The following is a 144,179-nucleotide window of genomic DNA, read 5'->3' on the forward strand; positions in this document are numbered from 1 at the left end:
AATGGCAAGAAGCTGGGAACTGTAGAGGAGCAGAGCGAATTAAGAGATCCATGTACAGAAATCACTAAAGGCTAGTGGACAGGTATAAAAAATAATTTGGAAAGCTAACAGACTGTTGGCCTATATCTAAAGAGGGTTGGAATCTGAAGGTTATGTTATAAATGCAAAGAGTTCCAGCTAGACACCATCTCATGTTTAGCTGCGGGCACTGCAACTCAGGAAGGATACATTGTCCTTGGAGGAGAATGCAATGCAAATTCGACAGAATGATACTGGGGCTAAAAAGGTTAAATTATGAGGACAGATTGTATAGATTAGGCCTTTATAACCCTTTGAATATAGAAGAGTAAGGAGTGATATAATTGAGGTGTTTATGATAATTAAAGGATTTGATAGGGTCAATAGACAGAAACCTTTTCCTCTGGTGGACAGTCCAGAACAAGGGGTCATAAATGTAACATTAGAGTTAGGTTATTCAGGGATGATGTCAGAAAACAGTTCTTCACAATGGCTAGTGGAAAGCTGGAAGTCTCTCCTCCAAGGAGTCAGTTCAAAATTTTAAAACTTTCAAGAACTCACAAATGGCTACTCAATGGTGTGTTGTGACTGGTCCCCAGGTGAAGTTCCCCCAATTTGTTATGATCCCAGACGAGGTACCCCAAATTGTTATGCTCCTGGGTGAGGAGAAATGAACTGGCTCCCCTTCTTTACACAACTCCCTAGGTTAGTCACAGCAAGGTTGATTTAAAAAGGATCCCTTCTCTCATGGATACCTTTTCCAAGTCCAAATATATTTATGTTTTAAAAGGAACCAATTTAACGAGGCTTTCTTGAGTCACAGAAAGAGTGAGTTTATTAGTCACTAAAACGCGAGAAAAAATAATGAAAATGCAACCCACATACATGCAGATTAGAAATGATAAGTGACTCCAGAAATAAAGATTAATAAAAGATATACAAATCAGTCTTTGGCTTGTCCGTGAGTAGATGGCGAAACGTTGTGGCCGTTAAGTTGGGTGATACTGGTGAGCTGACTTCAGCAGTTGAGCAGTGGGTTTGGAGATTCTTGGTTCTGCAGGTTAGCTGAAAAGAGCTGTCCTGTTTCCTTTTTGACCATGGCTTTGCTGACTTGTGACTTGCTTCCAGCAATCAGAGAGAGAGGACATTTTTACCTGCACGCGCAGGGATGCCTAGTTGATGTTCTTCAGCTGTGACCTTCAGAGCACACCCTTGCACACCAGGCCTGGAACACCAAAACTAGCACACAGAGACCAGGGTTGCAGTTTGCTTTTAACCCTTTTCTTATGTATTCCTGGGTGAGAAAAAACAAACATGCCCTTTGCCCAGAAACTGTTTTCTTTAAACTCACATCATGTCCACAGTCTGGGATATAACTCACAGGAGGTGGTTTCTGCTGAGATAGTAACCAGCCTTTATTTTCCCTGCAAGCACAGGAGATCATAGTTCAGTTTTTGAATTGCATCTTTTCCTTTGAAGTGTCTCTGTCTGAAGTAGGCCTTGGCACCTTATTAGCTGTGACATTCTGTTCTCTGGACTAGTTGATCAAGTGTAACGCACATAGAAATGTTCCAGCAAGTGGTTACTTTACACTCTCAGCCAACTTTTGCTTGTATGTCCTTTTTATTAAAAAAAAAGTCTCACTTAAATGTTCACTATGTACATATGTAAATCAAGGCTATGATCTGTGGTCATGAGAGTGGATGAAATTAACAGGCTTTCTCAAGACAAATAAGGCAACAGGAGGCAGTGGTACTTTGTAACAATGCACTAAAACTGTTGTCAGCATCTCGACAATAGTGTACTAAAACCAACTTGTACCACTTACGTGATATGTGCAGAATATACTACAAAACCCTTCACATCCCTTTCCTTATCCTATAAGTGCTCTTTCACTCACAGCTGAATGTAGTAAGACAGTGAAAATTTTATTTGACGGGCATTTCATTGTCAACAGCTGTTCCCACACTTGATTCTGAAACCTGGAACACCTTCCATATGATGCGAGCACATATATTCTTTAACCTCCCTTCTTAAAGGGGAATGTGCATACCAAGACAGACAATGAAGGATCTCAACCCAAATCATCAGCCAGCCACTTCAGAAGCTCCTCCCAGAGGAAATAGGTGGTTATGGTTGCAAGGGCATAGAACAGCTGGTGTCAATGGAAGTGTGGCATTCATACACAGTAGGATGATACTCAGATTTGTTTTCAATGAACTATTATATTCATGACAGGATATGCACATAGTGATTTACAGCAAAGTGGGGAATGCCTGCATGAAGGGGTAGCAGAATGATTTTAAAGTGAGAACTTCAGTAGTTGGGCAGAAGAGCTTGTCCACAAACAAATGAGCTGCTAATGAACACAGGACTCAAGTTTTTGTTGTCATAGTTCTTGGTCAGTTAATCTCCCTTATGAGCTGTACCCACAGAGATTTGTCAGCTAGAACAATTCAGTCATTACTTCATGAGGAAAAATAGCATTTCAAGCAGTGCTGAGGAGTTGCTGTTTAGCTATCAGGCCTGGATTTTCAGATAGTGAGGGATAACATTGCATAGGGGAGAAAGAATGCCTTGCCTATTCTCTTCCAATGACTTCCTTGTATCCCCTTACATCCTTTTATCCTTACTTCCTTCTGTGTCTGCCACTTAAATGTTCTCCTCCAAGTCACTTATGTGCACTTTGGCCTTCACTACAGTAACTTCAGTAACCGTCAATTTGCTCAGCTCTGCCCTCGTACCAATTTTGATGCCTTGACCCAGCAAACACTTCACTCTTTTCCATTCTGGTAATTTCTCTGGGCATGGTCTCCTTCTTCACTTTCCAGTACACTTTTTTTGGGAAAGAGCTTCCTGATTTAACTGCTAAATGGCTTAGCTCTAATTTTAGTGTTACGCTCTCTTGTTCTCGAGTCCCCCAACAGGGGAAATAATTTATCCGTATTTGTTCCATTCTATCAAATCTATTTATTATTTTAAAGACCTCAATTAGATGACCCCTCTACCTCAAGCAAAGGTCATGCAACATGTCCTCAGGACTTAATTCCTGAAGCTCTGGTAACATTCTGGTGAATCTGTACTGTACTTCCAATATCCCAGAGGTTCAGTGCTCTATAAAGAATGCATTATTCCAGATGGGGTTTGACCAAGACTCTGTACAACTGAAACATCACCTCCTCACTTCTGTATTCCAGCCGCTTGATATAAAGACCAATGTTCCAGGAGTTGTTTTGATTATTTGTTGTATCCATGTACTTTTAGTGATTTGTATATGGGGAAGCGAAAATCCCTTTCCTCCCTCACATCTAATCTCTCACTATTATTAAAATGTTATAATTTATCTTTCTCAGACCCAAAGTGGATAATCTCCCTGGCCCTGCACTCTTTTGAAACATATGCCCATATTTAATGAACTCTGCAGCCTTGCAAAACAGGGTATCAGTAATCTGTTGGATCCTCACAGCTCCCTGATCGATATTGCACTTAGCCCCTGTTGATGCTTTGAAGACATGAGAGCCATGAAAGTGAGGGCTGCAGTGACCTTTATTTCAACTGTTAATGCCCTACAGCATTTTGGTTCTGGCTGAAGGCCATTGTAGAGCATGTCACAGAGATGAATGATAGTTGCCTTATTTAACTGCAGTCATCAGACTTGCAGCTCTTGTGACATTTCCCCAAACAAGCAAGGCCTGTACACTTCCTTGGGGTATGACACTATACAGACTAGTGTCTGTGCTTTCACTAGCTATCAGGCTTTTTGTTGCTTCTCTTCCTACCTCCTTCATTCTTATGACCTTGGGTTTTGCCAACAGAAAAATTTCAGAAGATGTTGATATACAAATGTTGAGATGATTTAGAGCCTGGATGCTAATGCCACCTAGAAGTACCGATTTACACCGATTTATTGGGGTATTACGGATCACTGTGCACCTAAAAGTATTGGGTATAGATTTGGGACCATTCTGAAACAGAATAAATGCAGGATTAAACACAAGATTAAATTCACATTGTCTGCTCTTTTGCATGAGGCTAGAGCTATTTAAATTAATGGCATTCACTCGGAAGTGGGCAGGGGACTTGGCATGCAGGAAGCCTGACAGTGGGTTTCCCAGGGTTGGGAGACAGGGGGAGAGGAAGGGGGAGGTAGGTGGGCAGGGTCCCTCATTCAGAGACAATGCCTGGTCAAGGCACCTGGTATCAGGAGGGATGGTTCATTGAGAGCCCTTGCTGCTGATCCTCCTACAACTCTCCCCTCCTACCCAGTGACGTCCCTCCCCAGGCCACAATCCCCCTCTCACCATCACTCACCTGTGGCCCCTTGGCAATCCTGGGCCTCTGGTGTGTTCATTACTGAGCATGAAAAGCTCGTCATAGTTAATGCAAGAGCAGCCGACGGGTCAGTCCCCCATCGCTTATATTAAATTTCGCCCGTTGAATCAGACACAGAAGCATCTTTCTCAGATCAAACTACGTAACTAGATGCAACACTTCAAGTGCTAAAGGCTGTGATCAAAAGATGGCAGCTGGTGGAATTTAAATTCAATTAATAATCTGGAATTGAAAAGCTAAGACCACAAAACCCTTGTTGATTGTCGTAAAAACCCCTGGTTCACTAATGCCCTTTAGGAAATATGCCATCCTTACCTAGTCTGGCCTCCATGTGACTCCAGACCCACTGCAATGCAGTTGACTCTTAACTGCTCTCTGAAATGATGTGGCAAGCCACTCAGTTCAAGGGCAATTAGGGATGGGTAACAGATGCCCACATCCCATGAAATAATTTTTTTTTAAAAATTGAGCCTAGTCTGAGGAAGGCAAGAGAAGTGCTTTATTGGCCAATCATGAACATTGAGATTAAGGACCAGATCAGCCAGTGCAGTGCTTGTAATGAACACCAAGATAGGGAAGCTAGAGACCCACTCATGAATTGTGACATCCCAGACCATGGAAGAAGCTTGGAGCAGACAGCATCACTCTCGCTGGGGCTGATTATCTCTACAGTGTCAACTACTATTCAGACTATTGAGAGTAAGACCAGCTGATGTCACGACTACCAGCGAGATCATAGAATGCCTGAAAGCACGCTTCAGGCATCATGGCTTCCCCACCATTGTGATGAATAACAATTCAGTTCAGAAATGAAGAATTCAGGTGCTTTGTAAATAATATATAATGCTGAATTTTCCAATCATCTCCACACCATCCACAGTCAAACAGAAAGGCTGAGGCAGGAGTGAAAATCGCCAAAGGGATCATCAAAAAAATCAACTAGATCCAGAACAGATGTGTACAAGGCAATCTTTGAGTAGAGAAACACACCTACTGAAGGTATAGAAAGTAGTCCAGTCCATTGTCTACTCTTCCAACAGCTAAAAATCTACTGAAGCCAGGAGTAATAACAGGAGTGAGAGAAAAGATGAGAAAGCCAAATTTAACTTGCTGCTAGAGATGAGAGTTGGAGATCCAGTCAGTGTACAAACTCTACTATTCAATGGTTTAATTGATCTGTATTTGATTATGTTAGTCTGTTCATTGATTTATGTTCACTGTGCTTGATTGCTTAAGCCTGGGCACAGCCTCAGAGAAAGGCAAAGAGAAGCTTTAGGAAGACCTGAGAAGCTGAGCTGTGAACATGTGTGGAGACATCTTGTAATTGAAGAGATATTTTAAAGCACTGTAAATAAACCTGAGCTACGGTCATCTCTGAATTGCTCTGAAGTAAATCAGAGATATAAAGTATGCAACAAACGGATAAATACAAAATACATTCAATGCACTCAACAAAAGTCTCGGCAACTTGTGACCTGTGTAGAGAAGTTGTCACCACAATCGTGCAGAGTGAGAGTGAACGACCAGATCTATCGCTGCAACTGCAGACATGTAACATGAACTGGAAAAGATGCTCTTCACTGCAGACTGCCGATGAGGCAGATTTGATTTAGCCTGCTGAGCAAGGAACTGAACAACCATCAATCCCAGAAGTCAACTGTTCTTCAACAAAAGTAACAGATCATAAGAAAAACATAAGAAAGGGGAGCAGGAGTAAGCCATCCGGCCCATCGAGCCTGCTCTGCCATTCAATAAGATCATAGCTGATCTGATTTTGGCCTTAACTCCACCACCCCCCCTCCCACCGCATAACACTCGACTCCCATCTCAATCAAAAATCGTCTTGAGTAGGTTCAATCAATCCACCTCCATTTCTCGCTGGCGAAGATAATTCCAAACACCAATGACCCTCAGAAAAAAATTCCTCATCTCCATTTTAAATGGAGGACCCCTTATTTTGAAACTGTGCCCCCTAGTTCTAGATTCCCCACAAGAAGAACCATCCTCTTAGCATCTACGCTATCAAGATCCTCAGGAGCTTATATGTTTCAATAAGATCAACTCTCATTCATCTAAACTTCAAAGAGTTGTCATGAAAATATAATAATTCTCAATATTATTGTGATTTATTGTAAGGGTAGGCTAATAGTGGGGTTTGGATAGTTTCTCTGTGTGTATGTGTGTTTGTGTGGGATGTAATTGAATTAGAGACAGCTGGTCTGGAGGCTTTGAGTTATCAAAAAGAAGCTAGGCTTGAAATGCTAAATATGTAAACATGGCTGAAGTTTTAGAATGTGAAGTTTAAGGAAGGTTTGTATTTTTAGATAAATTAGGGTAGTTTGAATTTCAAAGAGATGGTAGCATGTTACACCTAGCTAGAAGCAGCTAAGCCAAACAGCGTGTTTATTTTTTTCCAATGGTTACTGATAATATAAATCTTCTCATAGTAATTTTATGACAAAGGTAAAGTTCCAAAGATATATCGGAACAATGGGATTTGCATTAAAAAGGGAGAAACCTGTATAAAGGAGATGAGGCTATGTGTAAGAGGAGAAAGCATTCTAAGATCTAACACATGTAAAAAGCCTCTAGTCTCTGTGCATCAAGTTGCTATCTGCAGGAACCGAAGCTGAGAAAACTCACTTTGAATTCTCTTATCCAGGGTACTGTGTTTTGTCTGAATCTGTTTAAATCTATTTGTTTTTACTGTTGCCTTAATGGAATGTTGGAATGTGCAATGAGACCTGGCTGTCCTTGTACACCAGTCACTGAAGGTAAGTATGCAGATGCAGCAGGCAGTAAAGAAGGCAAGTGGTATGTTGGCCTTCATAGCCAGAGAATTCGAGTACAGGAACAGGGATATCTTGCTGCAATTGTACAGGGCCTTGGTGAGACCACACCTGGAATAGTGTGTACAGTTTTGGTCTCCTTATCTGAGGATGTACTTGCTATAGAGGGAGTGCAGCGAAGGTTTACCAGACTGCTTCCTGGGATGGCGGGACTGACATATGAGGAGAGGTTGAGTCGATTAGGATTATATTCACTGGAGTTCAGAAGAATGAGGGGGGATCTCATAGAAACCTATGAAATTCTAACAGGACTAGACAGGGTAGATGCAGGAAGGATGTTCCCGATGGTGGGGGAGTCCAGAACCAGGGGTCACAGTCTGAGGATACATTTAGGACTGAGATGAGGAGAAATTTCTTCACCCAGAGAGTGGTGAGCCTGTGGAATTCGCTACCACAGAAAGTAGTTGAGGCCAAAATAAGGAGTTAGATATAGCTCTTGGGGCGAAAGGGATCAAAGGATATGGGGAGAAAGCGGGAGCAGGCTATTGAGTTGGATGATCAGCCATGATCATAATGAATGACGGAGCAGGCTCGAAGGGCCGAATGGCCTACTCCTGCTCCTGGTTTCTATAACTGGGAGCAAGATTAATTAAGGGTTTTAGGAGTTATTATAGTAGTAATTTGCAGACCTGTGTATTTAAATCTTTTCTTCTGTTAACAAATGTTTAATTTAGTTTTCTAAAAACCTCTTAAGTCGTGGTGGTCTTATTACTACTGAATTCAGGGCACGCATCTCGAAATAAAAGACAATTGCCAAACAGTTGTGACCATGTGATCAAGTTTCCCCCATGGATTTGATCTGCCTGGCACACATCGTAACATGACACATCATAACAGAGTATAGGCACAACCGGCTCAACCTTTTCTCATGAGACAGTCCCTTCTTCTCAGGATTAAACCTAGTGAACCGTCTCTGAACTGCTTCCAATGCAAGTATATCCCTCCTCAAGTAAGGAGACCAAGAGTGAACACAGGACTCGAGGTACAGACTCACCAATTCCCTGCACAGTTGTACAAAGACTTCCCTACATTTATACTCCCCCTTGCAATAAAGACCTACATTCCATTTGCCTTCCTAATTACTTGCTGTTCCTACTTGCTGACTTTATATGTTTCATGGTACAAGGCTACCCAAATCCTTCTGCACTGCAGATTTCAGTAGTCTCTCTCCAATCAGCAGCAACAATTACCAGAGCAGCAACATTCACTATGGCAACAACATTCTCCAGAAAAATGGCTTAACCCCAGAAACCAGCAGACACCAGATAAACAGCCAATAACATACCATACACATACCATAAAAAGACCTAAATGCTTTAAAGACTGAGTGCAATGTATGTGTTGGGAATTGGAACGGGACTAGAATAATTTTGTTCACAGGTGATAATTTTCTTTATGGCCTATGTATGTGGAGTAATTTGCAAATAAAAGTGCATGTATTTTTTTTCTTTTTTATGAGAAGGCAGATGTTTAGAGACACTGTGACTTGTAGTCATATGACCTCTGATGGCTTTTGGACTTTTTACACATCACATGGAACATTGTCCCCACCTTCCAACTCACCAGCCTTCACATTTAACACATCCTCCACCACCTTCAGCATGATACTACCATCAAACACATCTCTCCCTCCCTTTAGTGAACGGAATCAAAGAAGGTTTTTAATGTAAGAAGTTCTTACTTGCAATTTACTTGTACTTTCAATTGAGTGAACATTATTCACTGCTCACACTACAGTCTTCTCTACCTTGGGTAACTAAACACAGATGGAGGTGGGGTGGCTGCTTTGCAGAACACCTCTGTTCAGTTCTCAAGCATGGCCCCAAGCCTTTCATTTTAATTCTCCGCTCCACTCTAGCTTCTCTGTCCTCAACCTCCATAGGCGGGGTGAGGTTTCCAAAAGCAAATAAAAATAAAAACTTCAATTTTTCATTAATAACGTCTCTGCTCATGTGACAGTCACATGAGGGGGCATGTTTCATTACATTTTTTAAAAAATGTTTTTCAAATCTCTTCATATCCCTGAGGCAGCTCTGTGCATGCGCAAAGTTTGCACTAGGCCTGCTCGCCCTCCTTCCCCCGCACAGGCAGCGCTCCTGCTCGCATTTCACACTGCTCAGGCCTCAATTGGCCCGCCAGCATGAAATTGCAGTCCGGTGCCAATCGCGGGCGGCGGGCGGCTTCATGATCGCCCCCACCGAGGGCAAAATACTGCCCATGGTCATTGACCTGAAATGTTGACTGTTTCTTTCTCCACAAATGTTGCCAGAACTGCTGAGGATTTCCAGCATTTTCTATTTTTATTTCAGATTTCCAAATCTGAAGTATTTTAGTTTTGCTCTAATAAATCCAATTGGGAATTCACAAGAATTACACAGAAAGTGGTTAGAATGAGGCCTTACTCTGACAAGGAGTAGTTGAGGCAAACAGCATAGATCCTTTTAAGGGGAAGGTCAATAAACATTCAAGGGAAAAAGGAATAGAAGGATATAATGGAGTTAGTTGAAAAGGGTGGGAAGAGGCACTCACCAGCATGGATTTGTGGGGTTATAAATGCTACATAAATAGAATTGTCCTCTTCTCCCCATTGGGTCTGTTGAAAATTACTTTGGTCAATGATCTGCCTTTCAATGAAAACAGTTTCTGCATAAGATCAGAAGAAATAGGAGTAAGTCATTCAGCCCATCGAGCCTGCTCCGCCATTCAATAAGATCATGGTTAATCTGATTGCGACCGTAACTCCACTTTTCTGCCTGACCCCATAACCTTACACTTTCCTGTAGATTAAAATCTGTAACTCAGTCTTGAACATATTTAATGACGCAGCCTCCAGCACTCTCTGTGGGAGAGAATTCCAAAGACCAGCGACCCTCAGAAAAATTCCTCCTCATCTCCCTCTTAAATGGGAGATGCCTTAAACTGCACCCCCTAGGTCTAAATTCCCCCACAAGGGGAAATATCCACTTTGTCAAAATCCCAGGACTCCCTCCCTAAAAGGAGTGGCATACCTATGTCACATTTACTGCACCAGTTCAAAAAGGCAACTCACAATCAACTTCTCACAGGTAATTAGGGATGGGCAGCTGGCCTTGCCAGTGACACACATTTGACAAATAAATGCTGCGCCATAACATTAAATAAAAAATGTAACATTTTATTGTAACAAACTGTCAGGTCAGGTGCAATATTTCAGCCTCCTTTGATCTGATTGGTTGGCCCAATGAAATTCTGCACCTGACCTGACAGTTTGTTAAATAAAAAATGTAACATTTTATTGTAACATTATGGTGCAGCGTTTATTTGTCAAATGTGTGTCACTGGCAAGGCCAGCTGCCCATCCCTAATTACCTGTGAGAAGTTGATTGTGAGTTGCCTTTTTGAACTGGTGCAGTAAATGTGACATAGGTATGCCACTCCTTTTAGGGAGGGAGCCCTGGGATTTTGACCCAGGAACAGTAATATATTTTCAAGTTAGGATGGTGTGTGACTTGAAGGTGAACTTGCAGGTTGTGGTGTTCCCATGCACCTGCTGACCTTGTCCTATTGGCAGAGTTTGTGGAATTGGAAGGTGCTGTGGAATGATCCTTGAAAAGCTCCTGCAGTGCCTCTTGCAGATGGTACACTGCTGCTACTGTGTGTCAGTGATGTAGGGAGTGAATGTCAGAGGTGGCTGTTGGGGTGTTAATCAAGCGGGCTGCTTTGTCCTGGATGGTATCAAGCATCTTGAGTGTTGTTGGAGCTGCACTTGTCCAGGTAAGTAGAGTGTACTACAGCAAACTCATGACTTGTGCATTTGGAAGCAGTCCAGAGAAGGTTCACTAGGCTGATTCCTAAAATGAGGGGCTGTCTCATTCTTAAAATCCTGACAACACTTCCATCCATCGATTTTAAAGTGGGATTCAGGAGAGTACAAAATAGGTGAAAATCAATTAAAAGAAATGAAAAAAGTTCACAAAATTTTACTCACACAAAGATGCCTGAAAACTCATTTTAATAAGTATTAAAGTATTATACAAAAATGTACAAAAAAGCAAGTATTCAAATAAATATAATGTAAACAGTAAACTAGACCACACTCTTGCCCTTCAAATACAGAAATAATAGGTTACACTTGCACAAGAAATAAATAGTGGAGTCAATTTTCCTGGCCTGTCCTGAATCGGGACAGGCTTTTGGATGAAAACGTGCTGTCCCTGTCCAAGCTGAGCTGCACCTAAATTTGGTGGGCTAGATCATTATCTTAGCCCGATCTTGCATAGGCGTATCCCCAGAGATAGAAACAGGAGTAATATTGCAGGCTTAACGGTCAACTGACAGCCTGGTGGCACTCCAACTAACATTTGGTTTGAGGGGGATCCAGGCACAAGACCGACCTTCAGCTTCTAAGTATCTCATTAAAATGAATGCATTGGTCATAGGGTAATGATTTGAAAGGACTGGGAAAAAACACCTAAGCTCTGCTTGCTTGTACCTATTGAAGGTGCAGACATTGTTCCGCTCATTTGTGAATTCCTTGGAACAACAAAGGGGAAGAGAGCCAGCAAAATGAGTGTCTCATTTTTCAAGCATTTATGCCAGGGCTTTGTTGTTCCTTGGGGACAAAGGTCAGGTAAATCAGCCCCATCATCTTTAATACTTCTCCTGAAGCTTCATCTGTAGCCACAATTGCTAGATATTCCCCATTGACACTTCTAGGAAACACAAGCTGGTGACTGCCTTTAACTTCCTGGAGTAAAAGCATTTTGAAAAAACCTTGTCAAACTAGAAAATTATTGGAATTGTAATTCATTAAGAATGCACATAATTATATGAAAGTCTAATTGTAAAGATAAATACAATGCAATACCAGGCACTTTCCTCATCAGCATATCAATATGGAAACAAATTGTGAATTTCAAAGTTAAAATGTTACATAAAACCAAAAACTTTAAACATCTTAATTTCCGACAATTGTTAAAGCCCTTTTGGGTCAACTGTTGGAAACTGCATTGAAATTGCTCAAGGTGCCATGGCCTCCAATTCAGATACAGAATAGTTTTTCAGTCTTCACTGACAAAGAGTGGCATTAGGCAACAAGGACAATGTTCCACTAGGTCCTTCAACTTAATTAACTTTCAACCAAGAGATAATTTTGGCTTTGGTCTAAATGTTGAGGTCAGACCTAAATAAATCACTAAATTTATCAAAACAAAAGAGAAGTTAAGTCTGCACAGGACCCACTCACTGCAATATCAAGTTGAATTTCATAATAATCAGGGGAGAAACAATCTGCCAATATGGACAGTGCTAAATCTGATGAAAGCTAATGTTTTGAGTAGACACCTATCATCACAAATGCATGTCTACCTAAAACAGTAACTCATTTTTGCTTTTCATCTGCTGTAGCTTGTATTTTAATTTCAGTTTGCAGCATTTGCCATTTTTTCTCCATTTTCTCTCTACTACGTAACAAAAGACTTCCGAGAATTCACAGGGTGATGGTTGTATTGCACAGCTAATAAAGTCATATATATGATAGATATGCACACAGACCCATGGCATAAATCTAATTCTGGGACTAGGGTATAAGAAGATTCTTCTGTAAATTAATAAATTTCTTGTGAATCTTATCAGCTCTATTTTAAGACTTTGGATTCTGGCCCATAGGCTTTGTCACTTAATTTTATTTAAGCCAAATGTGATTACAGTTGACAGTATTGGGAAAGCTTCATGCCCCAAAGATGATGAATATAGCTGCTCAGAGCAGTGTCAAACCAGATTAAATTAACAGCAAAGTAAATTAATTTTTAAAAACTACATTATCTAACAAAACAGGTTTATTACTGTACTGCTGACATCAATAACTTAAAAAGGATCAATAAAGAAAGCCATTCAAAATGATTGTATTTCAAGTACCTACAGTTATTAAACAATTTATTGTACATATAAAATATTAAAGATATTAGTGTTTGTAAGTTCAAAAAGGGCAGAAAGCAATGTGATAGTTATTTTTAAATTTTACAAGAATGATTTGAAGAGACAATTAATTCTTAGAATTCAACGATCACATCTTTGTCTTCAGTGGGTACTGGGGAGCATTTTCACTTCGGCGTGCACAAATCTGAGGAGCATGTACTTGCTCCAGGAATAAGCAAATTTGGCCCAGATATCAAATCCCTATAGGTTAGAGCAATAATAACACAATAAAACTTTCACATGGAAGGTTTGGAATTCTCAGTGACATAACACTGTTCATCCCAACTCTCTTTCCACATGGTTATCAATTCTTATATATGGCACAGGCAATATTAGGTGTCAGAGTTTAAATTCATCCCATTCACACTTCTGAAGAGATTTGCTTCATTGAACCAACATAAAATAAGCAAAGACCAAAAATCAATTTTGCATTGTTTGATAGAATAAGAATTGCCACTAAAAATATGTGCACCCAGGTTAGACCAAAGTAACTGGTCACTTTATACTTAATTGTTTAGATATTATTTCCTTTCTTTAAACTGCCATTGTAAAATGCAATTTGGCTGAAAAATGCAAAATATCTGAGCAAGATCTTCATGCATATTTTAGTGGTTAGTTATTATTTGCCATAATTTTCAATAAACACTCCCTTACTTCAGTAAGTGTCAAGGATACACGTTTCATGCGCATTATCAATAGTCCTAATATTACAAGCATATATATTTATTTCTTTACAGAAAATGAAACTATAAATCACTCAAATAAGGGATGCAACCCTTCCCAGTGTTAGTAATGTTTTCTTCGGTTTTAATCTCTATATCCAAGTTCAATAACAAATAGACCTATTGAGGTCAGATTAGTAGCTCATTCCATGGTACACATCAAAATCTATAATGAAGCTCAAAAGGAATTGTTCCTAACCCACGGCTACACATAACAGGATATAATAGCGCAGGGCACAACCAGGCCATTTTGCTTTATTTCCTACCATAATTTCACAAAGTAGTTTTGCAGTAAATTCATTTCCCCCATCTCGCTGCTGACAGTAGTGATCAATACAGGGTATATTGCACATGTTCTAATGGCTCGAGGTCATTTTCATGTGTGATGCTAGATAACAATAGTCTGGCAAGTTATTTGACAGTGGAAGACATCACAGCCGAGCTTGGTTTCATCTTCACCCATTGCCCACAGACACACAAAGCAAGGATTATGGAATAATGATCAGGAGCAGTAATCTGAATAAAGGAATGCTAACTTCTATAGTAATGTCCACTACAGCCTTTGTAAGATTAGAGATCAAATCTGAGCATTTCCTGGTTTGCATCTCAGAATCATACCATTCATTGCAATTAGTAAACTTCATTAATTTTAGTTTGAAGGCCCAATAGATCCATACTACTAAAAATGGACACTGTCAAGCACATTTATAACTGCTTTTAGTTTCACATTTAAAACAAAACTCCTTACTGGCTACTAAAATAGATATTGGTTAACTGTTTTGAACCGTGAGCAACTGTCCAAGAATTAGAATCCTCGAGATACCCAGAATGTTTGCCATAGGATAAATTAGAATATTTGTGAAATTATGGTAGTTCTCATCTATCAAAACTACTCAAAAGTGAAATCCCACTTGGTAGAGTAGTGCTGAAGCAGTCTGACAAGAGCATCACCTCATACACAGAAGTGACTGATTGTTGTAACATGAGGAATATGTTTCCATCAATAAAAACTGTGAACAGAAGAGATGGCAAATTGAGATTGTTACTATGTTTTGCCAGGGTGGGATACAATTTCATACCTATCATAACTCACACAGGAAGTTGATAATCTCAGTCATGCCACCATGCTAAGAGAAGAGGAGAAAGGAAAGTAGAGACAGTTACAGATTCTGAACCAAGGACCATGGGTGGCTCCGAAAGCCCTAAGAAGAGGGGAAAATTCTTCAGGAAAATTAAAACAATAAAAAACCTAAAACTGCAGACAATGGAGATTGCAAATTATTCCTAGCTGGAATGAAAAGCTAAAGAAATAAAAAAGTAATTAAATGCTAGCATTACATTTAAATTTGATCTTTAAAGAGCTTTTGAAAAATGTATATTGTTTAATTATCACATTTTATTTTTAAATGTGGTATTTTTGCGCCATTTTAAACACATTTAGGCCTTTATTTCATATAAGTATGCATATTGACAAAAATTATGAGCTTATTAGCACTGTTCTTCACTGATTACAGTTAACTATTTATCTACATCTACTCATAATGTCTCAGGGACTGGTTCATGGCTTTTTCCTTGCATGTCGATAGACTCTACAATGTCAGTTTCAATGACACATTTTTCTGCTTGACAGAGGGCTTCTGGAATCCTGGTATTGCTATTAGACATTTCCACTGAAGGACCACAGAGGGAAACATCATTGCTACTACTGCATTCCGTCCTCCCGCTAAAACTTGGCTCATTCTCTGCAGCATCTAGCTGCCTTACTGAATTGAGGTACTGTTGTATAAGGCTGCTGTCTTGTTCACTGTTGGAGTTTTCTTTACTGCATTGTGTGTGGCTGGAATCCAGGGCTTCTGGGTCCTCAAGTTCCTTAGTTAGACACTCATTGTCTTTTTTTACAATTTCACGGGAGACTTCTACAACTGTGCTCGTGCTCCCTGAAGAACTCTGATGAGAATTCAGGAAATCTTTGAGACAATTGTGGGTGACATCTGAAGACTGAAAGCCAGAATCAGGAAATTCTAGCAATGAACATTCCAAGTGAGTATCTTGTCTGGAGGTGGGGCTCAGGTGGCTATTCAAGAGAAAGGGCTGTAGTTCACATTCAGATGAATGAATAAACATATGCTGTGGAAGTATGGGTTCTTTTGTGTCACAGTGCAATGCTACATTTTCCTTCTGGGTCATGCACATCTGCCATTCCTGGAGGCTCTGAACCTGCATCAAAAAGGAAAAGAACATTGAAAAACTAGTCTAAAGTCATCCCATCTAAATACGTTATTGAAGTCCATAGGGTGAAATGCATACATATCTTTTGTACATTTAATATTAATTTGCATTCACTTACTCACTGGGCTGAATGTTAACACCCAAGAATGAGTGGACATACCCGTGAGACCCCCTAAAAGTGATGTGCTGTCTGTGAAGCCTGGCGCTATGACTGCAAGTGCTGACTGAAGCAAGGTAGGCAAACAAACCTTAAAGTCCTGAGTTAAGCGCAGCCTACCAGGTGCATGTCGTTTGTGTGCTGTTGTGAAACACGTTGGCGTGTTTTCCCATCGACATGGGTAGACAATGAGGTTCCTGACGTCCGATGCCAAGAAATGCAGCCCGCCATTGGCAGACTGAGCAGGTGATTGCAAACTGGTTTCATGCCATCATGAAACTGATCGTGCCATATTATCCACTCACACCACCGAACACACCCGACACCAGCGGGCATGGAAAATCCCGGCCAGCATTAGCGTGTGTGTTATACAATTGGACAGGAAGGGCAAAGGGATTGGACATGACTCTGTTGTTGTTTCAGTGTAGCCAGAGCCCACTAGACTGTCTTAAAGTGGATGGAGAAGGGAGTCCCTGGAGATTCTGAGCCATCAAGACTGTTGTGACCCAAATGAGCGTGTTTGTAGATGTGTGCCTTGTCAGTGGTAAGTATGTCCGAGGGTTTCAGATGGAATATGCCTGCTGTGTGACTCAAAGACCGAAACAACTGATTGAGAAGTGAGGGATCCTATATTAATGTGGCCAAGCTTTGACCCATAATGGGCCAGAGAAATGGCCACAGAGAGACAAATTTTAATGTACTAGTTGAACTCCTGTGACATTGCACATGGGAGTCAACAATCAAGTGCAGTTTCTAGGTAAAACAGTGCTGGAGGCTGGATAATAATTGGACCAGAGCATGTGGGTGCAATTCAGGCCCCATTTTAAAGTCATGCGCTTTTAGCTTATTTTTATATTGCTTTCATAAAGACTTATGTTTGCTTTTATAATGGAAACTTCCAATGTCAACTTGCCACACAACAATTACACCCTCCTCCCAGTGGTGAAGCACCTTAGGTAAAAACGCAACAGTAAATGAGCAAAAGACCAATTGGGAATATAAACGAATTACTGAGTAGAAAGTTTAATGTTTTCCCAGCAGAAAAGAGGCATTCAAAATTGTCAAAATCAAGTGAAGGGGATCATGAATGTCAACTTGTCAGGCTCTGAATTAGTGTGCTGTTGAAGTGGCATGTGTAGTGAGTGACTTATTACTGGCTGGGTGGATGGGCGGCGGGGAACAGGTTGGGGAAGCTGGGGGTGTTTAGTGGATCAGATCAGCAGGGTCGCATTATGTTGAACTAACTGAATAGGAAGGAGCAGCGAATCATTTTTACAAAGCTATAAACGGTTAGCTAAATGGGTTGAGTGCAAAAGAGAGGGCGGGGGCGCGGGGCCGAGGGAGGGCGGGGGCGCGGGGCCGAGGGAGGGCGGGGGCGCGGGGCCGAGGGAGGGCGGGGGCGCGGGGCCGAGGGAGGGCGGGGGCGCGGGGCCGAGGGAGGGCGGGGGCGCGGGGCCGAGGGAGGGCGGGGGCGCGGGGCCGAGGGAGGGCGGGGGCGCGGGGCCGAGGGAGGGCGGGGGCGCGGGGCCGAGGGAGGGCGGGGGCGCGGGGCCGAGGGAGGGCGGGGGCGCGGGGCCGAGGGAGGGCGGGGGCGCGGGGCCGAGGGAGGGCGGGGGCGCGGGGCCGAGGGAGGGCGGGGGCGCGGGGCCGAGGGAGGGCGGGGGCGCGGGGCCGAGGGAGGGCGGGGGCGCGGGGCCGAGGGAGGGCGGGGGCGCGGGGCCGAGGGAGGGCGGGGGCGCGGGGCCGAGGGAGGGCGGGGGCGCGGGGCCGAGGGAGAGAGAGCGGAAAAATAGAGAGAGAACGAGCGAGCGGGCGGGAGAGAGCGAGCGGGCGGGAGAGAGCGAGCGGGCGGGAGAGAGCGAGCGGGCGGGAGAGAGCGAGCGGGCGGGAGAGAGCGAGCGGGCGGGAGAGAGCGAGCGGGCGGGAGAGAGCGAGCGGGCGGGAGAGAGCGAGCGGGCGGGAGAGAGCGAGCGGGCGGGAGAGAGCGAGCGGGCGGGAGAGAGCGAGCGGGCGGGAGAGAGCGAGCGGGCGGGAGAGAGCGAGCGGGCGGGAGAGAGCGAGCGGGCGGGAGAGAGCGAGCGGGCGGGAGAGAGCGAGCGGGCGGGAGAGAGCGAGCGGGCGGGAGAGAGCGAGCGGGCGGGAGAGAGCGAGCGGGCGGGACAGAGCGAGCGGGCGGGAGAGAGCGAGCGAGCGGGCGGGAGAGAGCGAGCGAGCGGGCGGGCGGGAGAGAGCGAGCGAGCGGGCGGGCGGGAGAGAGCGAGCGAGCGGGCGGGCGGGAGAGAGCGAGCGAGCGGGCGGGCGGGAGAGAGCGAGCGAGCGGGCGGGCGGGAGAGAGCGAGCGAGCGGGCGGGCGGGAGAGAGCGAGCGAGCGGGCGGGCGGGAGAGAGCGAGCGAGCGGGCGGGCGGGAGAGAGCGAGCGAGCGGGCGGGCGGGAGAGAGCGAGCGAGCGGGCGGGCGGGAGAGAGCGAGCGAGCGGGCGGGCGGGAGAGAGCGAGCGAGCGGGCGGGCGGGAGAGAGCGAGCGAGCGGGCGGGCGGGAGAGAGCGAGCGAGCGGGCGGGCGGGAGAGAGCGAGCGAGCGGGCGGGAGAGAGCGGGCGGGAGAGAGCGAGCGGGCGGGCGGGAGAGAGCGAGCGGGCGGGCGGGAGAGAGCGAGCGAGCGGGCGGGCGGGAGAGAGCGAGCGGGCGGGCGGGCGGGAGAGAGCGAGCGAGCGGGCGGGCGGGAGAGAGCGAGCGAGCGGGCGGGCGGGAGAGAGCGAGCGAGCGGGCGGGCGGGAGAGAGCGAGCGAGCGGGCGGGCGGGAGAGAGCGAGCGAGCGGGCGGGCGGGCGGGAGAGAGCGAGCGAGCGGGCGGGCGGGAGAGAGCGAGCGAGCGGGAGAGAGCGAGCGAGCGGGAGAGAGCGAGCGAGCGGGCGGGCGGGAGAGAGCGAGCGAGCGGGCGGGCGGGAGAGAGCGAGCGAGCGGGCGGGAGAGAGCGAGCGAGCGGGCGGGCGGGAGGGAGCGAGCGAGCGGGCGGGCGGGCGGGAGCGAGCGAGCGGGCGGGCGGGAGGGAGCGAGCGAGCGGGAGAGAGCGAGTGAGCGGGCGGGAGAGAGCGAGCGAGCGGGCGGGCGGGAGAGAGCGAGCGAGCGGGCGGGCGGGAGAGAGCGAGCGGGCGGGCGGGAGAGAGCGAGCGGGCGGGAGAGAGCGAGCGAGCGGGCGGGCGGGAGAGAGCGAGCGAGCGGGCGGGCGGGAGAGAGCGAGCGAGCGGGCGGGCGGGAGAGAGCGAGCGAGCGGGCGGGCGGGAGAGAGCGAGCGAGCGGGCGGGCGGGAGAGAGCGAGCGAGCGGGCGGGCGGGAGAGAGCGAGCGAGCGGGCGGGAGAGAGCGAGCGAGCGGGCGGGCGGGAGAGAGCGAGCGAGCGGGCGGGCGGGAGAGAGCGAGCGAGCGGGCGGGCGGGAGAGAGCGAGCGAGCGGGCGGGCGGGAGAGAGCGAGCGAGCGGGCGGGCGGGAGAGAGCGAGCGAGCGGGCGGGCGGGAGAGAGCGAGCGAGCGGGCGGGCGGGAGAGAGCGAGCGGGCGGGCGGGAGAGAGCGAGCGAGCGGGCGGGCGGGAGAGAGCGAGCGAGCGGGCGGGCGGGAGAGAGCGAGCGAGCGGGCGGGCGGGAGAGAGCGAGCGAGCGGGCGGGCGGGAGAGAGCGAGCGGGCGGGCGGGCGGGAGAGAGCGAGCGGGCGGGCGGGAGAGAGCGAGCGAGCGGGCGGGCGGGAGAGAGCGAGCGAGCGAGCGGGCGGGCGGGAGAGAGCGAGCGAGCGGGCGGGCGGGAGAGAGCGAGCGGGCGGGCGGGCGGGAGAGAGCGAGCGGGCGGGCGGGCGGGAGAGAGCGAGCGGGCGGGCGGGAGAGAGCGAGCGGGCGGGCGGGAGAGAGCGAGCGAGCGGGCGGGAGAGAGCGAGCGGGCGGGCGGGAGAGAGCGAGCGGGCGGGCGGGCGGGAGAGAGCGAGCGGGCGGGCGGGAGAGAGAGAGCGAGCGGGCGGGCGGGAGAGAGAGCGGGCGGGCGGGCGGGAGAGAGCGGGCGGGCGGGCGGGCGGGAGAGAGCGAGCGGGCGGGCGGGCGGGAGAGAGCGCGCGAGGGGGGAGAGCGCGCGCGAGGGGGGAGAGCGCGCGCGAGGGGGGAGAGCACGCGCGAGGGGGGAGAGCGCGCGCGAGGGGGGAGAGCACGCGCGAGGGGGGAGAGCGCGCGCGAGGGGGGAGAGCGCGCGAGAGAGAGAGAAAAGAACACTCTACATATAAGCTTCTGGGAAGCAAAAGCGTGACCACTGAGCCAAACAGCTGGCTCCTAAAACACACTGTTAACCTACACAATCATTTTAGCTCCCTCTGCTGTACACTTGACTATAATGATTTATTTCTACAGTTGCTTTTCGCACCACCTCTGTGTTCAGGCAAAATAATTCACAATGTTATTTTAAGATATGCTTTATCTCAAGCTTCAGTACCACCTAGGTGCTTCCTCGAGGAAGTATTATTAGTGGATAAGTCTAAACTTTCCCTATTTTATTGATACTATTTTGATTATTGCTGCTATGAACTCCCTTTCCTATTCTTTACAACTTTGGTGTGATATACAATATGCCATGGCCCTTGACCTACAATTCTCAATTTTGAAAAACATCTACTTGGTGACAGGAATAGATCCACTTACATCTGTGATAAGCAACTCATTAGACCACAAGCACCAAGAAAAGTTACCTGGTTCCATAAAAACTTCACAGCTTCTTCCTGCACCATCCTTTGAATGCGTTCTTCTTTGCATTCTTTCCTCCATCTGTAAAGACCCAAACATAGAACAGAAGAAAATGAAGATTAAAAAATTTTATAGAAAGCACCTATTCAAAAGGGACGAGTTGCACCTTAACAAGACTGGGACCTGTGTCCTCGTGAGCAGGTTCACTGATCGTTGGGGAGGGTTTAAACTAAATTTGCAGGGGTATGGGCACCAGCATATAGAATTGGAGAAGAGGAATAAGGTGCATAAAGTTAGAATACTAGACAGTGCTAGAGAAGGAAATAGTTCCATATTAAATAGGAGCAGAGTACTAAGAAATAGTAAGTCATTAGGTGGGCTCAGAATAAGGGAGAAATTAATAGTCTAAATTAGAGTTACCGTACATGTATGTGAATGCACAGAGTGTGGCAAATAAGATTGGTGAGTTACAGGCGCAGTTTGTCATGTGCAAACATGATATTGTAGCACTTTTTATCCTCAAGTAAAGGTATCCCTGTAAATATGTAATGTAAAGATTTGCATTGTTTTATTCCAAGCAGTAGATTGGAAGGGAAAGGGGTGGTAGAGTGGTGCTTTGAGAGAGAAAGTGGGACATAAATGCTGAGTATAGAAAGTGCTGGGGTGATATGAGCATTTATGCAATTTTATAGATTTACAGTTGACTTAAAAATATACTTAGAGCTTGGACCGTTGGTCCTAAAGTCAGAAATAGAACTTTTGCTGTACCAAGCTTTTGATTTAGGTTTGAATAGTGGGCTATTGGGCAGGTGGAAGAAGCATGCCAATATCGACTCAGGTGACTAGTAACTAGTTGCACATATACTCATTGAATACATTGCTGGGGCAGTTCTTTTCCCATGTAACCTGTCCTTTTAGGATTCCTTCAGAACTTTACTAGTTAACATCTGATCTAAAAAATCTTTGATTATTGTGGGGCGGGGACACAAAAAGGGAGAGCGGGCATGAGCCAGAGGGAGCGTGAGGTTGCGCGCAAGGGCAAGCAAGAAGGCAAGCGAATGCAAGAGAGAATATGCACACCAGCCAGAACTCACAAGCAGGAGAGAATGCCAGCAAGAGTGCAGCTGCCATAGAGCATGCGTGAGCAAGCAAGAGAGCGAGAGTGCATGAGAAAGCAAGAGAGAAAGCGCAAGAGAGAGAGTTTTTTCCATTAAAAGTACTTTTCCTCGAGTACCCTTGAGTGATGTTCCCCTTTAAAGATCCCGATACATGTCAGAGATAGTGCTTCATAAATGGTTCCACTTTATTTGGATATTAGGTTAATATTCATCTTAATTTTGCTTGCCATTTTATTCATTATATATAAAACCAGGAATGGAAAATCTGTTTAAGTACATATTTTTGATTTTCAATGGCAAGGCTGCTTCTAACCCAGTTGCAGTCATAAAATGAAAGCAGAAAACCTGCATTAGCTTCAAGGTTTGGTTGTCTCGGATTTTTTTATGTTTGGAACCTTGCTAAACCAATCAGATTTATCTACAATGCAGCGCAATATAAAAATACAGATCCTAAAGAATGGGAGTGATGCAGAGAATAATAAAAGGTGGAGAAACAGATTAATAATGGTTACAAAAGTGGAGTATGGAAAGAAACTTGCAAAGAATATCAAAACAAACACAAAATGTTTAAAGTTATATTCGGCAAAAGTGTGTGGTCAAGAGCAATGTGAACACCTTGAAAACTGATAACAGGTGATATTGCAAATGAAAATAAGGAAATGGTGGGCATGAAAAATAATTACTTTGCATCAGTATTTACAGTACAGGAAAAAGTCAACAAAGCAGCACATCCCAAAGAAACTAATATTGTATCAGAGACAGAACTCACCAAAATTAACTTAAGCAAAATAACAACAATGTAGAAAATAATGGCACTAAAAAGTGACAAATCCCTAGGACAAGGTGGTTTCCATTCCAGGGTTTAAAAAAAACTAGGTGAGCATTTTGCAGATGCCCTAACCATAATCTTCCAAAGTTCTCTTGATTTGAGAGCCGTTGCTTTAGATTCAGAAATGGCATGCCACTGCACCTTTTAAGAAAGGTGAAATAAGGAAACAGGGAATTGTAGACCAGCTGCCCAATATCAATTGTTGGGAAATTACTAGACATAGGGCTGGATTCTACATCCCCAAATTGGGCAGGCTGCCCCAACCCTACACCATGCAAATGTAAAATAGGGCATGTTGACAACGGGTTGGCAATGTAATGTCATCACGCCAGTCTCCAAATTTATGGAAGGCGAGTGGGCACGGAAATTGGCAGCCTGTCCGCCATTTGAAATTACTAACAAGCTGTAGAGCTTGTTAGAGACCAATCATCTGAAGCCTTTCATTGCCTGCTCCATTTCTCGGGCATTGGCCGTGAAAAGATTTGCAAGTGTTTTATGGCAGCTATGATGAGGCGGCACAAAGACGAAAAGCCTGTCTTTGTGGACCAAGGCTGAATGCAGCCTCAGATTCTGCTGGTGAAGGTGGAGTGCCTGCATGTTTTTTAAAAATAATTTTCAGCCTTCAATAAAAAATAAGGAGAAAGAGAGCAAAGAGCCTTTAAACTTGTAGCCTTGACCAACTTCCTGTTCGCGACATTACCGCTTTGTCACCTGGCTTACATTTTCGATTGGGCGCAGAGCCCTGCTTTGCACCTGTAATTGGCCTCTTTCCCGCCAAACGGCCAGTAATTGGCCATCCGACAATAGATTGGATGACTGACATGCTGAAAATTTTCAGCTGATTGCAGAGCATCAACACAGATTTATGAAGGAAAGGTCATGCCTAATGAACCCGGTTGTACTTTTTGAAGAGGTGACTAAAGCAGTGGACAGGGGATGTCCACTGATGTCATTTATGTGGACTCTCAAGGGACATTTGATAATATCCCTCATTAGAGACTGTTAGCTATAGTTGAATCTTATGAACATAAGAAATAGGAGCAGTAGACCATCTGGCCTGTCAAGCCTGCTCCACCATTCAATACGATCATGGCTGATTTGGGCTTCACCTCCATTTTCCGCCCACTCCCCATACTTCCTTGAGAAACCAAAAATCTTGTCTATACCAGCCTTAAATGTATTCAATGATGGAGCATCCAAAACCCTCTGGGGAAGAGGGTTCCAAAGATTTACAGCCCTTATAAGTGAAGTAATTTCTCATCATCTCAGTCTTAAACAATCATCTCCTTATCTTGAGACTGTGCCCCTGTGTTTTAGACTCCCTGACCACGGAAACAATTAAGGAATTGAAGGCAAATTATAGACCCTATTAGGAAATTGTGTGTCAGGAGACAGAAAGCAGGGATAATGGCCAGGTACTCCAATTGGCAGGATATGTTTAGTGGTGTCCCGTGAGGATCTGTATTGGGGCCTCAACAATTCACCACACTTTTTAATGGTTTAAATGATGTAGCTTTCTATCCCATATCCAAGTTTGCCGATGACACAAAGATTAGCAACATTGTAAGCAGAGTAGATGCAAGCATAAATTTATAAGATTATTAAGTGACCGTGGAAAACAAATTTCATTGTAGGCAAATGTCTTACTTTGGACCTAACAAGAATAGAACAGAGTACTTTCGAAATCAGGGTTGTTCAACATATGGCCAGCGGGCCACAGTCCAGCCCGTCATGCCTCTCTCTATCTGGTTTGCAGAACCAACATTCAGATACAACTAAGTGCAAGTGAAAGATTCTGCAAGGAGCTGCACCTCCAATCATAGACACTCCAGTAGGAGAAAAACAGCCTGTGATTGGAGGAGCAGCAAACAGGTGAGTGGTTTCATTCAGCCTGAGGCCTGAACAGTGGTGGTGGTGAGTCTGAGTCTGCTGGGGAGGGGGTGGGGGAAAGAGAGACTGCCTAGCGGGGAGAGGGGGGAAGCGAGACTGCCTGCCAGGGTGCCGTGGTGGGAGCGGGGGAAAACGTATGAAGACAAGGCCCCCTAAAGGGCTACAGAAGTCAAAATAGTGGAGCAGTGGTTGCAGCAACAGCGGGACCCAGGACAGCTTGAGTGTTAGAGAGGGCGGGAAGAAAGAGGCTTGGTACTTTCACAGCCTTCCCGAACCTCTCCTCAGCGTTTTAATCTCCAAACCACCTGAGTCCGACTGGTGGTGAGTGAGAGTGTGTGCACGTGCAGGAGTGTGTGCACACACAAGAATGGCTCACTCCTAGTCTCAGGGTCCTCACTCACCCGCACCCCCACAGACCAACACACACTCATACCCACTCATATAGTGGGTGTGGGTGAGGTTGAGTGAGCCAGATCCTCATTTTCACTCTAATGGTCATTTTTATTCATTACTCATTTTTTAAAATTGTCAATTTATTGCTTTGACATTTTTTTTTTGCTCAGTAAGCTCTTTCTTTCCTTCATACCTCAAATTTTTTTTTTTGAAATTCATGTTTAATGTTGTGTCAAACCTTTCTGAAATTTGCTCATCAGCCCCTTGAGTGAGAAAAAAAATGAAATGTGGTCCCTCACGCGAAAAGGTTGGCCAACTCCGTTCGAAATGGTGAAAACCAAGAAACAGTGGAGGTCCGAGAAGACTTAGAGGTCCGTGTACGTCATGAAACATAGAAAATAATCCAAAAGGCTAAGGGGATGCCAACATTTATATCTAGAGGACTAGAATGCAGAGGGGTAGAAATCATACTACAGCTATGCAAAGCCCTGGTTAAGCCAGAGCTGGTGTACGGTAAATCGTTCAGGGCACCACAACTTCGAAGTTTATATTAACATCGGAGGGAGTGCAATGCAGATTTACCAAAATGATACCTGGACTTCAAGCGTTAAAATTACAAAGAGAGATTACATAAGATAAAAGCAAAATACCACAGATACTGGAAATCGGAAACAAAAAATGAAACAAAAACAGAAGCAGAATCCAGCATTTTCTGCTTTTGTGTTAGAGATTACACAAGCTTGTGACTAATGTTGTATTCTCTGGAATTTACAAGGTCATGGGGCAATTTGGTCGAAGTTTTCAAGTTATTAAGGGGAATAGACAAGGAAGATAGAGAGAAACTATTCTTGCTAGCTGAGGAACCTATGCCTAGGAGACAGAGTGTAAAAATTAGGGCCAGACCTTTCAGGGTGAAATTAGGAAATACATCTGCATACAAAGGGAGATAGAAGTTTGGAACTCTCATCCACAAATGGCAATTCATGCTAGATCAATTCTTAGCTTTAAATCTGAGATTGAAAGATTTTTGTTAACCAAGGTATTAAAGGGATATTGGGCAAAGCTGGGTATATGGAGTTGGGTCACAGATCAGACATGATCTTGCTGTATAGCTCAAGGGGCTAAATTAAATAGCCTGTTCCAATGTTCTTTTATTTAGAGATTATGGTGAACATGGGTAAATGTTTAGCTATTAATCTGGTACTGAACTTTGGATTTTCACTCTCTAATTAGGACATAACTAGAACGCAGCATGAATTCTCAAAAGGATAAAAGAACCCCTCTCTCACAAGGTCTTCACCTGATTACTTCTTCAGTCAAGTATTCTACATGTTCCTGCATTCTACGTAGCCGGATTTCACAACGTATTTCCTTTGCCTTTTGATTCCAGTTCCTGGTGTAGAATCCTCGCCAGTGTGCTTGAATCTTTATGGCTGCTTTATTCATTTCATTCAGGAGTTCTGGGTCAGGATTAAACGTTACAGATGTACCAGATTTATCTGGCTTTGAGTCTTCTCCCACCATCTTCTGGCTTGTTTCCATTGGTGCCCACTTAGGCAATTTGTTATCTCGCAAATTGTGCTCCTTTCTTAATGCAGCTGACTCTGGGCATTTACTTATACTTGAAGTGAAGTTGACACAAGATTGCACTGGACTGGATACATGGAATAATTTGCTGCCACTCACTTTACTTTTCTTGCTAGCTTCCCCCCCCCATGCTCCATACTCTTCTGTTCCTCTTGTAGCACTCTGATGTTTTCGGTCATGGCTATCCTTATGTTCAGCCCCCTTTTCCAAATGAAATGGTGATGTGACATCACCTTCTGGAGCCGGAATATCTCGATGAAGGCTCAGGTCATGGGAAGGTGTAAGAGGGGACACTGCAGCGGTTACAGGCATAAACATAGACTCTGAAGAGAGAAGACTGCAATTCAGTTTGTCTTCATCAGTCTGAACATCCTCCAAGAAGAGCTCACTACAACAATACCCTGCAGTCTGTCCAAGAACCGGTGAGAACTCCTTGACTGCATGGCACTGGTCTCCATGGTCACTCGCTCCAACCCATGAGTTAATTCGAATGACAGGTTCTACAATACAACAAAAAGAAAAGGTTTTTAGCTTTGTAACATGAAAGCACACTTTTTGTGCCTGTGCACAGCAAGACTGCAGACTCATATTCTCTCCCTAAAGACTGCCACTAGAATATACTGACTGTCAATCTGCTGTACACTTAATTGAATCAGCCATATAAACACTGTGGCTGCAAGAGCACGTCAGAGGCTGCAAATTCTGTGGTCAGTAACTCACCTCCGATTCCCCAAAGCCTGTCCACCATTTACCAGGCACAAGTCAGGAATGTGATTGAATACTACTCACTTTCCTGGATGACTGCATTTCTAACACTTAAGAAGCTTAACACCATCCAGGACAAAGCAGCCCGCTTGATAGGCATCCCATCCAACACCTTAAACATTCACTGCCTCCACCATTGGTACACAGTGGCAGCCGTGTGTACCATTTACAAGATACACTGCAACAACTCACTAAGCCTCCTTCGACAGTGCCTTCCAAACCTGCGACTTCTACTACCTAAAAGAACAAGGGCAACAGGCGCATGGGAACACCACCATCTGCAAGTTCCCTTCTCAAGTCAGACACCATCCTCACTTGGAACTCTAATGTCACTCCTTCACCATTGTTGGGCCCAAATTCTGGAATTTTTTCCCTAGCTGCACCATGGGTGTACCTACATTACATGGACTGCAGCGGTTCAAGAAGTTGGTTCATCATCACCTGCTTAAGGGCAAAAAAGAAAGAAAACATGGTTACGGTCTTATACTCCGGGTCTCAAACTTCATTCCAGTGTACAGACTGGAAATTTTTATACACAATTGACTGGATAAGTAGCTTATCAGATCATCTGACCACAGTCAAATCATCCTAATATTTCACTATAATCTAGGTGAGACTGTCCTTGGGTGCTTCATTTCTACATGCCCCAAAACACCCAGTACAGCTCCAGCAATGTCTTTTCCTTCTGTTTCTGCACAGTACCTTCCAGAGTTCAAGGGATTTACCTTTGGTTCCCTGATCATATTCATCTGCACAACGCCCTTTGGTGGCATCCCTAAACACAGGGTCAGCTTCCACATGTAAACAGATGACACCCAGCTCTCTCTCTGCAACTTCACTCAATCACATGAACTTCTCTTTGCTGTCAGGGTGCCCGTTTGACATCATTGGGAGACACTATTGGGGATCAAGTTAGATGTTCCTACAGCTGAACATCAAAAGGTCCAAAGCCATCTGTTGGCCAGGGGCTGCAGCTGAACTGCCAGACACAGGCAAAAGCAACTTTTGACCTGAAGTAACCTGAGTCCAGTCGCTGGCCTGAGTAATTTTGAAACCTGACTCCAGTCACTGGGTCTGAACTGGCTGGAACCAGTTCTGAAGTAACTGACTGTCTTGAAGACAAAGGAAATGTGATGAGTCCTTATTTAGAAAAGGGGGAACAGGCTAATCCTGCAAGTCTTGGAACAGAGCCAATGGAGAAGATGCCACAGTTCAGGCAACCAGGCCTAAACCAACGGGAAGAGAGACAGCACAGCTTGAAGAGATACGATTCAGTATAATACTGAGAATATTTCGGGCTTGGGGTAGCGAGATTATGGAGACCAACCATCGCAGAAGCAGAAGAACCTACAACAGCAACGTAGAGACGCGAGAGAGAGAGAACGGAACGCCTGGCCAGCGTCAGCTCTCCTTTTCGGGTATTAGCTTTTATATTCTGTGACCACTCAGGGAGTGTCAGAGAAACCTAATGGGTGTGCATTTAGATCCTAGTTTTGGGTATAAAACTGTATAACCTGCTGTAAACTGCATGTCTATATTTAACCAGACATATAAGCTATATGTAGATAATTTAACGACATGAATAAAGCGAGTTTAGAGTGAAGAGAGAATTGACTCTTCTCCTCGGTGTACTAAGCCAATAACCGTTACCGGTGATCTCGGGCAACACATCCTTTTCATGCCCTATGAGAAGCATCATACTCTTGTCATCAACTACATGTCCTTCATTGCTTTTTTGTTACATTCTTTTTATTATTATTTATTTTTTGCTTTAGAATTATACAGCACCTTATCAAATGCCTTCTACAATTCATACTTGCAACATTCAAAATTGCAATTACCCCCCCACCGCCGTTAAGAAAAAATCTTTGGCCCCTCTATCCAGTGCCAACTTCCCTTTCCCCTCTGAAATCCTGTCCTTGTTGTCAAATCCATGCCTGAATCTCACCAATCGTGATTTCACTCTGCCACAGCACTGAAACAGTCCTAATTAAAGATACAAAAGACATCCTCTGTTACCATGGTGCACCATCCCTTCTCCTCTTCAACCACTCTGGTGCTTTCAACATGGTCAACAACACCATCCTCCTCTGATATTTATCTTCCATTGACCAGCTCAAGGGAAATACCCTCATTTGGTTTCACTCTTACCTATCCAATCGGAGCCAGTGTATTTCCAGCAATGTTTCTTCTTGCTATACCTGCACCATTAGCTCTGGTGTCTCTTAGGAGTTATCCTTGGACCCTTCAAATTCCTCAGGTAAATAATGCTCTTGGCAAGATCAACCAAAGGCATGAAGTCAGCTTCCATATGCTGACGACACTCAGATTTACCTCTCCATCACCTCTTTCAATCATTCCACTGTCAGACTGCTTGCCACGACATCCAATCATGGATGAGCTTCAATTACCACCAGTTAAATATTGGGAACAGTGAAGCCATCGTCTTTGGCTGTGACTAGGAGTGCAGCAAGGATTGTGTTCTTGTTTGGCCTCTGTCACAATTTTTGCACCTTGTTACTTATTTTCTATCCCACTCTCCAGCAACTGTCTCAGTTGGACCAGATGGTTCACAACCTATTATTCAATCAAAAGCTGAGCTTCTAACCTCACATCCTCTCCATCACAAAGGTCATCTACTTTCACTCTGTAACACCACCTGACTCCATCCATGCGCCAGCCCATCTGCTGCTGTTTCCATTTGTCACCTCCAATCTCAACTATTCCAACCGCAGAAGGTGCAACACCTGCCTCTTTACTTCCCCTCTCCTCACTGTCCAAGGGCCCAAACACTCCTTTCAAGTAAAGCAGCATTTCACTTGGACTTCCCTCAATTTAGTCTACTGCATTCGTTGCTCCCAATGCGGTTTCCTCTACATTAGAGAGGCCAAACGCAGACTGGGTGACCGCTTTGCGGAACACCTTCGGTCTGTCCGCAAGCATTACCCAGACCTCCCTGTCACTTGCCATTTCAACACTCCACCCTGCTCTCATGCCCACATGTTCATCCTTGGCTTGCTACATTGTTCCAGTGAAGCTCAACGCAAACTGGAGGAACAGCACCTCATCTTCCGACTAGGCACTTTACAGCCTTCCGGACTGAATATTGAGTTCAACAATTTTAGACCATGAACTCTCTCCTCCATCCCCACCCACTTTCTGATTCCCCCCCCCCCACCTTTTCTTCCATAATTTATATAGATTTTTCTTTTCCTACCTACTTCCATTATTTTTAAATGTATTTCCATCCATTGTTTTATCTCTACCTTTTAGCCTTTTTTGATTCCTTCACCCCACCCCACCCCCACTAGGGCTATCTGTACCTTGCTTGTCCTGCTTTCTACCCTTAATTAGCACATCCCTTAGATAATATCACCACCTTCAACACCTCTTTGTCCTTTTGTCTGTGACATCTTTTGGTTATCTCCACCTATCACTGGCCCTCTATCCAGCTCTACTTGTTCCACCCCCCCTTAAACCAGCTTATATTTCACCTCTCTTCTATTTTTACTTAGTTCTGTTGAAGGGTCATTCGGACTCGAAACGTTAACTGTGCTCCTCTCCGCAGATGCTGCCAGACCTGCTGAGTTTTTCCAGGTATTTTTGTTTTTGTTTTGGATTTCCAGCATCCGCAGTTTTTTGCTTTTATCGATTATTCCAATACCCTGCTGGTTGACTTCCTATCCTCCACCTTCCAAAAACCTCAGTTACCCCAACAACAAAAAACTGTTCTCAGTATCCTATTCCACTCATGCATAACACAGTCCCGCTTATGTACATAGTTCAAATGGGACTGTGCAAAGCATTACAAATTAGGATGAGGAGCTAGAGGCATTTATTAAAATAATTGGATATAAGTAGCTTGGAAGAAAAACAAACCAAGTCTGGGAACTGTACATTCCTGACTATAAAATCTTCATGTGAAAGAAATAGAAAAGGGAAGTAGAATTACTAATTATAAACATAATTACAGCTACAGAAAGGATAGATTTTCATTCATGGTGGCACTGCTCATATGGTCTGGGTTGAAGAATGATAGGGTACTATAATTTTATGTAGACAACTGAACAGTAGAAAGAAATTAGATATGCAACATATTGATTAAGAAAACTATCCTGGATGTACTCCAGAAATACATTCCATTTTCCTATTGTAACAAAAGTGTCTCTTTTTTTCAGCCATACTTCAATTGTTTTAGATCACCATGTTATTTGCAACAAAGGTATTTTGTAAAGTCCTGATTTCTTCCCACCTTTCACATTATGAGTACTGGAATTTGGTGTTAGGCTGTTACGTTCACTCTGGAATGACAGCTCCTGGGTTGGACTTGACTGTGGAATATGGCTGCTGTTCTGGAACTTCTCCATCAGCTCCATTTGGTGAAGTCTAGTGACAAAAGAAAACAAAATTAGTTACCTAAAATCTTGGGATCTTGAGCTTTGTAAATAGAGGCAGTGTGTTCAAAAGCAAGGAAGTTATATTGAATTTTTATAAAGTTCTGGTTAAGCCTCAACTGTATTGTATCCAGTTCTCACCACCACACTTTAGGAAGGATGTGAGGGTCTTTGAGAGGGTATAGAAGAAATTTACCATAATGGTTCCAGCAATGGGATTTTAGTTACAAGGTCAGATTGGAAAAGCTGGGGTTGTTCTCCTCAGAGCAAAGGAGATTGAGGGGAGATTTGACAAGAGGTCTACAGAATTATGATAGGTTTGAATCAGATAGACAGGGAAAATCTGTTCCCATAAGCTGATAGTACATGGAAGGATAAGGATTAGGGGACACAGACTTAAGGTTCTGGACAAGAAATGCAGGGGGAATGTGAGGAGGAAGTTTCCTTTTTTAAATGCAGCAAGTGGTGACGGCCTGGAACTCATTATGAGGTGGAAGCAGAAACGATCAATGATTTCAAAGGGAAATTGGATGGACACTTGAAGTGCAGATTTACTTGAAGAAAATAAAATAAGCCTGCAGAATTACAGGGAGAGGGTGGGTGGGTAGGATGGGGGGCAGTGGAACTGACTGGATTGCTTGCTCCATGGACAGCAGGCATGGACTTGATGGGCTGAATAGCATTCTTCTGTGCCATAAATAACTCAATGAAAAGCAAGCCAAATTTATTCTATTCACAATACCAAAACTGCATTGATTTCATATTCAGTGCAGTCTCCACAGATTGCAATTGGAAGGACCGGAAAAAACTTGATGTCAACAGTTTGATATAAATGGGCCTTAATATTCAAACCATTTTTTGGATGTCTTAGCTTTCAAACCATTGGCAAGTAACATCTGCATCTCACAAGTGCTAGGCAATGACCATCTTCAACAAGAGAGCATCTAACCATCACCCCTTGACATTCAATGGCATTACCATCACGGAATTCCCCCATTATCAACATCCTGGGGGTTACCATTCACCAGAAACTGAACTAGTCATAGTTCTACAAGAGCAGATCAAAGGCTTGGAATCCTGCAGTGAGTAACTCACCTCCTGACTCCCCAAGACCTGTCTACCATCTATAAGGCACGTCAGGAGTGTGATGGAATGCTCTCCACTTGCCTGGATGAATGCAGCTCCAACAACACTCAAGAAGCTTGACACCATCCAGGACAAAGCAGCCCACTTGATTGTTTGTGGATGGGGTGCCATTCACTCCTCCCACCACCAACATACAGTTGGTAGCAGTGTGTACCATCTACAAGATGTACTGCAGGAACTCACCAAGTCTCCTTCGACAGCACCTTCTAAACCCATGACCGCTACCATCTAGAAGAGCAAGGGTAGCAGACACATGGGAACACCACCACCTGGAAGTTCCCCTCCAAGCCACTCCCAGCTTGACTTTGAAATATATTGCCTTTCCTTCACCGTCGCTGGGTCAAAATCCTGGAACTACCTAACAGCACTGTGTATGTTCCTACAGCACATGGACTGCAGCAGTTCAAGAATGCAGCTCATCACCACCTTCTCAAGGGTAACTATGGATGGGTAATAAATGCTGGCCTAGCCAGCAAAGGCCACATCCCATGAAAGAATAAAAAAAAATTCTATCTGGATGTTTTAGCCTTCAGGAACTGTCTGTCCATGGCATCCAGCTGCGTAGCACGTCGAGGGACATTTCTGTTGTAAGAGCCATCTAAATTTGATGATGTTTAAGTGCTACTGCAGTTAGTTTCTCAAGTTTGTAAAACTCTGGCTAGTTAATTTTAATGTGCTGTAGAAGGTTTTCTTCTGCAGGGCAATGCTTTCCAATGTTACCTCAGTATACAGTACACAGGTAGAGAACATAGATTAGGGGCAAACAAAATTTCCCTATATTTTACCTCCAGTCGCTGGGATCCCACAAGAAGCAATGATTGAGATACTCAACAACTTGAATTAATATTACACCCTTAATAAAGTACCAACGAATGCAAACTAGCGATGAGAAAGTGTTAGTGGAGGTGACTGAATGCATGACACAAAGAAGCAAGTTTTAAGGGTGGTCCTAAAGGGCCAACAGGACTTTTGAGAGAATGAGAGGCTAAGCTGGGAGAAGGTTCTGTCATTCAACATGGAGCAGGTTGGATGTAACAAACAGCAGCTTAACACTTAGGTCTGAATGAGAATACAGGACGAGGGATCCATGAACAACTTAATAGCCCAGATTATGCAATCAGCAGCAAGGAACAGCAGGCTTTGGCAGCCATAAATTGCTGCACAAGAGATCAGTTACAAAGTGCTGCCCTCCAAAGGGGATTTGTGGCACATGAGCAGGGTAAGCTCAATGCAGTTCTTCAAACAGATGGACGAGTGGTCACAGACAAGCAGAGTCTAAACCGGGAAGTATGAATTTGAATATTTAATTAATTGTAAAATCATGAATGAACGCAAACTAAAGAGGGAAATAAAGATGGGATTAAGAGAGAGATAAAATACAGAAAATAAAAGTAAAAAGAAAATAAATATTTTTGAAATCTCCAACAGTCATTAAACTTTGAAGAAGCTGTCAGATTCAGTCTAAGTGTAGTCTAAGCTGGCCAGGAGGATGGAATCAGGAACTAACATTTTAAGTTCGGGTGGCAAGAGCTGAATAGAATGGCTTTGGTTTTGTTTATTTTTAACATAACATTGGATAAACAGGTGGACTGCACTGTGGCAATCATGTTACTAAGAATGATTGTGGAGAGGTAGAGCTGGGTTTCTTTAGCATACATATGGAAACTGGTCCAACACCCATGATTCAAGTTGTGAAGGGGAACCATACAAATAAGGAAATGGAGTTAAGCAAAGGTAGAGATATATTGGCTAAAACGGGATGTAAAAGTGAAAACAAGCAAGAACAGTGCCATGCAGGTGGACTGCAGGGCAGATAAGATGCAGGAGAATAAGATGGTTGGCTGCGAGTTTATGGAGGACAAGGGGGGATACCATGGCTGCAGTCACCAAAGGATGTTGATAATGACTTTGACCTGGTTAATTTTTGTCCTATAGATAGATAGAAATTTAGGCGAGGTTTTGGCACAAGCTGGCTGGTTGGCAAAGGCACAGTCACAAACCTTAGAAAGGAAAAATAATTTGAAGATGGTTTTGTAATTGCAAAGACAGGATGGGCAAAATGGCTTTCTGAAGAACAAAGACAGAGCCTGATGAAAAGCTGCCACTGATGATGTTAGCAGACATATGCCATGGTGAGCTAACTGCCTGGTCAGGAGCCAAGCTGAAAGGGTTTGAGAAGGCAAGAGATGGGTCTAATGGAAATGAGCTTGATGAAGGTGAGTGAGGGAGTGTGAAAAATTAGAGTGACATTGGCTCGGAAAAGGTTTCCATTCAAAATGGCATTAATATTCGACCAGTTTTACTTCATAATATTAAGCAATGGAACATGATGTTGTAGATTAGTGTGGAAAACAACCAACTGACAGTGCCCAAACATATTCCATAAAAGTGTTTGAAAAATCTTATTTGCTCCCATTTTCAGGCAAAGCGAAAACAAGGTTTTTTTTAGATAAGACATGTCGGAACTTCTCCGAACAGTACCATGGGATCCTTAATATCTACCTTAACATCTCATGAAAAGGCCTCTGACAATATTGTACTGAAAGATCAATGTAGATTATATACTCAAATTCTGGAGTGAGATTTTGCACATGTGCCTCTATATTGACCTGCCCATGCGTGTGCATGCTTACCTACATCTATCCCTCATTTAGCACACCTAATGTGTTCCTAAAAAAGTGTGCTAAAAGAAAACATGCTAAATAATTAAAATTACTTTCCTATAAGAAACCATGTAATAAGAGTGGGTTACACTCCTGACTTGTAATTTTTACATTAAAAACCTATTGGCTGCCTTGAGCCCAAGTAGCCCAAAATCCTCTCTCAGCTTACTACTCTTAATAACTTTAACTCTTTCTACTTACCGCCTGCTCACCACTTCCTGCCACTCGCTGCTTCCCTCTCCTGATTCCTTCGCTCCCTCCTGCTTGTCGTTTCACCCTTCCAAACCCATCACTCCCTCCCGTTTACTGCTTTCCCCTCTCTGCCCTTGCAACTTCCTCCCTCTCCTGGCTCCTTCACTCTCTCCTACTCACCTCTTCCCCCAGACCCCCTCATTCCCTCCCCCTCACTGTTTCCTGTCATCCGCTTCCCTCTTCTGACCCCCTTACTCCCCTCCTCTCACCGCCTTGCTTGCTCTATCTCCTGTTCGGCACCCCTCTCCCAAACCTCATGCTACTTCCCCCTCCCGACCCTTTGCTCACACTGTGGGCTTGGAAGAGGGATGTGGCGAGTGGGAGGGAGTGGGGAGAGGGAATGAGCAAAGTGACAGTGTATTTAAGAAAGCAGACTGAAAATGCAGAGTTACAACATGGATCTTGGCGCATGCACAATAATCGCACTGAAATGAAAATGGAGGCAGCACGATTATTTACAAGCCATGATGCAATGAAAACGTGCTAGCAGAATGTGCTTTAGATGGGAATACCTGTATATATGTTTGCGCATGTATATATAGATGTATGCGTGTGCCTGAATGTATAGGTGTGTGTATACATAATATATAGATGTTATACACACACATCATTGACAATGCCAGTATATAAAATATTAGCAAATTCAGTGTGCAAATATACCCCCTTATAGTAAAATGTAAAAAAATCTTGCCATCCAATTTTTGTACAAATCAATGCAAGAAACTTGTTGCTGGGTGCTTATTTTTACCTCTGTTTATTGAGAATTTTTTCTAGTTTAGCATCCTCTGCAGACTGTAGTGCTGGAGTTGAAGTGAGAGGACAAACTGAGGCCAAATATTGGACCAGCTGCACGTGTTGACCAGGTCGAAATGATCGGCCTTTCCCTTGACTGTAAAGCCACTCTGCTTTGAGGCTGAACCAAAACAAAAGTTTCAAATAATGTTATACAGTAAGTTAATCAGGCCACTCCCATATTGTTACCCTCTTCTGGCGTTTTATAATGTAAGCAGCTTGTGGAATATCTTCACATGGTACACGGTTGGCTACAATATATTTTGAAGAACTGTAGTATCGAGGTGTGTAATAAAAAAAGGATAACTGAACAATCACTTCAGCTCTTTTGAAAAGCATTCATGTACAAATTATTAAGCTGGTACCAAACAATTTAAATGCTCACAAAAGCAGCCCGCCACCATTTTATCAGGGCAAATGGAAATGGGCAATAAATTCTGGTATTGTCAACGACACCCACATCACAAGAATGAAAAAAATGTCCAGTCTGTTTCTGCAGGATAGGTAAAAGATTAGGAATCTGTTATTTAATGTTTATCCTCACCTGTTTTCCTGTAATATTCTGCAGCACTCTCTCTCGCTTTCTCCCAATTACACATCAGAAAAACACACATTTCCAAGGGACCATGCATTTTGTACGATTATACATACTTCTGCTGTACATGTACTGAGATATGGGCACGCAGAAGAATGGCTTAGTACATCAATCTACAGCAATGCTCACAAAACCCTACACTGAACCAGACTATTTGCAATCTTGGAGTCATATGTGAACCCAAGTTAAGCTTACAACTATATATCTACTGCATCACCAAGACCACCGATTTCTACTTCCGTAATATCACCAGACTCTGCTCCTGCCTCAACTCATCTGGTGCTGAAACCCTCAGTCATGCCTAGACTTGAGTGTAACTCACTTTTCATTGGCCTTCCATAAACTTGAGGTCATCAAAACTAAATCAACACTGCACAATCTCACACTATATTACAGTCTGTTGCCTGTGTCCTTTCTTGGACCAAGTCTTGTTCACCTACGGGTTCGCTGACCTACATTGGCTCCCAGCCAAGCAAAGCCCCGATTTTAAAAAACGCATCCTTGTATTCAAATCTTTCCGTGGTCTCAGTCCTATTTGTATAATCTCCAACAGCCCCATAACTCTCCAGACATCTAATTCTGGACGCTTGCACATCTCTGATTTTAACCGTTCCAATACTGGTAGTCATACCTTCAGCTGCCTAGGCCCTGATTCTGGCTCAGGGGCAGGGACGCCACCCACCGCACCACAAGACCTCCACAATTTTGATGTGAAGACAGCAAACCAAAATGAAATATGCACATTAGGTTTATCTGTATGGAGCAGTGAATTTGTATATAACCACATTATCTCTCAGTCTTTGATTTGAACCAAATCTAGATTAATGGAGATCTCTTTAACATTGTAATAGTGCTAAGCAAATGAGTTTACTCATTGTCAATTCAGTTTCTAACAAATGAGAGTTTATAACCGCATCCTATTCTTAATTCAGCATTGTTTGGTTCTCAAAAGCAGCTTATATAGGTGTAGCTGGGGACTCCTTTGATATTGGAGCCCAGTGGCAAACCTTAATGCTGCATCTAATCATTTAAGTAAAAAACCTAAGAATATATGACACAAACACTGGTATCAAAAGTAAAATGTAACACATTTCAGCAGCACAACATTAATGTGTAACAGACATTCCAGTGAAGAAATAAAAGCAAAGAACTGCGGATGCTGGAAATCCAAAATAAAAACAGAAACAGAAATACCTGGAAAAACTCAGCAGGTCTGGCAGCATCGGCGGAGAAGAGCACAGTTGACGTTTTGAGTCTCGAAACGTCAACTGTGCTCTTCTCCGCCGATGCTGCCAGACCTGCTGAGTTTTTCCAGGTATTTCTATTCCAGTGAAGAGTTGACTTTAACCAGGGTGAGGCATATCTTGTAAATTTAGCGTATAATTCTACAACAAAAATCTACATTTTCACTTACCTCTCTTTCTGTGGGATTACATAACCATCAAGAATCCGCAGGGTTAAACACCAACTGACAATATATGGTCTGTAGTCAAATCCAGGAAGGGAGGGTGTGGCCATCACACATGGATTGCTCATAATTGACAGTTGCTCCAACTCACGAAGGAACCCCAGGTAAGAAACCTAAGAGAAATTAGGTGATTTAAGAAAGTGTAAGGAAAATTATTCATTATAATATAATGCTCTGTTTGTAAGAGAAAAGTTTGGTTTTAGAATGAAAAAGTAGAATTAAATTGATATTTATACTTCACATTACTGATACATATTCACTGCACAACAACTTGATTTATGCATTTATGCATTGTTACGGTCATGAAATCAAACACAGTGTACCTCATTTAGATCTCTAATCTCATTCTCTGCTAGAGAGAGGATGTTTAAACCTGGTGGCAGGTGACTGGAAGCAGACCGGAGTGTGGTGATAGTATTTCCATGCAACAACAGTATCTGTTAAGTTAAAAATATATTTACAAGTCATGTTTCTCAACTGTAAAACTCAGGAACATTTTGCAAACCAGAAAACATCAGTCGGCTTAGTTCTAACAGCACTTCATTCACAATTTTAAAAAAATGTGGTATGGGGTAAAAATGTTGCGTAGTTCTAAAGTAAAAGTATAGGGCCAGCCACATGTGGTGAAACGTAGGATTGTGCCTTCATCTTTCACCAGTGACTTGATCAGCAGCTATATGGAAAAGTCACTGAAGAAACAGAAGGGCAACATGGCCAACAAATGCGTCTCACTCCATCAGCATCAACAGCTTGTATTTATATAGCATCTTTATCATAAGGAAAGGCCTAAATAATAGATATTAACAGAGGTAGGTCGTAAAGAGTGTCATAAAGGAGGAAAAAGAGGTAGACAGGTTGAGAGGTTTATGCAGGAATTCCAGAGTTTAGGACCTTGGCAATTCAAGACCAGGCTGCCAACGGTGGCGCAATAAAAACTGGGGATGTTCAAGAGACCAAAATTGGAAGAATGCAAATAGCTGAGGGTTGTTGGGCTGGAGGAGATTAGAGAGAGGGGAGTAAACCCCAAGTGTCCTTGGCAATATTTATTGCTCAACCAACAACAATTAGAATGCTGTGCACAAACTGGCTGCCAGGTTTCCCTACATTATGAAAATAACAAAGTACTTAAGTGGCTGTAAAGTTCTTTCAGACACCCTGGGGTCATGAAAGACAATTATAAATAAAAACTTTTTCTTTCTTTCATATGGTTTAATTGCAGTCCATTTCATAGTCCATAATGAAGTGTGCAGAAGGGCATGCCAGGAACAGCTCCAGGAACAAAAGCAAAATACTGCAGATGCCTTAAACAGTATAAATTTCATCAGGTTTCTACTTCTTTAGCTCTGAAGAGTCAGTAACTCTGTTTCTTTCCCCACAGATGCCGTCAGACCCGCTGTTTTTCCAGCATTTTCTGCTTTCATTTCAGCTCCAGGAATACCTGGTGAAGCTACAACACAGGGCCACTTGCATGTCAGACAGCAGAAGCAGCATGCAATAAACAAAGCTAAGCATGTCCTCCTTACTAACATCTGAGGGCTAGTGCCAAAATTGGGACAGCTGTCTCACAGACTAATCAAGCAACAGCCTGACTTCGTCATCCTCACGAAATCATACCTTACAGATAATGTCTCAGACTCCACTATCACCATCCCTGGATATGTCCTGTCCTATCGGCAGGACAGACCCAGCAGAGGTGGTATACAGTAGAGAGTTGCCCTGGGAGTCCTCAACATTGACTCCGGACCTCATGAAGTCTCATGGCATCAGGTCAAACATGGGCAAGGAAACCTCCTGCTGATTACCACCTCCCTCCCTCAGCTGATGAATCAGTGCTCCTCCATTTTGAACATCACTTGGAGGGAGCGCTGAGGGTGCCAAGGGCGCAGAATGTACTCTGGGTGTGGGACTTCATTGTCCATCACCAAGAGTGGCTCCGTCGCACCACTACTGACCAAGCTGGCCGAGTCCTAAATGACATAACTGCTAGACTGGGTCTGCGGCAGGTGGTGAGGGAACCAACAAGAGCTCATCCTCATCAACCTGCCTGCTGCAGGTGCATCTGTCCATGACAGTACCAGTAGGAGTGACCATCACACAGTCCCCATTGTGGAGACAAATTCCCACCTTCACATTGAGGATATCTCCATCATATTGTGTGGCACTACCACCGTGCTAAATGGGATAGATTTTGAACAGAGCGAGCAACTCAAGATTGGGCATCCATGAAGCACTGTGGGCCATCAGCAGCAGCAGGATTGTACTCAAACACAATTGGTAACCTCATGGCCCAGCATATCCCCCATTCTACCATTACCATCAAGCCAGGGGATCAGTCCTGGTTCAATGAAGAGTCCAGGAGGGTATGCCAGGAGCAGACCCAGGTATACCTAAAAATGAGGTGTCAACCTGGTGAAACTATAAAACAGGACTACTTGCATACCAAACAGCATAAGTAGCAAGTAATAGACAGAGCTAAGTGATCCCAGTACCAGCGGATCATGTATAAGCTCTGCAGTCCTGCCACATCCAGTCGTGAATGGTGGTGGACAATTAAACAATTCATTGGAGAAGGAGGCTCCACAAATATCCCCATCCTCAATGACGGAGGAGCCCAGCACAGCAGTGCAAAAGGTAAGGCTGAAGCATTCGCAACAATTTTCAGCCAGAAGTGCCAAGTGGATGATCCAGAGGTCCCCAGCATCACAGATGCCAGTCTCTATCCAATTTGATTCACTCCACATGATATCAAGAAATGTCTGAAGGCACTGTATACTGCAAAGGTTATGGGCCCTGACAATATTCAGGCAATAACACTGAATACTTGTGCTCCAGAACTTGCCGCGCTCTTAGCCAATCTGTTCCAGTACAGCTACAGCACTGCATCTACCCAGCTACGTGGAAAATCGCTCAGGTATGTCCTATACACAAAAAGCAGGACAAATCCAACCCGGCCAATTACCGCTCCATCAGTCTACTCTCCATCATCAATTAAAGTAATGGAAGGGGTATCAGTGTTATCAAGCAGCACTTGCTTAGCAACAACCTGCTCACTGATGCCCTGTTTGGGTACCACCAGGGCCACTCGGCTCCTGACCTCCTTACAGCCTTGGTTCAAACATGGACAAAAGAGCTGAACTCCCGGGGTGAGGTGAGAGTGACTGCCCTTGACATCAAGGCAGCGTTTGACCAAGTGTGGCATCAAGGAGCCCTAGCAAAACTGGAGTCAATGAGAATCAGAGGGAAAACTCTCTGCTGGTTGGGTCATACCTAGCACAAAGGAAGATGGTTGTGGTTGTTGGAGGTCAATCATCTCAGCTCTAGGACATCACTGCAAGTGTTCCTCAGGGTAGTGTCCTAGGCCCAACCATCTTCAGCTGCTTCATCAGTGACCTTCCTTCCATCATAAGGTCAGGAGTGGGGATGTTCGCTGATGATTGCACAATGTTCAGCACCATTCACAACTCCTCAGATACTGAAGCCATCTATGTCCAAATGCAGCTAGGTCTGGACAATATCCAGGCTTGGGGTGAAAAGTGGCAAGTAACATTTGCACCACACAAGTGTCAGGCAGTGACCATCTCCAACAAGAGAGAATCCAACCATCGCCCCTTGATGTTCAATGGCATTACCAACACTGAATCCCCCACGATCAACATCCTGGGGGTTACCATTGACCAGAAACTGAACTGGACTAGCCATATAAATACTGTGGCTACAAGAGTAGGTCAGAGGCTAGGAATCATGCGACAAGTAACTCACCACCTGACTCCTCAAAGCCTGTCCACCATCTACAAGGCACAAGTCAGGCGTGTGATGGAATACTCCCCACTTGATTGGCATCACATCCACAAACTTTCACTCCCTCCACCAACGACGCACAGTAGCAGCAGTATGTAACATCTACAAGATGCACTGCAGGAATTCACCAAGGCTCCTTAGACAGCACCTTCCAAACCCACGACCACTACCACCTAAAAGGTCAAGGGCAGCAGATAGATGGGAACACCACCACCTGGAAGTTCCCCTCCAAGTCACTCACCATCCTGACTTGGAAATATATTGCCATTCCTTCACTGTCGCTGGGTCAAAATCTTGGAACTCCCTTCCTCATAGCACTGCGGGTGTATCTAGACCACATGGACTGCAGCGGTTCAAGGTGGCAGCTCACCACCACCTTCTCAAGGGCAACTAGGGATGGGCAATAAAATTCTGGCCCAGCCAGCGAAGCCCACATCATGTGAATGACATTTTTACAAATCCCACAACCAGTGGATCAGATCTAGGCTCTGTTCCTGCCAAATCCAGTCATGAATGGTGGTGGACAATTAAACAAATAACCAGAGGAGGAGGCTCCACAAATATCCCCATCCTCAGTGATGGGGGGACCCGGCACATGAGTGCAAAAGACAAGACTGAAGCATTTGCAACCATCTTCAGCCAGATGTCAGAGTGGAGGATCCATCTCGCCATCCTCCCAAGGTCCCCAGCATCACAGATGCTAGTCTTCAGCTAATTCGATTCAATCCACATGACATCAAGAAATGGCTCAGGCACTGGATACTGTAAAGTTTACAGGCCCTGACAATATTCCGGCAATAGTACTGGAGGCTTGATCCATAGAAATGCCTGCGCCGCGAGCCAAGATGTTCCAGAACACTACAACACTGGCAACTACCCAACAATGTGCAAAATTGCTCAGGTGGGTCCTATCCACAAAAAGCAGAACAAATCTAACCCAGCCAATTACCACCCCATCGGTTTACTCTCGATCATCAGCAAAGTGATGGATGCCGATATCAACAGTACTATCAAGCAGCATTTATTCAGCAATAACCTGCTCACTGACGCTCAGTTTGAGTTCTATCAGGGCCACTCATCTCCTGACCCTATTACAGCCTTGGTCCAAACATGGACAAAATGACTGTAAACAAGAGGTCAACTGAGGGTGACTGCCCTTGACATCAAGGCAGTGTTTAACCAAGTGTGGCATTGAAGAACTCTGGCAAAATTGAGGTCAATGGGAATCGGTGGAAAATTCTCCACTGGCTGGTGTCCCAGGGCATTATGTAGGAGTTCCTCAGGGTAGTAGCCTAGGCCTGACCATTTCCAGCTGCTTCATCAATGACCGTCCCTCCATCATAAGGTCAGAAATGGGGATGGTCACTGATGATTACACAATGTTCAGTACCATTTGCAACTCCTCAGATACTGATGCAGTCTATGTCCATATTCAGCAAGACATGGGCAACATTCTGCTTGGGCTGATAAGTGCCTAGTAGCATTAAATCCACACAAGTGCCAGGCAAAGACCATCTCCAGCAAGGGAGAATCTAACCATCTCCCCTTGGCATTCAATGACATTTCCATTGCTGAATCCCCTACTATCAACATCCTAGGAGTTAGCATTGACCAGAAACTGAACTCGACCAGCCACATAAATACTGTGGCTACAAGAGCAGGTCAGAGGCTGCGAATTCTGCAGACAGTAACTCACTTTCTGACTCACCAAAGCCTGTCCACCATCTACAAGGGGCAAGTCAGGAGTGTGATGGAATACTCTCCACTTGCCTGGACAAGCGGATCTCCAACAACACTCCAGATGTTTGACACCATTCAGGACAAAACAGGTCCCCTTGATTAACACCTCATCCACCACCTTGAAGGCTCACTTCTCCCAACACCGATGCACAGTGGCAGCAATGTGTACCATCTACAAGGTGCATTGCAGCAGCTCACAAAGGGTCCTTCGAAAGCACCTTCCAAATCCATGAGCCCTACCGCCTAGAAGGACAAGGGCAGCAGATGCAACATGGGAACACTCATCACCTGCAAGTTCCCTCCAAGCCACACGTCATCCTGACTAGGAACTATATCACCATTCCTTCACTGTCGCTGGGTCAAAATTCTGGAACTCCCTTCCTAAGAGCACTGTGGGTGTACCTACACTACATGGACTGCAGTGATTCAAGAAATTGGCTCACCACCACCTTCTCAAGGGCAATTAGATATGGGCAACAAATGCTGACCTTGCCACCAACAACCACAACCTATGAAATATTTTTCTTTAAATCTACCTAATACATGATTTCCCCATGGTGAAATTACAGCCCTAAATGTTTACTATGCAATGTCCTAGATTTGAATCACAGAAGGAAGGATGGAACTTTAGGGAAATCAAGGAACAAAAGGTGACATCTCCATCTCTATATAGGTAGCTAGCAAACTACATACTTAGCAGTGGCTATAGCTGTTTGAACAGAAATAGGCCACAATTATGCTTGTACTAATGGCTGGATCAAGAAAAATAGACATCCATGTTTATTTCAAATGGAAAACAAACCATGAGATGTCCGTTATGAAAAAAGTAGAAATTTAGGAAAAGATCCATATGATAATTCAGCACTGTAGTAGTATTAATTGAATCATTTTGATCTGTCTTCTGTCTTATGGTTGCAACAAGGCCTTGTGATAAATTGTACAAGAGCAAGAAGCTGAAGAACACTGACATTGTTTGTGCCTCTTCTTACAGTTAGTGCCTTTTGGGTAAATCATCAGCATTGTCCAAACACAAAATAGTTTTCTACATTAGTTATGCCCCAAAGTATCCTAACCACAGAATCACAGAACATTACAGCACTAAGCTAGGCTTTCGACTGCATTGATGTTTTCTCCCCATAATCCACCCAGTCTAATCTAGTTTCCCTGCTTGATTCCTGATTCCCATGCTTTTCAATATTTTTCTTATTTGAGCAGCAATCTAACTGCTTTTACAAAAAAAAATTGAGTCTTCAACAACAAAGAAATCAATTTTTTAACCATCTTAAACAACCTTAAATTGGTGTCCTCATTACCAACACATCCACACTGGAAACAGTCTAGTCAATCTATTCAGGGGTCAGCCAACCACACGGACATAAGCCTTATAGACCTGGGGAAAGCATTCCTGTTCCTCCTGGACCACAAACAGTGCTGGAAATGCACTTAACTCATGGATCCGGCCCTACCTCCATGAAAACTCTGTCATGAAAATATAATAATTTTCGTAATAGTGATTTATTGTAAAAGTGGGTTAATAGTGGGATTTGAATTAGTTTCTCTTGTGTATCTGTGTGTGGGGTTTAATTGAACTGGACAGCTGGTCTGGAGGTTTTTGAGTCATCAAACAAGAAACTAGGTTTGAAATGATAAATACATAAACATGGCTGAAGTTTTAGAATGTTGAGGTGTGAGGAAAATTTACATTTATAGATAAATTAGCTTTGTCTGAATTTCAAAGAGATGGTAAGATGTTATACCTAGCTAAAAGCTAAGCCAAACAGTGTGTTTATTTTTTCCAAGGATTACTGATAATATAAATCTTTCATAGTACTAATTTTATGAGAAAAGTAAAGTTGCAAAAACATATGGTAACAATGGAATTTGCAGTAAAAGGGAGAACATGTTTAAAGAAGACAAGGTTGTGTGTAAGGAGAAGGCATTCTAAGATCTAACACAAGTGTGAAAAGCCTCCAGCTTCTATGCATCAAATTGCTGTCTACAGGAACCGAAGCTGAGAAAACTAATTTTGAATGTGACTGTCCAGGGTGTTGTGCTGCTTTGCCTGGGTCTGTATATATCTATTTGTTTTTCCTGTTGACTTAACAACGGTGTAACTGGGAGCCAGATTAATTAGGGGTTTTAGGAATTATTATAGTAGTAATTTGTAGACCTATGCATGTGCTTGAAATCTTTTCTTTTGTTAATAAATGTTTAGTTTTGTAAAAAAAAAAATCCCTGGGTGGACTTATTATTACAGAGTTCAGGGCACACATCTCGAAATAAAATAGAAATTGCAAAATCATTGCGACCGCATGATCAAGTTTCCCTCATGGATTTGATCCGCCTGGCACACATCATCTGCCACGTCATAACAACTGGAAACGGGTGGGTTAAGATAGTGCTGGAGAATTCTACAATTTCCACCTGCCTGTAGGGATTAAGCTCACTCCCTCCAAAGTGTGCTGAATTGTATCTGAATCAAATGTATAATCGTGCATGGCTCATTCACTAATAGTGACACATGGGACTAACCAAATATTCGAACATTGATGACCACCTTTGCTTTTATGGGCAGGAGTGAAAATAAACAAGTCACTGAAGAGGCGTCCAGGATTATTCATCACATCTTGAATAACCCAACTCAAATTGGCAGCGACTGAAGTCTTGGTACAGGTGGGCTGCCCTGCCACCTCTATGTTTGGGAAAATGTGGTTGATATGAAGCGACGAAGGGAAGAATCAAAAGTAAAGTTAAAATGGAGTTTAAAGAGAAAGGATTCTATAGTGTCCTGAATAAATATTTGTTTTTTTATTTAATCACGATGAAGCATTGCATGCATATCTTACCTGCAGAGACAGTAGTTTTGATAGGTCACCTATCAGGGAAATGTTGTTGTCTGACAAATCTAAATGTCGAAGTGCCAAGCAGCTGTTAACTGGTTCCATGGTCTGTAAAAAGCAGAAACCACATACCAGATTACAGAGAAAAATCATGAAATATCACCAAGATTCTCTTGTGTTACGGAACTCACTCAGTTGATGGGGAATCTAAAATGCTAAAATATTAATTACTAATTAGCATTAATAGACAAACATAATTGGAAATAGCAATTTGACATAAAAAGTTAGAAGTATGGCTGCAGTATCTGGTTTATAGCCACAGAGCCAGCTAATACAGAAGACCTTGAGGTAGCTTAATGTTGGAAGCATGCCATACAGCTGGGGTTTTTCTAGAACATATGAACAAGGAGCAGAAGTAGGCCATTCAGTCCCTCAAGCCTGCTCCACCATTTAATAAGATCATGACTCTTCTGGTGGTAACCTAAAATCTGCATCCCACCTACCCCCGATAACCTATCACCCCCTTGCTTACCAAGGATCTATCCACCTCTGCCTTCAAAACTCCTGTAACTTCACATTATTTACTTTTTGGTACACAGATGAACACATCTCACACACAGGACACTAGTCTAGAAATTATAGACATTACAGGGATAGACTAGCACAGAGCACAGCGACAACTTAAACAGGAAGTTACTCAATTGACACATGAAACTGAACAGAAACAGAAGGAACATCAAAGGCAGAAAATATTATTTAATAAGAACAAAAAACTACTGCGGATGCTGGAAATCCAAAACAAAAACAGAATTACCTGGAAAAACTCAGCAGGTCTGGCAGCATCGGTGGAGAAGAAAAGAGTCGACGTTTCGAGTCCTCACGACCCTTCAACAGAATTAACTTCAACTTATTATTATTTAATAAGGTCTGGTCTCCTCAAACAGGGGAATAGGTACAAGAAAGGAACCCAGCACAGGGATCATTAAGGCCAAAATGAAAAAAAGACCAATGTAGATAGTAAAAGTCCAGTGATAGAGGGGTTGAGGTTGAATCTACGGAACCAGGTGGCAAGAAAGTTACAAAAAAAGTATCAGTAGACAATTTAAAAAGGTGTAACAATGGATTTACACAAACTATTTACGTATATTCCGGTCAGACAGATTCCATAAGTACATGAAGTCTAGACAGAGATGGAACTTATGATACAGGAAAAAACACCCAAAACATAACAGAAAACAAATTTTTAAAAATCCAGATAATGATAGGAATCAATTGAAAACAAAATTATGGCATCTCAAAATATGCCATAACAGGATTTAAAAATGGAATACAGTGGAGGAGAAATCCACCACCAATAATCTTGACCAAAGGAAAATATTACTTGCCAATAGCTTTAAAAAATCGATTCAGAAATCGTTAACAAACAATTGGGAATCCAAACAGGTGAAGGGAAGAAAAAGTTGCAAGAGGATTTGAGAAAATTATATGATTCTCTTAGAGAAACTACAACTAATTTTGATCTTTCACCTGAATATTTATCAAAGAAATTGCCATATAGACAGTGCTATGAAAATCTAGGACATTGTTATTTAATAGGATGGGTTAGGGGATAGGGGAAGAAAACCTCCTAAGACAAAAAAGGGCAATGAAGAAGGATGTGTGTGGGATCACAGTGAAAAACCACTAACTTTAAATAGAACTGAAGGATGGGGACAAGCGTTGTACCCTTTTGCTCCTCATTCCACTTATAAAATCATTATCAATGGACAAGGAGGAACATATAGTGGTTGGAAACATTTACAAGAACATTGGTGGAACCATTTAAATATTCCAAAATCCTATAAAGTCACAGTTTTTTGTACCACTCAGCAGTATAAAGAAAATTTGAGAGATCTTGGAATTCAGATGGACAATTGGAAATGAATACAGCTTTAAGAGATTGCGTAAACACACATCACACTCTGAAAGCACAGCACCTGCAAAGGGACTGGAAATATCGGAATGACGTAAAACAAAAATCTGAGTGCAGATTTTTTAAAGGCACATCAAGTGTGTGTAATGCCCTTTCTAACCCTATATACAAAAATACGACCTCCTATGCTATATAATGTGGCAAAACAGATATAAAACACATGGAGAGACATAATTCATTGAGTTATTGAGAAAAAGAATGCTATGGCAAAGAAACGGTAAACATCCGAAATAAAAGGTATTAATGGCTTTATGAAAGGACCATTGCACCACAGTAAAATTGACTTACGGACTAATACACATCAACCATGGTCCAACAAATCCAAACCTACTAACTCCGTGAAAAGGTCACATGCAAAATTTATTCGCTTTATTACTTGTGTAAATCACAAGGATGGAATTTAATTAAACAAAAATTAGATAAATTTGTGATCAAACAGAACAGGAATGTTGAATTGGATACTGACACAACAGACACAAAACTGCTTTACCATTTTATTAATTAATTGAATATCAGTTAGCTACAGGCATATTAGCAAATGTAGATGATATTCTACACTTTAAAAAATTATTTAACAAAAAGTGTAAAAACCGTAATGCCATTGAAAATTCAATTAAAACAATATTGTAATTGGCAAAATGGAATGAAAATCAAGATTTCAACATTAAAAGTTTAAAAGATTATTTGGAATTTCAGAAAGAAACTCTGATAGCCAGATTGGAACTTTCTCTTCAAGAGCTAAGGTCATTATTAGAAATACAAAAAATAGACAGTGGCTCGGATTTTTCCTACGGCGGGCGGGCTGGGCGGGAGCAGAGCTAATCGTTGCCCACAATCGGCTGCGCGCCACCATTTCACGAGGGCAGGCCAATTAAGGCCCGCCCAGCGTAATAAGCATTCCGTAGCGCTCAGTGCTACCTGTGCGGGCGGGGGCAGGAAGGAGAGTTGGGGCCAGCGCTCCTTCACGCATGTGCATTAAAGAGCGCAGCAATCTCCCTGGTGCATGCAGCTGCCACAGGGAGATTGAATGGATATGAAAATAATTGAAGAATCAGTTTAAAATTTTATTCAAACATGTCCCCTCATGTGACTGTGTCACATGAGTTGGGACACCTTTGTAAAGGTGGGAAAATTTATTTATTTATTTTATAAAAGCTTCAGGGAACCTCATCCCGCCCTTGGAAGAGGTTTCCTGAAAAAACGCGAAGGCTGCTTGTGCTTTTCGCCTGCCTGCCAACTTTAAAGTTAGATGGCCAGTGTTCTTATGGACTTTAATTCATTTCTCAATGGCCTTAATAGGCCCTTAACATTTCGGCGCGCGCCTCCGAACGAAATATCAAGATGATCCCGGGACGCACGCCCCGATGTCGTCACGCGTCATTTTACGCATCGGCATGTCGAGCCCGCCCCCACACATCGACCAGAAGATTCTGCCCAGTGTGTTTACTCAGTTAAAATTGGGATTTGTTACACTTTCAACGGGAAAAGTGCCATGGGAATTAATACCTCAGTTTATCAAAAAAAAAAGATTAAATGCCACTAAACCATTAGGAAAATTACTAACTTTTGCCTTGATATATGAAGTAAAAAGACATCAAACCAACGTGAAATTATGAACATACAAACATAGGTGTGTCCTTGTTTTAGCTTCCCTTTAAAATCGTCATTCTGGACAGAAATTTATGGCAATAAAGATGTGTACATGCACTCTTTTGAATCAATCTCTTTTGGCATAATCATACAACAAACAGGTTTAAAATCCTTGGTAACAATAAAAACACCATATAATTTATTAACTCAAAAAAGAGTACATAAGAAAACAAGAACAAAGTTACTGGAACATGGAAAGATGTAAGGCGAATTCAATTAAATACTGCAAAACACACTTACCATTAAAAATTTGTGGGATAAAGCCAAATCATGCAGGGTGTGATGTACTCATGAAACGAATAGATAACAGAATTTCAGAAAAATATTCAATGGGAAATGGCCCCTATATATTTATCACATCTGAGGAAGATAAATCTTGTCACATTCTTATCAGGACTTGGATATTGACTCCAAAACAAGATTTACAACGTGATTTGGTTAATTTTACAAACTTTGAAATCACAACACGGAGTACAACTGAGATTGTACAAAGATAGCTGCCTTAGTCAATCACTCAAGGGAAAGAGAAATTATTTTGTTGAAGACAAATCAAAATATTAAAGCTCTTATAGAACAATCAAACAGATTGTTAACTGAAGCTAGACTGGAGGAAGCTAATAAAATTCCACAACAGCTAGACGATATTGGAGCAACTGTCTCGCATCTTATGCCAGGAATTGGACAAGGAGTAGATTTAATATTCTCGTGGATAGGCAACACTGCTACTGGAATCTTTGCCTCAATTTTTAACTAAGGAAAATATCTTATGCCACTGATAATTGTTGCAGGAGTTGTGATTCTTATAAATTAAAATAGTTATTTTAAAAGTATTAAGTTTACAGATTTCTGACGGCAAGGACAAGATTGTTAGACATTTCTTCTAACAAGACTTGGCTTCTGAAGCGAACTTCTCTCTATCAAAAAAGAATTTTCAATATCAAGATTGTGGTACCGTATATTATTCTTGCAACTAAATTCAGCTTACTTTAAATTCAGAAGAAATCTTACAATTCAGAGCTTCCTACAATGCTGTGAGAAGGCTGATATAAGTATTCTCTTAAACAAAATTTTACCATGCATGAGCATGTCAGTCATATACATCATTTTGGCTCTTTATTTAAAATATAAAAGAAACATACCTGGCATCACCACTAGATATTCACAACGAGAACTTTTACATCAAGGAGTTCTGCATTCTATATATAAGCAGGGGTTATGCTCCACTGTTGGTGTAATCCTCCTTGCATTTCACCTACACTTTAAATTTGTTACGTCTTTTGGTTATTGGGTATTGACTTTTGATGCCTTATGGTCATTTAATCTCATGGGGTGCAAATTGCCTTGACTTTTATATTGGAAAATTATCCTGCAACTACTACCAGCTGATGCCAAATCATTTTGGTTGGGCTTATTTGTAGGATGGTCAGTGCCATTGGTCACAGGCATGGTTACTGTGACAAACTATTTGCTTGCAGATGGGACAACACATCCCACAAATAGAACAAATTCAACTACATCTAATGATGCTTAAGCAATCACTCTGACATTATTTATTGGAACATATCATATTCCAATTATTTGAATTCCTGTACAATTATTATATCGCTGTAAATATTGTTGGCGACATACTAATTTAGAACCAAAAGTAGCTATTACTCTAGCAGCTGCCATATCTTGGGCAGGAGGATTTATATTTCATGTCATTCACAAATGAAGGAACCTCATGCTTTAAATGAGTTCATTCTAATAACTCGGCTTCTTTTTGCTTACTTTTCAGCAACATTTATAGGGTCTTAAATCAGAACAGATGCTATGTCATGACAATTGTTTACCTTTAGTCTTAAGCGTTATTTGTGAACGTTTGTTAGTTAGACAGAAAGAATTTACAAAGCCAGTAAGTATTTCACTACTGTACAGATTCAAGACTTTCATGACCAAATGTTCACACATCATGCTGTGACGTTAACACTAAGAGGGACAATACTAACTCAAAGATTCGAACTTGTTTCACACACACAGTAAATTTAAGGATCCTTTTGGACCATGCTGGGCATGTTATGGAACTCATTCATTTCGTGGGGAATCTAAAATGTTAAAATGTTCATTGCAAATTAGCATTAACAAGCAAACATAATTGGAAATAGCAATTTGACATAAAGTTAGAAGTATGGCTGCAGTGTTTGGTTATAAGCCACAGAGCCAGCTAATACAGAAGACTTTGAGGTAGCTTACTGTTGGAAGCATGCCATACAGCTGGGGTTTTTCTAGACAAAGTATACTCCTAAATGACCTTAAATTTGATAAGAAATGTGTTTTCTTGAAGAAACAAAGCATAATGAAGCTGGTTTTTAATTCAGCTGAACCTTCTCTTCAAAAAGGCACATGGCTAGCAAACAAGTCAGCCATTTTTTATCTCAGCCAAACTGACTTTAAAATACACACTATTAGCAGAGGCAAGTCAGTCAGCATTCAGCCATCTTGGAACACAAGGGGTCGAGTTTCTTTGTTGAATTCCCTCTCCCTGGGTTATGAGACAGAGATACTTCAAAATCTAATATAACCATATTGGATGTGAGAGTATAATTTTCTTGTAATGTTTGTTTAAGTATCTCTCAATAAGCTTTACTGATAAGGTGTAATCAAAATTGCATGAATTTAGACTAATTTGTAACATGTTATGATGAGCTTTAGTTATTACCTATAACCTTATGTATAAGCTGTAATCCATAATTGGCTTCAAAAAAGACATATATCTTTGAAGCATACAAAGGTCTAGTCTGAAGTATCTTATCTCGGGAATCCACATAAAAATCTAACTAAGTCTTCTAGAGTAATATGTTTAAGAGCTAACACTGGAGAATTCTACAATAATTAATTCTGCTCTAACATTCCTCCATGTATGTTTTGTCCTAAGATAACTTTGTTACCTTGGAGACTCCTTGAAGAAAGGACTTGTATTTGGAGGACCCAGTCTAAGACTATATTCCTTTAATATTTAGAAATTTCTTTTTGTTGAGATTCTAAAACAACAATAAGTTCAAGGGAACCAGTTTAACTTGCTGGGAGGTAAAGGTAGTAGAACTATTAACACTTGATCATACATCACATAGGTGCATTTTCTGAACAGTAGAAACACTATTTCATAAAAATTTGGTTCATGAAAACTGAATATCAAATCTTAGAATGGCTGCTTATGTGCAGGGGTTTACTTCCCTATACTTCTAATTACCATCTGAAGATAGAAGATTACGTTCAGTCAAGTTTTGTTTCACAAAAAGAGTCAAGCTTTAGCTTTAAGTAGATGAGAAAATAATATCCCACTCTTTATTATAATAGCTTGAAATATGATGCAGGTCAAAGCAAAGGATATCAGGTTTCAGAGCCTTTCTTGAACAGTAGAAAATTTTAAAAGGAACTTTCAAATTTTTAGCAGCCTCATGTTTGAAAAGGCCACCTGTTCCTGTTTTGATAAAACTTCAGGGCTGAAAATCAACAGCAGCTTGACAATTCAGGAGCTCCGACCAATGTAATCACATTTTTTGAAAAGGGAGGTTAGCCCTCACTTAAATGGAGCACCAGTAAGAATATCTATGAATTCCTTTTGTTTATAATTCATAGCTGAGGAACCTGGAAACTAAACTTGCCTATTGCCAATTGGATTCACTCCACATGACATCAAGAAACAGCTCAAAGTACTGGATGCAGCAAAGGGTATACGCCCAGACAACATCCCAACAGCAGTGGTGCTGAAGACTTATGCTGCAGAAGTAGCTGCATCCTTAACCAAATTGTTCCAGAACAGCCAAAACATTGCCATCTACCAGAATGTGGTTCCGCTATTTAGGAAGGGTTGTAGAGATAAGCCAGGGAAATACAGGCCAGTGAGTCTCACATCAGTGGTAGGGAAACTATTGGAGAAAATTCTGAAGGAGAGAATCTATCTCCACTTGGAGAGGCAAGGTTTGATCAGGGATAGTCAGCATGGCTTTGTCAGAGGGAGGTCATGCCTAACAAATTTGATTACATTTTTTGAGGAGGTGACCAGGTGTGTAGATGAGGGTAGTGCAGCTGATGTAACTTATATGGATTTCAGCAAAGCCTTTGATAAGGTCCCACATGGGAGACGTATAAAGGCGGCAAATGCACATGGGATACAGGGTAATTTGATAAGGTGGATTCAAAATTGGCTTAGTTGTAGGAGACAGAGGGTGATGACAGAAGGATGCTTTAGTGACTGGAAGCCAGTGTCCTGTGGCGTACCACAGGGATCTGTGCTGGGTCCCCTATAATTTGTCATTTATCTCAACGACATAGATGACTATGTGGGGGGGTAGGATTAGTAAGTTTGCGGATGACACAAAGATTGGCTGGGTGTTTAACAGTGAGGTTGAGTGCCTTGGGCTACAGGAAGATATAGACGGGATGGTCAAATGGTCAAATAAGTGGCAGATGGAATTTAACCCTGAAAAGTGTGAGGTGATACTTGTCAAATTACTCCTTCCAAAGTGTAAGTATTCAGTGAACAGCATGGCACTAGGAAGTTCTGAGGAACAAAGGGACCTTGGCGTCCATAGATCTCTGAAGGCGGAGGGGCATGTTAGTGGGGTGGTGAAAAAGGCATATGGGGACACTTGCCTTTATCAATCGAGGCATAGATTATGAAAGTAGGGAGGTTATGTTGGAGTTGTATAGAATGTCAGTGAGGCCACAGCTGGAGTACTGCGTGCAGTTCTGGTCGCCATATTATAGGAAGGGTGTGATTTCACTGGAGGGGGTGCAGAGGAGATTCACCAGGATGTTGCCTGGGATGAAACATTTAAGTTATGAAGAGAGGTTGGATAGACTTGGGTTGCTCTCGTTGGAGCACAGAAGACTGAGGGGCGACCTGATCGAGGTGTACAAGATTATGAGGGGCATGAACAGGGCGGATAGGGAGCAGCTGTTCCCCTTAGTTGAAGGGTCAATCACGAGGGGACATAAATTCAAGGTAAGGGGCAGGAGGTTTAGGGGGGATGTGAGGAAAAACTTTACCCAGAGGGTGGTGACGGTCTGGAATGCGCTGCCTGGGAGGATGGTGAAGGCGGGTTACCTCATCCTTTAAAAAAAGTACCTGGATGAGCACTTGGCATGTCATAACATTCAAGGCTATGGGCCAAGTGCTGGGAAATGGGATTAGGTAGGAAGGTGTTTCTCACGTGTCGGCGCAGACTCGATGGGCCGAAGGGCCTCTTCCGCACTGTGTGATTCTGTAATGGCTATTGGATAGGCTGGATGATGGTAGTTATTGTTTGTGCTTAATATAATTGTATACTGCAGGTCTAATAATGGATGTTATGAAGTTACTATTGGAAGTCAAGTTAAATGAAGAAGATTGAGAAACCAAAGAAATTGTATGAAGTTAATGTACATGATCTACAAGTATTTATTTGGCATTCAAAGATAAATCCTCATAATTTATGACACTGCAAACACTAATACTCCAAAAGAAAATCATTTAATGATTGGTTGTTGGCAATTTATAGACTTAATTAAGCAAACATACAATACCTTGATGTTGTTTCCAGCTAAATTGAGCCATTCTAAATGAACCAAGTCCTTCAGGCCTTCCACATTTCCAATGCTGTTGTTAGGCAAGTTTAAAACTTGCAAATTGATAAGCTTTGCTACACCTATCATCCGGACTAGGCGATTGTTGGCTACAGATAACTGCAAAAGGTACAAAAAAGAAATTAAATTAACCACGTTATAATAAAATGAAATACATGCATGTTTTTTTCTTTACTGTATCATTTAGCTTCTGTTTTTAAATATTGCACTCAAAAAGAAGTTGCAATTTCTTTAGAAAGCAATTTGTCTGCTCAAAGTCAGTTTCCCTAGGTGGCAGCCATAGTAAGGGACAATGCATTTTGATTTGCTAGCAAATGGGACACTATTCGTTAGAGTTTTTCATAAATTTGTATCTACCAGACAGTTAGCTTGGATTGTTTTTTATTATAATATTTGAACTATAACTCTGATAAGGATGGGCTGCTGATAATTACTGAAAATAACGCTTCATTTGGGTAGCCCATTTACATGTAGAAAAATGCTTCACAGCACAGGATTTCAGAATGATTTTAAAGAAAATTTTTTCAGGAGTGAATTCCACAGCTTAAGGCCGAGAAGACTGAAGACATAACCATTGATGGTGGGGTGAGAGGTCAAAGTTGGAAGAATGCCGAGTTCTCAAAGAGTCGAATGACTAACGTAGGTCACGGAAATGGAGAGAGTGGTGAGGAACCATGAATGAATTTCACACTGGAGGTTTCGAGGACTGGAAGCCAATGTAAATCAGCAGGATGTTGTGTGGGTTAAGATACAGGCAACAGAGTTATGGATAAGCTAAAGTTTATAAAGGATGGAGTATGAAGGCCAGCCCAGAAATAATTTGAAGCTGTATGCGGAAATAATAATGGCAGAAATTAGGTTATCGGCAGCTGATGGATTGAGACAACGATGGAGATGCAATGGTCTTTGTAATGGAGAGGATATGGGAATACAAGCTCCTCTTGAGGTTAAGAGGGCACCAAGGTTGTAGTCAAAAAGGAATAAATCCAGACAGGCTACCTGGCATCAACTTAGGCACCAGAAATGGCAGGGGCACATCCTGCCCTGAAAAGTTCTCCTCACTAATATCGGGAGGCGTGTGCTAAAATTGGGAGAACTGTATCACAGGCAAGTAACACAACAGACTGACATAGTCAAACTCTCAGAATCGCACCTTACAGCCTATGTCCCAGACACCACCATCACTACCTTTGGATAGTTCCTGTTCCAACAGCAGGGCAGAACCAACACGGCACAGAGGTATGCAGTTAGGAGGGAGTTGCCCTAGGAGTCCTCGACTCTGGGCCCCATAAAGTCTCATGGCATCAGGTCAAATGTGGGCAAGGAAACCTCCTACTGATTGGCAATTACCACCTTCCGTCAGCTGATGAATCAGTACTCATCCATGTCGAACACCAATTGGAAGAAGCACAGAGGATAGCAAGGGCACAAAATGTACTCTGGGTGGGGTCTTCATTGTCCATCATCAAGACTGACTTGGTAGCACCTCTACTGACAGAGCTGGCCGAGTCTAAAAGGACATATCTGCCAGACTGGGCCTGCAGCAGGGGGCGAGGGAACAAACAGGAGGGGGAAAAACCTACTAGACCTTGTCCTTACCGACCTACCAGTCACACATGCCTCTGTCCATGACGATATAGGTAGGAGTGACCACCACAGAGCCCCCATCAAGACAAAATCCTGTCTTCACACTGAGCATAGTACCAGTATGCTAAATGGGATAGATTCAGAACCTATATAGCAGCTCAAAATTGGGCATACACTGAGGTGGGATGTGCCATCAGCAGCATCAGAATTGTATTGAACCACGGGCTGTAACCTCATGGTCTGGCATATCCCTCACTCTGCATTACAATAAGCCAAGGAAGCAACTCTGGTTCAAAGAAGAGTGCAGGAGGACATGCCAAGAACAGTACAAGACATACATGAGGTGTCAATTCAACTCAATTTCCATATGGAAATTCATTTCTGGTAACATTGTTTGTTCGTTAAAAAAATTACATGTAAATGAATGACAACAAGAAAGAAAATTACCCCATCACAGGGATCTAATTTTTAATTAAATTTATTTAAAAACTATTGCAAAACATTAAAATAGTCATCCAGTCAGTAAGGCCCACCCTGAGTGCATATCTTCTTCCATACCTCAAACTCCTGTTAAAAGCTCTTATAGGGAAGGGCACAAACAAGTCCAGAAACTGATTTGTCCTGCATCTGAGGGATTGTAGCCTTTTCCCAAAATGCAACAGACAGTAAGACTGAAACAAGGGGTGAACTTCTTGAAGAGCAGATTTCGTCAAGAAAGATCTGCTCATCAAATACACTTCCTGCCTGGTTCAATAATCTTTGTATCCTTAAAGAGTCTGCTTTCCTAAGTGCCAGGTGAAACATCCAAAAAGGGTGTACAGTTGTATAGAAGAGTTTCATGGTTGTAGGATGTACTCCAAAAGATTTTAATTTTCTGAGGTAGTATAACAGGACGACATGCTAAGGTGCAAACTAATGCTTAAAACAGTCGCCGCAGAGGTGCAATAGGGAAAGGTCGCTGTCTAAGACCTTTCAGCCACAGTGCACCAAGGGGCTGGAAGCTGTATAGATCCCTTTGGGCTGTATGTCTCACATTGAAAGTGTACAGCAAATATTACATGTAACACAATTGTACTAAAACCCCTCGGAGTGCAACATGTTCTATGGAGAAAGTTTGAATATTATTGCACTTTCTGTAATGGCCATTTTAAAATGTTTGTAATATTTCTTTTTACTGTATTGAAGTACCTCAGTGTGCAAAATGACCCACGTAGAATTTTTAAAAATCATTCAAGGGGTGTGGGCTTCACTGGCTAGGCCAGCATTTATTGCCCATCCCTAATGCCCTTGAGGTGAGCTGCCTTCTTGAACCGCTGCAGTCCATGTAGTTAAGGAGGGCGTTCCAGGATTTTGACCCAGCAACAGTGAAGGAACGGTGATATATTTCCAAGTCAGGATGGTGAGTGACTTGGAGGGGAAGTTCCAGGTGGTGACGTTCCCATCTATCTGCTGCCTTGACCTTGTAGATGGTAGTGGTCATGGGTTTGGAAGGTGCGAAGGAGCCTCGGTGAATTCCTGCATGCAACTTGTAGATGGTACACACTGCCGCTACTGTGCATTGGTGGTGGAGGGAGCGAATGTGTGTGGATGTGGTGCCAATGAAGCGGGCTGCTTTGTCCTGGACAGTGTCAAGCTTGTTGACTGTTGTGGGAGCTGCACTCATCCAGACAAATGAGGAGTATTCCATCACACTCCTCACTTGCGCCTTGTAGATGGTGGACAGACTTTGGGGAGTCAGGAGGTGAATTACGCATCACAGGATTCCTAGCCTCTGACTCACAGTCAGACTTGCAGCCACATTAGTTATATGGCTAATCCGATTCAGTTTCTGGTCAATGGTAACTCCCAGGACATAGATAGTGGGTGATTCAGTGATGATAATGCCATTGAACATCATGGGGCGATGGTTAGATTCTCTCTTGTTGGAGATGGTCATTGCCTGAAACTTGTGTGGCACGAATGTTACTTGCCACTTGTCAGCCCAAGCCTGGATATTGTCCAGGTCTTGCTGCATTTGGACATAGGCTGCTTCAGTATCTGAGTCGTCGCGAATGGTGCTGAACATTGTGCAATCATCAGCAAACATCCCTATTTCTGACCTTATGATGGAAGGAAGGTCATTAATGAGGCAGCTGAAGATGGTTGGGCCGAGGGCACTACCCTGAGGAACTGCTACAGTGATGTCCTGGAGCTGAGATGACTGACCTCCAACAACCACAACCACAACTTTGTGCTAGGTATGACTCCAACCAGTGGAAAGCTTTCCCCCTGATTCCCATTGACTTCAATTTTGCCAGGGCTCCTTGATGTCACACACAGTCAAATGCTGCCTTGATGTCAAGGCAGTAACCCTCACCTCACCTCTTGAATTCAGCTCTTCTGTCCATGTTTGGGCCAAGGCTGTAATGAAGTCAGGAGCAGAGTGGCCCTGGCTGAACCCAAACTGCGCATCAGTGAGCCGGCTATTGCTGAGCAAGTGCCACTTAATAGCACTGTTGATGACCCCTTCCATTACTTTACTGATGATCGAGAGTAGACTGATGGGGCAGTAATTGGCTGGATTGGATTTGTCATGCTTTTTGTGAACTGTCCACACTTGGACAATTTTCCACATTGTCAGGTAGATTCCAGTGTTGTAGCTATACTGGAACAGTTTGGCTAGGGGTGAGATGAGTTCTGAACCACAAGTCCTTCAGTACTATTGCCAGGGTGTTGTCAGAGCCCATAGCCTTTGTAGTATCCAGTGCCTTCAGCCATTTTTTGATATCATGTGGACTGTGGGGGGAGCCCAGCACATTGAGAATGGGGATATTTGTGGAGCCTAACCCTCCCATTAATTGTCCGCTACCATTCATGACTGGATGTGGCAAGAATGCAGATCTTTCATCTGATGTGGTGGTGTAGGATTGCTTAGTTCTGTCATCGCATGCTGCTTTTGCTGTTTGGCATGCAAGTAGTCTTGTGCTGCAGCTTCACCAGGTGATCCCACAGGGTGGCGCTACACTACAGCGACCACGTTTTAGTTTTTTAGCTTTTCTTAATTTTTAAAGTTTTATTTTTCTAAGTTGTTTTCTCTTTCCTGGTTTTTGGGGAGTTTTTTTTATTTGAAGTAGTACTGTGGTTTTTAGGTGGCAGAGCTGAATGAGCTGCCGAGGTCAGTGTAAGGGTGGGCAGAGTGACACTAGGGTTGGGTGAGGGCCGGCAGGGGGCGTGCGGGGCTTTACTGGGGCCGGGGGGAATGCGCGGCTTTACTGGGACCAGGAGACCAAGGTGACACCTGGGCCAAGGGGAGCAAGGCTTTACCGGGACTGAAAGGGAAGTGGGGCTTGACTGGGAATATGGGAGAGCGGGGCTTTATTGGGACCGGGGTTGGGGAGGGAGGTGCAGTGGGAGGAGAGAGAGAGAGAGAGAGAGAGAGAGAGTCTTTCCCAGGGCTGGGGTTAGGTGTGCAAGGCTAGGGGCCAGGGAAGGCAGCGTGGAAGCACAGCTGCTGAGGCTGAGTGGCACCAGAGGGAAGCAAGGCTGCCGATGATGGGAATGAGTGAATCTGCCCACCATTACGTCCGTCAGACTTTGCTTGAACTCGCAGGATCTGCAACGTTACGAGTTACACCCATAATCTTGCCTGTATGGGTACCAATGAGTACAAGACGGCCTCAATTCAGGTTGAGAGAGAAACAAGCAGGCCTGAGATGTTGTGTGAAAAGGAGAGGGCAACATTTATCAACAAAGAACAACTTGATTGTGAAGCAGAGGCAACCTAAATTCAGGTGGAGGATGAAATGAGGAGGTGTGAGACAGCGAGTGAAAAGGAATGCGCAACATTCAGCACTTCCAGTCATTACTCTTAGTAATGTAAGGTCAGTAAGAAATAAGGTTGATGAGATTCAGACCTACACAAGATTTCTGTCAGAATTTAGGGAGTTGAGTGTGCTCATTCACTTAAACCAAGTTAACTTCAGGCATTCGAGACAATGCAATTGATATTAATCTACTACGCCAGGATAGATCTGCTACTGCCATAAATAAATCCCATGGGGTATATGTACATATGTATGTGAATAAACGTTAGTGCCGAAATTTTCAGGTTCAGGTGCTTTCCTAACATCGAATTGCCTCGGATGTTTAAAATGCGATGCTCAATCGCTCATCTCTTTCACATGTAAAGATTAGATACAGATGAAGTTAAACTGGTAATTATAAAAATGGAATTTACAACTCAGCTGGTTTGAAAATAATGAATTCAAGGCTAATGTGGTTCTCAGCAGGTTTCAATTTGTGAAATATAAGGACCTCGTGTTACTATCAACAAATGGGAGGTAGGGAAGCAATTCAAGCGACTGAATCTACGGTAAGTATGCAGACCAGATCAGGACAGCAGAAAAATTCTTAAGCAATGTGCTCATCAGTTGGCAGTTCCTGCGTCTCTGGTATTTCAAAAATCATTTGACATGTATTCTGTTGCATGTTGTCAGAAATCAGCCATCATTGTTCTGGCTGCTAAGAAATTGCAACCAGTTAAACTGGACTAGTAATCCAGAGACCCAGGGTAATGCTCTGGGGACCGGGGTTCGAATCTCACCACGGCAGATGGTGGAATTTGAATTCTATAAAATCTGGAACTAAAAGTCCAATGATGACCATTAAACCATTATTGATTGTTGTAAAAACCCAGCTGGTTCACTAATGTCCTTTAAGGAAAGAAATCTGCCATCCTTACCTGGTCTGGCCTACTTGTGACTCCAAACCCACAGCAACATGGTTGACTCTTAAATGCCCTCTGAAATGGCCTACCAAGACACTCAGTTGTATCAAACCATGACAAAATCTCAAAAAAAGGAATGAAACCGGATGGACCACCCGGCATCGACCTAGGCACTGGAAACAACAACACAAACTCAGTCCTGTCGACGCTGCAAAGTCCTCCTTACTAACATCTGGGGGATAGTGCCAAAATTGGGAAAGCCTGACATAGTCATCCTCAGGGAATCATATCTTACAGATAATGTCCCAGACACCACTATCACCATCCCTGGGTATGTCCTGAGGTGGCGGCACAGTGGTATACAGTCAAGAGGGAGTTACCCTGGGAGTCGTCAATATCATCTCTGGACCCCATGAAGTGTCATGGCATCAGGTTCAACATAGGCAAGGAAATCTCCTGCTGATTACCACGTACTGCCCTCCCTCAGCTGATGAATCAGTGCTCCTCCATGTTGAACATCACTTGGAGGAAGCACTAAGGGTGACAAGGACACAGAATGCACAATGTCCATCACCAAGAGTAGCTCAGTAGCACCACTACTGACTGAGCCCTAAAGGACATAGCTGCTAGACTGGGTCTGCGGCAGGTGGTGAGGGAACCAACAAGAGGGAAAAACACACTCGACCTCATCCTCACCAACCTGCCTGCCGCAAATGTGTCTGTCCATGACAGGATCGGTAGGAATGACCCACGACACAGTCGTGGAGACAAAGTCCCACCTTCACATTGAGGATATCCTCCATCGTGTTGTGTGGCACTACCACCAAGCTAAATGGGATAGATTTCGAACAGATAAAGCAACTCAAGACTGGGCATCCACGAGGCGCTGTGGGCCATCAGTAGCAGTAAAATTGTACTCAACCATAATCTGTAACCTCATGACCTGTCATATCCCCCACTCTACCATTACCATCAATCCAGTGGATCAACCCTGGTTCAATGAAGAGTGCAGGAGGGCATGCCAGGAGCAGCACAAGGCATACCTAAAAATGAGGTGTCAACCTGGTGAATCTATAAAACAGGATTACTTGCATGCCAAACAGCATAAGCAGCAAGTGATAGACAGGGCTAGGTGATCCACAACCAACGGATCAGATCTAAGCTCTGCAGTCCTGCCACATCCAGTTGTGAATGGTGGTGGACAATTAAACGACTCTATGGGGGAGGAGGCGGCTCCACAAATATCCCCATCCTCAATGATGAGGGAGCCCAGCACATCAGTGCAAAAGATAAGGCTGAAGCATTTGCTACAATCTTCAGCCAGAAGTGCCGAGTGGATGATCCATCTCGGCCTCCTCTGGAGGTCCCCTGCATCACAGATGCCAGTCTTCAGCCAATTCAATTCACTCCACATGATATCAAGAAATGGGTGAAGGCACTGGATACTGCAAAGGCTATAGGCTCTGACAATATTCCAGCAATAGTACAGAAGACTGTGCTCCAGAGCTTGCCGTGGCCCTAGCCAAGCTGTTCCAGTACAGCTACAACACTGGCATCTACCCAGTTATGTGGAAAATTGCCCAGGTACACAAAAAGAAAGCAGAACAAATCCAACCCGGTCAATTATCGCCCCATCAGTCTACTCTCGATCATCAGTAAAGTAATGGAAGGCTTCATCAACAGTGCTATCAAGCTGTTCACTGACACCCAGTTTGGATTCCGCTCAGCTCCTGACTTCATTACAGCCTTGGTTCAAACATGGATAAAAGAGCTGAATTCTCGAGGTGAGATGAGAGTGACTGCCCTTGACATCAAGGCCGCATTTGACTGAGTGTGGCATCAAGGAGCCCTAGCAAAACTGGAGCCAATGGCCAATCATCTCAGTACTGGGATATCATTGCAGGAGCTCCTCAGAGCAGTGTCCTAGGCCCAGACATCTTTAGTTGCTTTAACAATTGATCATCCCTCTATCATAAAGTTAGAAGTTTGGATGCTCGCTGATGATTGCACAAGGACCTATTCTTTGCAAACTTATAGGAACGTATTCAAGCCTTGTGCCTTTTTTGAATTAACCAGAGACTTGGTGAGCTTATATTTCACTGTTGCTTTCTCTATGACAACGCCTCGGCCACAGTCAACTTGTTAACCAAGCTGCATACCTTTTCTCCTGTAGTAAAAGCTGTTGTGATCGTTTGAAATTTGGCATTCTTGCATTTGCCCTGATGAGTGCAAGATGAAAAGCTTCACAACACGTCTGTCTTTTTAGCAAAATTCAAGTTCTGTACTACCAAGCGACCATTTTGTTTATAATGCTGCTTCTGTAAATTTTACTCCATTAAACTCCATAATGTAACCCAGCATATGGCAGCATTTTCAACATATGTGTAAAAGGGAAGAAAGTGGAAAAGTACAGTGGGATTAAAAAATTAAATATGCATTAGTCAATTTAGGATACATACATGCTCTACCAAGATATATTTCTGCTCGTGCTTTTTGCAGCTAGCTATTACCATCATACCTCGACTCCCATCTTAACAGAATACAGAAAGACCAACTAAAGCAAGATCTTGACCTGGAACAAGTCCAAGAAAGAATTCTGGATTACATTTTTGAAGGAAAATGAATATCAAACAGGTTTTGCAAAAACTGCTCTTCTGCTGCAGCTGCTTGATCATATAAAGCAACTTGCATGTAACTTGAAATTGTGCAGCTACTTCCTCAATTGGGTCTACTGCCTAGGATATCCTCATTCAGCAAATGTTAATTTTAAAACGAACAAAATACAAAAATGGCATACAGTAGTTTGCAATGCAGCTCACATAGCAAATTACTTTCCGGTCATCTGCAACAGTGACTGTGAAGCAGAGGATATTCTAAGAATTTAGCACCACTAAAATCCTCAAGCCCATGGTGATTTCCTTTAAAATCTCACATCAGGTATAAAAATTGTACCACTTACTTGTACTAAATCACTGCATTTCTCCACACTTTCCAACTTAGTCAGTTGGTTCTTGTCCAGAATCAAAGTAAAAGCATTTGTCGCACACAGAGAAATTGTATCCAAATGCTGCAATCCCATCCCTGATAAATCAACTACTCGACCTGAAAAATAATGAAATTTAAATTAGCATGTTACTCATGGTTTATGAATACATTCAATCCCTGCCATGCACTTCTTTCTTACCAGCATTTAAATGCGAATATTCACATCATAAAAAATTGTAGGATATCCTGTTTGTATTACAAAAGTGCAAACAAAGAATTGTACGAAAACATACCATATTTGCGAGATGTGTTCTAAAATAGTGCCACTTCCAAGATTTGTTTTTCCAAATTATTGTTAAAATACAAAAAGGTCAATAACATAACCGAACAACACATTTGTGCCCCAATGCATTCTGTTATCCAGAAAGAGTATTTGGATTAATTTCTAAAACTCCCCATGAGAATTACAAATTGGGGAGAGGGATCTGAACAGAACAGCAAGTCAGTCATTATGCAGAGCGAGCGCGCTTGTTGTGGAGGGATCCAGTTGGGGCTACTATATCACAACAGCACAGCAATGGAAAATATCAGGCCTGGAACAAGTCCAAGAAAGAATTCTGGATTACATTTTTGAAGGAAAATGAATATCAAACAGATTTTGCAAAAACTGCTCTTCTGCTGCAGCTGCTTGATCATATCAAAGAGAGTTGCATGTAACTTTATGAGGAAACTTGAAATTGTGCAGCTACTTCCTCAATTGGGTCTACTGCCTAGGATGTCCTCATTCAGCAAATGTTAATTTTAAAACGAACAAATTGCAAATATTGCACACAGTAGTTTGCAATGCAGTCCACATAGCAAATTACTTTCCGTTCAACCACAACAGTGACTGTGAAGCAGAGGATATTCTAGCACCATTAAAATCCTTCAAGCCCATGGCAGCAGGTGGAATTTGAATTCAAGTAATAATCTGGAATTGAAATAGTGACCATGAAGTCATTGTTAATTGTCTTATCAGAACCCATCTGATTCACTAATGCCCTTTAGGGAAGGAAATCTGCCATCCTTACCTGGTCTGATCTACATGTGATTCCAGATCCACAGCAATGTGTTTAATTCATAACTGCCCTCTGCAATGGTGTGGCAAGCCACTCAGTTCAAGGGCAATTAGGGATAGGCAACAAATGCTGGCGTTGCCAGTGATACCCACATCCCATGAGCAAATAAAGAAAAAAAAAAGGATTATAGGCCAGAAATGGTCAGGGGGAGAGAAACCCATAGCAGCCATTCTCACCTGCTAACGTGAAATAGTGTAAAATAAGCGCAAAAAAACACATTTAAAAAGTCAATGAAATATATAAAGTATAAGAGGAGAAGGTTCTGAAGGTCTCTGGGGAGAATATGCCAGATTTCAGGCAGGTGAAGGTACGGAGCCACATGCTCTGGAGACATAATTCAGGCAGACCTCATGCAAAGTAAAGTTATGTATGACAAACAGACATGACAGAGATGGTATAGTAAGGAAGCATTAAAGAAAATAAATATGACCCTTAAAGGAGACTAATATTACATGTAAGATTTAAGAAATAACCTCAATTTGGAAATAAAATGTATCTAAGTTTGCAGATGTCATTGCATTTACAAATATTGACCACCCGCATGAGGTCAGTAAATCTCTTGTGGCACTGCTGCCAGATTCTTGGGTCCAGAGTCCAGGAATTGACTTTCCTGGCCACTTGCTCTCACTTTCTTCTGAATGCGGTCCTTGAAGGTCTCCTGGTGTGGAGTGTCCCCTCCTGCCCACGTCCACCACTAATGCCTCCAATGTTGCATCCATTCATCTGGAACCCTCTCTCTGCTTTGGTGTTCACCTTTCTATGTTTTAAATTGCAGCAATTTTCTTCAGTGCAGCATTCCTTTGCAAGATGCAGCCTGTCTTTAACAGCAGACTAGCTGTGCCACATGGTTTGTGAACACTACTGGGCTCCCCTGCTAAGTGAAGAGGCAGCTGGCGGCATTAGAATGAAGGCAGTAATGTGAGATCACTCAGCCAGATATTATAATCATGCAAATAAGGTGGATATACCAAGTTTGCATGCGCTGCTTACCTTGATCTGAACATCCACAGGGAGGTTGCAAACCATGACTTGTGTGCCTGAGAAACAGGTCAACCAAATTTCTAGTCCCTTGGACCTTCACTGTTCCAAGCGTTGCACTATTTAAATAACCTGGGTCTGTTGCATTTTGGTCCAAAGTAGCTGGCCTTACACTTACAAGGTTGGAAGATAAACATTGGCCACAATGTCAACCGGAATCTCTACTCTTTAGCAACATGTCAGCCTCTGCTCATTGGTAGCACTCTTACTTCTAAATCAGAAGGTCACAGGTTTGAGCACATTACACAGGCTGGCACTGGTAGAGTATGGCATTGCCAGAGGTGCCACCCTTCAGATCAAACAATAAACTGAAGCCCCTTTGGCATGTGTACGGTTTTGGTCTCCTTACTTATGGATGTACATAATGGCACTGGAAGCAATTCAGAGGAGGTTCAGTAGGCTAATTCCTGGGATGAAGGTGTTGTTTTATGAGGAAAATTTGAGCAGATTGGGTCTCTACTCATTGGAGTTTAGAAGAACGAGAGGTGATCTTATTGAAACATATAAGACTCGGAGGGGGCTTGACACAGTATATTTATAACTTTATATTTATTTTCATTTTTCTTCATTGTTTTATCCCCACCTTTCATCCTATTTTCAATCTTTTTTCCCCACTGCTGTCCCCTCCCTCCACCCCAAATCAACTCCACAAGGTCACTTGTTCATGTTGTTCTTTCCAGAGTGCTTACCCTTGTCCTATTATCACATTCTGCTTTCTGACAATGCCACCATCACTACCTCCTTTAGCCAGTACCACTATCATTAACACCCTTTTGTCCATGACAACTCTGGCAATATCTCCTTTGCCTCTACCTATCACTGGCCTTCTATCTAGCTTCACCTGCTCCACCCCCCTTAAACAGTATAAATTTAATCACATTTTTACTTCTCTTTAGCTCTGAAGAGTCATACAGACTCGAAACGTTAACTCTGTTTCTCTCTCCACAGATGCTGTTAGATCTGCTGAGTTTTTCCAGCATTTTCTGTTTTTGTTTCAGATTTCCAGCATCCGCAGTATTTTGCTTTTATCCCATTGTATTTGTGTTGTATTTAGTTTTGGGCACTCCATCATGCGATTGTGGCTTTAGATAAAATTGAGGACAAATGTAGAATCTCAACTAAAAGAGAAAATTAGCTCAAGACACTCCTCCTGGAAACTGCGTATAAGGTGAGGAAAGAATCAATGCAGTCCTCCAATGTTGACTCATATGAAGAATGTTCCTTGGACAAACTGCAAAGGGCTGCTGGCATGAAAATGCCCTTCCTTCCTCTGCACAAGTTAGCAAGTTCAGAATAGGATGAATAAAAATCATTTTTTTTCCAAAAGTTGAAACAATTTGGTCAAAGAGGAAGGATAATGTACTTTTGATTCAAAGTACTATTTTTATTGCAGAAAATAACAGTCTCACAAGATTTTTCTTTGTTTTTTTTATATATAAAAGTTATCAATAGCGACATAGAAACCCTGAAACAGGACCTTTTGTAACATCTACATTAATTAAAGGGAGCACACCAATATACCTTAGAGTGGCCCCATTGCAAACAACTAAGGTTAGGACTGCAAACTGACCTGATAGTCAGTCTTGAACCATGCAATCCAGGAAATCACACCACAGGTGTGGAAATCTGCATTCCCTCCATACAGTATGTTTCTAGTGTCACATGGATCTGGAGTGGCCCTTATGACCATTTCAAGTGGCACCACTTGCTCTTTCCAATACAGTACAACTTTTGTGGGCCACTCCCAAACATTAACATCACTGCAACTGAAATGCCCTGTGATTGACACCTAGCAAGGTAATAGAATGTTAAAAGATGGTGTTGCATGTTATAATTATGTTTCTTTTCAATTCAAAGATTAATGTTACTTTTACAATAAAGAAATGTAACTCTCATTTTAGACATAATTACTTAAGACCAAGGCCCATGGTACAGGTCAAAGACAGAAATATAAAGGCAAACATTTAATTTTAACAAGAAACAGTAAACACACAAGTTGTGATTAGCTGATACTAACACTGCGATGTAAAATTGAAAACTGTAGTGGAAAGGACAGATTAAATGAGACCAGGAGTTTCACAATTCTGATTCTTGGGAGGCAATAAACTACAATGTGGGATGAAATGAATAAAATTAATCTCACTTAAGAGATCCACCCTGTGCTGAGCATATACAGACCAAAGTCACCTACAGCTTCTTGTGTGATGTCACCATTTTCCTCCCCACTTTCACCAACATTTTAAAAAATTCTTTCATGGGATGCAGGCGTCACTGGCTCGGCTAGTATTTATTGTCCATCCCTAATTGCCCTCGAGAAGGTGGTGGTAAGCCACCTTCTTGAGCTGCTGCAGTCTATCTGGTGTGAATACACCCACAATGCTGTTAGGAAGTGAGTTCCAGGATTTTGATAAAATGACGTTGAAGGAATGGTGACATAGTTCTATGTCAGGACAGTCTGTGGCTTGGCAGGGGGGTGGGGGGTGGGATCTTGCAGGTGGTGGTGTTCCCATGTGTCTGCTGCATTGGCCTCCTAGGTGGTAGGGTTTAGAAGGTGCTGTTGAAAGAGTCTTGGTGAATTGCTGCAGTGCACCTTGTATAGGGTACACACTGCTGTCACTGCAGTTTAGTGTTGGAAGGAGTGAATGTTTACAGTGGTGGATAGGGTGCTGGCCAAGTGAGCTGCTTTGCCCTGGATGGTATCAAGCTTCTCGAGTGTTGGTGGAGCTGTACTCATCCAGATAAATGGGGAATATTCCATCACACTCCTGACTTGTGCCTTATATATGGTACATCACTACTTAGAGACTATTCTTCAAACCACTACCACCAGGCCCTCTGGAACCATGTTGTCTTGAAACTCACTGGCTTCCTTTAAAAACCTTCTAATAACCTTCCTGTGACAATGTCTTGGCTCATTAACCTAAATATTTCCTTTTTTGTAACGGGCTTTACTGAGACCACATCTTGCCTACTGTGCATAGTTTTGGTGTCTATATTTAAGGAAGCATGTACTTGCAACTGAGGTAGTACAGCAAAGGTTCACTAACTTGGTTCCTGGGATGAGAGGGTTGTCCTATGATGAGAGGTTGAGTAAATTGGGATTGTATACTCTGGAGTTTAGAAAAATGAGAGATGATCTCATAAAGCATACTAGATTCTGAAGGGGCTTGACAGGGTGGACACAGATTGTTTCCTCTGGCTAGGGGAATCTAAAACATAAGGGGCAGTCTCAGGATAAGGGGCTGATAATTTAGGACTGAAGAGAAATTTCTTCACACAAAGGGTTGTAAATCTTTAGAATTCTCTTACACCAGAGGGCTGTTGGTGCTCTGTTATTGATTATATTTAAGGCTGATATAGACAGATTTTTGATCTCTTGGGGAATCGTGGCATATAAGGAGCTGCTGAGGCCAAAGATCAGCCATGATTGTATTGAATAGTGAAGCAGGCACAACAGGCCATATGGTCTACTCCAGTTCCTATTTCTTATGTTCTTCTCACTGTTAACCAACACAGCATTTGTTACCTGAGGAGTGCAATAGAAATGATCCTCAGTTGGAACATTCTTGGCGGAGTCAGAAGGTTGCGGTTTCAAGTTTCACTCAGAGACTTGAGCACCTAAGCTACACCGACACTCTAGTGCAGTACTGAGGGAGTGCTGTACTGTCAGAGGTGCAATGTTTTTGGCATGGATGCTATACCGAGGTCCAATCTGTGCTCTTCGGTGCAGTATTAGCAAAGAGAGAAAAACAGTTAGTATTTCATGTCGATGACCTTTCAGCATACATGCTGCCTGGCCTATTGAGTGTTTCCACATAACCAAAGCAGATTTCTATCATTATCAGATTTCTGTTCGAGAGGGACAACTGTGCCATATTTGCTGCATGCATTTCCCATATTACAGCAGCGAATATAGTGAAAGGTACTTCATTGATTGAAAGGTGTTTTGAGACATGCTGAGGCTGTGAAAGGCTTGATACAAATGCAAGTCCTTCCTCGAATTCAAAACAATACCAAAGATGATTGCAACAAGTAATGAAATATTAAAGTTCTAGAATGGGAGTACACTTGGCAAATGAATTTTAACATAGATAAATGTGAGGTATTACATTGTAGCAAGAAAAAGAAATGAGGTTGCACATCACTTAGAAAATAAGAATCTAAATGGGGAGAAGGAGCAAAGGAATTTGGGAGTACAAATAAGTAAATCTGTAAAAGCAGTGACAGAGGTTAACAAGGATGGCAAATCAAGCACTAAGGTTTCTTTCTAGACGAATAGAATTGAAAGTAAAGAAGTTATGCTAAACCTTGGTTATATCACACCTGGGGTGTTGCATTCACTTTCTGGTTGCCATGTTATAAAAAGATACACAGGCACAGGAGAGGGTGCAAAGAAATTTACAAGGATGTTACCAAAAACACAGGCTGGGTCTTTTTACTCTTGAAAAGAGAAGGCTGAGGGGTGACCTAATAGAGACCTTTAAAATTCTGAAAGGTTTTGATAGAGTAAACATGGAGAGAATGTTTCCACTTGTGGGGAACAGCAAAACTACAGTCCATCAACGTGTGATAATCACCAAAAAAAAATAGGGAATTTAGTAGAAACTTTTGATCCAGAGAGTGGTGAGAACATGCAACTTGCTACCACAAAGGTGAATCAGTAAGGGCTGGAGCGAGACAGAAACCGAGTGAGTAGCGAATTATGTTCACCAGGGAATTTGGTGCACAGTGGAAAGAGGTATGGTATACAAAGGAATTATTCTAAGTTGATTAAGAAAGTAATTAAATTAAGCTAACTAAACAACGAAAGCCCATAAAGCAGCAGGACTTCAAAGGGGAAGAGAGAGAGAGAGAGAGAGAGAGAGAGAGAGAGAGAGAGAGAGAGAGAGAGCCCACAACAGCGGAGAGAGCCGAGAGCTCACAGAAAATCTATAAGTGACATCACAGGAGCCTCGTAAGTTGATTGGTTGTTAAGTACAGGCTTTTCCAGACTCGACACAGAAGAGGCACTCGGTGAATGACAGGCAGGTTATTACATTATACCACACTGTAGTAAACACTTATATAAAGTTTAAAGTATGTCAGTGCAGCTCAGCAATATGCATCCTGCTGTATGTGGGAAGTCATGCAGGCACAAAGTGCCCTCGATAACTACATCTGCAGGAAGTGTCACCAGCTGCAGAAACTTGAGCTCTGGGTTGCAAACTTAAGTGGTGGCTGGAATCACTGCGATGCATCCGCAAGGCTGAGGATTATGTGGATAGCACGTTTAGAGAGGTGGTTACACCTCGCCTTTTTATTTCCCCCCTTACTCTGACCCCGTCTAATAATTTACTATTGTCTACTCTAATTCTATCAAACTCTCAAAGTATTCTATCTACCTTGTTACTACTCTCTGATATATCCTGTTTATCAGTTAATACCTCTACTTCCCACTGCCAGTTCCTCTCCTCTCCACTTTGAATTTCCCTTCAGGTTCCCATCCCCCTACCAATCTAGTTTAAACCCACCGTGACACTAGTAGCAAATCTCCCTGCGAGGAAATTAATCCTAGTCCTGTTAAGGTGTAACCATCCTTCTTGTACGGGTCCCACCTGCTCCAAAACTGGTCCCAATGCCTCAGAAATCTAAAGCCCTCCCTCCTACTTCACTTCCCAGCCACATGTTTAACTGCTCAGTATTCCTATTCTTATGCTCACTAGCACATGGCACTGAGAGTAATTCTGAGATTACTGCTCTTGAGGTCCTGATTTTGAATTCCCTTCCTAGCTCCCTAAAATCTGCTCTCAGGACCTCATCCCTTTTCCTACCTATATCAATGGTCCCAATATGGACCACAAATCTCTGGTTGTTCACGTTCCCTCAAAAGAATGACCTGCAGCTGCTCTGTGATATCCTTGTCCATTCCCTTGACCAGGGAGGCTACACACAATTCTGGAGTCACATTTACGGCTGTAGAAACACCTGTCTGCTCCCCTAACTATGGAATCCCCTACCATTATAGCACTTCCACTCTTCTTCCTCCCCTCCTGTGCAGCTGAGCCACCTGTGGTGCCACAAACTTGGCTCTTGCTACAGTCCTTTGAGGAACTCTCTCGCTCACCAGTATCCAAAATGGAAAAAAGGTTAGAAAGTGAGATAGCCTCAGGGGATTCCTGCACCATCTGCCTATTTCTCTTATATAATCTGGCGGTCACCCATTCCCTCTCTGCCTGTGTACTTCTTAGCTGCGGTACTTCAAATATCCAACTGAAGTATCTATAAGTCCTGCACCTCACTGTAATTTCTTTGCAGATTTGTTTCTCTACATCCCTTCCACTATATTCTACACTAATCAATGTTATTGTACATTTTTCATTTCTTACTTCTAGCCAGAGAGATTCCACCTTTGACCCCCCTCTCTCTCTAGGACTGTATTGCCAACTTTAATCAATACTGCCACTCCTACCCTTTCGTTTTCTTCTTCCCTGTCTCTCCTAAACACTTTGTATCCAGGAATATTTAACACCCAGTCCTGCCCTTCTTTGAGTCAGATCTCTGTTATAGCAATAATATCATAATTCCATTTGTCAGCCTATGCCTGTAGTTCACCAATCTTATTAACCACACTCTCTGCTTTCACATTATGCACATTAGTCCTGATTTAGGCATTTTTACTTCAAAGAGTACTTCAATTATCCAAATATAGACTGGGATAGGAATAGTGCAAAGGGACAAGAATTCCTGGAATGTGTTCAAGATAACTTTCTGCAGCAGTATGTTTCCAGTGCAATGAGAGGGAAGGCACTCTTGGACCTGGTTCTGGGCAATGAGTTGGTCCAAGTGGATCAAATATCTGTGGAGGAGCATTTAGGGGACAGCGACCATTGTATCATAAGATTTACAATGGCCATGGAAAAGGGAAAGGAACAATCTAGAGCAGCAATAATTAATTGGGGGAAGCCAACTTTCATAGGATGAGAATGAATATGAGTCATGCGAGTTGGAATCAGATGTTGGCAGAAAAGATCATGGCTGAACAATAGGTTCCCTTCAAAGAAAAAGTATTGCAGACAATGTCAAGGTATATTCCCTTGAAGGAGAAAGGTAGGACAAATAAATGCAGAGCACTCTGGATGACGAGTGAGATAAAGGTGAAAATAAAATGGAAGAAGTGCACGTACGACAGATGTCAGGTAGAAAATACAATAGAGAATCTGGCTGGATATAGAAGGACCAGAGGGGAAGTGAAAAAACTAATAAGGAAAGCAAGGAGAGAGCATGAAAAGACACTGGCATCTAACATAAAAAGGGAATCCCAGGGTCTTCTAGAAACATAAATAATAAAAGGGTGGTAAAAGGAAGAGTAGGGCCGATTTGGGATAAAAAAGGGGGGCTTGCATGCGGAGGCAGGAGAAATAGTGAGGTATTAAACAAGTACTCTGTCTTTACAAAGGAAGATGCTACCCAGGCTGAGGTGAAAGGAGGTAATTGGTACACTATAAGAATTTACAATCTAGCCAGGGGGAGCTTTTAGAAAGGCTATCTATACTTAAAGGTGCCAGGATGAGATGCATCCAAGGTTACAGAGGGAAGTGACAGTGGAAATTCCAGAGGCACTAGTGATAATCTTTCAGTCTTACTTAGACACAGGGGTGGTGCCAGAAGACTGGAGAATTGTAAATGTTACACCCTCATTCAAAAAGGGGTGCAAAGATAAAGCTGGCAACTACAGACCAGTCAGTTTGACTTCAGTGGTAGGGAAACTTCTGGAAACTGTAGTTCGGGACAAAATCAATAGTCACTTAGACAAGTGCAGGATAATTAAGGAAAGCCAGCATGGATTCATCAAGGGAAAATCATGTTCAACTAACTTGCTGGAGTTTTTTGAGGTGGTAACAGAGAAGTTTGATTAGGGCAACACTGTTGATGTGGTGTATGTGGATTTTCAAAAGGCATTTGAAACAGTGCCACACAAAAGACTTGAGAGCAAAATTCTAACTCATGGAATAAAAGGGTAAGTAGGCACTCGGATAAGAAATAGACTGAGTGACAGGAAACAAAGAGTAGTGGTTAATGGATGTTTTTCAGATTGGAGGAACGTTTGATATGGAGTTCCCTAGGGGTCAGTGTTGGACCCCTTGCTCTTCCTGATATATAGTAATGATCTATGGTGTTCAGGGCATGATTTCAAAATTTGCAGATGATACGAAGATTGGAAATATTGTCAACTGTGATGGGGGTAGTCTTGAACTTCAAAGGGACATAGACATGTTGGTGAATTGGGCACACAAGTGGCAAATGAAGTTCAATGCTGAGAAGTGTGAGGTGATTAATTTTTGCAGGAAGAATATGGACAGAGTATAAAATAAAGGGAGCAACTCTACAGGAAGTGCAGGAAAAGAGGGACCTTGGTGTTTATGTACATAAATCATTGAAGATGGCAGGGCATGCTAAGAGAGCAGTTAATAAAGCATATAGTATCTTAGGCTTTATTAATAGGGGCATTGAGTACAAAAGTAAGGAGGTCATGTTGAACTTCTATAAGACACTAGTTAGGCCTCATCTAGTACTGTGTCCAGTTCTGGGACCCATACTTAGGGAAGGATGTGAAGGCATTGAAGAGAACACAGAGGAGATTCACAAGAATGATTCCAGGGATGAAGAACAGTAGCTATGTGGATAGATTGGAGAGGTTGGGACTGTTTTCCTTGGAGAAAAGAAGGTTGAGATGAGACTTGATAGAGATATTCAAGATCCTGAGGGAGTATGGGCAGGATAAATAGTGAGAAACTGTTCCCACTCAAGGGAGTATCAAGAACTAGAGGGCATAGATTCAAAATAATTGGCAAAAGGAGTAATTGTGATGTGAGGGAAGATTTTTTCACCAAGAGGCTGGTTGAAGTCTGGAACAAACTTCCTGACAGGATGGTGGATGCAGGTTCAGTCGAAGTATTCAGAAAGGAATTGGGTGGCTATCTGAAAAGAAAGAACGTGCAACGTTATGGGGAGTGGGACTAGGTAGAATGTTCTTTCAGAGAGCCAATACAGACTCGATGGGCTGAATGGCTTCCTTCTGCACTGTAAAGATTCTAAGATGCTATGAAGTGAATAGTACTGATGCATTTAAAAGGTTAGATAAGTATATGAAGAAAATAGAGGGTTATTCGGACAATTAGATGAGGATGGACTGGAAAAGACTCGAGTGGAGCATACATAATACAGGCTGGATGGGCCAAATGATCCATTTCCGTGCTGTATCTATGCTGTGTTTCTGTATCCTATGCAAGTTGTTGTTGGATACAAAGAAAATCCAAGCACTAATTTGAACACACTCAAATTACAGTTACTAGACTACTACTTCTATAAAACAAGAAACAACCCGTAGGATAGCATAACATTAGGGGCAAGGGACGGGTTATGAAAGGGAGAGTATTTTGGAGGAGTATTGTGCGCTTGCTGTTCTGGGAGTTGTAGTTATAAGGCGTTGACCGTTCCCCTTAATCCTCACAGCAACACAGAAGCTACAAAACTACAACCTCCAGACTGCAGTAGTGGCAGGAGGGCAGCAACCTCGGCCAGTGTCACCGTTATCCTGTCGCTGTGTGTTTGAGGGAAAAGAAAACACAACAGCTACAACATGAAACAGCGGCGTATCAATGTAGCCAGACAATTAAAACATGACGCTTGATTCACAAATAAACACCTACTTTCGGCCGCTTTAACCGTCATGTCCGAAGCCTCCACTTTCCCAGCCGCCATCACGCAGCAACTTCCCGCGTACTCAACGCCAAGCAACCGCTCCAAACGCTGATTGGCTGCTGTAATTGCTCGAACAAAATGCATCCTCCCTTTTCAGAATAAATCAATGTGTTTAATTATTATTTCATAAATCTATCTGTTTTAATTTTCTAGCCGCAATTTGTTTTTTTTTAGTATTTTCCCCACCCCCTTTTACGTAACGGCCTTACCCACAATCCTCCTTTTCCTCCGAGCCGTCTTTGCAGTCGATATGAAGTGAGTTTTATCCTGAATTTCATCCCTTTCCATCCGCTGTTCTGGCCGTCAAATCATTCTATCCGCGGTTAAAGTATGACGCTGCTAAGTGAAAAAGGCCTTGATAACTTGTTATTTGTTTTCCTAGGGTCGAGCTGTGCAGTTTTAGTGGGTATAAAATATACCCGGGTCACGGGAAGCGCTATGCCAGAATCGATGGGAAGGTAAAGAAAAGCTTCCAGGGAGAGCCGCCGTACTCCACCGTAAATACGCGGGTTTACGCTGCATAGGCTAGTGTATATTATTGTATATATATGTGTTAATTTGCTAGTTGATTCGCGTGATGTTAAAGTTGCGAGCGATACTTATAACTGCTATCTTAAAAGACCAGGGAGAGAAATCATGGGCCTCAAGTGTTTTTCCTGTTCCGGCCCCTTAATCCGTTCTTACCCTCCCCCTCAATCATGTATGATATTTTTCCCCCTTTCAAGATTCACCAGTCAATCACAAGAAAATCCTAGTAAAATTATAATGCCCGTTGTTGGTATCTGGCTACAAATATTGTCTAATTATATATGTAGCACGGGTCATTAATATAAAAGTAACAAAATAATGCAGTGTTAGTTTGTGTGCACTCTATAGATGATTCCATCATGACTATTAAACAAACCAGTGAATATGAAACAAAATGCTGGAAAAACTTAGGCCTAGCAACATCTGTGGAGAGAGAAACAGAGTTAATGTTTCGAGTCCGTATGACCCGAGAGTGAATATGAATTTTGCTTTAACAGCATCATACAACATTGTTAATTTGACAGGAAAATATCCCACTAGTTATTTATAACACTGTGCAAACAATAACATTAATTTCAGTGACTGCTTCAGCCCTCATTAACATGTTCTGCACATTGCATCATTTGGACACAGTGGGAGAAAGATTCAATACTGGCAATCCAGATAAACTGCACGAGATCTTTTCCATTCTGTGGAAGTAGAAGACTTTTGCCTGGGTGCATGATATTCAATATAGTTATTTCATATAAGGGGTGTAAATGGATTCGATTTTATCAATAATCTCACAGGGTAGAAAGATCAAATGACTCCTCAGCAGCAAAGTGTAATGATTAGACAACATAGGTTTTCACTGGCAGTGAGAACCATTGGAGCCCTCGGGTCTGTCTGTGCGACACAACTTTTAAGAGGCCAGAAGACACAGCATGAATGTTCACAATTGTATCTGTTTTCTTGCTCAGCAAGTCTGAGGACTCTGCTGCTTCTTACTACAATATATTTCCAATATCTATTATGTGACACAACTTTTATCACAATATTTCAATACCTCAAAAAAACCAAGCACCAAGAGATAGTGGGATAATAGGTAAGTAGACAAAAGCACAAGATTGAAGTCAATGGAAGAGACTCTTGAGAATCATATGTAGTATAAAACAGGTTACTGATTCACTGAGCCCATTATGCAGTCCTGTCCTGGCAATCTCACCCCACAAAGCTCACTCACAGTAAACTTTCATTAGCAACAAAATAAACAACTCATGCCATGATTCCACTCTGTTCACAAGATAATTATGGATGACAAAGGCTATCTCACCCAGTTAATTTCATCCATCCCAGAGCCTGCTTTCTTATTTGATAACATTGCCTACATTATACCAGTGACTACAAGTACTTAATTAGCTGTAAAGCGATTTGGGACATTGTGAAAGGTGCTGTATAAGTGTGGGTTTTGTCTTTCTTTCATTACACCTGCATGCAAAAGGGGGCAGAGTGACTAGCAATGATGGAATTGGAGGCCCAATGCTGATTGTCTAAGGATAATTAATCAAAGAGCAATCAGCTGATGTTAGGAATGTGGCTACAAAGAATCCACTACATTTACAAAACAATTCAACTCTGTAGCTAACCCTTCTCCTGCCCCAACCTCTCCTCCAACCTCCCCCCCACAGCCTTCACCACAGCATCCAATTGGATCTAAAACTACAGGGGGATTTTCAAGCAATATCAATGTCGGTTGCTGACCTTCGGGCAGTTTCATAGTTCTGGCGGGCTTTTAACAAAAAACAGTTGGAATCACAAAGAAGCAACTCAGTGGAACCGACACGAACAGACTGGCTTTAAAAAAAAAAATCAAAACTCAGGATTTCGGAATTCTCGGGTTGACAGATCTGTCCTTCAGATCTGACCTCTGGCTGCTCAGTGCAGATGACAAGAAACTGTTTACATCACTGAACCCAGAACCCCTAGCACCCTGACCGCGGTGTTTGATGCCATCTGCTCCCCCCCCCTTCCTGGGCCCTGTATCTTGGGGCACGCTACGTTGAGATGCAAGTTGACATGGGAAATGTTCTCCTCGCAGATCTGTTAGCAGTCTGTATAGTTTTTGATTTTCCAAGCTGTTAACATGTCACTTGTTAGTTTTAGACATTATAAACATTAAGCCTAAACCAGCATGGACCTGTGTCTCTGCTGTTGATTTTATCCAATTTCATGCAGTAGTGGGACATTAGGCTTCCTTATCATGAAGTTCCTAAGTTCTGCATTTGATTTGAAATTTAATAAACCTAGTAACAACTTGAGGCTTGTTTTTTAAGAATCTCACTTAAATTCTCACATTCAGAAATGGATGGAATAGTTTTAACACAGTGGATCTTCCATACTCTGTACCTGCATAGTAGAACTTTATGAAGTGAAGACGTGAAATTTAATTGGTAAGAGTTGTTAGTGATTTATTTGCCTTTTTATATCAAGTAATGGACCCAGGAGTTTTTAAATGACTTTTATTCCCAGTCAATCTACCTGGAACTCTTGAAGAGTTTTTAAAATCTTTTCTAAGAATACTTATGTTGCTGATTTATTCTTGCACAAGATCTTTGTGTTGGATGGAGATTAAGGTTGTGCTGGCAGAGGAAGCCATCAGAGTGTGAAGGATCTCAAAGCTAACCAATTAAAGACACTACCTGCAGTAGTATAAAACTATACTAAAAGATCCCAGATTTGAAAGAAAAACTTGCATTTACATTGTCTTCCACTACCTCAGAATGTCCCAGGGCATTCCACAATCAGTGAGGTACTTTTCAATTGTAGTCACTGATGTAAGGCAGGAAACATAACCGCCGGTTTGCATGCAGCGAACTCCCACAAACAGCAATGTAATAATGATGAAATACTGTTTTAGTGCTGATAATTGAGGTTGTAAATATTGCACAGGGATGCTGGGGTAACTCCCCTGTTCTTCTTCAGAATAGTGCCTTGGGATTCTTTTTTGTCCACCAGAATAGGCAGACATAATATCTCAACAATAGCCTGTATTATATAACACCTTTAACATAAAACCCCACAGGGCACCAGACGCATTGAAAATAAAATACGACGCTGGGCCACATATGGAAATATTAGGATAGATGACCAAATGTTTGGTTAAAGAGGTCAGTTTTAAGGGGCACGTTAAGGGAAGAAAGTGAGGCAGTGGAGTGGGGAAGTTTAGGGAAGTAATTCAAGAGCTTATAGCCTAGACAGTGGTGGAGCAATTTAAAATCGGGGGGTGCTTGAGACCAAAATTAGAAGAGTGCAGATGTCTTGGAAGGTTGTAGGGGCCAGAGGATATAGATACAGGGACCAGGCAGTTGAGGGATTTGAATACAAAGATGATTTTTAAATCTGTTGTTTAACCAGGAGCCAGCGTAAGTTAGTGAGCACAGAGATGATTAGTGTGAGTTAGGACATGGGCAGCAGAGTTTTGGATGACCTTAAGTTCAGTGTAGAATCTTATCTGAAAGATATGAACAGTATTGCCCTAGAATGTTTGGTGTAGATTTTTGTGTTCAAGCCTCTGGAGTGCAGCTTGAACCTACTGATTCAAAAGGCGAGAATTGGATATGTTGAGTCATGACTGACATTTGACCTCTGATCTTTGATGCTAGCTTGGACAATTGGCAACAGCATCCAAGCTAGGAAGAGGAAAATCATCAGAATTGCCAGGCATAATTTTTCACTGAACTGGGAGAATGGTTTGCTGAACGGTGTAGATATCTAGTGAAATAAGTTTGTTGGTTGTGATTGCAATTTTCATGGTTTTGTGAAGACTGGGCAGCTGGGACTTGTAGAACTGACCCTGGCAAAAGTTGCGGATTTGGAAGAAAGAAAAGTTATGATTATAATCATCTTTTGAGTCTTCAATACATCTGTATTGTGTAACAGTGCGATGCAGTATAAATGCAATTTAAGATGAAAGTTTGTCTGACTTCATTCAATGAACAAGGCCATTGCTGGAAAAGCTAATAGCACAGTGGGCTGTACTAGGTAAGATCTGTAATTAGTTGCTAATTTTGTTGTTATTTACAGGTTTTCCAGTTTCTGAACTCAAAATGTGAGTCCGCCTTCCTCTCCAAGAGAAACCCTCGACAAATCAACTGGACTGTCTTGTACAGGCGCAAGCACAAAAAGGGGCAGTCTGTAAGTAGGAAAGATATATGTATCTGTCCCTAACTCTGGTTGCATTGCGAAGTGTCTTAACAAGCAGTCGTACTTTGTAATGTACACTTTTATTCTGCTGGTACAGTGAAACTTACTTTAAAGCCACAAAGAAATTCTCAAGTGAAAAAAGTACCCTTGGGTCATTGGGTTTAGTTCTGTGGTTAGGGAGCTTTCTTTGTAAATTGGATTGTGTTCAGCAATGTTAAACTTCAAGCTGAAAAATATGTATATTAGAATTTCTTTTTGCCTTTTAAAAGGAACCTGCTCATGCTGACATACTGTTTTTAGTTAGCTTACATAACTGATTATCTAGTTACACTTGCATCATGATTATAAAGTTTTAATATTCAGAACTTACTAGGTCGCTGTTTAACTTATAAATCACTGATTCTAATGGTGACTTTATTCCAGTGATCCAGCTCATGCTCTAGTTGTTTTTGAAATGTATTGGTGTAATGAATTTAATAACCTTAATGGGAAAGTTGGCTGTCTCCAGGTGAGCATTTCAGAACAATTATGAGGGGGAGAAAATGTTTCCTTTGGTCTTCTGTTATTGGGTTATGCTTCGTTTTGATTTTAATTGTTATGAAGCCAGCTTAATATGAGAGGTTATGATGAGAAAAGTATTTGAGCCTGAGTCATTTCCAGATCTGCATTTTGTTAAAGTTCTAATGTGAATTGACATGAAAAGGTCTTCCGAAACATTTAAAATAACTTCTGTTTGGTACCCAAGTTTCTCAGAACCATCTTTCCATTCCAAAGACAAAACCAAGTTAATAGCTTTGGATTATACATTTATGTTTCCCCCGTCCTTCTCCCCCGTCCTTCTCTGGTATTGTCTTGCTAACAGTTTCCCAATAATGAAGAGAATCGGCACACTTTTGAACTGACTTCTTGGTGTAGTTTTTAGTTGGTGACACTGTAACTTTTTAAAGGCTTTTTTCCTCAAATAATGTTCTATTGCATAACTTCATTCCTGAATATATGCATCTTAAAAACCTGTTTTAAGTGGTTGCTGGGATTAATTATAAAACAGACCTAGAATATATTCAAATAATATCTTGACTAAAATCATGCAGTTTCAGAAATACAAGTCGCAAAAAGCATTCTATTGTCAGTGTTTTAGGTTACAATCATGTTTAATTAGTAATTTCAAATGAAGCTAAACGCAGCTTGACACAAGTGAATCTATTTTTAAAAGCTCGTCCCTCTTTCTCTATCAGGAAGAGATTCAGAAAAAGCGCTCCCGTCGTGCAGTGAAGTTCCAGCGGGCTATTACTGGTGCCTCTCTTGCTGAGATTATGGCTAAGAGGAATCAGAAGCCTGAGGTGCGCAAGGCTCAACGTGAACAGGCAATCAGGTGAGAACTGATTTGTATTTGAGGTAGTAACCAAGTAGAGTTTTTTATTATAAAAGCAAAATACTGCGGATGCTGGAAATCTGAAACAAAAATAGCTCGAAAAACTCAGCAGGTCCGACAGCATCCGTGGAGAGGAACACAGTTAACGTTTTGAGTCCGTATGATTCTTCATCAGAACTAAGGAAAAATAGAAATGAGATGAAATATAAGCTGGTTGAGGGGGGTGGAACAGGTAGAGCTGGATAGAGGGCCAGTGATAGGTGGAGGCAAAGAAGAGATTGTCAAAGATGTCATAGACAAAAGGACAAAGGAGTGTTGACATTGGTGATATTAGCTATAGAATGTGCTAATGGTGACATTAAGAGTAGAAAGCAGGACAAGCAAGTGACAGATAGCCCTAGTGGGGGTGGGGTAGGGGGAAGGGATCGAAATGGGCTAAAAGGTGGAGATAAAACAATGAATTGAAATACATTTAAAAATAATAGAAATAGGTGGGGAAAGAAAAATATATATATAAAAAGAACTATAAATTATTCGGAAAGTGGGTGGGGATGGAGGAGAGGGTTCATGATCTGAAGTTGTTGAACTCCGTGTTAAGTCCGGAAGGCTGCAAAGTGCCTAATCGGAAGATGAGGTACTGTTGCTCCAGTTTTCGTTGAGCTTCACTGGTACGTTCCAGCAGGCCAAGGACGGACATGTGGACATAAGAGCAGGGTGGTGTGCTGAAATGGCAAGCGACAGGTAGGTCTGGGTTATGCTTGCGGACAGACTGAAGGTGTTCTGCAAAGCGGTTACCCAGTCTGCGTTTGGTCTCTCCAATGTAGAGGAAACTGCATTGGGAGCAGCGAATGCAGTAGACTAAATTGAGGGAAGTGCAAGTGAAGCGCTGCTTCACGTGAAAGGAGTGTTTGGGCCCTTGGATGGTGAAGAGGGGGGAAGTAAATGGGCAGGTGTTGCATCTTCTGCGGTTGCATAGGAAGGTGGGAAGGTGCCGTGGGAGGCTTGAGGTATAGGGGGTGATGGAGGAGTGGACCAGGGTGTCCCAGAGGGAACAGTCCCTACGGAATGCTGACGGGGGTAGTGAAGGGAAGATGTGTTTGGTGGTGGCATCATGCTGGAAATGGCGGAGGATGATCCTTTGAATGCGGAAGCTGGTGGGTTGATAAGTGAGGACAAGGGGGGCCCTATCATGGTTCTGGGAGGAAGAGGAAGGTGTGAGGGCAGATGTGCGGGAGATGGGCCGAACACGGTCGAGGGCCCTGTCAACCACCGTGGGTGGAAAACTTCGGTTAAGGAAGAAGGAAGACCTGTCAGAGGAACTGTTTTGGAAATTGGCATAATTGGAATGTTTGCGATGGAGGCGAAGGAACTGAGAGAATGGGATGGAGTCCTTACAGGAAGCAGGGTGTGAGGAGCTGTAGTCTAGGTGGCTGTGGGAGTCGGTAGGCTTGTAATAAATATTGGTGGACAGTCTTATCACCAGAAATTGAGACAGAGAGGTCAAGGAAGGGAAGGGAAGTGTCAGTGATGGATGTGAAAATGATGGAGGGGTGGAAATTGGAAGCAAAATTAATAAATTTTTCTAGGTCCAGACGAGAGCATGAAGCGGCACCGAAGCAGTCATCGATGTACTGGAGAAAGAGTTGTGGGAGGGGGCCGGAGTAGGACTGGAACAAGGAATGTTCCTCATATCCCATAAAGGGACAGGCATAACTGGGGCCCATGGCCACACCTTTTATTTGAAGGAAGTGAGAGGAGTTTAAGGAGAAATTAATCAGTGAGAGAACAAGTTCAGCCAGATGGAGGAGAGTGGTGGTAGATGGGGGATTTGTTCAGGCCTCTGTTCGAGGAATAAGCGGAGAGCCCTCAGACCATCCTGGTGGGGGATGGAGGTGTAGAGGGATTGGACATCCATGGTGGAGAGGAGGCGTTTGGGGCCAGGGAACTGGAAATTGTTGATATGATGTAGGGCATGAGAGGAATCGCGGATGTAGGTGGGAAGAGACTGGACAAGGGGAGAGAGAATGGAGTCAAGATAGCAAGAAATGAGTTTCATAGGGCAGGAACAGGCTGACACGATCGGTCTGTCGGGACTGTCCTGTTTGTGGATTTTGGGTAGGAGGTAGAAGCGGGCCGTCCGAGGTTGGAAGCTGTGGAGGGAAGATCTCCAGAGATGAGGTCAGTGACAGTCCTAGAAACAATGGCTTGATGTTCAGTGGTGGGGTCATGGTCCAGGGGGAGGTAGGAGGAAGTGTCTGCGAGTTGACGCTCAGCCTCTGCGAGGTAGTTTTCTATTGTAAGCTTATTGGTTGCTTGCACTATAGTATAAATAATTTGCAACATTTTGTATGGCCTAGGTATGTGTGTTTTTCTTAAATTTGGCAAGTTATATACAGTTGGTTCAGCTTCAAAGTATTGTAATATTCGATGTTTTTGTACATTATATTTTATGAGAATCAGAATTCTTCCAGTACTAATAGTGGGGAGAAAAGTTGCTTAACTCTCTTCTGGTCTACAGGGCTGCCAAGGAGGCTAAGAAGGCCAAAGCTGCAACAAAGAAAGTCAGCGCAGCTACAGCTAAGGTAGTGAAACAGATGCAACTCTTTGAATTACTATTCTGATTATTGGAACTTCATTCTTTTTAGATAAAGACATTCAAAACAATAACTGCAATAAATATGAACTATCTAAATTGTCATGTTTGTAAACCTTTAGTATAAGTATTAGTTTAAGTATTGGGTTGTATAAGATTAATATCTTAGCCATTCCTCTAAGACAAACTGGCTTTAAACTCATGGATATAATAAAGATAAAGGAAAGCAGGAGACAAGCTGACATTTATATCTTATGTTACTGCAGTTAAGAACCAGTATTATCACTTGGGCCTCTTGGATGTACCTTAAATTACGATCTTCATATTGTGGCAATTAGAACGTGACCTCGATAGCCATGTGACATTTTCTACAATAGAAGACAGGATGTTTAGTGTAGAATTTGATCGTTATAAAAATTAAACCCACAGTACAATGAAAAGAGTACAATGCAAATACAAAATGTTTAAAGCTTCTTATAGATGTTAGCAATTGTGCCTAAATTATTTGATTTTGTAAATTTGAATGCTAGTAGTTGGAGACTTGTTTGGGACAGTTTTTAAAGAAAACACATGCTCCTTAGATCCACCTTTGGGATGTATCTGTTCTGCCTTGCTGGTAGATCTCTGCACCCTGGTGTTGGGTTCTCCAGTGGGCTGGCAGGTGACATTCATCAACTTCTTGTTGTACAGTCAAAGGTGCTTGAGTCATTGGCATGTTAAAGTAATATACCTGCACGGTAGCCCCTCAGTTCTGATGTGAACAACCTGTTACTCCAGGCTGTTGCTGCCATCAGGACTTTGCTGCTGTGCGGACACGTTTATCAAAATCCATCTGGTTTAAATATTGAAATGAAGTGTTCTTTGGTATTCTGACGTGTGCTATGGCTGTAAGGTAAAATTACTGCATGTGGCATAAGCGGAGTGTTTCAATTAAAATTTAGCTGCTTTCAAATTAGCTGGGCAGAAAGCCTATTGCATGACATTGGAAGAAATCAAAATCTACAGACATTTAGGATAGAAATGGGGAAGATAAACAATCATTCAATCTGAGCAGTGCCAGAAGACTGTTGGTCAGCTGATGTTCAGTCTCCCTCTTTATATACAAATTACAAGTCCAGGGAACTAGAGCCAAATGTGCTTATTGGTGATGATAGAAAAGCTGCTGAAGGGTGTAATAGGAAACTGAAAATAAAATAAAAGTAGTCAGCACTGATTCCAAAAGGGAAGGTCAAACATGATTTAACCTTTTTCTTTGAAGAAGTAACAGGCAGATAAGGGGTAATGCAGTAGACACTATATTTGAATTTCCAAAAGGTTTTTGATACAATGTTGCATATTAGACTATGACTGGGATATGATATGGAGTAACTCACTTCCCCAAAACCTGTCCACCATCTACAAGGAGCAAGTTTGGACTGTGATGGAATACTCTCCATTTGCCTGGATGAGTGCAGCTCCAATGAAACTCAAGCTCAACACCATCCAGGCCAAAGCAGCCTGCTTGATCAGCGCTCTATCCACTGCCTTAATTGTTACACTGTGCACTGCGGTCAGCAACTCTCCCAAGTCACCTTCCAAACCCACGACCTCCACCACCGAGAAGGACAAAAGAGGCAAATGCATGGGAACACAAGTTCCCCTCCAAACTATGCACCATCCTGACTTTAGAACTGTATCGCCATTCCTTCACTCTCGTTGGGGCAAAATCCTGAAATTCTATCCCTGACAGCACTGTGTGTGTTCATGCGATGCACAGATTGCAGTAATTCAAAAAGGCAGCTCACTACTGCCTCAGGGGCAATTGGGGATAGGCAACAAATACTAGCAATACTAGTGAATGAATAAAAATAGTGGCAAAATGAATAGCAAGCTGTCTAATAATAATAATAGAAACCAATTATTTGGGGTTAAAGGTAGTTCATTGACAAATGGTAGGAGCTGGTGTTCTACAAGGAAAAATGCTGGGACCACAGTTCACTGTTTGCATAAATTTGGTGTCTGGAATCTGAAGTACACTTGCAAAGTTGCACCTGACTCCAAATTAGGGGGTGTCTAAATACAGAGGAGGATTAGGACAAAAAAATATAGGGAGATGTTAATATACTTGGCAGAATGTTCATATAATTGGCAAATGAACTTGCGTATAGAGGTAAGACAGGGCATTTTGGTTCTTAAAATGTGTCTAAATGGGGAGATCTGGGAGTACAGATACAAAAATTGCAATATAGGTTACAAATAAGATATAAATCAGCACTGGGGATCATTTCTAAAGGGGTACAATTGAAAAGCAGAGAAGTTAGGTTAAACTTGTATAGACCTTGGTTAAATCAACTGTGGAGTACTACGAATGGTTCTGATCTGTTAAAAAGGATATGGAGGCACTGGTGAAGGTACAAAAAAGATATACTAGAATGATGCCAGAACCCACAGGTTATATCCACCTGGAAAGATTGAACATGGTTTTTTTTCCTATAGAAAAGAAAAGACTGAAGGATTACATGATGGAGATCCTTAAGATTATGAAAGGGTTTGCTAGGGTAGACAAAGGATATCTTTTCACCTGTGGGTGAGACCAGAACTAGGAGCCATAAATATAAGATAGTCAATAATATTTCCAACAATAAATTCACAAGACACTTTACCCATAGTGTAGTGTGAAACACTCTGCCATGAGTTGTGGTGGGGCAAATAGCATAGATGCAATTAAGAGGAGACTAAATAAGCACGAGGGGGAAAGAAATAGAGGAATATGTTGATGGGGTTAGCTGAAGGTTGGGAGGTTTCTGTGCTGTAAATGCTTTGTAATTTTGGTGTACTTTTTCACAACTCTTTAATGATAATCACTTAATGTTTTTGTATTTCCAGGCTACTCAGAAAACAGCACCCAAACAGAAGTTTGCTAAGCCAATGAAGTCTCAGGCTCCACGTGTTGGTGGAAAACGCTAAATATAAAAATCAATTGTTTATGTAAAATAAAACCTGAGTAGAATTCTGATTTTTATATCTTGTCATTTCATCCAAAAGTTAACTTGACCACATTATAGGAACTATGTGATTATCCTCGTCGAGGTTCACTGCATTGGACTTGTCTTGCAGCAGCCCTATATAGCTTTTTTTTTAGCCCTCTCTAACCTATACGCTAGTATAATGCTGGGCATTAACTTGGGATCAGAATAAGAATCTTGCTAATTCTGTATAGCTCAGCTAGGTACTGGCACCCTACTAGATGCTGAGAAATTGTTTCGCTGATTGGGGAATTTAAGACACGGGCCAACCATTTAGGACTGAGTAAATTAGGTAGCTAGTTCAAATTGGTTTCCCTAGCCACCAGTGCCTATCTCAGCTCTGTAGAATTTCAGCTAGTATAAGTGCTGAGTGCATGGAGTGAGCAAGCATGAAGATAGCAGCTTGTGACTGAGCGAAGCTTGGGAATTTGATAAATGAGGAAAGTGGTGCTATTCTGAACTTTTACAAAAAGAGTGGTCTAAGAGGAGCTGGGGACTAGAAGCGGGACATGAGAGCTGAACTTTGGAAGCATTAATTAGCTGACCAGGTAGGTGAATGGTTGGTGAAGATTTTTTTCCTCAAAACTGGAGTAGTAGTTTAAACTGTCACTGGGGAGATACAAGTATTGTGCTAAATTTATGGCTTAATTAAACCACTTGCTATAAGTAGATTGTGTAATATTTCTAAACCTAATTTGTTAAATAAAACACAATAAATATAATAGGGCAGGTGATGTGCAGCAGCTGTAGCACGTGGGAGTTGGTGGATACCTGTGATCCACAGCAGCCACATCTGCAGCTTAAGGAACTTTGGCTCAGAGTTGACAAGCTGGAGTCTGAGCTCTGTACACTGCGATGCATCAGGAGGGGTGAAGTTACCTGGACACCTGTTTCCAGGAGGCAGTCATGTCCCTTAGGTTAAGTACTTCGAATTTGGTCCGCGGTCAGGGACAGGAGCATCTGAGGCAACTTTGGGGATGCTAGAAGGTAGCACTATGAAGGGCTTCAGCCCTTGTTCAACGGGTTTGAGGTTCTTGCAGTGGGGCAGTATAGTTAGGGAGGGAGATAGATATGGTTCTCTGCAGCAGAGAGTGAGAATTTGAAGGCTGTGTTGCCTGTCTGATGCTAGGATGTCCTCAGGGCTGGAGGAGAACTTGAAGTGGGAGGGTAAGGATCCAATTCTCATGGTCCATGTGGGTACCAATGACAGAGGCAGGACTAAGAAAGAGGTTCTGCTGAGGGAATATCAGTTGAGGGCTAATTTTAAAAAGAACAATAAAGGTAATAATCTCAATTATTACCTGAGCCATGAGCATATTGGCATCAGGTACCTCAGTACTTTTACATTATTCATCATCCTGGGTTCCAGAAGTACATATATGCTTGTCATTTGGAATAAAATATGGCTGTATATAGTGCTCCCACTGCCAGAGTGATCAAGTGACTTCTCTATCATGCCTGTACAACCCCTTCAACCCTCCTCAAAGAAAACCCACCCTTGACCTTGCAAACTAAAACCCATCTCCAACCTTGCTTCCATCTCTAAAGTCCTTAAACCTTGCCTCCCAAATGAATGTTCATCTTTCCTGCAGCTTTGAACCCCCTCTAAACATGTTTCAGACCCTACCACAGCACTGGAATATCCTTTCATCAAAGTCACATGACATCGTATGTGACTGTAACCTTGGTGCATCATCGCTTCCCATTCTTCTGGAACTGCCTAGCCTTTGATGGTTAACTGTACTATCTTCCTCCATTGTGCAACTGCTTTCAACTTGTAGCAAGAGAAGAAAATCTTGCTAGCACAAAGGAAGATGGTTGTTGGCACCCAATCATCTCAGTTCCAGGACCTCAGGGCAATGTCCTCAGTCCAACCACCTTCAGCTCTTTCAAAAATGACTTCCCCTCCATTAGAAGTGGGGATTCACTGATGAATGCACTGTAATTCAGTGTTAAATGAAGCCGGTAATTAAGTTCAGGCAAGTACTGTTTGTGCCACGCAAGTACCAGGCAATGAGCATGTCTAACAAGAGAGTCTAATCAGCTCCCCTTGGCAATGACATCACTTATCAAATTCACCTGCCAGCAGCATCATTGGTCAGAAACTTAACTGGACCAGCCACATAAATACTGTGGCTTGAGCAGGTCAGAGGGTGGGTGTTCTGCAGCAAGTGACTCACTTTATAATTACCTTAAGCTTGCCCACCATCTATAAGGCACAAGTCAGGAGTGTGATGGAATGTTCCCCACTTACCTGGATGAGTGCAGTTCAAACAACACAGGCTCAAAACCCCATCCAGAACAATGCAGTCTGTCTGATTGGCACCCCATCTACCATGTTAAAACATTCACTCCCTCCACCACCTGAACTCAGTGGCTGTGGTGTGTACCATCTACACGATGCAGTGCTGCAACTTGCTACGGTTTCTTCAATGGTACCTGCCAAAAACCTCTACAACCAGAAGGAAAAAGGCAGCAAATGAATGGAACACGAGCTCCAAGCTCCCATCCAAGTCACACACAATGCCACCCTGAAAATGTATATCCCTCATTGCTGAGTCAAAATCCTGGAACTCCTTCCTAACCCAAGCTACTTAGCATAGTGCAAGCATATGAAAAAATTAGGAGCAGGAGTAGACCATACAGCCCCAGAAGCCTGCTCCACCATGATTTCACAGCTGATCCTTGACCTCAACTCCTTTCCTGCCTGAACCCCATATCTCTTTCTCAAAGTCAAAAATCCATCTCTGAATAGTATCTACAGCCCTCTGGGGAAGAGAATTCCAGAGATTCACAACCCTCAATAAAGAAATTTCTCCTTGTCTCAGTCCCCTTATCCTGTGACAATGCTCCTTAATCTAGACTTAATCTTTTCTGTTCTTATTTCAGATTTACAACATCTGCAATATTTTGTGTTTGTTTCTCAGAAACTTAAGTGTTTCAAATTGCTTCTCATTCTACTAGACTTCATGGGACAATACTCCCATCTTACGATGTTGACAAAGACAAGTAATGTACGGAGGCAAACTGTACACAGTACTCCATTTGTCCTCTCACCAAAGTTCTGTACAATTGTGCAAGGTTTTCTTACTCTTGTACTCCAAACCCCTTGCAATAAAGGCCAAAATAGAATTTTCCTTCCTAAATGTTTGTGATTCATGTACAAGGAACCCCAAAACCCTCTGAACGCCAACATTTAATAGTTTCTCAGAATAGGCAGACAAGTGGCAGATAGAATTTAATACAGAGAGGTGCGATACATTTTGGCAGAAGGGATAGGGAAAGGCAATATAGACTTACTGGCACAATTCTAAAGTGTGCAGGAAAAAAGGTGGAGATAAAACAATGAATGAAAATGGAAATAAATTTTAAAAATGATGAAAATAAGTGGAAAAAAATATGAATATGGAAAAATGGGGGTGGGGTTATTTTTTATACCCAGCTTTTAGCCTATTTTCAATATTTCTTCCCATCACTGTCTCACCCCCCAGCTAGGCCATCTGTCACTTTCCAGAGTGCTTACCCTGGTCTGGCCATTATCACATTTTGCTCTCTCAATGTCACCATTAGCACCTCATTTAGCCAGTACCACCACCATTAACAACTCTTTGATCATTTGTTTTTGACATCTTTTGCCATCACTCCTTTGCCTCCACCTATTGTTGGCCTATCCAGCTTCACCAGTTCCATCCCCCTTAATCAGTATACATTTCACCACATCTCTACCACCCTTTATCTGTCTCTCTCTCCACAGATGCTGTCAGACCTGCTGAATTTTTCAAGCATTTTTTCATTTCAGATTTCCAGCATCTGCAGTATTTTGCCTTTATTTATCTTTATTTTTATGTTCAATTCCTCTCATAATAAAGGATAGCATCCATTAGCCTTCTTAATTACTTCTGTACCCGCATACTAACTTTTTGTGACTCGTGCTAGAACACCTAGATCCCTCTGCACCTCAGAATTCTGCAGTCATTCTCCATTTAAATAATACTCTGCTCTTTTATTCTTCCTGTCAAAGTTAACAACTTAACATTTTCCTATATTATACTCCATCTGCCAGATTTTTGCCCACTCACTCAACCTATCTATATCCATCTCTAACATCCTTATGTCCTCTTTACGACATAATTTTCTACCTATCTTTGTGTCATTTGTAAATTTAGCTACCATGTCTTACCAGCCAATCTTCTATCCGTGCTAATATGTTAACCCCTACACCATGAGTTTTTAGTTTCCGCAGTACCTTTGATGTGGCAACTTATTAAATGCCTTCTGGAAATCCAAGGACAGTACATCTACATGCTCCCCTTTGTCCACAGTGTATGTTATTCTTTCAAAGAACTCCAATAAATTGGTTAAACGTGATTTGCCTTCAACAAAACTATGCTGACTCTTCTCGATTACCTTGAACTCTTCTAAGTTCCCAGCTATAACTTCTTTAATGATCAATTCTAACACGTTCCCCATGACAGAAATCAAGCTAACTCGCCTAGAGTTTCCTGCTTACTTTCTGTCTGCCTCCCTCCCTTCTTGAATAGAGGGGTTATATTTTGCTACTTTCCAATCTGATGGAAACTTTCCAGAATCTAGTGAATTTTGGAAAATTAACACCAACGCATCTACTGCCTCATTAGCCTCCTCTTTTAAGACCCTAGGAAGAAGTTCATCAGGACCTAGAGACTTGTCAGTCCACCGCTCCATCTGTTTCCTCAGTACCGCTTCCCTAGTGATAATAATTTCACCAAATTCCTTTCTCCCTTCCACCTCTTGATTTGCAGCTATTACTGGAATGTTTTTTGTATCTTCTATAGTGAAGACATAAGGAAAATATTTATTCATTTCATCTGCCATTTCCTTATTATCCACTATTAACTCCCCACTGTCACTCTCTAAAGGACCAACACTCACTCTTTTCCTTTTTAAGTACCTGTAGAAAGTCTTGTTATCCGTTTCTACATTTCTGGCTAGCTTCCTCTCATACTCTTAATTTTTTTCTCCTGATTAACCTTTTGGTCATTCTTTGCCATTCATTATATTCTGAACAATCATCTGACCTGCCACATCTTTGTGCAGTTATATGCTTTTTCCTTAATGCTTTCCTTAACTTTTTTAATTAACCACAGATGGTGGATCCTCCCCTTAGAATTTTTCTTTATAGTAGGAATATACTTATTCTGAAATATCTCCCTAAATGTCTGCCATTTTATTACAAGCTTTTCTTATTTCCTGATTAATATTCTATCCAACAGCATAGCTATTATTGGAGAGCCTGTAAGCTAACCCCATAGCATTTTCTGCCCCTTGTTATTTCTTATCCATACCTATATTGATATTACTTCCTGCTCTTCCGAGCCAATATCCTTCCTCACTGCTGTCCTTATCTCATCCTTTATTATCAGGGTTCCCACCCCTGCTTTTCCATTTTGTCCATCCTTTAAAAATATCAGGTATCTTGGAATATTTATTTCCCAACCATAGTCACCAAACAACCATGTCTCTGTACTGGCTATTATGGTGCTTTTTTCGGTGTGACCCCATTTTAGTCCCTCAGACTTAGTGACCCCGGGGGTTAGCTTCAGCTCCTGAACAAAGGTGTGTGGGGAGTTCAGCCTGGCGGGAATTATTAAAACTACAGGATTCTTAAGAAAGAACAAGCCATCTACCTTTTTACAGGCTTTTTTCAGCAGCAATTAGGTCTCAGAGATCTGCCTGTTAGGCCAAGCCTAGCAATAGGAAAAAACGCAAGGATTTAAAGGGACCTCACAGCCCAGTCTGAGCTCCACAGCAGCTACTGCTGGCTCAGAACTAGCAACCCCACTGAGGGATCACGACCCACAGTTTGGGAATCCCAGGACTATTAGATCAAATCCATTTATCCCTATTTGTGCCATTTAATTCATCTATCTTGTTACGAATGCTTCATTTATTCAAATAAGGTGCCTTTCATTCCAGGGAAAAATTATAAAATTACTTTATTCATTGAAGCACCATTGAACATTTTGTCCCTTCCTGTCACACTCTGCGTATCTTCAACCAAATTGCTACACTGTTCTATTGCTTTACTCCTCTCTAGAAAATTTCCCCTCACCTGAAACCTCCCCTCCCCACCCTTTTAAGTTTGAAGCCTTGTCTATTGTCCTAGTTAATCAATTCACCGGGACACTGATCCTAGCCCAGTTTAAATAGAAACTGTCCCAAAGGAACAGTTCCCTCCTTCCATAGTACCAGTGCCCCATGAATTAACACCCCTATCTCCCACACCATTCTGTGCACACACTCAACTCTAATCTATTTGACCCTATGCCAATTTGCACATTGGCTCACCACCGCTTTAAGGGCAAACAGGCATAGGCAACAAATGTTGGACTTGCCAGCAATGCCCACAACCTATGAATGAATAAAAAGAACTGTGATGTCTTTTATTTTCACTCCTGCACTATTACTTCTGGCGTGCCCCAGAAAATAGATCCTTGGTAGCCTCCTATTTCTCATCTACATATTGCCTCTTGGCGATATCATCTAAAAGCACAATGTCAGGTTCCCCATAAATGTTGACTACTAGCAGCTCTGCCTCAACACTACTGCATCATTTTCATGGTGCTTGCCCAATTAAATCTTGAGAAGACTGAAACCATTAACTTTGGTTCCTACCACAAACTTCATTCCCTGGCTATTAATTCTAGCCCCCTCCCTGGCCATTGTCTTAGCCTGAACCAGACTCTTTTGCAACCTTGGCATCCTTCCTGAGTTTGAACCAAGCTTCCAAACCCATATACTCCATCACCCAGACTGCCTATTTCCACTTCAGTAATACAATCCAGCTGCTGCTGAAACCCTAAGCCATGCTTCTGTTACTTCCAGACTTGACTATTCCAATGCTCTCCTTGCAGGGCTCATTATCCGCCATCTGTAATCTTCCGCTCATTTAAAGATATGTTGCCCCTGTCCTGATTTACACCAAGTTCTGCTCACCCATCATCCCTGCACTTAAGATCTATACTGGTTCCCAGTCCACGAAAACATCAAATTTAAAATACTCAACCATGTGGTCAACTCCCTCCACGGCCTTGCCACTCCCTATGTCTGTAACTTCCTTGAACCACGCATCCCTCCGAGCACTCTGCATTCCTAGAATTTTCGACTCTTGTATATACCCAATTTCCTTTACCCCCCTAAACACTGGAATTTCCTCCCGAAACCCCTCCATCTCTCTGTTCTTTAAGATTCTTCTCCTTAGATCTACCTCTTTGACCATCTGCCCTAGTATCTCTGATGTGACTTGGTGTCAAATTTTGTTCGATAACTCTCCTGTGAAGGGCCTTGGGGTGTTTTGCAATATGAAAGGGGCTATATAAATGCAAATTATTGTTCTGATGAAAGACCATAATCCTTAAAACGTAAATGTACTTTTCTCCCCACAGACACTGCCTGATCTGCTATGTGTTTCCAGCATTTTCTGGCGGGAGGCTATTTGGTCCCATATGGAATCTGCACTGGCTCCTTCGAAGAGCAATGCATTGAGTCCCACTCCCCTGCTCTTTCCCTATATCCCTACAATTCCTTGTTTCTCCTTCTCGTAATTATCCAGTCATTTTTAAAGGCTGCAATACACTCTGTTTCCAGTTTTTCCCCCACACACCTATCGAGGGATAATGGAGGAGGCTCTTCCTGGGGCAGAATTCCCTCTCCAAGAATTACAGGCATTGCAGTATATCCACAACCACCTGACATCCAGCCCACTGGGTAAGGGTAATTGTGCCTCTGGGGGAACTTTTATCTCCGAAACGACTGGAGCAGAGATTCACTTTTTGAAGAGTAGTCACTAGGAGACAAAAGAACTGCATCCGGTTCGGGAGAGGGGGGGGTCAGGGCCAGATGATGTCATCTCCGGTTGTGCAGCAGCCATTTTGTCAATCCGAGGAAACCTTTCCCGCTCCCTCCGTCCGAAACCGACCCATTTACAATAAAAAATAAATAAAAGCAATATTGGCAAGAACTTTTTATCAAAAATCCTTCTGTTGTTTTTTTTTTAAAATTTTAGTCTCTCAACCATCCCAGCGAGGCCCCGGCTGCAGCCACAGCGGGGGCTGTGACATGTCGAGCGAGGAGAGTTACAAAGCCATCATCCGCTACCTGACCAACGAGAAGGAACCTTATGCGCCGGGGACCGAAGGTAACGTCAAGAGGAAGATCCGCAAGGCCGCCGCCTGCTACGTGGTGCGGCGCGGAACCCTGTACTACCAGAAGAAGCGCAAGGACCGCGACGAGTTCGACGAGCTGGAGGTGGTGCTGGAGGCCAAGACCCGCCGGGAGCTGATCGCCTCTTTCCACCAGAGCGCCGAGGGTTTCCACTTCACCCGGGAGCAGACCTGGAGGAACATCTCTCAGAGCTACTGGTGGAGAGGTGAGGAGGGAGAGGGAGTAGGAGTGGGGGGCGAGGCCGGCACCGCGCACATACACTCCCTAAGCGGGGGGCAGTGGGGAAGCTGCAGCCAGGACACTAGGGGCGGGGAGAGCAGGAAGAGGACATGCACATTAATCATCTGGCAGGCCGGCTCGTTAATTTGAAAGCCCGGCCACTGTCCCCCCTCAGTCACAGCCGTTAACGGGCAATACAGCTCCAAAAAAATGAAACGAACCTTTTGTTTTGCCCAACGCCTTTCATCAGGATTGGACATTTATATATAAATTGTAAGTTATCACTTTGCATGGTACTGAAATGTACAGCCGGCATTTTCATTCTGTAACACTCTCTCTCACGCATTGTGCTTTTTTTTTAACAAAACTGCAACCGTTTAGTTTACGTGGAACTTGCTTTTAATAAATTAGAACCAGTCTTGTATGTTGCTAGTTTATATAATTACATGACAATTTTCATTCCTGTCAATTTAACTTGTTTTAATGTAGCTTTTTGTTAAATACCCCCTTTTAAATATGATTATGCTCAACCTAGATCTTTTATTTTGCTCTATTTCTATTGTTGCCTTAATATTGATTAATTCTGGAAAATGCTTATTAGCCTGCTTGGAACAAGGATTGCTAGATGAAAACAGTACAAGATCCACCGAGGTAGACTGCTACCCTCCCAGTACTCTCACGATACACTAATAATTCAGTTATTGACTATTCCAGGATTGTTCTAGAACACAACGGTAACCTCTGGATTCTTTTTTCTACTTTAAACCATCATCTTAAACCCTCTTCCTAAACTCCGCTCCCTTGTCTCCACCACCCTCACCTTCAACAACCTTGCACTGCAGCAACTTGCCAAGCTTCCTTAGACAGCACCTTCCAACCCACCATCTAGCAGGACAAGGGCAGCAGACAGATGGGAACACCACCACCTGGAAGTTCCCCTCCACTCAGCATCCTGACTTGGAATTATATTGCTGTTCCTTTACTGTCACTGGATCAAAATCCTGGAACTCCTTCATAGGCTGCAGTAGTTCAAGAAGGCAGCTCACCGCCAGCTTCTCAAGGGCAATTAGGGATGGCCAACAAATGTTGGCTTAGCCAGTGACACCACATCCCATGAATGAATTTTAAAATTGATTACCGAATCAATAAGAAAAAAAACAACTAACTGAGTGACTGGAAACAGTGAATAATGCTGAATGGTTTTTCAGACTGGAGGAAGTTAGTTGTGGATCACTGCTTCTCTTGATCTATATCGATGACCTAGACTTGGGTCTGCAGGGCACAATTTCAAAATTTGGGGATGACACAAAACTTCAAAGTATTATGAACCGTGAGGAGGTTCGTGATGTTCAGGCTGGTAGAATGGGTGCATGGATGGCATGGAAATTTAATGCAGAGAAGCATGAAGTGATAGATTTTGGTAAAAAGAATGAGGAAAGGCAATATAAAATAATACATTTCTAAAGGGGATGTAAGAGCAGAGGGACCTGAGGGTATTTGTGCACAAATCATTGAAGGTGTCAGGGCAGGTTCATCAAGCATACAGGATCCTGGGCTTTATGAATAGGGGTATAAGAGTACAAAAACAAGGAAGTTATGATGAACCTTTATGAAATACTGGTTCAGCCTCAACTGGAATACTGTGTCTAATTCTGGGCACCCCACTTTAGAAGGATGTGAAGGCATTAGAGAGAGTGCAGAAAAGATTTACGAGAATAGTTCCAGGGATGAGGGACTTCAATTATGTAGATAGATTGGTGAAACTGGGGCTTCGAGAAGGGAAGCTTGAGAGGAGATTTGATTGGCATGTCTGAAAGAGTAAATAGGGAAAAATTGTTCCCATTGGCAGAAGGGTTGAGATAAGGTAAATGGCAAAAGAACCAGATGCAACATGAGGAAAAGATTTTTTACACAGCAATTGGTTTGGATCTGGAATTCACTGCCTGAGAGTGTGGTGGAGGCAGATTCACTCATGGTTTTCAAAAGAGAATTGGATAATTATCTGAAGAGAAAAAGTTTGCAGGACTACGGGGAAAGGCCAGGAAATGAAACTAGCTGAGTTGCTTTTGCAACTCCTTCTATGGAGAAGCCACAGCCGCCTCCTGTGTTGTAGCCATTCTATAATTCTATAACAAATGTGAGGAGCTCATCACTTTCTTTGGATGGTCTCAATCTTAGTGACAATCAGTTGCCTCTCAGGTCCTGAACCTGCATAGTTCTCTATTTTCTCTCATGCTCTATTCAAGCTTATCTTGTTCATGAGTGCCACCTCCTGCTTCCTCAACCCTATTCTAAATGATCTGCTGACAACCCAATTTCCAACATTGGTTCCCCTGCTAGCTGATATTGTTACCAGCTCTCTCTCTCTCTCTGTCCAGATATTATTTCCCATTCCTTCAAATCTGTGTTCATCACCCATCTTCTCACAAAAAACCCTTGAACTCTTCCGTCCTTGCAAAAACAATCACATCTCCAAACTCCATTTCCCCTCCAAAGACTTTAAATGTGTTGTCACCTTCTAAACCCGTGCTCATCTTTCTCAAAACTCCACATTTGAAACCCTCCAACCAGGTTTCTGTCCCTGCCACAGTACCAAAACTGCCCTTATCAAAGTCGCTGATAACATCCTATGTAACTGTGACAAAAGCAAACTATCCCTCCTCTTCCTCTACCTGTTCCACACAGTCGAGCACACCATCCTCCTTCAATGCCACTCCAGTGTCATCCAGCTGGCTTCAGTTTTAACTACCTAATCATAGCCAGAGAATCACTGCAATGGCTTCTCTTCATGCACTTTAGGGATGGGAGATTTCTGAGTAAATGATTGTGTGGGGGCAGGGGCGGTGTGGTGGTTTGGGAAGGTAGCCTGTTGAGTGAGTGGGGGAAGGGGTTGGAAAGCGGGGCATGCGTGCATATGATGGGAGGAGGGGCTAACTAGTATGTGTATTTGGCGAGGGTGGGGGGGGGAAGAGGGGCTTCATTGAGTATTCATTCACCAGGGAATCTGCAAGGCTTGGCTGAAGCTTCTGTGAGTATGTAACTTAGTATTTTTGCAAAGTACTGTGAAAACTCATTTCATATTTATGTGATATATGTTGATCTATAATACACAAACTTTAATTATATACTGAATGTTACAATGCTGCTTCAGTGCTGTTTTGTTTTTGCTAGCAACTGCGGTCATGTTAGTTTTCAAGATTGTATTTATATATTTCATCGCTATCCCTAATTGCCCTTGAAAAGGTGGTGGTGAGTTAAAATGAGGTCACATTGGAAAATAGTTTGCGAAGTACTGCAGTAGCCCTTTGCTTCACTTCACATGTACAAAATCTAGCAAGGTCATGTTCTGTTGTCAGTGTGGACTTCATCCTATATTACATGCACTGACTGAGTTGAATGCTGAAATGCTGAGGTCACTTTGGTGGTTTAATACAAATGCATTGGTCGCAGTCTTGATGGTAATAAAAGGTAAATAAAGGTGTTATGGCACAGCAATGGTAAATGGTGAGCTGCTCAAATCCCAAAGGGAAACTTGAAACAACTGCCACAACTTGTTTTGCAATTTGTATAAATTACGCGATGCATGCCTTGGATTCAGCAGTAATAAGACCACCAAGCCTTATAGGTTTCTTACAAAACTAAATTAAACCTTTATTAATAGAAGAAATGATTTTAAATACTTACATAGATCTACAAATTATTACTATGATAACTTCTAAATCCTTAGTTAATCTGTCTCCCAATTACACCTCTGTTAAGACAACAGTAAGACACACACATTTTAAAAGAGATAGGCAAAGAAACATGATACCCTGAACAATCCAATCCAAAGTGAGTTTCCTTAACTTCAGTTTTTTGTAGACAGAAGCTTGGATGCTGAAAGCGTTTCACACTTGTTAGGTCTTAGAATTCCTACCCTTCACTCCTTTATCCTTATTTTCCTCTTTGAATGCAAATTCCCATTGTTTTGCTATGTCCCTGAACGTTACCTCCCTGATCATAAAAAATTATCATAATACCAATATTACCAGTAACCCTTGTGAAAAATAAACACACTGTTTCTGAACTTCACCTGGCTAGGTGACACATTACACCCCTTCCTTTGAAAACAATCTAGTCTGATTTATTTAAAAATGCAAATATCCTTTTACATCTTACATTCTAAACTTCCCCCATGTATACCTAATTAACATTTCAAACCTAGCTTCTCTTTTGTTACATCAAAGCCTCCAGACAGACCGGCTGCCTTTAATCCAATTAAGTCAGTCTCTCTCTCTCTCTCTCTCTCTGACGCGCACACAACTATTTTCTAATAAATTCCAGTAACATTATATCTTCCTGACAAAGGGAAAACTAATGGTTCTACCAATTTGAAGTCTAATAATTCCATCTATTTGAAGTGGCCTAGATGCATTTGCATTCACCACAGATCATAAAAGGTGCTATAATTACATGATTCCTTGTCACCAAAAAATTTCAGACCATTTTGTCTTCGGCCAAAATTTTCAGACCTTTTTGTCTTCGGCCACGCTCAACCCTGTGCTCCTGCACCATTATCTTTGGTGTGCTCCAAGGCCACAGTGCTCCCTATCTCTATAACTTCCCAAAACAAAAACAAAAATACCTGGGAAAACTCAGCAGGTCTGACAGCATCTGTGGAGAGGAATACAGTTAACGGTTCAAGTCCATATGACTCTTCACCAGAACTGTTCTGGTGAAGAGTCATACGGACTCGAAACGTTAACTGTATTCGTCTCTGCAGATGCTGTCAGATCTGCTGAGTTTTTCCAGTATTTTTGTTTTTGTTTTGGATACTCAGCATCCGCAGTTTTTTTGCTTTTATCTATTCTTGACACCTTTTTATTTTTAATCTACCTGCTGCCCCTCAGTGATATCATCAGAAAGTACAGCTCCTTTTTTCACAAGTACACAAATGGCACCCAGCTCTACCTTACCACCATCTTTTTTGACTCCTCCGCTGCCTCTAAATTGTCCAGCTCCTTGTCTGAGATCCAGTACTTGGTGACCAGAAATTTTCTCCAATTAAGCCATTGTCCTTAATCCCAGCTCCAAACTTGATTACGCGACCAACTTCATATCCCTCCCTGGCAACTGTCTTTGGCTGAACCAAATTTGTCACAACTTTGGTGTCCTATTTGACCCTGAGGTGAGCTTCCAACCACATTTCTGTACCATCACTAAATCGGCCTATTTCTATCTCTGTAATATTACCCAGTTCCATCCTGCCACAGTTCATCTGCTGAAACCGTCATTCGTGCCTTTGTTTCCTCTAGAATTAACTATTCCAATGCACTGTTGGTTCCCCTCGCATATACTACCATTTGTAAATGTAAAGCCATCCAAAACACATCTGTCTGTGTCCTAACTCACCAAGTCCCATTTACCCATCATACCTGTGCCCACTGTTCTACATTGGTTCCCAGTTAAGCAGTTTTTTAAATGAGAATTTTAAAATTCCCATCCTTGTTTTCAAATCCCTCCATGGCCACAGTGCTCCCTATCTCTATAACTTCCCACAACCGTCAGATATCAGTATTGCTCTATACTGTCCTCTTGACCATCCCTGATTTTCATCATTGCACCATTGGTGACCATGCCTTCAGTGGCCAAGGCCCTAAGCTCTGGAATTCCCTCCCTAAATGTCTCCACCTGCCTTCCTTCCTTTAAGGCCCTCCTTAAAACCTACCCCTTTGACCAAGGTCATCTGCTCTAATATCGCCTTCTGTGGCTTGGCATCAAATCTTTTGTTATAACGTTCCTCTGAAGTGCTTTGGGATGCTTCTTACATTAAAAGCACTATGTAAATACAAATTGTTGCCTGCTCACAGCTATCTCTATCAATTAGTTTATAACAGATACAGACATGAGGTGAGGATAGCCCTTATTAGTGAAAGCTTTGGGAACATAGCTTCAAAGTTACCTGTTCCTCCCAAGGTTGTTACACTCACCACATGTCATGTTTAAAATTTCTTATACAGCATCCTAAAATATTTCCTGAAAGTTTGTAGAGGAGGAACGGGCAACAGAAGTAGTCTTCCAACTGGGGATATTTATGTTGCATTCAGATCAGTATTTATCAACCACGACCAAATTTTGAGGAGAAAATTGCATAGCAGTGATACGATGACCTTTTTGTTAGTGAGTTGAAGCAATTCATCATGGTCAGCTCAGATTTAGCAGATTATGGAGTGACATTGGCAGCATTAATCTTGTATTGGCATAAAAGTTAAGTTTAGCAATACTGATTTTTTTTTATTTCTTAACAGTAGTTTGCCCAGGTTCACTTGATGTATGTAACTTTTGATGTACCAGAGATTTCAGAAACTCATTCCACAGGACCATCTAGTGGCCAGAGGCTGAAATTACATTGTAACAGTTGATACAGTGACTAGTTTAGCATTGTTGACATAGCAATAAGGTTAGGTACATGCCCTACACAAAATTTATATATAGGTGATCCCAATCTCTTGTAGGCTGTCTGGACAAGACAGTGAGCAAAAGTTATTTTCCAGGGAGCAGGAAACAATTCTGACACAAATTCAACTTTTGTTGGCTGGTGCTCAATTTCTGATAACATTGCCAGAAGCACAGGATATTCTGACCCATGTTTTGATCAGGATACAGCATGGCAAATGAGAGAAGGGAATGATGAATAATCAATAAAGTAGAATCTCAATGAGTAAAAGATTCACTCAGATAATTGTTTATTTTTAAGTTCATATGTTTCATCCACGGCGCATTATATATTAAAAAACCTCTTAAGATGTATGCAGAAGATTGTGTGGTGTGTTTAGTTTTTTGGTGTTTTGTGATTTCACTAAAGGACTCCAAGAATAATGTTTGGGAGTTGGGATAGAAAAAGAATATTTTGTGCAATTGTGATTGGGTTATTAAAGTGGCACCGACCCCATACAGTGTTATTTTCAATGTAAAATATTTGAAATCAAATTCCTTCTTTTTCAGTTTTCCATTAGATAAAGAAAACTATGCAGAAGATATCTCATTGTATTCTTGACAGCGAATTGAAGAAAAGAAGTTAAGGCAGGGCTAAACAGTGCAATTTAACACTTTTTAAGTCACTTTTTTAAAAACTTATTTCAAACAACTAGCCTACCTTTCAAAGACTAGTTGCCAATGAATCATTAATGTTCAATTTGATGACCCCAATTTTGGATTTCTTTTCACTGCACTTTTAATTTTTTTATATGGGAAGGGGAGAACTGACTCTGTGCACCTGTGAATCATCCTATATTTCTGATGACATTTTGTTTTATTTTCAGGTATTTTTAAGCAAGTGAAAGACTATATCAGAGAATGTATTCAATGCAAGGAGAAGGTCGATCGGAACAAGTCTGTATCTGCCGATACAATGGAAATCCTGGAGCAGCTGGGAATAGATACTCCGATGCTGGAGGATAGCAATGAAACTGACGACGAATTGAGTAATTCTGAGGGAAGATCCAATGTCCCTCCACGGCCTACCAGGAAAAAAAATGCCCCAAAGCAAGAATTGGTATTTGTAAGTAATATTTTGTAATAATCCGTAGATTGATGTGTTAAAGTTTTCTTTAGTAGTTATTACAGTGGAGATAGTCCAATTACAGTGCAGGAGAGCTAGAGGCAAAATAGCTCCCTACCTACCTGGTACAAAGTACCAGTAAGTAACAGTGAAATGTTAATGTTAGGAAAAAGTGTTATGTCCACTTTGATTCATTTGCAATGACAGCCACAAAGAACCTAACCCAGTTGGTTAACTAAAAAATGGGAGCTGTAAAAATATCTGAAGAGTTTTTCCCTCAATGCCAGTTTCCATCCTCTCATCGTATGATCAGACAAAGTCTAGTATGGTTTTATGAAAGGGAAATAATGTTTTACAAATTTCTTCAAGTTTTTTGAGGGTGTAACTAGTAGGGTAGATAAAGGGGAATCAGTAATGTGGTATAGCTGGATTTTCAGAAGGTATTCAACAAGGTGCCACACAAAAAGGTTAATAGGCAAGATAAGGGCACTCATGGAATTGGGAGTAATGTATTAGCATGGATAGAGGATTGGTTAACAGACAGGAAGCAAAGAGTAGGCATAAGTGGTGCATTCTCAAGTTAACAGGCTGTGACTAGTGGAGTGCCACAAGGATTAGTGCTGCAACCTTAGCTATTTACAATGTACATTAATGATTTAGACAAAGCAACAGAGAGTAATAGATCTAGTTTTGCTGACAATACAAAGCTAGGTGGAAATATAAGTTGTGAGGAGGCCATATCTCTTGCAAAGAGATATAGACAGGTTAGCCACTCACTTAACAAGATGGCATGTGGAGTATAATGTGGGGAAATGTGAGATTATTCACTTTGGTCTTGAGAGTAAAAAGACAGATTTTTTTTTTAAAGGTGTAAAATTTGTAAATGTTGATGTTCAGAGCGACTTGGGTGTGCTTGTACAAGGAACTCAGAGTCAGCATGCAGGTACAGCAAGCAACTAGGAAGGCAAATGGCATGTTGGCCTTTATTGCAAAGGTTGGGAATACAAGAATAAAGAAGTCTTGCTACAATTGTACCTGGCCTTGGTGAGACCACACCTGGAATACTGTGTGGAGTTTTGCCTCTGTATTTAAGGAAGGATATACTTGCATTGGAGGCAGCATAGCAAAGGTTCACTAGATTGGTCCCTGGGATGAGGGGGTTGTCCTATGATGGAAGGCTGCATAAATTGGGCCTATATTCACTGGAGTTTAGAAGAATGAGAGGCAATCTTTTTGAAGCAGACAAGATTCTGAAGGGGTTTCTGCTGGCTTGGGAAGGAAGAACACGGGGGCACAGTTTCAGGATAAGGTGTCAAGTGTTTAGGACTGCGATGAGGAGAAATTACCTCACTCAAAGGGTTGTGAATCTTTGGACTTCTGTACCCCAGAGGGTTGTGGATGATTATATTGAGCATTGAGTATATTTAAGGCTGGGATAAACAAATTTTTGGTGTCTCAGGGAATCATTGGACATGGGAAGCAGGCAGGGAAGTAGAGTTGAGCTCAAGATCAGCCAAGATTGTATTGCATGGCAGAGAAGGGTGGATTAACCTCATGGTGTAATCTGCTCCTAAATCTGTTGTTTTACTCCTATTTTCCTGAAAACAGCGTTGCACCGGGATATGTTTTCATTGACATCTAAATAATTATCCTTCATTTGAAAGCATGACCAGTAATGTTAGGGCAGCATTTACTAAGGGCAGGAAAATTACAGCTAAGCCTGTCCCATTCTCTCTTGTCAAGGTAAGAGGTTGGAAGCTGGGAGGGAGAGATTAGAGTTGCTCTGGGTGGAATGTGTAGCATGATCATAAACACAATCCTTTTGAATACGTTTACAATGTTGCTGTGCATAACGAATAGCATTCTTCACCATGTTGTCCACATTAGTAGACCCCCAATGGAGTCAATGTTCAGCAGTTAGGAGTGGGACCATTTTTCCCTTTCTTTCAACTGGTCTGCATAAAATGCTCAAATATAACACCCTATTGCTGCCTGAATGAAATGAGTTATTTCTGCAAAGACAAGGAATTTGATCTGGCACATTCCTCATTTATATAACTTACTATATATACTACATGATACTGTTAGCCAGCTAACTTTATGCAAATTAAATTACTGACAAGAAAAAAATATGCTCACAAGTAAAGTTCATTTATTCAAAGTGTAATATTGCAAATAATATAAGGCATTTACAATCAAGATGGCTTAACAGAGGAAACATTCTTTCGACTTGCCATTCTTGAGGTACTGTTACAAAAGCTTCATCTCATCTGTTAAAAAATTCTTATCACAATGTCTATATATGGCATGCTCAAAATGACCTGATCTTGCTTTGTCCGTGCGCAATTTTTCTAAACTAATGAGTGTATGACCATTGGATAATCTACAATACTTCTATTGATTGATATTTAACAACTAGGTAAAGACAACTTAATTTTCAGCCATTTTGTTTTTGCCATTTTCTCAGACCTTACCTATGTGCAATGCCAGCGGGCCATTACATCCATTAAGACCTAATTTAGTTATGACAAGCAGCCTCACATATACTTACTCTCAGGGTTCTGGAGCATGATAAGCATGCAGATGTTATGGGTGAAACAAACTAGTATTTCAGCATAGAAAGTCAATTCATGAAATTCTCTGTTTCTACTGTTCCTTTTTTTACTTAAGCCAGTAGTCTACACCTTAAATTTTGTTCACCTGTATCTCCCAGCAATACGCTGAGTCGTCTCATAACCTGTAACAGCGAGGAAACAGGCCATTCGGCCCACTACCTATGCCGGTATTTATGCCCCACACGACCTCCTCCCACTTTGATTTGTCTAATGTTATCAGTATATCCTTCTATTCCTTTCTCCCTCATGTACTTATCTACTATTCCCATAGCTACATCTATGCTATTTCCCTCAACCACTCCATGTGGTAGCGAGTTCCACATTCTCACTTTGAGTAATGAAACTTCTCCTGAATTCTTTATTGGATTTGTTAATGACAAGTTTATATTTATCATCCCCTGTTTTGTACCCCTTCACATGTGGAAACATCTCTACATCTACCCTATCAAATCCATTCATGGTTTTAAAGACCTCTAATGGAGCTAGATGGATGATAGTTGAAGATGGTATTTTGTGGTTCTTCAATTGGTTGATGACTACTCAGTTATTAATTGACTTAAATTATTGTAACACGTGATTTTGAAATATACAAATACTGTAAATCAATTTATTCAGGTGGATAGCAAGGGCCTTGTGAAACAGGAATCTGAAAAGCACTGTCAATTAGTGTTAGAGCAATTGAACGTTCAGAGGCTATTCAACCAGTTCTGTGATGTCACACTCCTGATTGAGGGAGAGGAGTACAAAGCACATAAGTCCATTCTGGCAGCAAGTAGCGAATATTTTCGAGAACTCTTCATCGAAAAGGGGGCGCTCTCCAGTCATGAAGCTGTTGTCGATCTTTCAGGTATGGAATAATCATATAATTTTGTAGGCGATCATTATGGCTATGAATTGTAGTGTTTATTGTCAGTACAACACTAAGTGGTTTCATGTTTGCTAAGAAGTGAGGGTAAACTTCACCCAATAGCATGAAACAAGTCTGTAGGTTATACAGGAGTTTTACTCTTGCTGAGTATAATGTGCACACTTTGTCCCAGCAGGAGTACTAGACTAGCAAATCCTGTTTGGCCATGGTCAATGTTAACTATAGCATGTTAATTCTGATGGGTTTACTGAGGCCAGTGACAGAATGTAATTAAGGTTTTTTTTTCTTTCACTCTGATACTGCTCCCTCTTCTTTGACCTACCTTCATTATCTTCCTGCCCTGAAGGCATTAGCATACCCACATGACCCAGCTGCAGTACAATTCCACATGGCTGATCGCCTTTGTGTGCTGCACCCAGATAGCCTCATTGACGGCTCAGCTATTCATTTATAAACTGAACCATCCTCTGCCCATTTTAGTCACCCCTGGCTACCTGCCACCAATTGAGAGATGATGGATTTCATATTGTTAATCCATTTTATATCTAATATATTTAGCTTTTCTTTCTTAACATCCTGAATTGAATGAGGTTATTTTGATAACTTGTTTATGTGCACTTTTTTTTCCCTCTAGTGGATTCCTGCTCATTAATTTTGTTGTCATCAGGTTTCAACATTTGTTCTTTAGCATACTTCAGTGAACCTACCTCAGTTTGTCTTCCAAGGTCTGAAAGAATCTGATTGTCATACTGATTTTAAAAATGAATTGAGATGTTATGTAAAACACCACACTTTTAATTCCCTTCTAGGTTTTAATAAGACAAGTTTTTTGCCATTGTTGGAATTTGCCTATACATCTGTCTTGGCATTTGATTTCTGCCACATGGCTGATGTTGCCACATTGGCAAGACATCTACTGATGCATGAAGTTCTGGAGATATGTGAGCATGTACACAAGCAACTGGAGGAAAGGAAAATTACAGTATACCAAAAAGGAGATGTGAAAACTCTTAATTCCAGAGTCAACACCCCAGATGTGGAGATGCCTACAGATGTTAATACTTTAGAACATCAGGAGCCTGAAACTAATGAAAGTGCTGCTGATGGCTCCATAACAGTGGTACTTCAGGAGTCTGTACAAATTCCTGTACCTGCTGAAGCTCCTCCATCCAGTATGGAAAATGAGACCCTGAATGAAGCAGTAATGCATGAATCAGAAGAGGCACAGACAGCTGAAGAACTGACAGTTCAGCAAAGTCAAGATACTGTGGATTGTCCTGCAGAAGGCAATAGTGATGAAAGCATCCAGGCTAATGAAAAAACTGAACCTGTGGAGCCTAGTATAAGTGTGCCAGATGTGGAAAGCAAAGAGAGTAATGCCACAGATGTGACAGAAACTCCCACTGCTGATGTACAGATGGACACACCTGTTGTCAATGGAAATGAGAATGAAAATCAAGTCAAAGAGGAGTTTCTAGACACCCTGAGTAGCAATGTGTCTGATGTGCCAAAACGAAAGCGTGGTAGACCACCAAAATTACATGACAAACAGAAAGCTGGGAAAGTTGCTGTTGCTTCTTCTTCCAAATGCCTCTTAGATGATACTTACAAAAGCAGATTGCGACAACGTACGCTGGCTGAAGGTGGATACATTCGGTTACACAAAGGTACTGAGAAGAAGCTACGGGCCAGAAAAACTAACCTAAAATCTGCAACACAGCAGGTATGAAATTTTAAACCGCAGTGTGTTTTGGAAGTTTTGGGCAATGGGTAATGATATGCAGATATAATAATCCTAGTCTATTATCATGTTTGCCTGATATTTCTAGTTATTACGGAAACTCTTTTGTCTGATTTTTGCAGAATATTGGATTAAGCAATATGAAGACCCTTAATACAAAGCTACAGTAAGTCCTCACTTAAAGTTGTAGTTGCATTTCTGAAAATTGCAACTTTAAGTGAAACAGCTTTAAATGAATGATGGGTTCCATAGGAATCAATGTTAAAGCCAGAGTTGGGTTCCTTCAGACATTTCTTGCTCGGAAAAAACAATGTACAAATTGAAATACTGTATCATACATGTGCAGCAATGTGTGTTTCGAGCTGGAATAACTTGCAAAATAAAATAAATCTCTGAATATAGCAAATACTATATACATTCAAATTAGATAACATTAAATCACCCAAAAAAGTCCTGAGCAGCACAGCTTCTGTGTCTCACCCACAGCACTCCTGAGACTCAGCCTTTTGCTTGCTTTCCTTTCCCACTCTGTGTGTGTCTTTCTGGCTCCTTTCCCACCCTGACTTTCTTTCTCTTCCGCTCCGCACCCACCCCCCACTTCACCTGATCAGCGGCCAGCAGCTTTCCACCCTTGCCCTGCACTCCTGCTCCCAGATCTTGGGCCTCATGTTCTCCCCGCAGCCTGGACATCTGGTGACTGCAGCAGTAACTCCAGCATCAGGACACGGTAGCGGCTGGGCCAGAGTTCAACGTGGTGGTGGTGGTGGTTGGGGGGGCGGGAAGAGTGGGGAGGCATAGTACAGACAACGTAAAACCGAAAGTGGCGATGCAAATTGATAAAAATGCCCTAAACCATAAACGACATTAAAGTGAAACAATTTTAAGTGGGGCGACTTAAAAGTGGGGATTTATTGTATAATGAGGAATAGTTGGGGTTTATTTGGATTATAAATGGCACAAAAAGTCCACTGCTGCTTGCAGCGACTCCTACCAGGAGACCTGCTGTCACGGTATGTTAGGCTCATCTGCCTTGTGCCATCCTCACACATCCACTGTAGCTTATCTGCAACCGCCCTGTGACGCCCAACTATCCCTAGGTTGACCCCTCTTTTTGCTGCCCTCCATTTTGTCCTTTAAGAGAGATCTCTAGCTTTTCAACTCTGATTGAATGGCCAAAATACCGATTTTCTTTTCTGGATGACACTTGCATCTTAGCATCCACATTTCAAAGGCCAAAAATTAATAAATCTTGTAAACCTATCACATTTGTATCAAATATTCACATTTTTCATGTTTCTGTTCATGGTTTCAGGATCTTTTGCCATCTAGATTGTAGGTTTTGATTTATTTTTGCAAGCATCATAGTTTTTTCTAAATTATTCTCTGGACTAGAGTCTCTCATTTGTCAGACAGTGTAAGGATAGCAGATTTCTTTCCCTATCCCCAGGATTCCATGATGGGATTTGAATTCTCATTTTCTGGATAATTAGTTCAGTCACACAATCACTAAAGCCCCGCACCCCCCATTTAAAGAATGTGAGATATCAACTAAAACAAGTAAAAAAGATGGTTTCTCCATCAGTACTTCAGTGAGTAGTTGAACCACAGGGGAATCCTAAGTTTACTGATGGTAAGCGGGTGTCACAATTGGCTTGACCTATCATGAACTAAACGAGATTCTCGCCGCTGATCCAGTTCCTTATGCTGGAAGGGGACATATATGAACTTGAGGTGAGAAGAGAGTTAGCTTCAGTTGTGAAACACACTGTGAAATAGCCTTGACCATGGGTATTGATAAGCTGTGACATGAATAATAGGCATTCTGACAAATGTGAGACTCCAGTCCTGAGAATAAATTTAGAAAAGACTATGATGTTTTTAAACATGGAAGCACTGGAAGGTGCCAGTGCAACTGGAGCTGCAAGAATGTCCATGCCATCAGAGCAAGGGAGATTTGGGTGAAATAAAAGAAAAATAAAAACAATAGAAGTGTTTTTATAAAGGTAGTGTTGTACCCCCTTCAACTTAGAGGTCAATAATTAAAGTGTGTATTCAGGATTGATTGAAAGGGCAGAGGAAAACTTATGCTGTGGGCATATTTATTTGTCAACATTTTTTACCCTTAGTTTGTTTGAAACCTGATCTGTATTGTAATGAGCTACTCAGTTTTTCATAAGGTCAAGTGGTTTCAAAAATGGGCTCTGTTAAGAGATTACTTAAAAAAGGTTTGCGCTGTGAGCTTTAAATGACCCAGTGTGAGTTTTTGTTCAAAAGCAATAAAACCACTGAAGCACTCTGCAGCTTTTCAATAGTTTTTGTGCAATTTTACATGCAGCTTGGGGTATAAAGAGGCAGCACTTTAAATAATGTGCATAATATTAATCCTTTGAACAAGTGCAATAATTTAAAGTTGAGGGACCTGTGGAATGGAAACATTTATTTAACCACAAAAATGGAACATACTTCACATATAACTTTCAGTAGACATTGATTTTTGGGAACTCTTGTTTCATTTGAGTTGAAGCAAGAATGTAAAATCGTGTGCTGTTGGCTTGATTCAGTGGCAAAGCTCTGGCCCTGAGTCAGATGCTTGTAGGTTGAAGCCACGCTCCAAGACTTGAGCACATAATCTAACCTGACATTTTAATAGTACTGAAGGAGTGCTGTATTATCACAGGTGCTGCCTTTCAAGAGGCATTAAACCACCTATGATGTCTAGAAAAATCCTATGACGCTGTTTGAACAAAAGCAGAGAGTTCTCCTGGCAACTATCTGAGGCTGTTCGCAAACTTCATATTTGATGCCACAATGAGCTTTCAACCACATCCACGCCGTCACCAAGACTCCCTTTTCCAACCTCCATAATATCTCCCTGCCTCAGCTCTTTACTGCTGAAGCCCTCATCCATGCCTTTGTTCCCTCCAGACCTAACTATTCCTAGCTTGTCTCCCACACTGTACCCTTTTAAACATCAGGTCATTCTAAACTCTGCTGCCGCGTCCTAACTCGCACCAAATGCCATTCACCCATCACCACTGTGTTCACTGACCTATACTGGTTCCCAGTTAAATAATGCCACAAGTGACCCACCTATTTAGATGTTGAGCCTTATGAGGATGGGAGAGAAATGTCACAGTTTTCTGTTTGTTCTTGGTCATTTTCCCTGTGGTTATTCACTCTGGAATAAGGTCAGGAGAGTCCAGATGCAGGTCCTGTTACTAAAGAAAAGACTGGGCTCGTCAATCCAAAAAGATGTCTTTCATCATAAAAACTAACTAGCTCTTTTTTAAGCAAAATGTTTTTTTTTAGCTATGATGCTGTGTTGGATTCTTTGTGTCATTGAATTTGCCAGTTTCAGCAAAGCTGCTGCAGAGAAACGCCAAACAAAGAGCAGCCGTCTCTTCCTGCGAGAGGAAATGAACATCAGTTATTCTCTGGCTGCTATTGCACGCATCTTTGAGGAGATTGAAAGCAGCATTCCAGAGACATGGGAGTAGATTGCTCGTCTGCCATCACCTAGAGATAACATAGGGACTACGTAGAGAATAGAGGGATTTATGTCATCACAAAATAAAATAGTATAGTGCTCTGAAAGCCTATAAAATGAACTATATAGCTGCTTTACTTAAGCCTGGTACTTCTTAACCCGTAAATAAGTGAAAGTATTTCTTCCTCAGGTTGCCCAGAAATTGGTGAAGAGAGGTAGAAAGATGCAACCAAAACGAACCACCGTAGAGGGAGATGATGTAGAGATGGAGCACAAATGTAATGAATGTGGAAAGGCTTTCCCAAAACGTTACACCTTGATGATGCACATCATGACCCACAACAGAACCAAAGAATTTAAATGTCCGGTAAGAATTCTGAGGAATTTAAAAAATTCAAATCCAGTAAATGTCCCAGTATTGTCTTGTGTTGCTAGTAGAACCAATTATTTTAGTTTTGTGTAGTGTCTGTAAATTTCCACAGAATCCAAATTTTTGACTCCAGCAAAGTTACTTTTAATAATTTTACTGTCTTCATTCCAATAGAGTTGGTAGTTTGCTAATATACATTATTGTTATCTGCAACACAGGTATTTTTTGCACCTATGATTGAATTTCTTATATTCTGATATTTCAGACCTGTAGTAGGGATGGTGAGGAAGATATATAGGAATTTTTCCTAATATAAAATCGAAAAATAAATTTTTTTGATAGCTTAGCAGTTAAATCTTTTGGCATGATATGTTACTGATCCATATAGGTCTAGACCTGGGGCAGAATATTACGCACAGCGTGCACCCGACATGCCCGAGCATAAAATGAGGCGCGATGATGTCGGGCATACGTACCAATGTCATTGCACAGTCTCGTGATACACGTGTGCAAGATAAGAATACGTTGTGATAAGTTTCAGCTAGTGTTTTAAAGAGAACTTTTCAGTAATAGTGTCGTGAGATGTTTTTCTATGTTAAAAGTACTAAATAAATGCACATTGTTGTTGTAGTGATGGGAGAATTGATTCAGGCATAAAACTAGGACTACCAGTATTTTTTTTACCTTACAGACACTTGGCATGTTCAATGTTGTGCCAGAGTCAGTTGCGCACCCGCCGATAATTAAAAGGCCTATTAAGGCCATTAACAATCTAATTAAATTCAAATTTACGCTGTCGGTCCAACCGAACGGTTGGCGGGCAGGCAAAAAGGCCAAGCGGGCTTTACATTTTTTAGGAAACCTCATCCACGAGCAGGATGAGATTTCCTAAAGCAAATAAAAGTTAAATAAAAACTTTATTTTTGAATTAAAAACATGTCCCAGCTCATGTGACAGAGTCATATGAGGGGACATATTTTATTAAATTTTTATTCTCTTCATTTTTTTTTACACAGCGCTTCAATCTCCCTGAGGCAGCTTCGTGCCTCAGGGTGAAGTGCTCTTTCTCACACATGCGCGAACTGCACATTAGGCCCGGCTCTCCCTCCTCCCCCCACCTGCACAGGCAGCGCTCAGTAAGGTCCGCCTGCGTGAAATCGCGGTGCAGAGTCGATCACGGGTGGCAGTCGGCTTCCTGACCACCCCCGCTGAGGACAAAATCCTGCCCCTAATTTGTACTAATTAATTCATCCTAACTTTGTTGTGCATATTTGCTAGCATCTCTGATTGGTTTTGTCTCTGATGCCTTTCCATGATGTACCAACACACTCTTGGTGTCCACAAATAAAGAATGGTTTCTTGAGCTGGATATATAAAGGTACCTGGTCCCTCTGGAGATGTACCCTGTTACTGAAAGGTGGAAGTATGGGGAGAAGAAAACAAACCTGTAGAGTAGGATTTATGCAATCTTTTAAGTTTGCACTCCTGTTCCAAGACTTTTTACTATGACAGCAATCTTAGTTAATTATTTCCCTATTGCTTTAGCTCTGTGAGAAGGAGTTTCTCTACAAAGCCTCTCTCCTTTCTCATCTTCTACGGCACAAACGGAACAATGAGCAAATAGATGAGAGTCCTGGAGGAAGGACAAAGCGGCAGTTCATCTGTGATATCTGTGGAAAAACATTGCCCAAGCCATATAACCTACGACTTCATATGCTAAAACACACAGGTGTCAAGCCACATGTGTGCAAGGTGAGAATTCATTATGATAGGTTTCAGCTAGTGTTTTAAAGAGAACTTTTTAGTAATAGTTAGTGCCGTGAGATTTTTTTTCTATGTTAAAAGTACTAAATAAATACACGTTGTGGTAGTGATGGGAGAATTGATTCAGGCATAAAACTAGGACTAGCCATATTTTTTTTACCTTACAGACACTTGGCATGTTCATTGTTAATTCAGTAACAATGCTACTGAAACTCTCACTTTTAGGTTGACATTTAAATTTGACAACCTTACAGCTAATGACTTTTGTTAGCAATTAGCATGACTATCAATTGAGGTTCCTTATGTAGTTACAATGGATCATCTTACCTTGGCTTTTTTTAATTGAATATCCTTCTCCTCAGTAAGTGATGTTTGTTGTTATTCCTTATACCATTGAATGAATAAGTTAAAGTTTTAATTCATAAACACTGATTACTGTTGATGGAGATAGTACAAAACCACAGGAATTTGTTGTTCTTCAAAACAGTGACAGAAAAATCATTCCCCTGAGATGAATGATGAGGTAATTCAGACACTAGATGGGTTTAAAATTGAAAAGGAGATGGTGTTGGACAGGTTATCTGTACTTAAAGTTGGTAAAGCACCAGGACCAGATGAGGTGCATCTGAGGATACTGAGACAAGTGAGAGTGGAAATTGCAGAGGCACTGGCCATAATTTTTCAGTCTTCCTTGGACTCAGGGGTGGTCCCAGAGGACTGGAGAATTGCAAATGTTACACCCTTGTTCAAAAAAGTGTGTAAAGAGAAGCCCAGCAACCACAGGAGGAAAGCCAACGTCGATTTTTTAAGGGAAAAAAATCATGTTTAATGAACTTGCTCAAGTTTGTTAAGTAACAGATAGGGCTGATGAGGGCAATGCTGTTGATGTGGTGTACATGGACTTCCAAGAGCCATTTGATACAGTGCTGCACAACAGACCTGTGAGCAAAGTTATAGCTCATGGAATAAAAGGGACAGTAGCAACATGGATACGGAGTGACAAAAAACAGAGGGTAGTGGTTAATGGATTTTTTTTTGTGTTGGAGGAAGGTTTATAGTGGAGTTCCCCATGGGTTGGTGTTGGGACCGTTGCTTTTCCTGATATATAGTAATGACCTAGACCTTGGTATACAGGGCACAATTTCAAAGTTTGCAGATGATACAAAACTTGGAAACATTGTGAACTATGAAGAGGATAGTGTAGAACTTCAAAAGGATATAGACAAGTTGGTAGAATGGGTAGACAGGTGGCAGATGAAGTTTAATACAGAGAAACATGAAATGATTCATGTTGGTAGGATGAACATGGAGAGACAATATAAAATAGGAGGTACAACTCTTAAAAGGGGTGCAGGAGCAGAGGGACCTGGTGTATATGTGTATAAGTCATTGAAGGTGGCAGGACAGGTTGAGAGTGCAGTTAATAAAGCATACAGTATCCCAAGCTTTATTAATAGGGGCATAGAGTACCAGAGCAAGGAGGTTATACTGAATTTGTATAATTCATTAGTTCGGCCTCAGCATTCAGCCTGGGCACCGCACTTTAGGAAGAATGTGAAAGCATAAGAGAGGGTGCAGAAAAGATTCACAAGAATGGTTTCAGGGGTGAGGAACTTTAGTTATGAAGGTAGATTGGAGAAGGTAGGACTGTTTTCCTTGGAGAAGAGAAGGCTGAAAGGAGACCTGATAGAGGTCCTCAAAATTGAGGGGTCTGGACAAAGTAGATAGGGAGAAACTGTTCCCACTCGTGAAAGGATCGGGAACCAGAGGGCATAACTTTAAAGTAATTGGTAAAAGAAGCAAAGGTGATGTGAGAAAAAACTTTTTTACGCAGTGTGTGGTTACAGTTTGGAATACACTGCCTGAGAGTGTGGTGGAGGCAGATTCAACTGAAACATTCAAAAGGGAACTAGACTGTTATCTGAGAAGAGAATGCGCAGGGCTGCGAGTAGAAGGTGGGGAAATGGCACTAGGTGAATTGCTCATTCAGAGATCCAGTGCAGACACGATGGGCCAAATGGCTTCCTTCTGCACCGTAACAATTCTGTGACTCTATTGCATTTAGAATATCATTTTATAATGTTGTAAAAAATCTATTTTAGTAAAATGAAAATATAGGAAACCATTTTTATAAGGAGCTTAGAAATATTTGTGATTATTAGCTGTAATATTGTTTTATCCCGAGTTCTAATCAGTGCCATGACAGGAATAAAACATGTTTCACAATTTATTGTCTATTCTTTTTGTACCACGTATTGGTGAGTATGAAGTAGGTTAAAATTAAATATAATTTCAAACAGATTTACACTAATTTGTGGATTAGTTCCGGTGACATCACTGAAACCTTTTTTACTGTGCATTCTGTTCTCAGCTGTGAAATTATCTCCTTGAGATTTGTGGAATATTTAATGGAGCTGAAGTTATCACATGGTATAAATAAATATGGGAATATAAATAAATATTTTTTGATGTATTGTAACCTTAAAAAAAAAAAGAGTGGAACATTTAACTAATTGTTTTTCTCACATTGGTCTTTGGTTCCATATGATATAGACATTTAACTTGGTTTAATGTCTGCGATACTTTGGAAATCAGGATTTTTTTTTTCAAAAAATGAGCAAAATGCTGTGAATAATACTGTATTTGCTGGGTAAGGGACGTTAGGTTTAAAATACCAAAGAATGGACTACTTGTTAATGCAACATTAATAATTCATAAATTATTATTGGCAGAAACTGTAGTATTCATATATATTTTCTAGTAAAATGTTGATAATACTTGTGTCTGATGGCACTGTACAGGAAGAGTGGCCAACTGCCATTATCACCATCCTCAAAAAAACGTGAAAATGGAAAACCATACTCTAATGGTCTTCCTCTGAAACGTACTGGGACAAGTGTCCTGGCGAGTCGTACAACTAGGGCGATAGAGGGAGGTTTAAACAGTGGGGGCAAGGGATCAAGTTTGGGAAGCTGTGATAAATGGAGAAGACAAGGCAAAAGAACAAGATAGGAATAAGGGAAATGATGATCAGAGCATGGCAGGAAGGGACAGAGTGTACGAACCTAAGATAAGGCTAGAAAAAACACAGAACTAAAGGCTCTGTATCTGAATGCATGTTGTATTCTTAACAAAACAGATGAATTGACAGCACAAAAGAAATAAATGTGTATCTGATAGCCATCACAGAGACATGGCTGTAGGGTGACAAAGACTGGGACCTGAATGTTCAATGGTACATGACATTTTAGGAAGGTCAAGAAGCTAGGAAAAAGTGGAGGGGTAGCTCTGTTAATTTCTGATGAAGGAGAGAGTGACCAGTGGAGAGAAATGACCTTAGTTCTGGAGTTCAAGATGTAGAATCAATTTGGGCAGAGATGAGAAATCGTAAAGGTAAGAAGTCGCTTGTGGGAGTGGTTTAAGGGCACCCTAACAGTAACCACTGTGGGAAGGGGTATACAGGAAAAAATAATGGGGGCTTGTGAGAAAGGTACAGCGATAATCATGGATGATTTTAATCTACATGTAGATTGGATAAATCACATTGGCAAAGGTAGCCTGGATGCTGAGTTCGTAGAGTGTTTTCGGGACAGTTTCTTAAATCACATTTTGGCACTAACCAGAGAACAGGCTATACTAGATCTGGTAATGTGCAGTGAGACAGGATTGATTAGTAGCCTTATAGTGAAGGTGCCCCTAGATAGCAGTGATCATAATATGATTGATTTCCCATTCAGCTTGAGGGAGAGCAGAGTGGATTTAAGACTACATTTTTTCTAAACTAAGTAAGGGCAATTACAAGGATATGAAGGCAGAGCTGGCTAAATTGAACTGGGAAATTAGGTTAAGGGATAGGTCAGTAGCGATGCAGTGGCATACATTTAAGGAGATATTTCAGTATACTCAGAGAAGATACATTTCAGTGAGAAAGAAAGACTCCAGAAAGGACACACCACCCATGGCTAACTAAAGAAGATAAAGATTGTATCAAATTGAAAAAAAAAGCGTATAAGTCCGCAAAGTTGAGTGGCAGATCAGAAGATTGGACAGAATATAAGGAACAACAAAGAATGACTAAAAGGTTAATAAGGAGGGAGAAATTAAAGTATGAGAGAAAGCTAGCTAGAAATATAAAAACAGATAGTAGGAGTTTCTACAGGTATTTAAAAAGGAAAAGAGTGAAGTGAGTGTTGTTGGTCCTCTAGAGAGTGAGAATGGGGAATTACTAATGGAAGATAACGAAATGATGGATGAACGGAACAGATATTTTGCATTTGTCTTCAAATGAGACAAATAAGATCCCAGGAGGAAGCACTAAAGGTGGAAAGGGTGCAGAATGTACTCTGGGTGGGGGGCTTCAATGCCCCTCACCAAGAGTGGCTCAGTAGCACCACCACAGACCGAACTGCCCTAAAGGACAAGTTGCTAGACTGGGCCTGCGGCAGATGGTGAGGGAACCAACAAGAGGGAAAAACATACTTGACCACATCCTCACCAACCTGCATGCCGCAGATTTATCTGTCCATGACAGTATCGGTGGGAGTGACCACCGCACAGTCTTTGTGGAGACAAAGTCATGTCTTCACATTGAGGATACCCTCCATTGTGTTGTGTGGCACTACAACTGTGCTAAATGACATAGATTTCGAACAGAACTAGCTACTCAAGACTGGGTATCCGTGAGATGCTGTGGACCACCAGCAGCAGAACTGTACTCAGCCACAATCTGTAACTTCATACCCTGGCATATCCCCCACTCTACCATTACTGTCAAGCAAGGGGATCAACCCTGGTTCAATGAAGTATGCAGGACGGCATGCCAGGAGCAGCACCAGGCATTCCTAAAAATGAGCAAGTGATAGATAGAGCAAAGCGATTCCACAACCAACGGATCAGATCTAAACTCTGCAGTCCTGCCACATACAGTCGTGAGTGGTGGTGGACAATTAAACAACTCACTGGAGGAGGAGGCTCCACAAATATCCCCATCTTCAATGATGGAGGAGTCCAGCACATCAGTGCAAAAGATAAAGCTGAAGCATTCGTATATATCTTCAGCCGGAATTCTGAGTGGATGATCCATCTTGGCCCCCTCCAACATCGCCGATGCCAGTCTTCAGCCAATTCAGTTCACTCCACGTGATATCAAGAAACGGCTGAAGGCACTGGATACTGCAAAGGCTATTGGCCCTGACAATATTCCGGCAATAGTACTGAATATTTGTGCTCCAGAACTTGCCGTGGCACTAGCCAAGCTGTTGCAGTACAGTTACTGGTATCTGGCATCTGCCCAGCAATGTGGAAAATTGTCCAGGAATGCCCTGTACACAAAAAGCAGGACAAATCCAACCTGGCCCATTACTGCCCCGTCAGTCTACTCTCGATCATCAGTAAAGTGATGGAAGGGGTCATCAACAGTGCTATCAAGTGGCACTTGCTTAACAATAACTTGCTCTCTGATGCTCCGTTTTGGTTCCACCAGGGCCACTCACCTCCTGACCTCATTACAGCCTTGGCTCACACATGGACAAAAGAGCTGAAATCCAGAGGTGAGGTGTGAGTGACTGCCCTTGACATCAAGGCAGCATTTGACCAAGTGTGGCATTAGGGCAACCCTAGCAAAACTGGAGTCAATGGGAATCTCCACTGGTTGGAGTCATACCTAGCACATAGGAAGATGGTTGTGGTTGTTGGAGGTCAGTCATCTCAGCTCCAGGATATCACTGCAGGAGTTCCTCAGTGTAGTGTCCTCGGCCCAACCATCTTCAGTTGCTTCATCAATGACCTTCCTTCCATCATAAGGTCAAAAATGGGGATGTTCGCTGCTGATTGCACAATGTTCAGCACCATTCACAATCTCCAGATGCTGAAGTAGTCGTAGTCCAAATGCAGGAAAACCTAGACAATATCCAGGCTTGGGCTGACATGTGGCAAGTAACATTCACGCCATACAAGTGACAGGCAATGACCATCTCCAACAAGAGAGAATCTAATCATTGCCCCTTCACATTCAATGGCGTTACCATTGCTTGAATCCCCTGCTATCAAAATCCATGGGGTTACCATTGACCAGAAACTGAACACGACTTGCCTTCAAGAGTGGTTCAGAGGTGAGGAATTGTGCAACGAGTAACTCACCTCCTGACTCCCCAAAGCCTGTCCACCATCCACAAGACACAAGTCAGGAGTGTGATGGAATACCTTCCACTTGCCTGGATGAGTGCAGCTCCAACAACGCTCAAGAAGCTTGACACCATCCAGGAAAAAGCATCCTGCTTAATTGGCACCCCTTCCACGAACATTCACCATTCGTTCCCTCCACCACCAACAATCAGTGGCAGAAGTGTGTACCGTTTACAAGATGCACTGCATAAACTCACCAAGGCTTCTTAGACAGCACCTTCCAAATCCACGACCGCTACCATCAAGAAGCACAAGGGCAGCAGATACATGGGAACACCACCACCTGCAAGTTCCAAGCCGCTCACCATCCTGACTTGGAAATACATCACCGTTCCTGCACTGTCACTAGGTCAAAACCTTGGAAGTCCCTCCCTAACAGCACTTTGTGTGTACTTACACCACAGGGACTGCAGTGGTTCAAGAAGGCAACTCACTACCACCTTCTGAAGGCCAATTAGAGATGGGCAATAAATGCTGGCCTAGCCAGCATTTACTTCGTGTAAATGAATACAAGAAAAGCATGATTAGAGAATCGGTTAGTTAACAGGAAACTGAGTCTAGGGAGAAATGGGTCTTTTTCGGGTTGGCATGGTGTGACGAGTGGAGTACCACAGGCATCAATGCTGGGGTCATAACTATTTACAATTTATATCAGTGACTTGAATGTATGGTTTCTAAATTTGTTGATGACACAAAGATGGGTAGGAAAGAAAATTGTGAAGAGGGCACAAGGAGTCTGCAAAAGGACATTGATAGGTTACGTAAGTGGGCAAAAATTTGGTAGATGGAGTATAATGTGAGAAAATGTGAACTTGTCCACTTTGGCTGGAAGAATAGAAAAGCAGCATATTATTTAAATAGAGAATGCAGAACTGTGAGGTCCAGAGGGATCTAAAGTCCTGGTACGTGAATCACAGAAAGTTAGTATGCAGGTACAGCAAGTGATTGGGAAGGCAAATGGAATGTTGTTGCTTACTGCAAGGGGAATTGAATATATAAGTAGGAATGTTTTACTACAGTTGTGCAGAGCATTGGTGAGACCACATCTGGAGTACTGTGTACAGTTTTGGTCTCCTTGTTTAAGAAAGAATATAAATGTGTTAGAAGCAGTTCAGAGAAGGTTCACTCAACTGATACTTAAGATGGGGCAGTGATCTTATGAGGATTGGTTGGATAAGCTGGGCCTATGTTCATTGCAGTTTAGGAGAATGAGAGGTGACCTTAGTGAAACATATAAAATCCTGAGGGGACATGACAGGGTGGATGCTGAAAGGATGTTTCCCCTTCTGGGAGAGACTAGAACTTGAGGATACAGCTTAAAAATAAGGGGTCTCCCATTGAAGATGGAGATGAGAAGAATTTTTTTCTCTGAGGGTCGTGAATCTTTTGAACTCTGTTCCCCAGAGAATGTTGGAGGTAGGGTCAATGAGTATTTTTAAGGCAGAGGTAGATAAATTCTTGACTAACAAGGGAGTCACAGGTTATCGGGAGTAGGTGGAATGTGGAGTTGACGCTGCAAACAGATTTACCATGACCTTATTGAATGGTGGAGCAGGCTGAATGGCCTACTCCTGCTCCTAATTCGTATGTTCGTAAACGTTAAAAATGGTGCAAAATTGTTCAGTTTCTTTAAATTAATACTCAAGCCAAAGTTCTAAGGGTTTTGAGTTAAACAAATCATTAAGGATCTAGCTCAATTTCTGGTCTGTGCTGGTTAGCTGGTGTGGAACTGGTAGTGATGCTACAGTTGCACCACTGTGCTAACAAAGAGAAAAATGTCAGAATTCCCTCTTCTGATTTCTGTACAGTGACCAATGCAGACACTGGTTGAGGACAAGATCAGGCTTGACTTATGTTTAAATAATGGCACAGTATGCGATATCTGCGTAATGGTAACCCAGTGAGGGCATCAATGCTTTCAGGACAGGATTGGATGACTTTAGATTGTTATATTGTGAAACAGAATGTTCCAGTATTTTAATTTTACTTTCCCCATTCATTAGATATGTGGAAAGACCTTTGGCTATAAACATAGTTTAAGACTGCACATGGCTCATCATGAAGGTAAAAGGGAATTTAGTTGTGAAGTGTGTGAAAAATCATTTGCTACAAAACGCAGTCTTCAGGAACACAATAGTGTTCACACAGGTAAGGAAATAAAGGTGTGTCAGAAAACATAATTTATAGTTCATGGTTGATAGTTGATGGGAAATATGTGACTTCCTTATTACTGCCCCGTGTAATTTCTCCAATAACAGCCAAATGTCAAAACATAGAAAAACTTATAGCACAGATGGAAGCCACTTGGCACAGAGCTCTGGAATTCCCTCCCTAAACCTCTCTGCCTCTCTTCCTTTCTTTAAGAAGTTTCTTAAAACCTATCTATTTGACCAATTTTTTGGCTGTATGGCCTAATATATGTAGGAATATGTGGCTCTGTGTCAAATTTTGTTTGATACCACTTCTGTGAAGCACCTTAAGACTTTTAATACATTGAAGGTGCTGTGTAAATGTGTTGCTGGTGATGTTGACCAGTAGTGTATTATCCTTCTCTAACTTTATCTAGCTTTCAATGTTTTTTTCATTCATTCATGAGATTATGGGCATCACTGGCTACGCTAACATTTATTGCCCATCCCTAATTGCCCTTGTTCAGAGGGCAGTTAAGAGTCAACCACATTGCAGTGGGTCTGGAGTCACATATAGGCCAGACGAGGTGATGACGGCAGATTTCCTTCTTTAAAGATATTAGTGAACCTGATGGGTTTTTACGACAATGGTTAGACTTTTAATTCGGATTTTTTATTAAATTCAAATTCCGCCATTTGTCATGGTGGGATTTGAACCCAGGTCCTCTGAGCATTACCCTGGGTCTCTGGATTACCAGTCCAGTGACAACACCATTGTCCTCCAGCTCCTGTCCTCTAACATCCAGCTCTGTGGATTTCCTTCCCGTCCTTGCATTATTTCCTTCCAAGTCCTTCAGAGATCCTCTCTTGGCCCCTCCTCTTCCTCACCTACATGTTGTCCGTGACAATTTGCTGAGACAGGTGGTCAGTTTTACACTTGAGTCGATTATGCCCGCTGTACTTTATGAACTGTCCATTGACTCTGTCTTTTCAGACTGGTAGATAGAGATCCTGTATTGGATGTGTCATCCTTGGTCTAAAAGCTGGATTTTAAGGAGACCTTGCAGGAGGGGAGAGAAAGTTGGAGAGGTTTTGGGATTGGGAAGACTGAAGCCAATGCCTTTGCCCCCTGTACAAATCCCACACTCTTCCCCATTGATTCTATCCCTTTCCCTGGCAATTGCCTCAGATTAAATTAGACTTTTTACAACCACAATCTGAATTTCCAGCCCTATTTCCTCTCCATCAAGAGGATTACCTACTTCTGTCTGCTTCCACCCTACCTCAGTCTTCCATAGCTTGATATTTCTATTTTCCACTTTTGGCACATTTTCTCCAAGGCACTGCATCAGTGTAGGATGGAAAACTTTGAATAAAATGTACTTACCCTTGCCTTTCCTTTCCATTTAATTGCTTTCTTAGAAACTGCAAGATGTACCATAATGTCTGATCGAAATATGTTTTCTCTTTTCGTGTAGATCTGCTAAGTATAGTTTTTGTACATTTGTGCTTAAAAGGCATCCATTAAATTTTGCTTGGTATGTTGCTTTAATTATTTCAGGTGAATCTAAGTACCTCTGTTCAACTTGTGGAAAATGTTTCAAACGTGCCTCTGGTCTTAGCAAGCACTTAAAGAGACATTTGCCAAAGCCTGAAGTCAGAAGCTTTCAATGCACGCAGTAAGTTGATAGAATGAATTGATTTTATATTTGTCATGTGTCTTGCAGAGCAATAGAAACTATATTAGGGGGAGGGGGAAAGGAATATGTAGAGGTTCCACTTTGACGAGGATAAGATGCCTGAGGACTCGAATGTAGAACACTTGGTGTAGATATTTACTGTAGGATATTTACAATTTGGCGTAGATACTTACTGTAGGATATTTACAATTTGGCATAGATCCATACTGTAGGATATTTACAATTTGAAGTAAGTTATTTTAAAACACAATGTGTGATAAGGAGAATTCCATGTTGGGCTTCGCTTTTCTAACTTATGATTGGCCACCATCACCACCCACCTGCAATATCCATCACTTTACAAGGTTATATAGTGTGATTACTTGTTTGTCTAGGATAATTCTATAGGACCAATTTTTATTTTCATCGCCAGGGTGATAATGGCAGAGCAATTGTTCACCTCCTATTTACGGAAACTGCCTGTTTTCATTCTGTTGATTTCAATGGAATGAAAATTGGATAGGTTCTATAAAGAGCAGATGATCTACTCCTCCAAATTACCATCCAAGAGGTACAGACAGAACAGGATTCCTGCATGTCTGGAGGTGAACATGTCCTGCAAAATGATAGGTCAGATTTAATTGTTGCGCTGGAAATTAGACCGGGATAGCTACAGATGTGACTTCATAATAATCCAATTTTAGATTTGAGATACTTTGAACATCTAGAATTAGAAGCTAAGTAAATCTTCATTAAAATTCCTGAATTCCTTCATTTCTGGTGGACTTATTGTCAGTGATTTCTATTGCTTTTGCTTCTGTTGCCACTGACTTCTATCCAGGCTCTGTTATGCAGTTTTATTTGTAGATTCTGGAGCCATTTGCACTTTTGCTGTTTAACTTCACAGTCCCATCATGTAGTCAGATTGTGGTTCTGCAAAACTGATTGAATATTTTGACCTTGAAGTATTTTGTAAAATGACTAGAATTAGGTCCTTATACTATAAGGTTGAATTGCTGACAGTATTAATAGTTATAAAGCTTAATAGAAAATAGCTTTTGAGAAGTAGTCTTCATTCTTTGTAGGTGCGAACGAAGTTTTTATGAAGCACGGGACCTGCAGCAGCACTTGTACAAGCATCTCGGGGTGAAACCATTTCAGTGTCAGATTTGTGGGAAGTGCTACAGCTGGAAGAAAGACTGGTATTCTCATGTAAAAGCACATTCTGTTACAGAACCATATAAGTGAGTACACTTGATTCTTGCCCAGAAAAAATAATTTTTATGCCACAAGTAAGTTGTATAGTTCCATCACAGAAACTCCCATTTAAAATGCTGGTATGTTAAAGTGATGAATAAAATGCAAGTTTGGAATGTCAAAAGAATACTTTAAAGAAGGTTCACAAAATCATCTGAGAAGACACGCGTATTTGGATTTATGGCTGGAAGAGCAGGTTACTCTTTTTACAGTTTCCTGCCCTCCTCTTCTGAACTCTGATTCATGCTGAGGTATGCTTTTGTCAAGGATGCTGAGGCCAATTTTTGCATTTCAGGTATAGCGTCTCAAATCAGGCTGTCCAAAAACTGGACGGGTTTTTAAACTGCCCTGCATGATTTTTAAAATTATTATTATTAGATGAGTAAAATAACTTACCGGCTTGTTGGGCTAGGTGCTGCATTGGCATGGTGTCACGCAGATTAGTTGTTGGCTTTGCATGACTGACCACTTGACGAGTGGTCCAAGCAACCCTTAACCCAACCTGGTCCAAACCGCCTGACCTGAAAACTGTCAAGACCTGAAATCCAGCACAGACTCGGTCTTGAGGTTGCCAATTTTGAGACACTGTACCTGTTTCGCTATTGCTATAGTTGAGATCACCTGACCTTGTAAAGTTCAGTACCACGTCATGATTGAATTTTCCCACTAATCATTTGTAGGGAATTGAACAGCATATTGATCAGAATTTACTTTAAGCATAGTTCTTAGAGTTGAATTCAAGGAGTAGGACTTTTGGTGTTCAACAATTCTTAAGTCATCCCACATTACTTTAGTGCTTCAGTCTTTAAAAATCCAGGTACATTCCCATCAATGCAGTCTGTTATTTTAATTCATTTTTAATTTGAATGCTAGTCTTTTTTTTTGCAGACAAAATACAGCTGCTGTTTCTGGTAATGCAGTAATGTGCATGTTCTACTCATTCTGTCGAGTCATTTGAGACTATTGGGACAAACAATGTTTCTTCGGAAAACTGAATTGATGTTCAAAGGAAAGTTGTTGAAATCAGTTTAGGTTCTGTTTGTCCAATAGCATGTTATCCATTTAATATCCTTACAAGCATTAATTAACTGCTGGATTTAATTTTACTTATAATTTGGCGACTATTTAAGATGAGTTTTCGATTTTTGATAAGTTAAAGGAATGTAAAAGAGGCAGCAATATGCTTTCCCCATCCTTTTGTATATAGCAATAGTGTTGTGCATTGATTTAGCAGGTATAACGCAGCTTGAATACGTGTTTTACATGTTCACAGCTTTGATCTATTATTCAGGCATCAAACTAGTTTGTAATTGCCAAACAATATTCATAAATCTGCTAGGGCAGAGATGCTGGTGCTCTTCTTTACATTTGTCCTGGATTTGACAAACTGAGAAAATCATGCCAAATACTTCATGATCAGCCCAGAAGCCACATTAGGTTTCTGGGAGAATTTCTTCAGCTTATTTAGTCAACAGAGCATGACCTGGTTGAAAATTTTGCCTGCTATGAATAGAAGGAAATTTCATGGTAACTATTGCGGCTTGAGCGATAACCTCCAGTTAGCGTAGCAGTAAAGTCACTGAACTAGGAAGCCAGAGGCCCAGGCTGATGCTCTGGGTACATGGGTTCAGATCCTGTCACAGCAGCTGGTGGAATTTAAATTTAATCAATAAATCTGGAATATAAAGCTAGCCTCGGTAATAATGACCATGAAACCATTGCCGATTGTTGTAAAAAAAAAACACACCTGGTTCACTAATGCCCTTTTAGGGAAGGAAATCTGCCATATTTACCTGGTCTGGCCTACACATGACTCCAGACCCACTACAATGAAGCCCAAGAGGAATGAAACTGGACAGATTACCCAGCATCAACCTAGGCACTGGAAATGACAATGGCACACCCTGTCACACTGCAAAGCCTTCCTTAATAACATCTGGGAGCTTGTACCAAAATTGGGAGAACTGACCCATAGACTAGTCAAGCAACAGCCTAACATTGTCTGTAGGATAAGATGGGAGTCCTCAACATCTGCCCTGGACCCGATGAAGTCTCATGGCATCAGGTCAAACGTGGGCAAGGAAACCTCTTGCTGGTTCCCACCAACTGCCGCTGCGTGCCCCCCCCCCCCCCCCCCCCCCCCCCCCCCCAGCTGATTAATCAGTGCTCCTCCATGTTGATCACTACTTGGAAAAAGCACTGAGGGTGGCAAGGGCTCAGAATGTACTCTGGGTGGGGGACTTCAATGTCCATCATCAAGAGTGACTCAAGAGCACTACCGCTGGCCAAGTCCTAAAGGACATTGCTGCTAGACTGGGTCTATGGCAGTGGGTGAGTGAACCACCAAGAGGGAAAAACACACTTGACCTCGTCCTCACCAATCTACCTGTCGCAGGTGCATCTGTCCATTACAGTATCGGTAGGAACGATCACTACACAGCCCTTGTGAAGACGAAGTTTCGCCTTCACATTGAAGATACCCTCCATCGTGTTGTGTGGCACTACCACCGTGCTAAATGGGATAGATTTCAAACAGATCTAACAACTCAAAACGGCATCCATGAGACGTTGTGGGCCGTCAGCAGCAGAATTGTATTCAACTAAATCTTTAACCTCATGGCCTAACATATCCCCCACTCTGCCATTACCGTCAAGCTGGGGATCAACCTTAGTTCAGTGAAGAACGCAGGAGGGTACGCCACTAGCAACCTTAAAAAGAGGTGTCAACCTGGTGAAACTACAATACGGCTACTTGCATGCCAAACAATAGAAGCAGCATTCGATCAAAGGAGTTAAGTGATAAAAGAGCATGAGGAGAGCAGCAGAGATACAGGATAAAAGAGAGTGGCAGAGACACAGGATAAAAGAGCGCGAGGAGAGCGGCGACACACAGGATAAAAGAGCGCAAGGAGAGCGGCGGAGACACAGGATAAAAGAGCACAGGGAGAGCGGTGGAGACACAGGATAAAAGAGCACAGGGAGAGCGGCGGAGACACAGGATAAAAGAGCACAGGGAGAGTGGCGGAGACACAGGATAAAAGAGCGCGGGGAGAGTGGCGAAGACACAGGATAAAAGAGCGCGGGGAGAGTGGCGGAGACACAGGATAAAAGTGAAAAAGTGACATCACAGGAAAGCTGTGGCCTGATTGGTTAGTAGGAAATCTACACCAAATTTGAAAAAAAAAAATTGCAAAGCATAAATTAATTAACTAAGTCAAGATGGCTGGGCAGGTGATGTGCTGTAGCTGTATGATGTGGGAGCTGGCAGATCCCATTGTGAGCCGCAGTGACCAGATCTGCAGCAAGTGTTGGTTGCTGGCGGAACTGTGGCTCAGAATTGATCCGAGCTCCGGACGCTGTGGCACATCCGGGAAGAGGGGAGTTACCTGGACGCTTTGTTTCACCATGGCACAGGAGGCCATTCAAGAGGGGGGAGCAAAAAGACAAGTGGTAGTTGTAGGGGATTCTATAATTAGGGGAATTGATAGCATCTTTTGTAAGCAGGATCAAGAGTCCCACATGGTATGTTGCCTGCCTGGTGCCAGGGTGAGGGACATCTCTGACCGGCTTGAAAGGATTTCGGAGAGGGAGGGGGAGGATCCAGTTGTTGTGGTCCATGTCGGGAAAAATAACATAGGTAAAACTAGGAAAGCACTTGCTGCAGATATGGTCACTGCGGCTCGCAATGGGATCTGCCAGCTCCCACATCATACAGCTACAGCACATCACCTGCCCAGCCATCTTGACTTAGTTAATTAATTTATGCTTTGCAGTGTTTTTTTTTCAAATTTGGTACAGATTTCCTACTAACCAATCAGGACACAGCTTTCCTGTGATGTCACTTTTTCACTTTTATCCTGTGTCTCTGCCACTCTCCCCGTGCTCTTTTATCCTGTTTGGGGATTATCAGGAACTAGGAACTAAATTAAAGAACAGGTCCTCAAGGGTTATAATCTCCGGATTACTACCCGAGTCATGTGCAAATTGGCATAGGAACGCGAGAATAAGGGAAGTAAACACATGGCTAAAGGAGTGGTGCGGGAAAGAGGGGTTTCATTTCATGGGGCACTGGCATCAGTATTGGAACAGGAGGGATCTGTATCGTTGGGACAGTCTCCACCTGAACCGATCTGGGACCACTGTTCTAGTGAAAAGGGTAAATAGGGTGGTCAACAGGACTTTAAACTAGAAAGCTCAGGGGAAGGGAAGGGTAAAACTCCAAGAAGCATGACTAATGGGAAATAAAGCAGCAGGTTAGCATATGGGGGAGTGGATTCAACTTCATGGAAAATTATGAAAAAACTGAAAAGGAAGGAGAACCCAGGAGAGGCTATTAAAGTCTCCAGAACACAAAATAGGACAGAGTGTTTGGAAAGGGCTAGGAATCTAACTTCAGGCACATCAGATAAAGGGACGACAATGAGAAGGGGGATGGGAAATACAGGACCGAAGGTGCTGTATCTGAATGCACACAGTATACAAAATAAGGTAAATGAGCTTGTGGCACAGATTGAAATTGGCAGGTATGATGTGGTGGGCATCGCGGAGACATGGCTGCAGGTGGATCAGGACTGGGAGCTGAATATCCAAGGATATACATGCTATCGAAAAGATAGGCAGGTTGGCAGAGGGGATGGGGTTGCTTTGTTAGTAAGAAATGAAATTAAATCGATAGCAAGAAACAAGGGTCAGATGATGTAGAATCTGTGTGGGTAGAGTTGAGGAACCACAAAGGTAAAAAAACCATAATGGGAGTTATGTACAGGCCTCTGAACAGTAGTCAGGATGTGGGGCACAAGATACACCAGAAGATAGAAAAGGCGTGTAAGAAAGGAGGGTTACAGTGATCATGGGGGATTTCAATATGCAGGTAGACTGGGAAAATCAGGTTGGTAGTGGATCCCAAGAAAAGGAATTTGTGGAATGTTTACGAAATGGCTTTTTGGAGCAGCTTGTGGTGGAACCCACTACGGAACAGACAATTCTAGATTTAGTGATGTGTAATGAGGCAGATTTGATAAGGGAGCTTAAGGTGAAGGAACCCTTAGGAGGAAGTGACCATTATATAGAATTTACCGTGCAATTTGAGAGGAAAAAGCTGGAATCAGATGCAACGGTATTACAGTTGAACAAAGGTAACTACAGAGGCATGAGAGAGGAGCTGGCCAGAATTGACTGGGACATGAGCCTAGCAGGAAAGACAGTGGAACAGCAATGGCAGGAGTTTCTGGGAGTAATTTGGGAGACACTGCAAAAATTCATCCCTAGGAAGAAGAAGCATACTAAAGGGAGGACGAGGCAACCATGGCTGACAAGGGAAGTCAGGGACAGCATAAAAGCTAAAGAGAAAGCATACAATGCGGCGAAGAGCAGTGGCAAGCCAGGGGATTGGGAAGCCTACAAAGACCAACAGAGGACAACTAAAAAAGAAATAAGGAGGGAGAAGATTAAATATGAGGGTAAACTAGCCAGTAATATAAAAGAAGATTGCAAGAGTTTTTTTAGATATATAAAGGGTAAGAGAGAAGCAGAAGTAGACATTGGGCCGCTGGAAAATGACGCTGGAGAAGTAATAATGGGGAACAAAGAAATGGCGGAGGAACTGAATGGGTACTTTGCGTCAGTCTTCACAGAGGAAGACACGAGTAACATCCCCAAAATTCAAGAGAGTCGGGGAGCAGAGGTGAGTATGGTGGCCATTACCAAGGAGAAGGTGCTAGGAAAACTGAAAGGTCTGAAGGTGGATAAATCACCTGGACCAGATGCATTACACCCCAGAGTTCTGAAGGAGATAGCTGAAGAGATAGTGGAGGTGTTAGTGGTGATCTTTCAGGAATCACTGGAGTCAGAGAGGGTCCCAGAGGACTGGAAAATCGCTAATGTAACCCCCCCTGTTTAAGAAGGGAGTGAGGCAAAAGACGGGAAATAACAGGCCGATTAGCCTGACCTCGGTCGTTGGTAAGATTTTTAGAGTCCATTATTAAGGGTGAGATTTCAGAATACTTGGAAGTGCATGGTAAAATAGGGCAAAGTCAGCATGGTTTCATCAAGGGGAGGTCATGCCTGACAAATCTGTTAGAATTCTTTGAGGAGGTAACGAGCAGGTTAGACAAAGCAGAGCCAATAGATGTTATCTACTTGGACTTCCAGAAGGCCTTTGACAAGGTGCCGCACAGGAGGCTGCTCTGTAAGATAAGAGCCCATGGTGTTAAAGGCAAGGTACTAGCATGGATAGAAGATTGGCTGTCTGGCAGGAGGCAGAGAGTGGGGATAAGGAGGTCCTTCTCAGGATGGCGGCCGGTGACTAGTGGAGTTCCACAAGGGTCAGTGTTGGGACCACAACTTTTCACTTTATACATTAATGATCTAGATGAAGGAACTGAGGGCATCCTGGCTAAGTTTGCAGATGATACAAAGATAGGTGGAGGGACAGGTAGTATTGAGGAGGTGGGGAGGCTGCAGAAGGATTTAGACAGGTTAGGAGAATGGGCAAAGAAGTGGCAAATGGAATACAACGTGGGGAAGTGTGAGGTCATGCACTTTGGTAGGAAGAATAGAGGCATAGACTATTTCCTAAATGGGGAGAGAATTCAGAAATCTGGAGTGCAAAGTGACTTGGGAGTCCTAGTCCAGGATTCTCTTAAGGTTAACTTGCAGGTTGAGTCAGTAGTTAGGAAGGCAAATGCAATGTTGGCATTTATTTCGAGAGGACTAGAATATAAAAGCAAGGATGTGCTGCTGAGGCTTTATAAGGCTCTGGTCAGACCACATTTAGAATTTTGTGAGCAATTTTGGGCCCCGTATCTCAGGAAGGATGTGCTGGCCCTGGAGAGGGTCCAGAGGAGATTCACGAGAATGATCCCAGGAATGAAAGGCTTAACATATGAGGAACGTTTGAGGACTCTGGGTCTCTACTCGATGGAGGTTAGAAGGATGAGGGGGGATCTGATTGAAACATACAGAATACTGAAAGGCCTGGATAGAGTGGACGTGGGGAAGATGTTTCCATTAGTAGGAGAGACTAGGACCTGAGGGCACAGCCTCAGAGTAAAGGGAAGACTTTTTAGAACAGAGACGAGGAGAAACTTCTTTAGCCAGAGAGTGGTGAATCTATCGAATTCATTGCCATAGAAGGCTGTGGAGGCCAGGTCATTGAGTGTATTTAAGACCGAGAAAGATAGGTTCTTGATTGGTAAGGGGATCAGAGGTTAAGGGGAGAAGGCGGGAGAATGGGGTTGAGAAACTTATCAGCCATGATTGAATGGCGAAGCAGACTCGATGGGCCGAATGGCCTAATTTCTGCTCCTCTGTCTTATGGTCTTATGGATCCCACAACCAATGGATCAGTTCTAAGCTCTACAGTCCTGCCACATCCAGTCCTGAATGATGGTGGACAATTAAACAACCAACTGGAGGAGGAAGCACCACAAATAGCCCCATCCTCGATGGGGGAGCCCAGCACATCAGTGCAAAAGACAAGGTTAAAGCATTTGTAAGGTGCTCAGTGGAGCCAATTCGATTTTACTCCATGTGATATCAAGAAACGGCTCAAGGCACTGGATACTGCTAAGGCTATGGGTCCTGAAAACATTCCAGCAATAGTACTCCAGAATTAGCCATGCCGCTAGCCAAGCTGTTCCAGTACAGCTACAACACTGGCATCTAGCCGCCAATGTGGAATATTGCCCAGATATGTCCTGTGCCCAAAAAGCAGGACAAATCCCACCTGGCCACTTACTACCCCATCAGTCTACTCTCAATCATCAGTAAAGTGATGGAAGGAGTCATCAACAGTGCTATGAAATGGCACTTGTTTAGCAATTGCCTGCTCGCTGATGCTCAGTTTGGGTTCCACCAGGGCCACTGAGCTCCTGCCTTCATTTCAGCCTTGATCCAAACACGGACAAAAGAGCTGAATTCAAGAGGTTAGGTGAGAGTGACTGCCCTTAACATCAAGGCCGTATTTGACCGAGTGTGGCATCAAGGAGCCCTAGCAAAATTGGTGTCAATAGGAATCAGGGGGAAAACTCTCCACTTGGAGTCATACCTAGCACAAAAGATGGTGATGGTTGTGGTTGTTGGTAGTCAGTCATCATAGTCCCAGGGCATAGCTGCAGGAATTCTTCAAGGTACTTTCCCAACCATCTTCAGCTGCTTTATCAATGACCTTCCTTCCATCATAAGGTTAGTAGTGGGTATGTTCGCTGATGATTGCACAATGTTCAGTACTATTCGCGACCCCTCAGGTACGAAAGTAGTCCCTGCCCTTGTGCAGCAAGGCCTGGACAACTTTCAGGCTTGGGCTGACAAGTGGCAGGTAACATTTGAGCCACTCAAGCGCCAGGGAATGACCATCTCCAACAAGAGAAAATCCAAACATCTCTCCTTGACAAAAACAGAAACAGAAATACCTGGAAAAAGTCAGCAGGTCTGGCAGCATCGACGGAGAAGAGCACAGTTGACGTTTCGAATCCTCATGACCCTTCAACAGAACTAAGTAAAAATAGGAAAGGGGTGAAATATAAGCTGGTTTGGGGGGGGTTGTTGGGACAAGCAGCCAGTGATAGGTGGAGATAACCAAAAGCTGTCACAGAAAAAGAACAAAGAGGTGTTGAAGGCGGTGATATTATCTAAAGGAATGTGCTAATTAAGAGTAGAAGACAGGACATTCCTTTAGATAATATCACCACCTTCAACACCTCTTTGTTCTTTTGTCTGTGACAGCTTTTGGTTATCTCCCCCTATCACTGGCTGCTTGTGCCAACAAACCCCGCCCCCCCTTAAACCAGCTTATATTTCACCCCTTTCCTATTTTTACTTAGTTCTGTTGAAGGGTCATGAGGACTCGAAACGTCAACTGGACTCTTCTCCGCCGATGCTGCCAGACCTGTTGACTTTTTCCAGGTATTTCTGTTTCTGTTTTTGTTTTGGATTTCCAGCATCCGCAGATTTTTGTTTTCATCTCTCCTTGACGTTCAGTGGCATTACCATCACTGAATCCCCCCCACTATCAACATCTGAGGGGAGGGTTACCATTGACCAGAAACTGATCTGGACCAGCCATATAAATATTGTGGCTACAAGAGCAGATCAGAGGCTGGGAATTCAGCAGAGAGTAACTCACCTCCTGATTCCCCAAAGCCTGTCCACCATCTACAAGGCACAAGTCAGGAGTGTGATGAAATAATCTTCACTTGCCTGGATGAGTGCAGCTCCAACAACACTCAAGAAGCTCAGCACCATCCAGGATAAAGCAGCCCACTTGATTGACACCTCATCCACCACCTTCAACATTCACTCCCTCCACAGCCAATGCACGGTTACAGCAGTGTATACCATCTACGTGGTGCACTGCAGCAACTCACCAATGCTGCTTCAACAGCACCTTCCAAGCCCACGACTTCTACCACCTTGAAGGACAAGAGCAACAGATGCAGGGGAACACCGCCACCTGCAAGTCCCCTCCAATTTACACGCCATCCTGACTTAGAACTGTATTGCTGTTCCTTCACAGTCGCTGGGTCAAAATCTGGAACACCCCTCCTAAAAGCATTGTGGGTGTATCTACACCACATGGACTGCAGCGGTTCACCACCACCTTCTCAAGGGCAATTAGGGATGGGCAATAAATGCTGGTCTAGCCAGCGATGCCCAAATCCCGTGAAATAAAAAACACCTTTGCACTTGTGGAGGTGCATAATGCTGCCATCTTTAGAATCTTGAGGCAGAGTTCCCCCCCTGCAACACCATGCTAGTAGACCTTTGCAGGAATGCCTTTTGGCTCCTTTCTATCTGTTGGACTTCAGCAATGTTGGGTTGGGTGAAATGGCAAGCCAGTCTTCCACCGAGGTAGTTGCAGTATATCATTTAGTGCATCAGAAACAGTTGGAGACTTGGTTGAATTGGCTGGCCCAGCATTCCAAGATTTCTGCTAGCAACACCGTTCCATCTTCATTCAGAATGGGGACATGCCACTTGTTCATTCACAGCCTTTAGCTTGTCTTAGAAGTGCTTCATGCACTTTGTGTCAGTGGATGATTGGAGCATCTCAACATTCTAGTTCCACCATTTCTCCTTCATAGAGTGAAGCAAAGTTTGAGCTTGCTACTTTAATTGTTGCTATGCAGTGTTCTGCATCAAACAACTGTTATTATTATTGCAGGAGAAGTGAGGAGCATGCACAGAGGCCAGAGGCTGTTTGAATTTTTAAATTGTTGTCATCAAACATTTCATATTTAATAAAACCAAGTACTGCTGCAGAGGTGCTGTATACAGCTTTCCTGAAGTTTGACTGCATACTTTCAGTATCGATCATTTGTTACTTGGAGGTGTCGCTTGTGTCACAACTCACTGAGGATAGTGCGCTGTAATATCAAGCCCCTCTGTCCCCCGAGCTATGACAAATGTGAAAAAGTTTGATCAAACTACCAGATTGTCCCAATTGTACCTAACTGTTTAATTTAACAGAATATGAGCACCAGGATTGTAAACTTAATAAATAAATAACTGTTTATTGAAAAAACTGTCGTTAACCAGTGGCAAAAGAAAGAAATTAAACTCTACCCCCTTCTTAAATCCCTATACACACACATACAAGAGACACAAGACACCCAAAAACATGGATTTTTAGGGTGGGACAAAACAGTTCAATAGCACCAATTCCAGAGTACAGGATTTTATGGGTTGATTTTGATCGATGTCTTCCAAATTCCTTTCCGTTCTTGTTGATGACACAAGGTGGTCTTCCAGCACTTTCAGCATTTAGTTCACTGCTTGAGAACTTGCTTTTCAATGTACCTGACGGTGGTTTTCCCCTTTTCCTTTTTACAGGGGTTTCCTCAGAGAGAGCAGGTTATAGAGATATGAGGAAGAGAGATTTTAGACGTTTTCTCTTTGCAGGCCAGGAGCTTTCTGCTGCCCTGCTCTTCACACAAAACTTTGGTCACCTGGTCAGGAGCCAATTAAAATGCTCCCTTGGCCCAGGACTCCTTTCCGGCACCATCCTGTCTTTCATGGCACACTCTGTTCTAAGACTGCAACATTGTATATATCTCTCATCCTGTTCCAGTGGACATGTCTTTCAACCTGCAGTCATTGTAATTCTAATCCACAGTCCAACAGAAAATAAAAGGATATGTTTTTTACAAATGTCAAACAGAAATAAAAAGATATGTTCCTTACATGATAAATTATCTAGTTTCAGAACTTTCTCAAGCTTATTTGTCAGCTCAACACAACTGGTAATTCTCAAATGTATGCATGTTGTTCAGCATACTGTTTGCTACAGTACTGCTTGAGTACTGTAGCAAACAGTATGCTGAACAACATGCATACATTTGAGAATTACCAGTATTCAAGCAGTGAGACGGGAAAATATATTTGGTACTATGCTAAAGGTGGCATCTTCAACCTTCATTGACTCCTTGCAAAAACAAAAGTAATACAGACAGCCGTTGTGAAGTGCTTGTTTTGATGATTGTGCATTACTCACCTACAATCGAGGACATTCAGCTGCTATCTGATTGCATGGCTTAGACAGCATAATGTTTAGCCTTACGATGAGCTTTAAAAAGACTGAGCTCCTATTCTAGCACATACTTGGTCATCCATTCACAACTACTGTGGTTACGATCAATAGCATACCACTTCATGTCATGGAAAAAATTAACTACTTTGTTAGTGTTCTCTCCAAGAATACCATAACTGATTATATCACTCACTAGATTTGCAGGGCCAACTCTGCCTTTGGTGAACCCAGTTAGAATCTGGCAGGAACGAGAGGGTAGTTTGTCAAAAAAAAGTCTCTATATATACTAAGCCATTGTTCTCATCACACTACTTTATGGATGGGAGTCATGGAGCTGCTACTGCTTTCTCATCAAGTGACTTGACTACTTCCACTTGTCCTGTCAGTGGAAGCATCACTGGCATCAAGTGGCATTCAAATGGTGCAATATAACTGGAAATGAGGTAAGATCAGAAAGGTCCAGTTGCATGTCTGATTATAGAATTCCCAAAGTTGTGTTCTATAGCAAGCTGAGGTCCACATATCACACTAGAGAAGGGCAGATGAATTGCTATAAAGGCAAACTAGCCTGAGCTTGCCAAACTCGAAACGTAATGTCTGACGTTAGATGTGATTCTGTGATAGGACAGCACTTTCTGAACAATCCTGAGTGTGCTAAGAATTGCACTAACAACTGATTCAAGATTATCAGATGGGTGCGCAATGTGGCTCACATACACTTGCTAGAAGCTACATATATTATTACACATGGATCTGTACTATGCAGGCAAAAGAAACATGTCCAGGCATTGTACTTTTTTTTGCATTAAATAAAAATGCGGGCGACAAAGTTCTCTGGTGCATTCTCCATGGCAAAGCCTTGACCAATCAGGGTCAATTTGCCAGTCAAATCTGCATCATTTTTTCATGCAGTATAAATTGCTGCTCCTTTTGAAATTCTGCATTCTTGCATCTGTCCTGATGAGTGCAAGATGAAAAGCTTCAACAGCATGCCTCTTTTTCAGAAATACGCAATTTTGAGCTTGTGAAGTTGCAAAACCTGGAGTGCAGGGCAGTTCATTTATCCGCCTCATCTAGCTATCATTGCTCTATACATGTCGACATCCATGCATTCAGAACTGGGCCTATCTACCATACAGGCTGTTCATACAGTGCACTTCTTTGTAGTGAGACTCATCCATCGATTCAACAGGGGACTACTTCAATATGATTTATACTGCTCTAATATGAGACAAATCTATAGATTAAATCTCAACATCAGAATACCATTCTTACTAGATCAATGTGAGTTCTCCATTTTTTGCCTATTAATTTATGGCTACTTTTCTCATTTGTATCAATGGAAAACATGGGTGACTGAATTAATTTTACTTAAGATTCTTAGCAACTGTCCAAGCAATTATTCTATTTCATCCTGTTTGTAGAAGATCAGAATGCAAAGGTTTGAATGTGATTTTCTTTTGTTAAATATAAATTCTGGTTCATCTCAGTATTTCCTCACAAGATAAAATAACCTCCTGAGACCAAAGGAAACAGATTGTTGTTCTCTATTTTCAGGTGTAATGTCTGTGGAAAAGAATTCTTTGAGAAAGCTCTTTTCCGGCGACATGTAAAGAAAGCCACTCATGGCAAAAAAGGCAGAGCCAAACAGATGCTGGACCGTACCTGTGAGCACTGTGGAAAGAAGTTTTCACAACTTAGAGAGTATAGGAGGCATATGAACAATCATCAGGGTAAGTACTAAATTTCACTTTGGTTTAATGGTGTTTTTAATATTGATTTTAAACTTTGCCTTTCGTGCTGATATTAAGACAAATCGATTGTCGCATTCTTAAAATTTGTAATGGCCTGCAGGTGCCATAGTGTGGAAAAATTGAAATGCTGTGACAATACTTTGTCAAAAACCTTGAGTATTTAAGAAAATAATCCATCATACACATTCTCGTTTCACTTTCATGTACTATTTTGCTGGTCATGCTGAACTAATGTTCAGTGCTTTCCCTCCTATCCTCCCTTTGCTCCTCCTTTCCTCAGTTGAAGTGGCTCACTTTTCATTTGGCACCTCCAGGTGAATTGGTTAAGACTATCCCAGGATAGCTTGTGCTTCACCATTTGTTGGTGCATTGCACCAATACCCTGCACCGTCAGTTCAAGTATGGGGTTCTTCAGCATATAAATATACCTTTTTACATCTCGTTTGCAGATATTTCTTCCTTTTACAAATATTTTGGGGTTATGCAGATTGATTTAGAAAACATACAACCAACGTTCCTTCTGAGGTGTGTGGCTCCAGAGCTTACTGCACAGGGGACAAACAGTCAAGACAAGAAGCCATTAAGATATGTGCAATCTTAAAGGGCTGCACGATGCAACAAAGCGGCCACTTATAACAAAGAAAACTTAGAGGGAATATTGCATAAAACTGCAAATTGTTCCCCACATCTCAATTCACAGAGATGACAATGTTAACAATAGTATTTTGGTAAAGTGCAGTTCTAGGCACCCAATCTATCAAGAAATAATTTTGCTTTATTTTTTTCCTTTATTTCATTTATCATTGGTTTGATACAGGTCATTTTTATCCTAACGTGTTTTTAACAACACAAAGCTAGATCATTGGAGGCACAAGTACACTAACAACAAAATATTGAAAAAAGCCAAGCAGCAGCTGTGGAAAGAAACAGATAATCTTTCATCAGAACTGGGATAAGTTAGAAATATAATAGGTTTTAAGCAAGTGAAAGGGGAAGGATGGAAAAAGGACAAATCTGTGATGAGATGGAAGACAAAAAAAAGTAAATGAAAACAGTGTTGATGGTGCAAAACCAAAGAGAGTTGTAATGGGACAAGTAAAGAAACAAAAGATATGTCTGGAGGACATATCAACGTCAGAATGATGAACAGCTGCCACCCAAAAGCAAAACCAACAGAAAAACATGCGTAAAACCAAAACCTGCAGAATTACAATCTGAAATTGTTAAACTTAATGTTGATTCCAAAAGGCTATAAAGTACTGAATTGAAAAATGAAGTGCTGTTACTCAAACTTATCTTGAGCTTCATTGGAACACTGCAGGAGGCTGAGGACAGAGAAGTCAGCTTGGGAGCAAGGTGGAGAATTAAAATGACAGGTGACAGGAAGCTCAAGGTGATGCTTATGGACTGAATGGAGGTGTTCTGCTAAGCAGTCACCCAATCATGTTTGTCTCCTCAATGTAGAGCAGACTGCATTATGAGCAGCGAATACAGTTTATTAAATTGAAAGAAGTACAAGTAGATCACTGTTTCACCTGGAAGGAGTGCTTGGGGCCTTGGACAATAAGGAGACAGGAGTTAAAAGGGCAGGTGTTGCATCTCCTGAGCTTGTGTGGAAAGATGCCACAGGAAGGGGAGGGGGGTATTGAGAGTAATTGAGTGAACCAGGGTGTTGGAGAGGGAACAGTCCCTTTGGAATGCTGAAAGTGGAGGGCTGAGGAAGATCTGTTTGGTGGTGGCCTCATGCTGGATATGGAGGAAATGTCAAGGTGGTGTATTGAATTCAGAGGTTGGTGGGGTGGAAGGTGAGGACAACAGGTTATCTTGGTTACAAGAGGGAGGGGAAGTCATGAGAGTAGAAGTGCAGGAGTTGAGCCGGACGTGGTTGAGGGCCCTGTCAACCATGGTGGAATGCTTGGTTGAGGAAAAAGACATCAGAAAGTTGCATCCTCAGAGCAAATGCAATGGAGATGGAGAAATTGGGAGAATGAAATGGAGTCCTTCTAAGAAATAGAAGGTGTGAGGAAGTCTAGTCAAGGGAGCTGTTGGGAGTCAGAGGCTTGAAGTGAATATTCATAACCTTTTGTCAGAAATGGAGGTTGAGGAGTCATGGAAGGGAAGAGTTATAGAGATGGATCATGTGAAGATGAGCGAAGGATGGAAATTGGAAGCAAAGTTGATGAAATTTTCTATTTCGGGGCAAGAATAGGAAACGGCACAGATACAATCATCATTGTATACTGAATAAAGAGGTAAGGGTGGGGACTGGAAGAGGGAGTGTTCCGTGTATCCCACAAAAAGGCAGACATAGCTAGGACCCATGCAAGTCCTAGGTTGTTCAATGTGAGAACAAGTTCAACCAGGTGGAGGAGGGTGAATTTGGCAAATTGTTTGTTGTGGACTTGATATTGTGACTCCTTAAACTGACTCACTTCACTGGATGGTCTGCTGCATATAGAACTAAAATTACTGTAATAGAGTATGCACAGATGTTCATTCTGTGGATAACAGATACCAAATATTTTTTTCTTCCCCAAGAGCTCCCTCTATTTTAGGAGAGAAAAGAAAATTGCCAAGCTAGCTAAAACACACAAAGTCTCTTAGTATTTTATTTTCCAACCTTTCTTTAATTTTCCCCTCTTCCTCTTGAAGGCAGTGAATTGCTTTCCAGCAATGTCACAAGATAGCAATTAAGAGTGTGAATTTTGGCTGCATTTTTAACCCTCTGCCCTGGGCCAGGGTTCAGTTGAACTGCCTTCTCTGCTAGCTGAATTATAAACAGCAGCTCGGCATTGAATAGAACTGGGATCATCTTGGCCTGTATCTTGCAGTATTGCATCATACAGTGCATTTATATATTGAATTAATGAGGAGCTGTATCTTTTAATGTTAAACCACCATTGTAAAGTGCAGTTAAATATTAATGGAACTTAGTTTTCCATAAGGTGTTCACTTGACTTATGCCAACACCACCAAAAACAGCTTATCTGACCATTCTTTCATTTACTGTTTATGGAACCTTGCTGTGCAAACTGGCTACCACTGCACTTCAAAAGTAAACTATTGGCTGTAAAGTATTCTGGCGCTTCGTAAAGCAATTCTTTTTGCTTCTTGAATCATGAAATTTTCACAGATGTAAGTCCCAGGGCTGCCCAATACTTCAATTTTGTTGGTGAAAGGAAAAATCTGTTATGCCTGATTTTCCACCATGACAAGCAAACCTGCTCTGGCTTAAGGGAAAAGACTACTAAATCCAGTAACTAGTGCTAAGGTCTACACCTTGATCGATATGAGAGCTTCAAAGCTGTAACAATCTTCATAGAAAAGGACAAAATGTAACTGAAAATATCTTTTTTTAAAGAACTATTTGTGTTTGCATAAATCATTTCTCTTTTTATTTAGGAGTGAAGCCATTTGAATGTTTGACCTGCGGTGTAGCCTGGGCTGATGCACGCTCTCTCAAGCGGCATGTGCGAACACACACAGGAGAACGGCCTTATGTCTGCCCAATATGCAATGA

General features: G+C 42.3%; 3 protein-coding genes and 1 non-coding gene across 6 annotated transcripts in view; 3 read left to right on the forward strand and 1 right to left on the reverse strand.

The window, feature by feature from the left end:
* Positions 1-15,270: 15,270 nt before the first annotated feature.
* cep97 (centrosomal protein 97) lies at positions 15,271-77,766 on the reverse strand. Of its 2 annotated transcripts, XM_078560059.1 has the most exons (11): positions 77,593-77,766; positions 65,722-65,864; positions 56,411-56,569; positions 47,248-47,349; positions 39,187-39,300; positions 38,810-38,976; positions 36,757-36,921; positions 31,806-31,939; positions 26,502-27,288; positions 20,977-21,052; positions 15,271-16,093 (listed from the first exon to the last, which is right to left on the reverse strand). In XM_078560059.1, the coding sequence occupies exons 1-11, from the start codon at positions 77,726-77,728 to the stop codon at positions 15,413-15,415; spliced, it is 2,664 nt and encodes an 887-aa protein (XP_078416185.1). In that variant the 5' UTR covers positions 77,729-77,766; the 3' UTR covers positions 15,271-15,412. The 2 variants fall into 2 exon arrangements, with proteins under 2 accessions (XP_078416185.1, XP_078416187.1); XM_078560061.1 differs by lacking the exon at positions 36,757-36,921.
* A 240-nt stretch (positions 77,767-78,006) lies between these two features.
* Positions 78,007-89,318, forward strand: rpl24 (ribosomal protein L24; the record flags this gene model as incomplete). The annotated part of the gene is made up of 5 exons (XM_078560462.1): positions 78,007-78,102; positions 82,235-82,345; positions 83,590-83,726; positions 86,245-86,308; positions 89,185-89,318. Coding segments are annotated over 5 exons (489 nt in total), but the record flags the coding sequence as incomplete, so codon positions are not given.
* LOC144692085 (small nucleolar RNA SNORA53) lies at positions 86,887-87,136 on the forward strand. Its single transcript, XR_013579269.1, has one exon. It is a non-coding gene; the product is annotated as a small nucleolar RNA SNORA53 (small nucleolar RNA).
* Positions 89,319-97,213: 7,895 nt separating the features above from the next.
* zbtb11 (zinc finger and BTB domain containing 11) overlaps positions 97,214-144,179 on the forward strand; it is a 48,625-nt gene continuing 1,659 nt past the window's right edge. For both annotated transcript variants that reach the window (XM_078560062.1, XM_078560063.1), the window contains exons 1-11: positions 97,214-97,731; positions 105,047-105,285; positions 108,516-108,747; positions 109,578-110,491; positions 114,187-114,363; positions 115,912-116,118; positions 124,317-124,461; positions 126,004-126,121; positions 127,207-127,365; positions 140,463-140,638; positions 144,062-144,179. The exon at positions 144,062-144,179 is cut by the window's right edge. In XM_078560062.1, the coding sequence (XP_078416188.1) occupies positions 97,422-97,731; positions 105,047-105,285; positions 108,516-108,747; positions 109,578-110,491; positions 114,187-114,363; positions 115,912-116,118; positions 124,317-124,461; positions 126,004-126,121; positions 127,207-127,365; positions 140,463-140,638; positions 144,062-144,179 (2,795 nt within the window). In that variant the 5' untranslated portion in view covers positions 97,214-97,421. The remainder of the gene's footprint in view (positions 97,732-105,046; positions 105,286-108,515; positions 108,748-109,577; positions 110,492-114,186; positions 114,364-115,911; positions 116,119-124,316; positions 124,462-126,003; positions 126,122-127,206; positions 127,366-140,462; positions 140,639-144,061) is intronic.

Source organism: Cetorhinus maximus, chromosome 16 (assembly GCF_964194155.1).
Source record: "Cetorhinus maximus chromosome 16, sCetMax3.hap1.1, whole genome shotgun sequence".
NCBI lineage: Eukaryota > Metazoa > Chordata > Chondrichthyes > Lamniformes > Cetorhinidae > Cetorhinus > Cetorhinus maximus.

Excerpts from the sequence above, each read along its gene's own strand:
- cep97 (XM_078560059.1), bottom strand. The coding sequence starts at position 77,728 with ATGCATTTTGTTCGAGCAATTACAGCAGCCAATCAGCGTTTGGAGCGG. Across the intron at positions 27,289-31,805 it reads CAGTACTCATAATGTGAAAG|AACCTGTCATTCGAATTAAC; the intron begins GTGGGAAGAAAT and ends GTTGTATTGTAG. Across the intron at positions 21,053-26,501 it reads TTGACTGAAGAAGTAATCAG|ATGGAGGAAAGAATGCAAAG; the intron begins GTGAAGACCTTG and ends GGGTCTTTACAG.